The 130,596-nt window shown below is 38.9% G+C and overlaps 1 protein-coding gene across 6 annotated transcripts; it reads right to left on the reverse strand.

Annotated features, from left to right (window-relative positions):
- Nucleotides 1–48,378: 48,378 nt before the first annotated feature.
- HACE1 (HECT domain and ankyrin repeat containing E3 ubiquitin protein ligase 1) lies at nt 48,379–103,287 on the reverse strand. 6 transcript variants are annotated; one of them, XM_057404669.1, is made up of 24 exons: nt 103,122–103,287; nt 98,448–98,502; nt 97,145–97,234; nt 95,283–95,387; nt 93,727–93,802; nt 93,315–93,446; nt 92,070–92,152; nt 90,703–90,799; nt 89,101–89,202; nt 84,897–85,003; nt 80,510–80,660; nt 72,669–73,006; nt 70,073–70,141; nt 69,330–69,417; nt 67,494–67,605; nt 67,308–67,405; nt 66,743–66,830; nt 65,540–65,689; nt 61,196–61,392; nt 55,759–55,890; nt 54,939–55,037; nt 54,589–54,659; nt 48,992–49,105; nt 48,379–48,521 (listed from the first exon to the last, which is right to left on the reverse strand). In XM_057404669.1, exons 1-24 carry the CDS (start codon nt 103,195–103,197, stop codon nt 48,419–48,421), a joined length of 2,733 nt encoding a protein of 910 aa, XP_057260652.1. In that variant the 5' UTR covers nt 103,198–103,287; the 3' UTR covers nt 48,379–48,418. The 6 variants fall into 6 exon arrangements, with proteins under 6 accessions (XP_057260652.1, XP_057260650.1, XP_057260653.1 ...); XM_057404667.1 differs by having other exon boundaries at nt 80,414–80,660; XM_057404670.1 differs by lacking the exon at nt 103,122–103,287 and adding an exon at nt 102,772–102,789 and having other exon boundaries at nt 80,414–80,660.
- Between the last annotated feature and the right edge of the window lie 27,309 nt (nt 103,288–130,596).

Raw genomic sequence — 130,596 nt, forward strand, 5'->3', positions numbered from 1 at the left:
ACCCGGAAGGACAGGAGCTTCGGAGTGGGACTCATTTCTTGGCCGGTGGTATTGTATTCTCTTCCCTTGTTATTTTCTCTTATCATTGTTGTCGTTGGTAGTAGCGGTGGTGATTTGTGTTGTACATTGGTTGCTGGACTGTTCTTGTCTCAACCCGTGAGAGTTGCACTCTTTCGATCCTCCTCCCCATCCCTCCGGGAGTGGAGAAGGGGAGAGCCTGGGGGGGGGGGGGCAGGCCTCGGTTGCTCTCAGCCCAGCACCACTCACTGGGAGTGAGTGAACAAGCTATCTGGCTAGGGTTTAAACCACGACAATCAGTGTTATAACATCACATCCAGGCAATAAGGTGCAGCAACCGGAGGATAAGACTATTTCAGTTTATTCTGAAATATATATTGTACCTTTTCCTCAGGTTACATATTTCCCACTTGCAGCTGATGGATCTTCTCTTATCTGATAAGTTAAAGCCTGCTGATATCCCCAAGCAAATGTTGCACCGTCACATATAACTATGGGATTAATAGCAAATTAAATATAAAATAACATAGGCATGAATATTAAGGGCCTTAAGTACATTAAGATTCAAGTATTCAGTAGTTAGAGAATATCAAGATAATGTTAATCCATGCATGCCTCATTCTGTCCCAGCAGGTATAAATACCATGGAAAATTTAAGCATTCCTTTTATTCCACACAGAAGTGGCAAAACCAGGGCTGCAGAAAGGGATTGGACCCAGAGGTGCTGTACAGACCTCTCAGTTGCAAGGTATGTCCCACTACTGAAAGCTTAAATTTTAAAGTTACCAAACAAACAAGAACAGAAGGTAAAACAGAAGTAGAAGAAACTCTCTTGGGATTACACACCATGTCAGTATTGAAACTGAGAATGACACTAGTCTTCCTGAACCCCAGTTCAGGGTTTATTCTTTAGATGTTGATTCATAAGAAAAGTCAACCATTGGCCAATAACTTGAGCACACCGCAGGATGCCATGAAGCAATCAATGTGGTTCTGAGTTTGACTGCAAATACACCAGCGTATTCATCGATAATTCATCGATAATGAATCCTTCTTCCTAAGGTCCCAAGTCTTGCAGACTAGTAGTAAAGCAGACTAGGTCTGCTGAGGCCTTGGGCTCATAGCTATGTAACAGAAGTTCAAATATAATTCAGATCTTTAAAATAATGAGGACTTAGTTTTTTAATATCTAAATAATGCAAAAAAGCAGAACAGAGGACAATGTCTCTCCCCAGACAGTTATAAGCAATGACGTATTTCCAGTACTATGCTAATAGCAGCCTAAGTATGTAATAGATTAAAAATACACTGAAAGAGATGATTAACAGACAGTCCATTACGGGCTCTGTAAAGTAACATTTTCTGAAATATTAATATTAATGGAGGTGGCAGCAGGCTGCAGGGTTTCCCTTCTTTCTTTTCAAGAAAAGAAAGTGTTCTCCTTATCTGTCACTAAAATATTAGAGATAATGAGAAATCATGTACCTGTGTAAACTCTAATAGCAGTAATATGACAAAGCAGAACAGAAAAAGAAAAAAAAAAGGCCTCAAGCTCTTCATGGGGTCTCTGGTAATTGGAAGAGTCAATGGCTATAGGATTCAAGAAAATACCTTCCCTGGAGAAGGAGACTGATTGTCCCACATTTATACAGCAACTAACCAACACTAAGCAGGCTTTCCTTTGCATATTATTTGTGCCAGCCCAATGAGGCAGAAAATTGCATCGTGTCATTTAATTTCCCAAACTTTGTTTTCATTGTATTAATCTTTTGGCTTTGCTTCACTTTATAATTTGAAGGCTCAGCAAGAAGCAAACCAAATGGAAATTCAGCTTACTTTCATGTCTATCTGAATGTTCATTGCAGTTTTGGAAAGTTTAATTCTGTGTAATCTCACCCATGAATAATAATCATCTGGTTTTGTATGCAGACATATTAATGTTTATTAAAGACTGCCTTAAAAGTTCTTGGGATTGTGCCCAAAAGTTAGTCACCAAAACATGATTAACAAATAGGTTACAGGAAAAGAATAGATGGATTTTAATTTTTTTTTCCCCAGCAGAACCATGTGTCCTGTTGTTAGAGAAGAAAGTAAAGAAGTTGGCAAACTTCCTGAACTTGAGTAGTGGTTTTAAAGTTAGAGTTCCCAAACTGGAAATTCAGATATGGAGAATGTTGAGATAGAGTGCTTATCTTGGAAGAAAGCACAGGAAATACATGTGGAGGTTTCATTTAAATATATTTAAGGGGAAGAAAAAAGAAAAAAAAAAGTTATGTCCTTGTGCTTAGAGTTAGTTGGCTTACCAAGGGCTGTGTTGTGCTGAGTAACACTCAGACCAGCAGGTCCCTACGAAGATTATCTATTCAGAAGCAGGAACAGATTAGCAGGATCATCTCAGAGATCAATGCCTTGCCTCCACCTTGTCTGCCATGCTAGGCAAAGTAAGGAATAAATCCTATGTCCAGGCCTCCAGTTGATTCTCTTCCCTGCAGAAGCATGTTGACTCCTTGTAGAAAGTCTGGAAACTTACTCACTTGCTCATGGATGTCTTACCAAAAAGACACAAAACCTCTGACCTGCTGCCTACTAACTGTTGGTGAACAGAAGGACCCAAATGAAACCACTGTGCAACAAGACAATCATGAAAACCAAGTTTCATTACATATTTCATCCTTGCCAGGGTGAGTAGCCCTATCCAGCAATTTTTCCATTTTCCAAAAAAAAAAGCTGTCCTTGTGGAACACTTCCGGAAGCTGACTGTAATTAAAAGACTACAAGCTTGCTCTGCTGCTGTCACTTCCTCTACTTGTGTCCCCTGAATGCAAAAATCAGCAATTGCTTCTTGCTACTGGAGTTGTTCACAGCTTCCTACAATTAGACATGCGTCAAAGTACTTACCATCAAGAAGCAAATGAGATATTTTAATACCTCTTGTGAGATGGCTAGCATTCATAGAGATGTGTTTTGGAGTTTAAAAATTTGATTCTTAAGCTTCATATTTTGATATATACTTTTGAAAAGTTTGAGAAAACTTTGCTGGAATCACCCCTGGCCCAAATGGACCAGAAATTGTGTATTGGAGCATAAAATGAGTCAGGAAATTCTGTATCTATAGTATTCTATCTGCATAATCAGATAGTCATAAGGTTCCTCATAGCTGCTAAATTTCACAAGAGAAGATATGCAGCAACCCAGAGCTCCATTAGTCTTACTAAAACCTTAGAAATACCGTCCTCCTTCATCTGAGTTAATCTAGCCTCAAGCAAACTCAGAGCATACAGGACTGCTTCAGTCTTCACATTGAAATAGCCATTCTTCTTCCATTGTAGACTCTCTGTGGGCTCATTTACAACAGACCAGAGGTACCAAAAATAGTTTCATACACATTAAACTCCCTGACATAAATTCAAATACTCCATAGATTAAGTTCAATCAGGTTTTCAAAGTTCAATGCCACCAATAATTGGATTCAATTTCATATATTAGAACAAAAAATATTTCAGCAACAAAAGAAATGTAAATTTTTTGCATTCTGACTTAAATTGTCAATTTTGCTTCACCAAATTTTAATTGAGGCACCAGATGAACAATTGTCAAATACTTGTCTTCTTACATAAATGTAGATGTGTCTCTGAGAGTTAATTACTAGAGTTTTGTGAAACTCATGTAGTTTTCATAGCCAAGACCTGCCACAGATATATTACTGACATAACTGAGAGAAGAAGAAACATGTAAAGAGACAAACAAAATATGAATGATAGTTTCAAGTTGGGAAGTTGATAATTTACTTTTCTACACTTGGTATCACTTTTTTAGTAGATTTTATGCTTTCTGTAAGAATATTTTCTCTTTAACTTGTTTTTTCCAAACGTTTGTTTTTCCTTGCTGTTGTAGTTTGAAGCAGAACGGATGAACTTTTCCTTTTGGAAGCCTCGGCTGCTGAAGTAGCATAGGTCTTTTGAGCTGCATTACTAGAGGAGTAGAAATAATGCACAACTTCTCACCTTCTTCCCACTCTACTTAAGAAGACCCCAGGATGAATCCATCAATCTTCAAAGACCTCTCTCCCACCCTGTTCATAAAACATGAGGAAATAGCCTTTTTTCAACTTCTCCCTCTATTCTGACTCTTTGAAAAACCTTCCAGGAAGCAAGAATTTTAAATACCAGCCTTTTGGAGCACCAGAGAATGAGTGGTGAGTCTCCAACCTGGAGAGCAGAAGAGGACAAGGCAGATGGGCCCAAGGCTTGCCAGCAGCCAAGGAGAGCAGGAACAAGTCTAGCTCCGCAGCACAAGCATTTCTGGAGGATGAAAGAAGATAACGTTAGTATAAAAGCTTTTCTGCTATGGCTGAACCTAGACTTCAAGGAGAAAAGTACAAAAAATAAAGTGCTAGCCTTCCTCAGAAGTCTTTCCCAGAGATTTCAAGTCTTTCCCAGAGATTTCACTTGACAGTTAATTTATGTCTTCATGAAGATCTATATGTGTGTAGACACATTCATCAATAGCTTAAGGCAACCATGAATTCACAACTATAACTGGAATAATAATGAAGTAAACAGAATTAGAACATTAAGAAGGTTGTGGACATCTTCAGAAAAGAATAAAAAGACTGCACAAAATATTAAATAAACTAAATACACTCACAGACACTGACACGTTGTACAATAGATTAACCTCTACAAGAAATTACACATAGTGAAATAGCTTAATAAGCAGGTTTATTACAATGAAAAAAATAAAAAAAAAAAGAACTAAAAGGAAAGTTGCAAGCAAAAATCTTCATAAGAATTATCATTAATATTATAAATATGTCAGATTTTTTTGTCAATTATTATTATTATTATCCAGATTGCATTCAGTGAAAAAACGAAAGCAGACTTAGTTTAGACTAGTCTTCTAATCTAAATGAACTAGCATTATTTGATACCTGAATTAAAGGGTGACATCTTTTTTTTTTTCCCAAGCCCAATTCCCTAAAACATTAACAAATCATTTAACAGCCATTTAAGTCCTAAACAAACAAACGGGGCTGGGAGGGAGGGGGTGGAACTTTAGCCATAAATTTCAAGTTACCTATGCAAGAAAACAGTGCAGGTGTCACCAGTTTTTAGGTCACCATAATATCAGAATTTTCATTCAGAGGTAAAATTCTATTCGTCCTGGAAAAAGAGCAAGCAACAACAAAGTGTTCATGCTGGCAGAGAAAGTTCAGAAGAAGTGATGTTAGGAAGCTATTTACATATAAAATTATGGTAGCTTTTTTTTATTATTATTCTTTTAGTTGACAGAGTTTAAATTTGGTCTCTACAGCTCACTGAGAGTATGCTTTAGCATACATAAACATATAATTCCTCCTTACCCATCTAAAGATAAAAGTTCAAAGAGCTGATATTAAAGAAACAATTCACAGTTTCAGAAAGCAGCTTTCAAAATGTTTGCAATGGAAATTACAGCATTGTTTCCAGAATTTGTACCTAGCTGCTTGTCCGAAACCAAAACTCTCATCCTTCCCACATCTGTCTTCTGGATGGACTATAATATTCTTTTACAATTAAAAAGAAAGGGGGAAAGAATATGAGTTTGAATTTGTTGGGGTGGAGAGGAGGGTGGGGAGGAGGGATATGAGCCACAAGAAACATGTTATAGCTAACACAATGAAAATAATATTTTATGGTTTCCTGTGTTTTCAGAGGTTTGTATGGGGACATGGGGGACAGTAGGCTGCTTCATTTGTTCTTAAGTTTCCACAGACTGCAGAATATTTTTGTACTTTCCCATCACTAAAACACTCTGCCTTAAACAATTAGCATGGTAAAATACTTTGAAGCTTTAAAATATTGCAGAAAATTTCAGAACAGTTGTAAATTGCTCAATGCCATGCCCTTGAGACCACTGTAGCCTTGTACTAATAGAAATGATCTTTTCACTTTTATGGACTTTGGATCAGACCCTAAAAGTATAGTTTCAGTTCTGCCTAATTGGTGATAACCATTGCCCAAAGTGTTGGACCCATATGCACTTCCATGATGTCCAGACACTAGTGCAGAAACCGTGTACCCCCTATGGCACTGGCCTCTGATACCACTTTTCAGGAAGATGGTCACATTCAACAGTACTGGCAAGCTCTAAACAATAAGGGATTTCTGATGGGAATGAGGAGGAGAGATGCTGAAGTTATGGCTACAGGCAAGTGCTATTTTATTCCTCCCTAAATACCTGAATTTTACAGCCTCAGTCTGGAGCTAGTCCCCTCCCAGAGATTCTGTTCTTACTTGTCTGTCACTGCTTGTAGGTGGCTGCTGCTGTGTTTACACTGGTGTGCACTGAAGCTCTACCATGTCCCACAACCATCCTGAGACTTGCAGCTTCTTGGTTCTGTTCTATTTGGGATCAACGTGGCTCCTAAAAATGTGAGAAAAGGCCGACAACAAAAGAGAAGTTCTGCTAATAAACACTGTAGTCTCCACTTCACACAAGGGCAAACTAGGGAAGAGAGGTTTGTCTGCCTGAAATCACTAAAGAAGTCTATGCCAGAACCAAAACTGGAACAATACTCCATGCTTTGACTGTAGCCAGCCTATCTTCAGACAGGCATTACCCAAATCCTGCAGGGTGCCTTCAGTCACTAACCAAATCATCTCTGATACCAGAAAAAAAGTAAGGAGCAGTGATGGCATCATGCAAAAATCCTCAACCCAGCACCATCAGGGTGGTTTTTACATTCTACAGAAGATATACATGGCCCCATAACAGTGTTGGAATGTGGACACTAAGACAACATGGTCATCCCAACATGGTGGGACCTGTGCAGGGACAACAAGATGAGTGTTTTCAGGTAGATGAGCAAGCATGTCAGTAGGAACAAGAGGTTGCCCTGCACTGGTTTAAATCATGAACCTGCCAAGCACCCCACTGGAGAACCACATCCCCCAGAAAGGGAGAAAAGGGGGAGCAAAAGGAGGGAACTAGCTGGAGCTATAAGTTGATTCATGGAAGAAGTGCAATTGCAAAAGGTAACTTAGCTAGAAAGAATTTGGTAGTTGGGAAATGGGAACAGGTCAACACTCAACAGTTTATGTAAAGAATTTTGACAATCATTTGGAATAAACATTTCAAGTTTGTATTTAAAGTTGAATTGGGAGAGACAGCAAATAATAAGAAACAATGCAGAGAGATAAAGAAAGCCTTATAACAGATATTTTAAATACCAATGCAGCTAATAAATGCAAATGAAGTTCAGTGCAGATAAGCACAGAGTTATTAGACTGAAAGCAAAGAATAAAAAGAAGGAACTATCTGCTTAGTGGCAATCAGCTGTGCTGTAATGACCAAGAATGAAATCTGGGGAATTACTGTGAAAAAAATCCCTAAAGCTTTCAGCCCAATGAGGAAATGATTGAAATAAACAAGATGATAGGCTTTATTATACCACCAGAATATAATGTTCATCTTCCAAACCCTGCAAAGGCTTGGAGTGAAATGCACCAAAGAAAAGGATTAGAACCAAAAAAGCAGCTCTAACATCATAGAATAAGATGGATTTTTGCCCTTGGCTTTTATCTGGAGTCTGAATCTTCCCGATTGCTCTGCTCCTTTGTTACTATAATGTCCTTTTTTATTATTTCTCCTTCTTTTTATTATTTTTTAGTCTGTCATATCAAACTTTATGAGAACTTAGTCAAGAAAGGACATCTCCTTCACAATCACTATTGTTCAGGTCAAGCAGATTTTTAAAACGTAAATCCAAATTCTACATTGGATGCCTGCCTGAATTATCAGATGACCTCAGAATTACGTGCAGGACAGAATTAAAAGCAGTATTACAGCAGTATAACAACATTCAGAGGGGGTGTCAGCAGAGCCTGGGGTGTGGCAGGAGGAAGCCAGCTCGACAAAGGGAGAGAAGGACTTGAACCGACAAAGGTCTGGTGTGGAGATAATGCAAGAACTACACGCAGAGGAAACCTACCACTCCAGTGAGTCAACTTGCCCGGCCACCTCACACCACAGGCTCTTCAGTACTGACTGAGCAGCACCTGGCAGCCATTGGCACCTCGTTACAATCTGATGCCCCTTCAATCCCATCCTTCATCCTCACTGACGATTCTAAGAACATGGCAGAATAGAAGAATGGGCAAAGTCTGGCAGCCTCGTACTTCATTTCACTCAGACCTGCTAAGGAATTAAGCAGAGATTAAATTTTCCCAGGACTTTTCCAAGCCCCTAAATAAAATGCTGTTGTTCAAACAGGATATTTTGTTTCCATTTAATTTGTCAGGTTATCTTTTAAACTTCTGCAAACTTTCAGCACCCCCACAATCTTGTGGCAAAAAAAAAATCACTGGTCCATCCAAAATAAGACCATTAGTCTAGCTGAGGCCTTTCTACTGATGAGCAGAACAGGAAATAAAGTTTTTATAGCTTTTGGGTTTTTTTATGTTTTGCCTCAAGAACATTCAACTTGTGGTCCACAACAACCTCGGATTTTTATTTTTTTTTTTTCCACAGCACTGTTTCCCAGCCAGCTGTTCTTAATCCTGGTTTTGACAGCAGTAAACAATTGCACTGAGCATGGAGTCCTGCCTTTATATTATCTTTTTTTATGTTTAGACTGTTTCTGCATGTTGCCAGCACCATTTAACCTGTCCTTCACACGGCTGCTCTCCCTTCCTCATTTTGTTTCAATTTTAAATTTAATAGGATACTTCCTATCCCTCAAGTAGGATGTTAACAACAGCATTAACTTGTACCTGAACAATCCAGGGCAATACCAAGTACAAATACAGGCTGGGCAGAGAATGGATTGAGAGCAGCCCTGAGGAGAAAGACTTGAGGGTGTTTGTTGATGAGAAACTCAATTGGAGTCGGCAGTGTGTGCTTGCAGCCCAGAAAGCCGACCTTATGCTGGGAAGCATGATCAGCAGGCTGAGGGAGGTGATTCTTCTGTCGTACTCTGCTCTCTGTTGGAGCAAGTCCACAGAGATGGCCATAGAGGGCTGGAGCACCTCTCCTGTGAAGGCTGACTGAGACAGATGGACTTGTTCAGCCTGGTGAATAGTCCAGGAAGACCTTAGAGCAGCCTTTCAGTACTTAAAGGGGGCCTGCAAGAAAACTGGAGAGGGCATGTAGTGACAGGACAAGAAGCAATGGTTTTAAGCTGAAAGAGGGTAGATTTAGATGAGGTATTAGGAGGAAAGTCTTTACTATGATGCACTGGCACAGGCTGCCCAGAGAGCACTGCCCCATCCATGTAAGCGTTCAAGGCCAAATTGCATGAGGCTTTGAGCAACCTGGTCTAGTAGAAGATGTCCTTGCTCATAGCAGTTTGTACTAGATGATCTTTAAAGTCCCTTCCAAGCAAAACCATTCTATGATTCTATGAAGAATAGAACCCTGCAGATACACTTTTGTTCTGTCAATGAAATACTGTTTGAGTACTTTTCTAATGTGTTTTGCATCTGCCTTGCTATAACTTCATTCAGTCCAAAATTCCCAGTGTGCTCCCAAGAATGCTGTAAAGACAGACTGAAAAGCCTGTCCTGGGTTCAGCAGTAGCAGTCATGTTTTTCCTTTGTGTTAACTGGTGCAGTGCTGTGTTTTGACTTCTAGCTTGAGAACAGTGTTGGTGAAGCCGATGTTTTCGGTTGTTGCTAAGTGATGTTTACCCTGACCAAGGACTTTGTGAGGCTCATGCTCTGCCAGGGAGGAGGGGAAGCTGTGAGGAAGCAGAGACGGGGCTCCTGACCCGGGCTAGCCGGGGAGGTATTCCATACCGCAGCACGTCATGCCCGGAATGGGGGGTAACTGGGAGTTACCCGGAAGGACAGGGGCTTCCGGGTGGAACTCGCTTTCTTGACCGGTGGTATCGTATTCTCTTCCCTTGTTATTTTCCCTTATCATTGTTTTAGCTGATAGTAGCGGTGGTGATTTGTTGCTGGACTGTTCTTGTCTCAACCCGTAGGAGTTGCACTCTCTCGATCCTCCTCCCCGTTCCTCCGGGAGCGGGGAAGGGGAGAGCCCTGGTGCGGGGGTGGGGGGGGAGACGGACACGGACCTCGATTGTTGTCAGCTCGACACCACTCACTGGGAGTGAGTGAACAAGTTACCTGACTGGGTTTAAACCACGACAAAGCCTCATAAATTTCAAGGTGTTTTTTCTTTCCAGCAGGTATATGTATGTATTTCATCTACTCATGTGTTTTCCTATAGCTGAATTCAAGTTGACTGGCTTGCAGCAGCTTTTCCACTCATTTTATCTGTCATGAAAAAAGACACCACCTGACTTTCTTTCAGAACCTCACCCACACTCCCTTTCCGAGATAACTTCCTATGGCTTTAGGATCATTTCAGGCTCTAAACATCCTAGTGTTAAACTTCTTACTGCCCAGCAGAATCAGCAAATTCAAAAGCTTGCTCTTCAGATAACTATTCTCTACCTTCCCAAACTTAATTAGGGTGCACCTGAACCTGCAATGGAAATGAAAAAGCAAAAAGGCTTTAGGCAGTCTGTTTCAATGTCATTTTTGGTCTGATGAGCAACAAACCAACCTTTTCTTTGGGCATCATCTACTTCAGCAAGTATGGCTGAAGAATGATTTCTTGCTGCTTCTTATGTCTCCAGCTAGTCAAGGAAATTCTTTTCATGCAGAAGAGTAACGACCAACTAAAATGACAGTGACACAGTGCTGATGTGATCAGAGTTCAAACCGCTGAGCTACAGGTGCAGCTTTCCCATTACCTGGTGATGCATTAAAAATGCCTCCTCTGGTCCATTCCCGCAGACAGCTGTTTTCAGATGGGTTTCCACGTAATTGCACTTTTCAGGGCATATTGCTTCTTGTTCCATTATAATCCTTCTATTTTGGTCAGTCCAGGGTACTATAGCTGAAATCAAACATTTTCAGGCTGTCACAAAGGTTAAAAAAAAACCTATTTACCACGAAATTAGACTCTCACTTGTTAGAGATGCCAAGCTCCTCTGGACTCAGCAGGGTTCCAGTCTTTGTTAGGTTCTCTGAAAACAGCCATGCTCCTAATCATGAGCTCTCAAGGCTGGGTCTTTTTGTCTCAGCAAGGCTACTTTGCATTCCTCTGCTGGCATAATGGAGAACAAAAGCGGGGGGTAAGTGCTGCCTGGGCATTTCTAGAGGGCATAAAGTCTCCATAAACAATTCTAGCACTTTGCCTAGACTTCCCCAATACAGAAGTACAGAACTGCTTTCTTGAGTCCTGGTGTATTTAGAGGGAACTCCCAAAGGGCAGAGAAATACTACAGTAAGCCTTTCATCACCACCAAACCACCCAAACACGTGCAAAATGTGCCTGGCCCAGGGTCAGCTGTGGCTCAGCAGTCCCAAAGGAAGCTGGCACATGTCAGAGCAAACCCAGAGCAGGGAGGAGTAAGCATTGGTGGGGCTTAATATCCCGTCTGTAGCACCTTTTGATTGCAGCTCTGCCTTTGCTGCATTGCCTTTGTGACTTTTTTCACACTGAAAAGACTGCACCAAAACTGAAAGAAGGGCATTGGTGAAATATAAGCATTTGAAAAGTATGCCTTTAATAGCCTCTCTGGGGCAGAATCGGCCGAACTCAGATGCAAAACTGGTTTTTGCCAAACTGCATGAAAGCATCGTAAGATCTCATTTTATCTCTATTCTCTAGATTTATTGTAGTGGTGCCCTCTCATACTTCCACTCCAAAAAGCATTCCCATTACAAACTTCCTCCCATTTTCAAAGATTTTAGCTCATCTCTGTATGTGCATAATGCTGTAGCTTGGCATACAAAGTCCTTGGTCCAGATGTGATACTTTTTTTTAAGAGGCTAAAATGAGTTCTGCAGTTTTTGATTTACAGACACATAAAAACTATAAGATTTACACTTTAAAGAGCTAGAAGGGTATCTGAAAAACAGAAATGATTGAAACTAGGGGGAAAATGAACTATCCCAGATTTTAATCCTGGAATCATCTATTTGAAAGGCAAAATATTTTTTCCTTAGACCTCATCTTCTGGGCATCTGCTCTTTTTAAATAGAGCAAAGGCTAAATTGATTCCACCTGCAATAAAAGTGCTACAGGGTAATATACTAGGAACAGAGAATTTTGTCTGTGATACGAGGTATGAGAGAACAATTTTGATACTTGTAGTCATGACTCAAGGAGTTACAAAGCATGACCAAAGGAACCAATATCGTGTCACCAGACACAGACAGCAGTAAAATGGGATGTTAGCAAAGCTGGCACTGCATGCAAAAGGTAAAAACTTTTAATAAATAACGAACATGATGTCTGATCCCTTAGAAATACAGCTGCTAAAAAGCTGTCTGCACACCCACATAAGGTAGTTTTCTGTGTGTGGTCTGAGCCCAGTGTAGCATTCCAGGTAGCCCCAATAATGCCAACTCAACTTTGCTGACAAGGCACTCTAAATGGGGGCTGTAGGTGTCACAAAGCAAAGAAGGGTCCACTTCTGCTTTCCTTCATTATTGCTAGAGTCCACCCCTAACTGTTTAAACAGGTGTAAAAGTCTTAAAGAGTTAGTTTACAGCAAAAGGAACAAGACACAGCTAGTAAGGGACCCAAAAAGCAGTGTTCCTACTTTAGCTGTTGAAAACATCTTGCACAGTTTTATAACCCACGTAGTGCTCTCCATATTCAGCAAATGAAACCACCGTCTTATACCATTCTGCTGATAAGATAGAGTGGGTAACACACGAGACCTTGCTGATCAGCTGGCTCAAGACCAGAACAGATCACTGGTCTCATTTACTGTCTCCCTCTTAAACAGCTAAGTATACAAGACTGCAGTCTGTAGCTCATGCCTCAGCATAGCAGAAGCTAGCAGAACCTAAACTCTCCAGTCATCTGAGTACATATTTCATTTGATAGTCAGTGCCATTGCACCTCTGCTGCTGCAGCCCAGTCCTGCTGCAGCTCTTCCTGTGCAATGACTCATGTATAGCTTGGTCTAGGCAGACACACTGTTAGAAGACTGAGCTAACTGTTCAGGAAGTTGCAATACATCCTTGGTAGATGCATTGCTGGTCTTTCCAAGTAGAAAACCTATCTGACTAGGTTTTCTGCTGCCTCACAACAGAGGGAGCCCCTTTTCCATGTATTTAGCCTCTACATACTTTGAAAGACATCCCAAGTGTTGAGATGCAAGGGGAAACTGAGGCTGTGTCACATCCTCTTTGGCTTTCCTTTTTTTAATCTCTCCTTCACCATAACAGATGCACTGAAACAGTCTTGGCTATTTCAAGAGCCATGCCAAAATGTGGTATTTTACTAAGGCTGCATGATGTAAGAATGTTACCATAGACTGCTTCGTGCTTGGAAGTGATCCAAACAAGACAAGTAGGAACTTCACGCTTAAATTAGACAAGTTCAAAAGTCAGATCTCTGAAAGTATTTCAGTAGGAAACCAAAATGAGTCAAGTTTATGACCTTGTTAATTGTTTCTTGTAAATTGAGTAATAGAGGAAATAAAATAATTACTCTTTCATTGTGTTCCTTTTTGATACACTGCCTGAAAAAAAAAAAATGAAATATTTTAAAAGGAAACTCTAGAACATTTTAGATTTCCCCTGTCATTATTTTACTATATATTCTACGAAATATTTACATTATTGAGATGTAAAAGAAGGGGGTGGAAAAATGGAAGTGACATCACAATTTTCTTTTTAAAGTGATTCATAAACCAACATCTTAGTAACCGTGGATGGAAGTATTTCAGTATGAACTTCAGAGTATTCAGTATGAAACTTCCCCAATCTGTTCTGCAATGAGCAAGAAACATGGGAACAGGAACAAAGGTGCAGCTTTCTGATAAACCATGAAACCAACATCTTACACTGCACTTAAAAATTAACTGCATTTGGGCTTATGTTGTAGTTACATTTTCTCTTTAGATCTGCATGTAAATGCCTTTTAGATGCAGTATTCTCACTACCTATATCCTGCAGCTGTGAAGGTTTTGGTTTTCTGACTTGATGGTAAAATGATCCCCCAGTATATGCCTCAGTGGTAGGAATGAGATTTAAGTGGTTTATGTTTAAAAAATTCTAGAAAAGAAAGCAATGTTGTATTGCACTGCAAAACAAAAGCCTTTGCTTTCCAGTTTTGCTTTGCAAAAAAAATTAAAAATCAAACCACTTGAAAACAGAATCACTTAAAACTAAGTTAGGAATCTCAGTATTTTTTGCTGTGTTTGTTTCACTGAGCAAGCTCAGTTTTGAGCAGGGACTTTTACTCCAGAACAATGAATCCTGCAATAACATAGAAGAGTAGAGCATTTACTTTCCCTCGTAAGTTGTCACACTTGAAAACATCAAAGAAATGTTTCTGTATTATCTTTTATCAAAATCAGTTCTATAGAAGCAGAATACAGGTTTAAAGAAGGCCTCAAATAATACATTACCATGACACTGTAAAGCATGGTGTGTATGAGGTATGCTACACTGACATTGCTGCTGATTTGGAGAGATCTGCAATGCAGTAAATGCTTGATAGGAAATGAAAGGCTAGGAAGGTTTTCATCTCCTTTATATATGTACTCAAAGCATTTCATATTTCAACATACTTATATAAACATGGGCTTGTTTCAGGCTTTTAGGAAAATAAACAAGGACAGTTTACTACTAAATGACTACTATCTGCAAGTGGCAGTTCCAGCTAGCAACCTGTAATTTGTCAGGGACAGATAACAGAATGCTGTTATACTACGTCTGGTTAATCCTCGCCCAGTTTATCTTGTATGCGTGTCTGCACAACCCAGAGATGTAAATGGTAACAAATCTCATGGCATACACATACATGCTGCTACCTTCTTCATAGTAGAGTATTTTTTAAAGTCCCATATAAAATTTTCTTGAGGTTTGTTAGCTATATAGTTAACTTTGAATTCCAGGACAACTGAAACTGGATGGGAACCTCAGCTGTTTTGAGAGAAGTAATGAGAGAGGGAGAGAGATTTTTCTAAACAAATGAGTTTTCATATTGGAAATAATCTGTTTTAATGCATCATGGCAGAACATTAAAGTGTGCCGTGCAGGCTCTTAAAAGAAAGAATATTACCATTTGGGGTTAGTCACCATTCACAGCCCATTATTTGAAGGAAAATATTATCCACTAATGACAGCACACAGGAAATTGCTCCCTTGATAGAAATGGTTTACATCAAGTAGGAAACAACTTTGGAATGGAGATTTGCTAATAGCTTTACTTTGTCTTTGCAACTTTTTATATTCTTCTTTGCTTTTACTGCAAAGCTGACTCCTTAATAGTATAGAGCTTTTATCAGAGGATATTTGTTATTCACCTAGCTCTGTGAGCAGTGGAAATAAATCACTGCAAGTTGAAAATGCTTCTCAAATACCATGAAAAACATCCCTCTTAAATTGCTCTATTAGGTACAATTATTTTATTTATTTTTAGATTTATATTTTTCAGTTAGTTTCTTGTTCACTTGTTCTAGGGACAAGTTGTAGTATGTCTTATAAAAGCCACCTAACCCAGACTAAGGCTAAATTTAATTAGGAAAGCAACTGGTTCATCTTTAGCAAATATGAGATAAGTGCAGTGTGCCCAGACTTTTATATTAGCAGACAAATACTACACAGAAAAGCATGGATACAACATTAAATCTGGAAACTGCATCTTCTATTCCACCAGTAGATATTGCAAAATGTAGAAGTTCCAGTAAAACTATTTTTCTAAGATTCAACCATGTAACTCTCTTACACACTGCAGAACATGCATTAATAACTTTTTTCCATATTGTCTTTCATCTGACAATCTCAAAGGGCTTTCGAGGTATCAAAGTATTAACCAAAATGGTTAACATGCTACCAAATAAGATTTCTTTTTCTGCTCTTGATCCATTGAGTTTCTGCTCCCTGCATGGCCAGTGCCCAAATATGGGGGTATATTTCCCAGTCAGCCATAAAAGTCTCTTCAAAGAAGTGTTCCCCCGACTCGTTTTGAACTGCTAACACATAATGACCTTCATGATATGTTGATATTTGCAGAGTGAAGCCCTTTCTTATTTCCACCCCCAGTCCTTTCCTTGGGAGTTTAGAGGAACTGGAGAACAGCTCATAGGCAAAAGTACCTGTTAGTCAGTTATATTGCAAGCTCCGCCTTCAGTCTGTCAGAGACTGAGTAGTCAGCATATGAAGCAGAGGTCAAGGGAGATGCCTGCTTACCCATAAAACTCATGGAAGCTGATATGGGAATCTGAGCAAGTAGCAAGCTTTTTGTCTCTCTGGGTGCTCCAATGAAAAAAAGAAGTTTTATTATTCACCCCATAAGATTAACAATATGCTGAATTCACACCCAGTTCATGGTCATTTAGGTTGTAACAGCCAATAGTCTGAGCAGATGCCTATCATCCAAGGGAGCCTGAGTTGCCAGTTTACATTCCAGCTGAGTACCTCCTTGTGTATTCAGAAGAAAGGTTTGCAGGTTCAAGTCTTACAAATATCAGACTATGACAGTCTTCATGCTTACATAAATTGACACGTATTCTGCCAACACTGCATATGTTAGCCAACACTGCATATGTTAGCCCACAGCACAAACAATAGCAGAGCTTGTCTCTTTCAGGTTGTGATAATGAAAAAAAAGCTAAGTCAGTTGAGCATCCCTCCTGGTCAGGAGTACATGGAGGCACAACCCTCTTCTCACATCACAAGCCCATTTCTCCAGAAGGCAATATCTGTAGTCAGCTCAAGGCTGAACCCAAACAGATCAGCTCTGCAAGGGGAAGAACAAGCTAATAACCCACCAGAGACAGGAAGAGCAAGATCCTGAGCCTTTCCAATAAATTCTGTCCACCTAGTAGGAACAAGCTGTTAGCTGTCTGCATATGTTAACCCACAATCCATACAACAAGGAGATTTTACCTGTCCATTCTTCCCTCCCTGAATATATTGTAACAATGGCACATAACTCAGCTGCTGCAGATTAAAAGTGTAATTCAGATGCCCAGGTACTGTACAGGTAAATTAAACCTGTGTTTGAATTTTATCTGTTGAGCATTTCAGCTGAAAGGCTGTGAGAAAATTGCATAATTTATTATTTAATGTTTTCAATAGACCTCACTATCATACTCAAAAGCAAGCAGTTTACATGAGATGCATATATAGACAGGGCTATAAAAAGGCTTTGCCAAAAGGTTTTATGATGATGCAGATGCAATAAGAAGATTGCTTTATAAATATAATTTCTGTGAGGAAGTTCATTTAAAAACTGGAGAACCCTTTGTTCATTGTCACAAATATGTACAAGAAATTCAGGGGGTTTTAATGACTGTGGAGATCATGTCTCATTCAGGCTTCCATATTTTGGTCTTACTCTTTCCTTACCTCTCAACATAATATGATATTTATCAATTTCCTAAATAAAGGTTAATTTCTTTAACATCCCTCACAAAAAATTAACCAAACAACACATTCCAGGTTTTTTGTGGAAGATCCTTGCAAGTTACCTGTCCCATCACTTCTCATTTTCTATTAGCTACAATGCTTAGTAGTACCACATTGGGTTTCACCAGGAGACATGCAACATCTAATTCTTCTTTCAAAATGGTGTTTAAAAATACTGAAATCACAGAACCCAGCTACTGCTGCTACCCAAAACATGAACAGCCATTTTAACCGTTAAATGTCAGGTATTTAACACCAATATTGCAGCCCACTAGTATTTCCACCTGCTTTTTGCAGTGGCACAGGCATCATTCCGTGCTGAAGATGTGATTACTGTATCTCATACTGTTAAGTCCTTTTAGGAGACAAAACTATTCCAGGTGCCAGCTCAGTGCGCTGTGCTAATGGAAAATCAAGTGCGCATTTGGCTTCACAATGCCATACAACAATAAAAACATTTTTTGTCTGTTATTTGGGCCAGATATCTTAACTACAGGATACTCCGATCTGTAACCTAAAAACCCAAGAAGGTCTTGGGATGAAAGGCGAAGTTGATATCATCACAGCTGAATTATCAGGTTGCTGCAACATTTTCATTGTCATCAGGCACGTAACATTATACATCAGATGTTGCCAGCAGGCTTGTAGGAGGCCAACTTCTTGGTGTCTAGAGACAGCAGCAATGACATGCCAGCTGTTTGAGAGAGAAAGAAAACCGACAATCTTAACCTCGTGGGCGCAGTTCTGTATAGCTGCATTAGATGACTGGGAAGTGGCAGGGAAACAGATAGATACAAAATTTTGTACACTCAAGTTCAGTCGAGGGACCCTGCGGGATACCAGTGGTTTGCGATGGAAGCGATCATCAGATGGGATGGAGAAAACACACAGATAATTGATAGAAGCAACATTTATGCCCAGATAACCCTCCAATTCTCAACTAATACTTAAAGGAGATGTCAAAGGAGCAATAGAGCTACCAATAACGATTATATCACTTTCCATCCCATAAGATCTGTGGATGCTTTTCAGACTGCAAGATTGCTCATCCATTGACAAATTACAGCTGGTTACAACAGCCATTTTGCAGCACTATACAATACCTATTATGAAGGAAATGAAGAATAAACTTCTATTGATCTAGCAATGGGAATCTTCAATAGACGGAATATAATTGCTTGAGCTAGAGGAAGGTTGAAAGATGGCAGTAACTATGATTATTAAAGCACAAACGAAGTCATCAAAGTTACCTTTGAAGCAGCCAAGAAATCTCTGTGAAAACTTATAGAGGATGCAGAGACAATCAACAGCAAGCTTTAACATAACATCGGGGAGCAAGGAAGAAAGGAACCTCAGCACTACCCAACTATGCTACCCTCCTTTTACCACAAACATAGCATCCTTTCCAGCCAAAACCATGACTCCCAATAGTCTTGTCACAGGAGTAAACAGTGACTGTATATGCAAATATAATTAGCTCCGTCTGAGAAAACTGAGTGAGAAAGGAAGTTAAAGAAGAAATCTTTCCAAAACAGTCTCCTTCACAATTCCTGTGGGGAATTACACTACTTATAGCCTTTTTGGGTGGCATTCTCTGGCTCTGACAGAAGCCGCGGCTTTGCTTACAGAACATCAATGTATCCTGGGAACACACAGGACTAACATTTCACAGTATGTGCTTCAGGATCCAAAAGTAGTTCCTTGAGACTCTCACTTGAAGGTCTGGGCTTCAGGACCCACAAAATAAAAAAAAAAAAAAAGCATGATGTACTCAACAATTTCACACTCAGATTCTGCAGTACACCTTTGTTGCCTTTAGTTATCAGTTCCATAAAATGTGACTGCTTCAGAGCACTAAGGAAAGAGGTATCAGCAAATCTCAGCATCCACAATCTCATTTTCTGAATGTGCATGTTGCCCATGCAAAACTGCTCTTTTCTGTATCAAATCCTGCCTGGCACACACAACAAGAGAGAGGAGCCAGGGTGAATCAAAAATTTACTTATAAAACTCATTTACCTAAGACAGCTAAATACTCTTGTCTTCTTTAAGAGCAACTCTACTCTCCCTAGATCACCTCAAATCCTCCTGTCCTCATTGATGTATTCTTACCATGTCATCAAACTACCCTTAGGACTGTTTTTTCCAACACTGTGTTGAATGTTTGCATTAACTCAGAATTTAAATACAAAGGAAGGCAGACTTGAAGCAGTTGATTGGTGGATTTTTAACTTATTTTTAATATTATCCAAAACATCTTTGACTTCAAACAAATAAAGAATGTACCTTTTCAACCAACACTCATATATCCACAGGAGAAACAAAGACCACACAATACCAGCTCCTGATAGTTAAGACCAGACTTTGATTTGAGTACTAAGCATCTGAAGGCTGCTTATTCATTTGAATTGCAAAATCTTGAGAAATGTGAAAAGAAACAGAAAGTCATTACAAATCACAAAATTCAGAAAATACATAAAAATCACTCAAGAAGGTGCAACAGTTTACGGATCATTCAGAGATAGACCTCAGTGTGAATATGAAAGTGCATACCATCTTCCATTGGTATGGAGGAAAGCGTAATATTAGTCACTGGAGTTCTTTACAGCTTCTATCACTTATCTAACAAAATCCATCAACCTTCAAAGAAAAAAAAATTCATATAGAAAAGTCCATTTTGAAGAGACTTGTTGGACTGCCTGCTGTAATGAATATTACTGCTTGGAAGTTGGCATTTTCTACAGCTTGCAGCAAATTAGATCAGCAGAGTCAATCTAAAAGAAAAGCTTTCATCTCCTGTTTGTCAGGAAACTGGCTGTGTCTCAGGTACATTTAATCCATATTTTATAGACTTTGTAATATTCTGCAAACATTCCACTAAATGCTAGGTGTCGTGCTGTGGCATGATGCATTTCAATGACCCGATGACTTCATTGATTTAAATGGTCTTTGACTAAGACCCCAGCTTGCATCCTTGCCTAGTCTCATATTTGCCAAAACCCAATTTAAAAACCATTAAGTCCTGTGAGGAATGGATTATCACTAAGAAATTATTTTAACTTAATACCCTTTAAGCTTAAAGTAATAGCTAATAACAGCAGCCAATGATTAAAAGAATGTCTATAGTGCTTTTAAGATAGAAAGTGTTCTTTGGTATTTATAATAAAAGAGAGAGCTGGTTTTGAGTAAACAGTGTCTGTCTTCAGGGCACTGAGAAGGAATAAAACAAGCTACTGTCTCTCAGTCTGTAAATAAATAGCTTTTGGGCTACTTGAAAAGGCTCAGACAGCTAATAAGATTAGCATCTGAACCAGAAGATTTCAAGAGCTTTGGTGCTATTGGGTACTAATCTATTTCTTTGAACACTTTCATAAAACCGGCCATCTTCATCAGACAACTAAAGTGATAAAAATCAGGTCTCATCAAGACAACTTTGCAAGAGCTTGCCAAATTACAGAAAAGGACACAATCAATTATGGCCTTGATTTAATTAGCTTAGGTAAGCTGCAAAGTAGCTGCTTTAGTCTCATTTTTTCCCCGTAATTATACTCACAGTTACTGTGCTTCAGCGATCAGAGGCTGATGAATCTCACAGGTGAACAGTTCTCCCATGCGAAAGTAAAAGTCTTAAATGCATTGATCATTTCCACCCTAGAGAGTAGAGTTTGTTGGGAGTTAGAAGGGTAGAGGCAAACCAGCCTATCACCAGCATGAAGCTGCATCACCTAAACCAAAAGTTATTCCAGCACATATTAACAAGGGTTTAATTTGTAAGAGAGCAAATGTGTTTTTCAAGAAACTCTCAGACTGCTGCCTTAATGAAACAAACATCAGGACCCTTGCTTCAGGGCTCTATCTTCAGCATTGAGAGCAAGACTGAGCAGCAAGCCCAGTGTTCCCAGCAGTATCCCTTAAAGAGAGAGATGACTTTGGTAAGCAATGCTCATTTGGAATGTGGGTCTTGGCATGTGCAGCTTTAGTGATGTTGATGCTCAAATCTCGAAGGACGAAACGGGGATAACCCATTAACATCACCAAGAGAGCACTGAGCAGTTCTGCTGTGAACCCATTACTTTTGTGTGGTCTCTAATTGAGTGTCAAATCTGCGCTTATCCTCAGTTTGACTTACTGTTATCAAGTGACATTATAAAATCATCTTCTCTGAGGGCTTTATTTTGGCTTTGCTATGTGGCAAGGACACAAATGCAGAGCTGTCTGCCTGTCATGGTCAGAGATGAGTGGGTGTGAGGCTGAGACAGGGCAAGGATGACTCATGACTCAGGGTGCCCACACACCGTGGAGCAGTGGAAATATGTGGGAAGGAGGGAGATTCCCAGTTTTGCGCATTGCATGAATCTGCTACAGATTCTGCTCTTCGCCCAGGGATGCCTGTCTGCCTATGCTGAATGCTGTCTGAAAGCATCTTTCCTTTCTGGTGTTTGCTCAGGGTGACTTTCAGCAGGTAAGTGCTGTGAAAAATCCTCTTACCTGTGCTAATAACAAAGGCCTTTCTGGATCATGAAATGAAATAAGGATGAGCAAAATGACATTGAAATTGCACAGAAAATTATAGTAATGAATCAGCAGGAAGACAAACAGTACTTCTGCAATTACATGTGCTACACAGAAAGCTCTGTCAACAACTCACCTCTTCAAGTTGTCATGCATAATATCTGATTGCACAATACAGCACTGGAGACAGTTATCAAGCATCATTTCTTTATTATTATCTTTTTTCATAGATTCAAATGCTCTTTGAAGTAATCAGAGATTAATAAATAGAAATAATTGGTCTGTTCGGTTACTCTGCAAAGATTAACACAGTTGTGTCCTTTGCAAAACCTTGTCATGAAAAGCTAACATGAATGTGGCAGTAAGTAAAATGTTCAAAGGACTCTTCCAGATCTTGGAGCAATCTACAGTTGCATCCTCTGGATCTCAGCATAGAGTACAAGATAAGGCCTTGACTCGTAAAAGTTGAATCTGTTTTAATATAGGAAAATATATGAAATCAATTGAAATTTGCAGTATATTTAACAAAAATTAGAAGAAAAGACAATACAGCAGGCTCGGATTTTTGATATCTCCCTGCTGTTATCACCAATCACCTCATAGGCCATACCCACAACATTTCCATGAGCAGCAAAGTGAGGCTAAAGAACATTCCCAAGCTTCTTTAGGAAGTCTGCTGCAGAAGGAAAAAGGCAGAAGGAAAAAGACAGAAAGAAAGTCAACCTAATGATCCAAATCCCAGGCCAGTCTTCCAAGCACTGGAGCATCTTTCCTCTGCCAAGTACCTATCAGACCACTTTACGATTCATTGACTTTCCAAATAGCTTTTCACTGAGGAACAGTGAGTTGCAAAAGGGTTTGTAGATTGAGCTAGAAAGGTCTTCAGAAGGTGAGCCAGGAATGATTTCAGATACAGAAAGCAAAATGCTGTCTTGAAAGAGGTCAGAGAAACAGGCTCATATCACTTCAGTGATGCTGCAAAACTGGTATACTGAATATTTAGCCTCTAACATGAACGGAGGAGCCTCCATCCCCACTTCCACACCCCTGCAACCTATTACTTAGGTGCCATTTGAAATTTTTCAGCTCTTTCATCTCTTACAACAGCTTCTCAGAGCTCATCTATAGTTCCAGGGCAGACTTATGAAATAGAATTATGCCAATTACAGATGTGACTTTTGATCAGTTACTAGCATAACCCTTTATGTAGACACCAAGTGCATCATGATAACATCATATGTGAACATTATTTCTTTTCCTCCCTATCCAATTAGACAACCAGCCTAACTGACCCTGTAAGCAGCACACAGAATTTGCATAACCAAGACCCATAAAAACATTTCTTATGTCAGAAAGCCAAGGGGGAAGAAGGTGGCAGGTGACAAGAAAGGCTAGGGGATAACAGCTGCTCAGACCCCAGGGCTGCATTGCAGGATGGGACTCAACAAAATATCCAGCAGATCTAAGGGCTCCCCAGCAACATTCAGCCAAATAATCTAGCGGTTGGATTTTGCAATGACATGCTGCACGTGGCTCAGGAGACCCAGGCTGGCCACATGGAAGTCATTGGTACCACTATAAGATGCCTTCATAGTGGTATTTATAAGTCCGTCCTAGATGAGAGGAGGGAAGTTTGTGCCTCTGTTGTGCCTCAAGCTGACACAACAGCTTGAGCAGAACAACTTTCACATTCAACTTTCACAAACCTGAGCAGAACAACTTTCACATTCAGGCAAAAAGTCATTTCACAAAAAAAGAAAAAAAAAAGGTAAGAAAGAAAAAGAAAAGAGCTCCAGGACAAAACCTTCTCAAGTGGATTTTGACAAAAAAAAATACTGCCACTAAGGAGAGCCACGCTCTTTCTGTCAGAAACTGTTAGCAGTCCCCCGCTTGGCAGAACATTGACTCCAACACCACAGGGCTTGGGGGCTGCAGGAAGGAGGAAGGTAGATTTTAAACAAGTCCCATCAATAATGTCTTACTGGGTAAAGTGCAAGGGGTTATTAGACACAGGACTTTTCAAAAGACTTGTGTTTTTCTTCTGAAATCCTGCAAACTGAGTTTTCAGATTCACTGAATATTTTCCCCAGTCTGAACATATAATCAAGGGATAAACAGAGACCTGGACATTTCACCTGAATACTTGTTTTCAAACGGCATATCCAGCAGTGTTCAGAAGGCAATGCCACATGAAGCGCTCCTCCACATTTTGCTTCAAGCTTTCTATAGCCTACCAGCATTTTTCAAAAACAAGAGAGCGCATCTGTAAAAGGACAGAAACCAAAATCAGCTGCGAGTTTATGGTCTTCAAGTCTAGTTACTGCTGTGCTAGAGGAAGAAGACTGCAAGCAAGGGGTCTAGTATCAGCAGAAGAACAAGGAGGGATAACTACATAGGTGATTTTTCATCCAGTGTGCTCACCTCAACTTGCCTTAGGGAGGGAGGGAAGGTGCCTGGCTCAGGGGACCAACAATTGTTCAGTCGTTTTGAAATGAAACTGCACAGAAAAAAAAAGCTTAAAGTTCTCCTAGTCTTGGGAAACTGTTACTGACCTCTTTCACTGAGTTGATATGGGTTTGGGGTGCAGTGGTTATTTTCTTTTCAACTCTGAGATGTCACTTCCCCGACTAAAATCAAGTCTCTGCCAGAAATCAGCTGCTACTTCTTCCTTGATTTACTGTCACCATTAGAAGTAGTTTGATCTAAAAAAAAACAAACAAACAATAGAGAAAAAATTGGTTTTATTTACAACTTCGATATATTTTAATGCAGGTTTTTCTTTAAAGAGATCAGTTTTGAGCTCTTAAAAACACCAGGATGAAACAATATTATGAGGCATTTGTTTTCTAACTACCATCAGCACAACACTTTCTTGGATTGTGGTTTGGGTTTTTGAGATAACTACCTTTAAAGCACACCAGTGTTACAAAGGCATCAGACATACCCTGTGACGTGTGAAAGTGTCTGAGAGGTGAAACCAGTTGAACCTAGGCTGCCAGCAAAGTGGGGGAAGTAGCTGGACCCCCAGAGATGGGTCCTCTGCCACACCCCCTCCAGCACATGCATGTTGAGAGCAGAGTTTCAACTTTTGCCCTAGGGCATGCATTGATTTTATACAACTGACAGAAAAACATATAAGCATCTGTGAAAACAGCAAGTATAGAGAAGATGCTTACTGTGAGTACGCCTGGATATCAAATATTGAAATGTTATGTGCTGTTATACAGCACATTATACATAAAAAATACAGAGAAATAAAAGACATCAAAACACTTCTTAATCTTAATAACAGAACCTGGGGAGATATTAATAGCTCATTTCTGGATAAGAATACCTACTTGGAAACTCTTCGCCGCTATTAAGAGACATCATATTTTGATACTGTTTACTTATGATCGGTAGTTTTAGAGAGAGTTTTGGGGTTTGTGAATTTACTTGCACCACAATCCACATCCTTGTATTTCTTCGCTTCTGTATCTTATGATTAGTTTTAGCAATTTATTCTGACAAAAAACCACAAATATATTCATGCTAAGATGTTAAATACACATGCACTCTCCCAAGGATTTTCAATCTGGTTTATCACAAATGCATCTTTATTTCTAATTTTTCCATTCCACAGCAGTAGCTAGATGAGTTTTTGCTTGCTCATTTGCATCCAGTCCTGTCTCCCGTTCAAAAAGCTCAAACATACACTGCCAACCAGGTTCACTGTATTTAATTATTACCTGACAGTTTCTGCACATTTGGAGCTGTATGGACAATGGTTTTGCTTCACACCATTAGCAAGCAGTAAGGTTGGACAGCTCTTTCATCTGATCCCCCTATTCCATCTGGATCCCCAAAGCACTTTTGCAGTACAAGGTATCATTATTTGCAACAATCATCTGCACCTTATCTGCACATACAGTACATCTTGACGTGCAACATCAAAGCAGCATTACATTCTGTTGAGATCAGTAGTGCATTAAGTTCAGTGCCAAAGGTCAGTGGAAGATTCCGATATTAAATATTAAGATGGAGTGTGTTAAACCAAAATTAAGAGGGGAAAAAAAAAAACAAAAACCCACAAGTCTGCTGCAATTTTCCCATTCAGTTGCACAGTGTTTTGTCTTACATCTGCCTTTCAGTTTGTCAAAATTATGTCAAACTTGGAGAAAACTCTAGAAATTGTAGAGGAGCCCCACATGATGTCAAGCAGGCACTTGTCTGTGCCTAAAACTAGAGTCTAGGAAAAAGCTCCACAGAGAGAAAAGCATTTCAGTTAAAATACAAAAGCCAGGAGAGCTGCATTTCCAGATTAAACACTTTTTACTTCCTTGTGTTCAAAGAGGACATCTCTCATATCATTTTCCTAACTTGTAAGAAAAATAAGAATTGCTGAAACAATCATCCCAAGCTCTTCCTCATGGGACAGAGGGGTTAGACTTTTCCCACAGCACTTTCCTACATTTTAAGACACTGCTATTATTATACCTTTCATATGTTAGAACTACATAAGGAATTTATCAGCTTCTGCACGCCCATTCAATAACGGTGTGGTCTGCTGGCCTATTGACAGCAACCTTCCAATAGGATCTTGCCGTGGAAGAGCTGACAGCTAGGGTTGGCTTGTTTAAAGGATCTTAACATTAAAAAACATCTCTTTGAATCTTACAGGAACACTGAAACATCCTGCCATAAGATCAGTGAAATGTGACACCGAGTTTCCTTGAATAGCTCTAAGAAAAAAAATAATGTTTACTAGATATGAATTCAGAACAGAATTAAAACCAGAATTCAGCAGGCAGGAAGCTTCTCTATATTCTTTATCAGAAATCAATCATGATTAGCACTTCACCGGGCAAATCAGGCTGCCCAGCAAAAACTGAAGTGTGTCACCATAATTTTCAGTCCCTGAATTATATTTCAACCCTTTATTTTAACCCTGTATTTTCCCTTCTATTGTAGAGTTTGTTTAATCACTTGCAGTAGAGCAACATTTAAAACATGCTTTCTAACTTGCGAAGCTGTAGGGAGTCGTTCCTAGGGGTCCATTTCTGCATTCATAGTGCCGTAAACGATGGCCTTCATTGCTGGCATGATTATCTTTCCTGGTTTAATATCTCTCAAAGTGACATTTTGTTAGGTGCTTGTGTGTCTGAAATGGACAACACTCACAGGTGCTGAACCACATTTATTGGAGAAACGTCCTCTGGGTTACTGACTTATGCTCTACCATGGCTTTCCTTTACATTTTCCTTGCAAATTGTGGAATTATTTTACAGATGGTTTCAAAGCAGAGTAGTTTAGCTTCTCACATTGTTCTTTCCTCTTGGAGTCATGCACTTGCATTAGCCAAGTTACACTCATGTTTTATTGCTCATAGGTTGAGTTACATTTATCACTGCAAGCAGAAACACCATGACTGCCCTTTTACATGTGAAACATGCAATTCATCGATTTCTGGAGCTGTAACCACAGCTTTACATTTATCATGTGTCAGTTCTGGTTTACTTAGCAGTCCCCTATGTGGGACAATGCAGTTTAAAACATTGCTATTAAAGAGGCGGGGAAGAAACACTTCACATACAATGGTAACATTCATCAACTGTTCTTTGCAGTGTGATGTAGCACTATTTATCAACTACCAGTTTCCAATTTCTCTAGCAATAACTTCCTTACTGCTATAGACAGCTTGGAGATGTAAGTACAAAATGACAAAAAGAACAGTTCAAATATGACCCATATAAACCTGCTACTTGGGCTGAACTACAGCCACCGTTTTACAATAGGAAGAAGAAATTTTTGATCCCTGAACGTTCTGTCTGAAGGTTCATATCAGCTTCATGACCCTTCAGGAAATTACTTTGTCCTCAAAATTAAAAGCTTCACACACAGTTTTGAATACCACCATTTGAATGAACAACTCCGTATTGACGCATCCTATTTCAGAAGCCTCTGAATCCCTCAAGCACTCAGCTTTGTGTAGGCAGCCCCTGTTGAAGGGGACTGTCTGCTGAATGGATGTATTACAAACCCAAACCAACCTTGGCCGTTTAGTTTTCAGATTAATTAAAAGTGAATTAAAAAATCTTTATCACTATCTCAATTACTTCAGTTAATATCTGGAACTATGAAACACTTTTACTTACTTCTGAAGCTTTTCCACCCACTTGCCCCTTTTTTTATCTTATGGCTGTGATCAGCATGAAGGCTCTGACAACTGGTTGGGTGATCGGGTCCAGCATCTCCAATTCCTAGTCAAGCAAGCCTATTCTGTTGCCCAGGAAATCAGATTTTCTTCCCTTTTCTTCCCTTCTCTTCTGGAGGTGTTGCACGCCCCTTTGAAATCCCAGGCTGACAGTGGGAGAGAGGCTGCAGAAACACACCTAGGATCATCTGCTACACATTTGGTAAGCAAAATTTCAGCAACCTGGAGCTTGTCATATCTCTCTAACCTTTAAGGAACAAACCGTATTTCAGCAGGAGGAGCAACAAACTAGTGGTTTTGCCTGCTGCCAGACCTGGAGGCACAGCAGCTGCCTGCCTGACACCATGACAGACACAGCAATGCAGTCACCCACTCACTCCTGGCTCAAGAATCTTAGTCTTTTGCACTAGAAAAGACAGCTCTCGCCAGAAAGATGGCTTGTTTTGGGGCAGGAGGAACGTGGTGGGAAGAGGGTGGCAGCTGTTACCACACCTTGTTCCTCCAACTGAAATACATTGTCAGCTGGCTGAGAGGAAAAGCAGAATTTGTTGGCAAATGACCACAGGTAGGTGTCAGCACGACTGCAGGAACCAGCAGAATTAGACCTCTTATTGAAAATCTATTCTCCGAGGCAAATGAAAGCAGAATGGCTTACACAAAATGATGCCATCTTATGACATTTAACCTTGAAGATTGTTTCTTTTTATCAGATGTACTTTCATGCAGTTTACAACATGAATAGCAAAATCAGACTCCTTAATCTCAAAGCAAGTCCTATTTGTTTGTTGTTCTCTGTGTATGAAAATTGCCTTTCTGGTTAGTGTCAAAAATGTCTGAAATGAAAGGCTGCAAAAGAAAATTTCCCAAAAAAAAGTACTGGCTTCCACTAGTGAACAAAGATATGTTGTTAGCAAAGAATAAATTACGTAATGATTTAATTTTTTTTTTTTTTTAATCTGTTTTATCTGTTCAGGACAGATGAAACAGGGCATAGGAAAAGATAACTCCCAAGAAGTGTCATTTCCACCTCCTCCAAAACTTGCGAGTATGAAAACAAAGCAAGGTCTTTCCGGTGTTTCTTACTAAGAAAATGTCACTATTTCAACCCATCAATTAGAAGAGTCACTTGAAAAGTGGGAGACGGACATTGGAGGTGTTACTGTCAGTTAGGTAAGCCTGGGAGTTAAGACCATCTTTCTCAAATACCAGGTATCGAAAGGACCTCAAAAGGTCAAGTCATTTAACCTCCTTTTCTAAATTGGTCCACTAGATCAGGTGGCTCATGACCACGTCCAGTTTAGCTCTGAATGCCTCCAAGAGCAGAGGCACCAAAACCTCACTGGGCAGCCTGCTACAGTGTTTGACCACCCTCTTGGTGGAAAAACATTCCTAATAACTACTTGGAATTTCCTTCGTTGCAGTTAGTCTCTGCTGTTGTTCATTCTTTCCCTATGCAGCTCAGAGAATAGCATTGAAGTTTAACCATCACCCGTTGCACTCCCTTCATCTGCTCCCCACAGAAGGCAGTCAGACTGGTCAGGCACAATCTGATACATCCAAGCTGGCTGTTCCCAATCACCTTCCCATCCTTCATGTGATTGGACATGGCCTCCAGGAAGACAGGCTCCATGATCTTCTTGGGGACTGAAATTAAGCTGATAGGCCAATAGTTCCGTGGGTACTTCTCCTTGCTCTTCTTGAGAATGACTTGAGAACTGAAATTAATGAACATTGGCCACTTCTCCTTGCTCTTCTTGAGAACTGAAATTAAGCTGATTTTTTTGACTATAACATTGGCCATTTTTTTTCTCTCCACCAACTGCCATGACCTTTCCAAGATGATAGAGGTCTTGCACTCACACCAATCCACCCTCAGACGCAGCCCATATAGTTCCACGGTTTTGTATATGTCCTGTTGACTTAAGCGCTTCTTAATTCGATCCAGCTTTCCAGTCAGTCAAGCATCACTCTCCCAGTCTCCACCACTGGACTCAGAGACATGAGAGGCCCCAAAGCAAACCTGTAAAGTAAAAACTGGAGCAAAAAAAGTATTGAATATCTCAGTCTTTTCCATGTCCTTTGTCCCTAGGGCCCATGCTCTGCTGAGCCATAGTTTTACAGTTTCCAGACTTTCTTCTGTTGCCAGTGTATTTGTAGAAGCCCTTCTTGTTGCTCTTCACTAGATCCAGGTCCACTTCAGTCATGCAAACTACTCCAATGCATTTCTGTAATCCCACTGATATCATAAATCTGCAACTGCATGCAGACTTCAAATTCTTTCCATTTGTTTCCTGTGCAGCATGTATACCTACATAAACATTTGATCGATTGAGAGTCTGCCTTTATAGAAAATAAGCAAACAAACTCTCCTTCCGTAACATTTTTCATCAGAAGTTCTCTTTATCTATATACATATCGATGCTATCACAGTTCATGGCTATCTAAAAACTGGAATAACAAGTTAAATGCTGTCTTTTTGCATACATACGGATTTTATAAAGTCAATAGCCAAACACTTGCTATAACTCCTATGTCCGTTGTCTAAAAGTAAAGCAAAAAAAAAAAGAAAAAAACGGATAAACTAGACAGGGTGAAATAAGGTCTGAAGGGACTGTTGTAGGACAGATAGGAAGAGAGAATGGATGTAAAATTTGGTATTCTTGGGCACTGATATTCTTCTCCAGTAGTGACGAGTATTCCCCAATACCAAGCACAGAGTTCAAACGATTTAAGTGTTGAGAATTAATTAGAGGCAAGAAAAATTTTGGCCATGGTGTCCAAGTGCCATGGACATGGAATGAACACCTTGCAGGAGAAATATTTAATTGAATGGAATAGAAAAAGTCAAGCTGCAATAGCAGTGGAAGTTAAATAGATTCCATTTGTATGCAAGTTATAAGATTTTAAAATAGTGTGGCAGTTGACTACCAAATCTCATTTGTAAAGAAAAAGGTGGGGTCTCCAGCACTTCAATTCTCTTTACTGGCAGACTTTCTGGAAAATGTATTTTCATAGGTCAGAAATAATTAGTTCCTAAAAAAACATCTTGTGGTTTCTTACACAAAATATTGGATGAGAACGTAGCTATAGACCTGAATATTAAGACTGAAACCAGCATGAAGCATGCAGTTTCTTGGTTTTGCCTACACAGCAAACAAAATATTCAGAGTATCATAGAAAGGCAGAGATGTCCCCAGCAGCACCATAGTCAGTGTTGCTGCTAAGGTGCTTTCTGCCAGAAAAAAGATTAATTTTCCTTTTACTTGCATTAATAAATTCAGACAGTTTTAGGCATACTAATGTGAATATACTAGTAACGCAGTAGGGCAACAGTCTGCTAATATTCCTGTTGAATGACATTTATTACAGCAATGAACTTTACAAGCAGTTTGGACCAGATGGCTACTGGTCTCCTTGATGGCACACAGGGGAAGGAGAGTCCCTAAGAACCGAGCACAAAGGAAATCACAGCATTTCACAACATAACATCATCACTGACAGTAGCTTTCCCAAAGCAAGAGAGCTTTTTCTGTTTGCCCTTTATATTGGGTGAGCCTGGCTGGGTATGAACTCATCAAGAGGAATAGATGTGGCAACCCTGTCAAGATGGACATAGCTGTCACCTGCTCCTTAGAATGCTTCAGAAACTGGGACCTTCTTCAACTGGACTTATGAAGGTAGTCCAAGCCCATGCTGAAGTGTAGCAGAATGTTTGCAGAAATCCTAAAGTGAGAACAAACAAGGACAACATTTTCCCAGGTCATTGTCCTTTTTTGTTCAGGTCTTTGATCATTGCTTGCATGCAGCAATCCTTTTTTAGCTTTCTTCTTTTGCTACCCGAGTCAGACTTTTTTAAACAGCTTGCGGTCCTGACCCCACAAGCTGCAGACTTTAATATTGGTCTGGTACCCCACCACTGGGATAAGCAGAAATTCATGCCCACACTGCAGACATGGAGCAAAGCCCAACCACTCCAGCCAGAGAAACCTAGAAGCAGAAATGTCTTTTTCCTTCCCTCTTCCCTAGAATAACTCCCATGTCCTGTTTGACTCTCACAAATAGGCTTTAAATTGTTTGCAGGTAAATACCAATCTTCTGTCTGCAAATGCACGCTGCTGTCTGCACACTGCAGATGCAATCTTCTGGTTTTATGAAATGCAGATATTCACATCAGCAAAATTTACATGTCTTACCAGGCCCTTCACCATTAATTTTCATCTGTACTAATAACCAGGATGCTCATTGAGATACCCAGTGAAGGTACTCTTTAAGCACTTGTCATTGCATACATAGTGCATACAAAATGTCGCTATTTGTGTTTACCTCTGCAGTGCAGCATTTGAGAATGTACCTTTTCATATTACCATACTGCAGGCAACAAATACAAGCATAGAATAACAACGTCTCATTTTCAAAATCATCCAATATATGTGCTAAAAGGTCGACTCCGCAGACTCATCTGCATATACAGCATAGCAAAAATGTTTAAAAGAGAGATAGAAATAAAACTCTGGATGCTGTAATTCTATAAGTAAAAACCTAGAAGCTATGAAATCATGCAGACTTCAATTTAGACTAGCTGAACTTACAACTACAGTTGCTTCAGACATTTTCCCAAGACAATTGAAAGTCACTGGAGGAAAAAGCATTTGTGTGTACACAAATGTATTGTGTATGCAGACACATACATATATTTATGCATGCATATGGTGCGATTTCTTCTTTACACTGAATAAAGCATACAGGATCCTAGGAACTACCAGTTAATTTGGTGGCTGTATCTTCAGATGCAGAGCACATCTGACAAACGACATAAGTGGATGGATCTCCACAGAGACTTCTTTTTTCTTATTTGATGCTGATGTAATTCATATCAGAAGCAGAGCTGGAATGCCAACATGGCCCAGGGATCTGCTGTGGCCCCAGTGCACTAGCTCCCAGTTTCCTGTTAGTTGTGTACATCTGTAGATCTATCAACCTGTCAGGTCCAACTTCTGAACAGCTCTAATGTGCTCCAAAGATAAACACTTCTATACTGAGGAAAGAAAACAAGAGACTTCTTTAGCTGATAAAAATATGATTTACAGTAGGCATTGGGATAGAACTTTTCCAATTGAAAGCACTGCTTGAGCATTTTTTTGTCCTCAATATCAATAAAATCAGAATGTCAGTGTAAATCTGTTTGTAAATTTTAGCTTGATTTATTAGAAATAATCCCCCTGAGCCATAGCTGACCTCCAAAGCATTCCATCTTCCTGCAGGTAACAAGGAATAAGAAAAAACATGCTAGTGTAAAGTAAGCAAGGCTGGCATGAGGTTTGTTCCTGTGTTGTCAGACAGACAAGCCTATAGCTAGTACTCAGCAATGATCAAATAAATGTTCAGAGACCTTTTTCTAACAGACAACTCAAACTTCAAACAGATTTCTTGAGCTAATTCACTCGAGGTATGGGCTGATAAAGCAGTATTGGTCTCCTGCTTTAAATCAAGTTTCTGTCATAAGGCTCCATTAATCTCTCTCATGTTATCAAGTGTCTTAGAAGGAAATTATATTTTTAAATTGAATTTTGCTCTCTTTCAGTGTAGCAAGAAATATTTTCCAAATGTCTAATAGGAAGTGTGAAGCCTATGTTGTTGACAAGGCATTTGAATAAATAAAAGCTATAAAGTTACTTTGTTCCACACTCAGTCATTAGAACAAAATAATAAAACTTGGTTACCTAGAAAGAAGAAATTAAATGCAAGATTTTAAATGAAAGTGAGAGACAACTGATAGTTAAATTTTTTATTTACTTTTTTATAGCAATTGTTTTTTTTAAAAAAGCCTTTATAGTCAGATAATCTCCAGGCACTAACAAAACACTTACTGAGTCTTTGTGTATATACTTACTCTTAAGATGTCCTAACCTGCAGCCTCTACCATTTTTAATGGAAACAAATACTCTTCACACACAAGTGCGCGAAGTTAGTGCCCCTTTGTTTCATGTGAGACAAATTTACACTAAGTGAATGTCTCTGCATCAAATTTACTATGCTAAAGTTAAAATTAATAACCACAGGTGACAAAAAAAATTTATGGCCAACAACAGAGCTGCAGGGTAGAGAGGGGTAGGAGGCAGCGGAATCTACTGCAGCATTGACACATTTTATGGCCATTGCTTTTCAAGAACAATACTGCAGTCTCATTAAAGTTTAGATAAACTTGTCCCACAGACTTCTCTGAATCTTACTTACTGCTGACCATCATCATCTCACTGAGTGCAACTGGTCAGGAGCTTAGATCAGAGGTACCACCTGCACGGTTACACAGCAGTAAACGCAGAAAACTCTTATCTATCAATATATTTGGATTTGCATTAGGCAGAGCACCCAAAGCCGCATGCGTGGGCACCAGCACTCAATCCACATCAGCTTTGTAGCCAAACCCAAATTCAGGGGATGCAAAAATAAGGAATCAATTTATCAGGCTTTGAATGACTAAGATTCACTTTCACTCAGATGCAATTTACATTTAAAAAACTTAAACCCTGTGTTTCCTATAGATTTCCCCCCCACACACAGAGTAATTGGACTTCCCTCACAAGGTGAAAGTCGGAACCCTTACCACAAAGCTTTTATTCTGGGAGAGGCTCTGAGGTGGGAGGGGTGCTGTTACCTTTTAAGTTCAGCTGGGAAACATGGTGTAATGATTGAATACAACCAAGAGTAGAGCAAGAATGGAGAAAGAGGCATAAGCAGCTGCTGCCTCAAGGTTAATTTTTAGCTGACCTTCGTTAACTGTTCAGAACTGACTTGCTTTGAACATTCCTATTCTCACTTCCATGACAATGGTCTCAGAGTGCCCTCTGGCACTTTCACTGCACTTTTTTAATATGTCCCAAATTTTAAAATATCTATCCTCATAATTAGTGTTGATAAAGAAAACATGAAATAGTTCTGAAAGTTTCATATGTAAGGAAAATTTATTATAAACCTTTCCCAAGGCTTATATGGACACGTGCATGACATATTTCCAGGTATAGCAGCCTCATACACACACAAAACAACCAACAACAGCAAGCTGAGGCAGCTATGGTGAAGAACATCTCTCAGATTCCTGGCTACTTTTCTTGGCAGGAACTAAATAAGATTTGATGTAGAACAAAAATACAACTTAAGTGTTTCCACAAAACAGAGCTCTTGATTTTTGGCTTGCTTTCTTCATGACAAAGGATCTTTCTCCCATTCAATAGAAAAATGGGCTGGAGAAAGAAAAGAAAGAGCAACAAAGAAAGAGAGAAGGGAGGCTGCAGCCACCAAGGCTGGGGAGGAAAGGGGAATGCATCCAACTGCTGGCAAGCCTCATGGTAGCATTGCAGCAGCTGTCCTGCAGTTTCTGCAAACCATTAGTAATGAAAGGAGCCTGCTCCTGGCAATGCATCCAAAGGGGTCTCAGCAGTTTTCATGTGCCTTTCATTGGGCTACTCCCTCAGAACATTAATTTTATCCTCTTTCAAGGAAAGCTGTTTTATTGACCACATTTGAGAGGCATTTGCAGCCCTGGCTCCAAAGCAAATAGCTGGTGCGTTACTGGCTCATTGGGCAGCCTTTGCACACCACATCTCCACAGAATCTTCTTCCCCAGTTTGCCCTAGGTACCAGAAGAAATGTTTTCCCAAGATACTGCTGTTTTCTCAGAGACTGCTAATCAGGGTCCTTTCCTACCATAACCAAGACCCAGCAAAAAGGAGGAAATACGGTCTTAGAACAACATCAGCAGAAGCACATGCTCCTCCAAAATTCAGGACTTTAACAGCTCCTCAAGAGTACGTGTAAAAACATGTAGTGTAGGGCAGATATTAACTCTCATAGAATCATAGCTAGGTTTGGAAAGAACTTTAAGATCACCTAGTTCCAAACCCCTACCATGTTTCAAGGTGCTCTTCTACATGGAGAAAGAGAATCTAAAGGGAGTAAAAGGCTCCTTCAAGATAAGGGTCCTCATTTGTATTGCCTGAATTCACTAAAGATTTAGGTAAGTCTGCCCAGAATGTAAATGTAGCAGTCTGGGACTAAAAAGAAATTCATGAAAAACAGAAAGAAATGACAAAGCAAGTTATTCAAAGGTCAAGCCCACACCTTCCATAGACAGCAGTGTATTAAAAAAAGGCTAACATACAAATGCTAATTTTATTAGAGGAAAGAGGAATTAGATTAATTATCACACTGCTCATTAGAGGAATAGTGTATGATCCTCCCATTCCAGTGACTTCTTATACCAATTTAAAAGCAAGAGACCATTTTGTTAAACAAGCTGTTGATACAAATTGTGCCTTTTCCCAGAAGTTAAAAGCCACGCACCTTTGGAAGGTCAGCAAAAGCTTCTGAATAGAGACGTCTCTTTACCTATGAAGTTACACAAGCCTGATGAACAGGATGGCCAACATTTAGTTTGGCCTTTGACAGATTTAAAGCTTGGTATCCTGCAAAGATAGAAATCAAAGCATTCTACCACTGGGAAGGGAAATGCAACAACAAATATTTCAACGTAATTGTACTTAATGCATTCCCATTGCTTGATACTGATTCAACTCTTTGCATGAAGCTTGCAGCAGAACAAAACCAGATGTTTACCTTCTGATGTAACTTTATATGCCAAAACCCCAGCTTAAGGCCCTGAAGTAATAATGTTTTATAATAATTAACTGTATGGCTCGCAAGATGATCTCACTTGCAAAGCAGGCTGCCACCAAAGTGTTAACTCTCCTGCAGTCAAAAAGAAAACACAAGTGTCAGCAAAAGTGGGTGCCACACAAATAGCCCTGCACACTTTGAGATCCGGTACTCCAAGATCATAATCTGAATTTCCTGTGCTGTCATCAGAGATAGAGAGGTTATACCACCTACATGCATGGCTCCTGTATTTCCTGACTTTAATCTTTCTTCTGATGATGCCAATCCATGTGTTACACCCAGGGAAATACAAATGTCAAAAATCTCAAATAAAGTTCCTTTGCTTAAGCAGCTTCAGACATACTGAACTAGCACAGCTTTATTGTCCAGGATCAGAGTAGATATTATCCTAAGGCAGCAAAAGTAATGGAAATATGTTAGATAGATTTATACTTCACATTCCTTTTTTAGGACTGGTTGGAGTTGATGGTTGCCATATATCACTACTTGTATGTCACCATCAAAACTAGAAGCCTTCAGACCTTGCAGATTCTTTGCTGGTTTACTGCTTTCTATCCTTGCCTTCATCAAGACATGCTTTGAAGCCTTCCTGATGCTGTGAAGTTTGATTTGTCTGAAGACAAGGATGGAATGAAATGTAAAGATCTAACACAGTCATAGGAAAATAAGGTATGTTAAAATAAAACCAAAACAAACAGCATCTCTATAGAGCTGCAGAACAGCACCCTGGATGAAGAGACTGACACATTTCTGGAAAACCAAGAAACTCTCCATCCTTGCTCCCCGACTTTTTCTTTTTTCCTCTCATTTAAGTGCTGCCTGCTTCAAATACAGGCTTGGAGTTTTACCTTGTATGCAACTGTTTGTATCTTAAAAAAATATAAAGCACAGAGCAAAACAGAACAACATTGACTTATCTTTACACTGTCCAGAAACTGCTTTCCACTTTGTAGTAAGCGCCAACACCCAACTCACTTTCCCCCTGCAGGAAAACTTTTGCAGAAGAAGGAGGCAGGTACCTACACCAATCGCACTTACAGTAGGCTTTAATGCAAGATGCCAATGCAGTACTGGAGAAAAACTGCTCAGGGGTTTGAGTTAGACAAAACCTGTTAAAATACAGGTATTAGGCTTTACATATATTGAAGGTACATAATAGATTGAGTGTCTGAGTATCTACGTAATAAAGACAAAAATGCAGACATTCTTAAGTACAGATTACACTAGTGAGAGCGTGTACATATAGAAAAAGTGTAGTATAGATACAAGTTCAACTGTGGGTTCAACTTCAGCTGGCTAGTCCTGGTATGGAAGTTGTCAGGTGGTGTTGAATGGATACAGAAAGAGACCCAAACAAGAGGAGCATGACACTGACATCAAGGCCTCTGAAAATGGATTTCATTTCTGCTGCTAGGAGAAAGTAAGATTTCCCATAAGATACACTCTACTGCTTAAAAGAAACTTTCCAGCTTTTTCAGAAGTTGGAAAGCAACAGCTAGAAACTTACCTGAAAGTTAAGGAAGTAGTATTAAAAAATGTGGATTTCCCACCTTTATAAAACCTCTCCATTCAGGCCACCAGTTTCTGGACATAAAAGCCTCCAGCAACAAAACAATGAAGGCTCTTGAGGAGATGATGTTATGAGTGCAAGTTAAAGCACCTGAGTAACACTCCTACGAAGCATCCCCACCAGTTCACTACTTCCTGAATATGACTGCTTTCCAGACAGATCACAGGAATGAACCTGTTGCCCCACACGTTACCAAGCATGTAGTCAAGATCACAGGGGAGGACAAGACACTTGAAGCAGAAGCAAACCTTGGACACTGGCTGTTTAATTGTGTGCTTGGCTCCTGTATAACTTTATCACCATTTTCAAAATCTGTGACGAGTGAGCACTGAACAGCATTTTCAAGATACAAAGGTTCCCTAACTGCATGTTTACGGCAGCCATCCACTCTGGTTTGCTTTAGCTTGCAGAAGAGCTCAGCAGGATGGCAAGACAGAAGAGCAAGTAGACTCCTGGTCTGTCTTGAAGTAATGGACACCAGAATTAAACCCTGGATAAAAATACAGACATTAAATCTGGATACTTTCAGATGTCCCTACCAAACTCATTTGTTCTGTGAGGCATCACAACAGTACACAAAGCATGTCTCCTTCCCTCAGAAGTTTACAGTCTAACTATAATAGCATGGGCCTACGTAGAGAGACACTGAGTGTTTTACTAAGGTTACAAAGGAGGTCAGCAGCAGAGGTAGGCATCAAACGTGAGCCTCAGAAGCCTCTGTGTAATCTGTGTGTCCACTGAACTTTGCTGGCTGTTAAACACAAAGACACCAGACAGACCAAAAGCCCCTGGTGAACTCACATCAAACCAGTCAAGACTGAGTAACAGAAAAGCTTGGTACTAGAGCTAGACAGATGCAGAAGCAAAGCCTATATAGCCCAGCAGTGCAAGATGCGGCCAGGGGAGAAGGAGGGGCTTTCTGTGAATACAGAAAAGACTTTCTTCGGGCTTTTACACACACACTCAAATAAAGTACACAGAGCTATGAGCTGTAATTAACATGTAGCTGGTCTAGAGAACAGTTTTAATCAAAATATTAATACAACTTGTAGAAAGCATGGCTTTACATTAATGGTTATCACACTCACTCATACATTTCCATTATTTTAGTCCATTCTCTGGTAACGCTATTAGCGAAGACACAGGAAATCACCAAATACACAGAAACAAACTGTAATGAATAGCAAAGACTGTGATTATGTTTGCCTGGTCTTTCTAAGACAGTTATTAAATTGCCACAATCCAGTCAAGACTGGAGATGGAGATTCTAAATACACTAAAATGAAAACACTTCCACAAGAACCCCAAACCTAAAGAAAGCGGCATCTACTTGAATTTCATCCAACTGGATTTACAAGCTTTGTGTGTGAAGTACATCCAAGTCAAGTCAGAACAGCTCTTTATTAGCAAGAAAGGCAGTATCCGAGGTAAATTCAGAACTTTTTTAGGTACACACACAGACTATTTCCAGGACAAACACGCAACATAATTAAGATGCACTTCAAAATTATGCCAATGCACTAAGGACCAAAAGCACAGATACGATGATTAACCCCCATGTGTCCTGCCCACAAAGTTTACATTTGGAGTTTTCTTACATTAGAGATAACTTTCAGCAATTATGCATGCCATTGTGCTTAATGGAGAGCATCTTGCCTGCACAGAATGGAGCTCCTTCTCATACACGATCTGAAATGGTGGGTGCCCTTTCAGCAGAAGCTTAACTTGCTTTAGCAAATACTAACAAGAAAATCTACAATAAGGCATAGGGAGGTGAAAAAAGCATCAAAATGATGAATTAGCAAAAGACTCATTCTGAACTAGCATCAAATGTGAAAAAGAAAATTCACCATCTCCACCAGCCCTCCTCTAGGCCTGCCAAGGCCAGCCAGTCTTCCCAGTCTCTGAGACAGCAGACAGCAGCCTTCAGACAAGGTGGGGATGAAAAATGGATGACATCTTGAGGAGGCCTGGGCACTTTTCCCACCTGCCAGATGAATGACATATCTGTTGTTGAAAACACACCTGTTATTCCACATTTACATTCAGGACACTACTCACCTCTTCTCTGAAGATACTCCTCAATTTCATAAGTATGCTTCTACCATTTACTTTCTCTTTACTCTCGCTTATGTCTTACACCAAAAGCATCACTAATATGTGCCATAAATCAGGGGTAAAGTGTGGTAGTTGTTTCTGGGGCACCTGCCCCCACTTAATTTATTATGGAATTTAGATTCCCAATTCCATCTTCCAGGTGACATATACCTAAAAGCCATACTGCCGTAGCATCCACAAACATCCAAATACAAATCAACAGGTGCATCACTATTTCCACAAAGATAGCAATTAGAAAAATGAATCTAAAATAATGCTGATAGACTCACCTAAATTGTTCAGAATAAAATTTATTAGCATAGACAAACTATGTATTAAATACCTGTGAAATCTTTGTCCAGGTGCATATAAACTAGTATTCTCTTTAAGTATTCACGTAACTTGTAGACCAAGGTGGTTTTATATACTGGACAGCACTAGGGTGCAGTTTCCTTTTATCAGAGATTATAAATTTGACTAGACAGCAACAATTGCTTTTTAATCTAAGCAAACTGATCTGTCAGAGGCAATCAGTATGGTGAAGCTATCCCAGGAGAATCCTAATAATCCCGATGAATCACTCAGAACTGTATGAAACTCAATAGTTGAACTCTTGGCACAGAATGTCACAAGCACTTAATGCAGCAAGTATATTCAGCTACAACCAGCAGGCTCAGAGACCCATGCCTTAGCAGTGGTTGCACTCCTGCTGAATTTCCACACTTTTTGGTATTAACCAATTTCTAATCATATTAAGATAACTTTAAAAAAAAAAAAAATCACCTCAACAATTTCTCATGGAAAAGCAATTAATATACATTTAAGGATGTTATTTCCTATTCCTATCCTATTCCTTACATTCAGAGAAAATGGTCCAAAAAAATCTGGGTAAAAAATTGGAAGGGTTCTGTTGCAAAAGAAAATTTATTGATGTAGAGTAGCCAATGACATGAAGAGAACAAATTGGATGGAAGAAACTGATTTCAGAAGAAATATCTCAGTGGACCATTGCAGTCTCTCTCATTGGTGTTTTGAGCCTAACATTTAAACATACTGAGTATTTTAAAACTAACACGTTCCAACTAAATTATATGCCATATATAGAAAGACATGTAATAATGCCATTTTTTAAACCCATACTAAAGGTGCACAGGAAACTCATTCTATTTTAGTTCAAATTTTATGAATTTATTCTACTTGTTTGAATTACACAAAAATTTGTATGACTGCAACAGAAATACTGGTTTATACACACAACTAGAAATGTTTCAACCTACCTAACTTTATAAAGTTATTTTGAAATGAAGCTAAGTATAAGAGAAAGCAAGGAAACCTAGTATAAGATTACTGATGTGGTTTGATTTCACTGCCTCTAAGCTACAGAGGTCCTGCAGCAGTATATTAACTCTGCTACTGTCCTTAGAGAGTAAAAAGACTTGTTGAATTGACAAGTGTGTCTATAAAACATACACCACAGTTTCTAGTCTACCAGCTGTACAATTATCTATAGTCAGTCTGGGTATAAACAGATGTTCTGACTTGAAAAGCACTTATCTTTACAACTCAAGAGTCCCCAAGGAAGTTTAATCTAGTAGATTTAAAGCTTTGGTTCTTAGAATCAGTTTAGTAGTTGGCCAATTTTACTTCTTATTTGGAAAAACAGTCTTCTGTGGACATGCTAAAAAATTCTTAGTAACTGCTGCACCTGCAAACTACTGGCCTATAATTTCAACAGTTTAATTGAAAACCCACCCACTATTTCAAAATGAAGGTAAGGAAAACAAACATATGCAAAATCCCCAACTATAAGGCTCAACTTGAAAATCTACTTTATCTATACAAAAATAATTCAGTTAATAGCATTGAGGAAAATGAAATCTCCACAGCCTAAAACACTCTAGTATGTAGCATTTTACTATAGTAGTACTAATAATATTTATATATATTTTTAAAATAAATACAAGTACTCTGAATTTATGCAATGCATATATTTAACACATATTGGTTCATATTTAAACATTTTTGTTTTATATTATACATAATATAGCATATAAACTATAAACAAAAAAAAAAACACTAGCCCTCAAAATCTGAAAAGCTATCGTGGGGAATGAGGAAACAGCTTCTTGTTCTCCACTCTTCAACATCTGCATCACATTCCAAAAGCTTGTGGCAGAGATAAAAGGTGCTAAGCACAGATCACTATGCCTACCTGATAACAATTAAGACAGGGTCATCTACTTCCTCTTACGACAGTTTATATTTATCATTGTTAATTAATCAGCTGTTTTTCTTCAAGAATTCCTTCTAACACACAGGAAAAATTCCCATAAAGATAGTGCCATCTTTGTTTTCTGATTTCTGCAAAGGGAACTGATTACTTACTACCTAGAAGAGAGGATACCAGAACAGGAGCCAATAAAGCGCTATGTTCAATTCAATACTGCAGCTATTTGGCTTCCTAAAGTACCCACTACAGAAAGACTTTCTGTAAAAAAAAAAGCAGCTCCTAGAAAATAATCTTGCAGGAGAAGAGTTTGTAGGGGTTGAACGGTGTAAGGGTTTCCTGCCAAAGAGCACCTGTTCCTGTGGATGATGTACAAATACCATCTCAGGTTTCTTCTAGAAGCTATCCTGTCCTCTTGTTCTCGCACCTCTGCTATTAATCAAGAAACTTGAGGTTGACACCTGTCATGGACCAACAACTTCTGTTATAGAGACATAAAAAGAGAAGTATGAAACATGGGGGAAAAAAGAGAAAACAAACCTCAAAGAAGTCCTGCTTTGCACTCTGGCCTGCCAGCAGTAGGCAAACACCAGGCATCTGACTCCTTCCTTAAACTACCAGCCCTACTGTGCTTGATCTTACTTTTCTCATCTGCTTCCCCCATCGCTAGCCCAGGAAGCACTCCTCTTCTGCCTTTCTTCCCCCAGATGAAAACCATTCCCCAAAAGCTAAGATATAGAAGCAAAATGGGAACTTGGGAAGGGGAAAAAAAGCATCACAGGAAAACATCCTTATTTTTACAGATTATAAACCATTTGAGGTAATGATTGCCTGCTCTGGAGACTGATGATGTTACAACAGGAACAAGCTATTAAGGTAAGGCATTCCTTAATTCATTAGCTACCTGCCTTCTTCATAAAAGCCCCCCCAAAAAAAAAAATTATGTTTGCAAATTCACTAGACTTTTTGATATTATCAACACAAAAATGGTATTAGAAAGTGGGGTATACTGTAGTACTTTTTCACTATTTTGTAGTATTTTAGTAAGTGCCTGAAACATGTTTTTAATAGAATATTTTATAATAAGCACTTATATACAAGTTCTTTAAAATGGTGACTGAGTGCTCATACCGAGACTTCTGATTATGATGTTGAGGGGGTTTCTAATTCTAGAGGAAATGCGGAAAAATTGAGTAATTTGCCTTTTGTCAAGATTTGCTGACAAGCAATTATGAATGTTACACTGCAAGGAATTCCAAGGTTACTCCAGACAACAACCAAGCATAACCAAACCCAGGGTCTCTACTGAACCAAGAATACAGAACTCAGCAACAGTATTTAAATACTACCAAAAGCAGCAAAGAGTAACAAAGAACTAAAACAGTGTTGCTACAAAACCAGTTCATCCCATTCATCGGCTCTGTTCTTTAGATTCAATCAAGTAGAAAAAAAAAATAAAATAAAATGTAAGTCTTGGTCATTGAGAGAACTTTGGATTCTGCCTTTCAGTCACAGACACCCAGCTGGCAGAGGGCACTGGGAGGAATGAAGCAGACTAGTGCCAGCAGAAAATTCCCACTGCCTGAACGTCAAAGGACCTCTTCTGTCCAGGGAGCAGAATTGCAAGATTAAGTTTCCTTCAGAAAGATCAACCCACCACATGTACAAAAGGAACGAACTGCTTGGCTCAATTTCTACACCCAATTCCTGTGCAATGCCATATATGCATTACTGGAAAACCACCTACACATTGAGACTCAGAGGATCACCTACAAATATTGTTTGTTTGCATTTCATGAGAGAAAAATAAGGGTGTTTGTTTATTCAAAAGGTTTTAAAAAAGCTCTTATCTTCTGCCCCTTCTTTGATCGACTCCCCATACACACAATTCAGATGGCATGAAAGGAGCTTCCACCCCTTTCCAAGCCTGGAAAAGGAAAAGCAAGGCTTTTCTGAGGCACCACTGAGTTGTACCTGCAGAGCTGAATCAGCTCATCAGACTTCAAGAATAGTCCAAATATACTAAAACACTAATTTTCAGTTTATACTCCTAAATAAAAAGTTCACATGCTTCCAAAGCAGAGGCGGCCCTAGTGTTTTTCTACTGTACGTATGGAAGCTTCCAAGTCTCTGGAAAATTCAGACCAACCACCTTTTATCTTACTGACTACGGAATATACAGTAGAAGTCATTAAGTTACATTTCACAGTTTATGGTTTTAATGGCTTTGCAACATTAGATGCACAACACATTTTCAAGCATCAAAAACTAGGCTTTGCTATCTAACATTTCATAAAGATAATAAAAGTTAATGAGCGCTCATGATCTATGATCTGACAAGACATCTGTTCTTTCAGAGATAAAACACTCACCCTGCCTTGTTCTGGCACAGTGGGAGAGAACAAATATAAACCAATTAATCATTCTAAACTATAAACTATATTAAGTTATAGTTCCTCAACAGGCTTTTCATACCCTGTTGCTAATAGAGCACAGGTGTCCTAAAAACAGTCATTCAATGCAGTAATTAAATCCTACTAACTTCACATGGTCAGCCGCATCAGACAGTACTGTCTTGTGTTTCAGCAGGGAAAAAAAAAAACAACTGTTCACAACAAGCAATAACAAGGTTGCTGTTATACCAAGAGCACAGTGTCAAGAGCTCTATTCCCACTTCCTACATACTGGGGTTTTATTACAGGAGTATTCTAAAAGAATTTCACTATGACCTACTGTGTGGGTATTTAGGACAAATGTTACAGGAAATACTATGACATACCTTCAAATGGGACATGAGTAACATCAGCACAGGGGAGGAAGGAGTAACCTGCTTCATCACTTGTGAGGCTGCAACATGGTGTCATGGTTCACACCCAGCCAGTAACTCAGCACCATATAGTCATTTGCTCACACCCCCCTGCTCTGGCTGTGATGGGGAGGAGAATCAAAAGAATGTAAACCCCACAGACTGAAATAAGAACAGTCCAGTAACTAAGGTATAACACAAAATCACTACTGCTACCACCAATAATAATGATCAGGGAAATAACAAGCAAAGAAAATACAAAACTAAAAAGGGAAAATGAAAACAATAAACACAAGTGATGCACAATATAACTGCTCACCACCCACCAACCAATACCCAGCCTGACCCAAGCAGTGATCTGGGCCTTCTGGGTGACTCCCCCCAGTTTATATACCGGGCATGATGTGCTGTGGTATGGAATACCCCTTTGGCTAGTTTGGGTCAGGTGTCCTGTCTCTGCTTCCTCCCGGCTCCTTGTGCCCCTCCTCACTGGCAGAGCATGAGAGACTGAGAAGTCCTTGATCAGGGTAAGCACTACATAGCAGCAACTAAAACATGGGCGTGTTATCAGGCTGTTCTCAGTCTAAAGCCAAAACACAGCACTGCACCAGTTAATAGGAAGGAGGAAAAAATCACTTAGAGCTGAAACCAGGACACAGGAAGACCTGTCACAGGAAACTGCTGACAACATTGAAAGGCTGTTTTGTTATATTTCAAAACCAGTTGACCAGCATTTTAGGAACACTGAGACCAAATTCAGCTTGTTCATACTTAAGTCACCTACAATTTAATACAGAAATGAAAAACATAAAAATCTGATTTTTTTTGCCTTCAATTCAACTTTACAGTGTGATTGTAAGGCTGATGTTTTGGATGATGTTTTGGATAATGTTTTGGGCACAAGGCAGTATGCAAGGTTTTAGCTTCCTGCAGACTGCTCTGTATTACCATGAAACAGAACAAGTGAAAAGAAAAATGAAAAAGATCACAAATCCATAGTATTTAATGAACAATAGTATTTACAGTAAACCCTGAGATAAAGACAAAAACCCCAGTTTACATAAAGCAAAATAGATAATTCCAGCTTCCACTGGATAACCCCGCTGGAAGAGTCTGCTCTTTCTCCTAAACCCAGTATTATCCTTAAATTGCAGTCACAGGCACCACATAAGAATTTAAACCAGCATTTATGCATACATGTGCATAAACAACCAGAAAGGAAATGACAGCTAACAAGTCTATGTTTAAAGCTTAGCCCAAAGGGAAATTATTGTGACACCACTGAATCTGATGGTCCAGAGATTTCCCTCTCACACTCCCAGAGAGATTATGTATGCTTTAGATTAAAACCAGTAAAATCTGAAAAAACAGCACCAAGTCAGCAGCATACGCACATCAGCTGGTGAACTCAGGCTATACATGCATTAGCACTTAGCGTAGGAAAACATGAATGGATCACAGCAAACAGTTTCTGCTGAGGACCTGAACCTTAAAAGTTACATGTTTGGAGGATTTCCTGTTCTTCACTCATTTAGATCACTTAGGTCTTGCAGACATAATTAATGTTCATCCATTAGGATTTGGTACATTTTTGGATCATGTTTTTCTGTTTAGCTTCATCTGGAAAGAATCCAGTTTGCATTCTCTGAAGCAAAAGCAAGACAAGCAGGATGACCAAATTAGAAAGTATACATAATTAAACAAAAGTTCAACAAAAAAACATCCACAGCCAAAACCCCACTTGCAGCCTGAATCAAAACAATAATGTAGACCTACCCTAGGGTCCCTAAAAAAGCAGTTATGCAAATGCACCATCTACCCCAACAAGTGCAGCTACTTATCAAAAACAAACAATGAGCCATTGCTGTATATTTTTACGTAGAGTAATATATTCTAATTTTATATGAATTCTGACATGAGATTCTAATTATTATAGTCTTGTCAATTAATTTCAGTATGCTCAAGTTCCTTCCCTGTAAATTTGCTTATGTCCACCCATACACTTTGACAATACCTTCTCAAATGGTGCCTCCATAACAATTTAAATTATAGTATGAGAATATGGGGAAAAAAGAATAAACCGTCCACAAAGACACAGACTTGTTGCATTCAGATTTAAGCTAAAATATTAAAATTTAATAATACCTTTTGAACATACAATTATGTAAAGGAAAGAGTAAAGACATTCAAACAATGAATACAGGTTTATATAATATTTACAAATTCTAAACTGCAAGTTGATTATAAAGTCACAAATACTTTAAATATTTTGTCGAATATAGTGTAAATTCTAATACAAATTAGATATTAACTTCTTCTGTTATTTTTTCCAGTGGTAAGTCTAGTCTTTACATACTATATACATTAAAATACTAAAAAGTTATAAAATTTTGTTACTATGCAAAGAAATGGAAAATACATCAGCTCTGTCTTACTGTACAATATCCCAATTGAACTTTCTATAGTGTTCTCTGCAAAAATAAACAGCACTTTGACATGCAACAAGGCATAAAGTACAAGTCTGCCCATTAGCAGTACACCATCTGAGTGCAAAGGAACTGAAACGCTAATGCCATTCAACCATATAGTTGAAAAATCAAAAGCAAACTGTGGAAAGAGATTGCGACAAACTTTCTGATTCAGACTGAAGGAATAATGAAAAGCATGTAAACTGATTTTCATACATATCTGTAATTTTCTTTAAATGAAAGTACAGCATGCTGAGCAGTCTGTTGTGAAGGTATCAAAGTTACTTTTGACAACACATAGCGGAGGAAAAGCTGATGATCCTATAGGAATTCTGAGGCCCAGCCCTGCCAATGCACTGGAGCATTTAAGCTGCTTTTCCACCTGAAATTGCACATCAGTAGCCAAATGAGTTTTCCAGACTTCATTATGCCATTGTGTAACCATAGCTTCCACAGTGCAATGCCACAAGAAGCCTATCCTTAAGGATTTCTTTACTTGGGTATTCAGGTAATTTGAGCATGTTGATACTGAAAAGAGAAAAAAAAAATAAAAGGTCATGTCACAGTTCAGCAAGAAACCCAGCAGTAAAGATTTCTGACTGAAAACCCTAATGTCACACTTAAGGAAGGAAACAAAGCTGGGCTGCACTACAGTACCACTGAGTGTTACAGTACCACTGAGCGTTTGAACACATTGCAGGAAATAATTTTTTTTTTATTTTAGTCAATTTTAATACAATGATTTAACTTGAATATTCCCTTATTAATCCCACTGCCTTTAGTTAAGCAAAATGAAGTAGTAAACAACGAGCAAACATAACATCCATCATCTGGGTTTAAACCCACCACTTTCACATTGGATAGTGAATACTGCACAAACCACCTAAATTTGTTGGGGGGGATTCTAACTAAAATATTCAAAAGAATGGTATTTTTGACTGTGACCGGCACGAAAAAGGCCCATTTTTAAGATATTTCAACATGACTAATTAACATACCATGTGCTTGATGTTGGTAAAAGATTTGCAGTATATGGCACAGCAGCAATTGTAAAATTTTGCAAACCGCTGCCACCCATTATATGGGCAAAACCACCATGAGGCACCCTGGAACTGAGAAAATTCACAGAAATTAGACCATTACAAGAATTTTACAAGCCAAAAACCCTGTAGTCTTTACACTTCAAATATCTCTTCCTGCTAGGAATTAGACAGCTACAAATGCTTTTATCAAGGTTTCCCCTTTCTTACCCATATCAAAATTCTCACAGTCTAAATGCTTTTAATTACAATGCATTTGTCTGCTTACATCAGGCATCAAATTGTTTGAATGACATTTAAGAGAATTCTATTTGCAGGAGTACTCATTTCTACAACCTGTTTTTGTAACAGAACATTATCTCAGTTTAGGCCAACATCTATGATTATTTATATTTACAGTTTAAGAAATATTACATCATAAAGAAGTTTATTCTCCAATTGCTATCCATGGGACAACTGACCGAAGTATCCACAACATGTCTTTTCATTTACTACTCAGACCAATTGTTTCAAGTAACTAATAAAACCATTATATCAATCACACTATCCCACAGTGACAACCTACGGCAAAACCAGAGCACACTAAAAAAGAAAAAAAAAAAAAAAAACCAACATTGGCATTTTCAGGAATGAATTCTCAGTTGATCAGATTACTCACAATTCTTTTCCTTCAACCAATATATTATTCAAAGATTATTCAAGGTGTAAGTAGACAATAGCCCTGGAGTGCCTCCCTATAATTTTAAACTAAGAGACAGATATAACAAAATAAAGAAATTTTTATATCAACTTAAGCTAGTACGCATTACATGGTAACATGTTGTTAGCACACACACAAAACCAATCCCAACACCTAAAAAATAAATGAAAAGATAAGGGCACAAGAACTAAAGAAGTTGAATGTAAGGCAGCAATGCATCCTTGCATACAAGGTCAGTAGGCTCTTGGCCCACATCAGAAAGTCACAAGCAGGTAGAGGGAAGCGATCCTTGTCCTGTACTCAGTGAGAAACATCTGGAGTCTGGCAACAAGCTCCCCACTACATGAGGGACAGAGACATACTACAGCAAGCTGAGCAAGTGGCCACAAAGATGGTAAAGGATTGGAGCACCTGATATAGGAGGAGAATAAGCTGTTGAGTCTGGAGAAGAGAAGGCTCAGGGGAATCTGATCAATGTATATAAATACCTGAAGGGAGGAATAAGTAAGATGGAGCACAAGTCTAAAGATAGAGCACCCAGTGGCACCCAGTGACAGGAGGCAACAGGCACAAGTTGAAATCCATGAAATTTCCTTTTAAACATGAGAAAAAACATTTTCACTGTGAGGTGGCCAAACACTGAGACAAGTTGCCCAGAGCAGCTGAGGAGTCAGCCAAAACCTGTCTGGACAAGACCGTGGGCATCTGGCTCTAGCTAACCCTGCTCTAAACATGGAGTTGGACAAGTCAATCTCCAAAGGTCCCTTCTAACCTCAACTATTTCACGATTTCATAGCTAGAAAAAAAAAAGAAAAAAAAAAGGAAAAGAAAAGAAACGAAACGAAATAAAACTTCCATTAATGTAACAGCTGTAGGATTTTGCATTACAAGTGCTTACATTAAAAACAATGTTCCCATGTTCCCATAATCACAGAATCAAAGTGACTGTAGAAACCAGGAGCAAGAATGGGAAAGAATGAAGTAATGTTTCCACTCACAATAAAACTACTTGGCAAAAATGCAGAAGAGTTGGGGTTGCTACTGCCAAATGTTAAGGAGCTACGACACAGCTCACAGTAATCCTTTTTAAACATACCTTTAAGAGCTATACATATATGTACTTTAAGATATATATATATATGAGCTATGTACTATAGCATAGTACAATAGTTAACACATAACATACCTTTAGGAGCTAGCTATAGCACAGCACAATAGTTAACACATAAGTCTGAATCACCTAGCTTAATGGCAGCAATGTCCGGCATACAGTTCTTAGCGCTGGTATATAAGGCAACCTCTATGGAGGGAAGCGCTGATTATTTGCAGCATAGTATTTCTGACATACAAATGAAATTGTGCTCACAGCCACAGTTCAGAACAGCTGTAAAAATCTGACAGCAGTACTCTTTGATACCATGGTTTTGGTTCGCATTTCTAACACAGTGCTGCCTCCCCTGCAGTGTTTTGTTTGGTTTTGTTCCTCCAATGAACCAAGAGAATTTCACATTCAAATCAGCAATAGAACACAGACCTAACTTGAAAATTTCCTACAGCAGGTCAGAATCAAACAGTACAATGAGGGCTTTGAACATTTAAAAGTAACAGTTGGTTACCAATTTATGCCTCCAATAATGACTTTTCTTCACACACAAAAACTGCTGATATAGTAAAGTCAGACTTCCAAATATGTGCAAATAAGATCACAAAATCCTACCTTTCCTACTGTGCGTGTAAATAGCCTTCAGCAAGAACAACAATACAATTTTATAACTTTGAAAACTTCAACACTAAGATGTTTAAGTTTACATATGAATCTTGTGTTTTCTACCTATTTTTTCACTTAGAGACTTCACATAAATTGTAACAGTGCAGAGGAGATACTTTAAGTCAATTTCCTTATGTTTTGTTTTACTTTTAAAAGTGGTCATATACATCTATCACATTTATCAAATATACTGAATTTCCCTTAACAGAGCATATAGCTTATTACTTAACATAACCACAGCCCCTTCAGAAGTTGAACAGCAATCCTGATACCTACAGAATACAAAGTAGAATTTATCATGATAAGCTGTCAACACTTCGCTCCAACTAGTAACTAAAAACCTGATTAAAAGTTGCCAATTGATAATTAAACATAATTTAACCAAATATTATTAAAAATACCAAATAGAACAAGAGCGGAGAAAAATATAAAAGCATGTGGAATTGGAAATACCACTGCAAGAGCTGCCAGCAAAGAAAAAGTAGGTGGTACATAAGTAAACTTTCAGATCCCCAGCATGAGGCACAAGAATATTTAGGCTTTTTCTTGAGTGTGCCAAGACCTCTTTAAAACACAGAATTTGCTATTCAAACATTGCTCATGGAAATTACTGTTAAAAGATGTCTCAAAACTGGTACTAATGATGAATGCAGTAGTATCTCCGCTGAAACTATCAAAGCAAGACTTCATTGCACTGAAGAGAAAAAAAGGTGTAAGAATGGGGGAAGAAGACGAAGTTTACGAGATACATGTCAGAGAAACACTAAAGACAATCACAAACAGAACTGCTTTATTTAATCCACTAAATAAATGCCATAGGCTTTGATTGGAAAGAAAATGAAAATTTTGAATGCAGCCTGCCAACTGGTACACAGAAACAAATTCTTCACTAAGGAAATGTGACACCAGAAAAAGATCACATTTTGGAATCGGGTATAATTTTAGTGTAAATTTTCACTGAAGATACTGGCCTGTATAGTGTCCCGGTTTCATCTGGGAGGTGGGGAGTGAGGGAGCAGCTGCGTGGTACTTACTTAGTTGCCAGCTGTGCTTAAACCATGTTGACTAGACTAACTGGTATCTTAGCTCACAGATGACTCGGCATCTAAATCTTTCATGCCCAGAAACTAGGATTGTTTCGGGATTTATGTGAAAAAATGCCAGCTGCATACCCCTAGAGGTAACTTTTAAAAGTTAATTTTTTATGGAAAAACATGCCTTCTGTAATTTCAATTACTGAAGAAAAAACACACAGGGCTCCTAGCTGATACAAAACAAAATAAATAAACAATTTTGTTTTAAATTGCAGACCATAGTTCTAACAAGACATACCAAAAATTTCTTTCTTACTAACAAGAAATGGGTAAGAACAAGTCAGTATGTAATTTATAACCAAAATGAATGGTGCACATGCACATATTAATCAGACAATGTAATTGTTTACTTGACAGAAAGTGTGCCTTAGAATCAGTAGATTATCCCAAATGCCATAAAAATAGTGAATGCCACTTCATTATCATTTGGAATGGTTTAAGAAGCATTTGAAACATGACCTTACATCCTAAAAATCCTTACTTGCCGTCTGGATTTAGAAATGGCCTAGTCCACTAAAAACGAAAGACCAGCCACTGATATGCAACAGATGTGCACTTACAACTGCAGAAATCATTTCTGAAGATGACAAAAAGAAAAGATCGATGTACAAAGAGCTAGTTTCTTAAATTATCTGTGATCCCTAAAACCAATGAAATTCATAATAAATCAAGTGAAACTAATAGAATTTGAAGACCATGTCATTTGATGATACATCCGTGACTGTGAAATTCCTTGGTATAAAACACGGAGTTTGATGATCTTTATTTGTATTTTACCACTGCTTTACCACAAAATGTACAAACTAAAGGTCAACTACCCTACGAATATGAATGGAAGGGTATATTGAATTAAGAAGATTGTGCAATCTCTAACTGCCACTAGAACAAGATTCCAGTAGACTCCATAGCTCAGGTGCCACATGCATCAACGGATCCACTTTGCAACATGTCTGTATACACAAACTCAGCAGCTCACCCAGCCCACAGGGGCGTTTATTACTCAAGATCTTCCCCTACTCCCCCAAACCATAAAGGAAATAAAAGTGGGTTTCACTGAAAAACAACCAGAGTTTAGGACAGAAATCTGACATAAAGCAAACACAGTCTAGCATAAAATTACATCTTCACTTGATCTTGACACTCTACATTAATGTTGAATTCAACTCAGCTTTGTTCTGTTTACACTGACTGAAGTGATCCCTAGTTATCTCATATATTAAAGCCTATATATAGAATCATAGAATCGTTAGGGTTGGAAAGGACCTTAAGATCATCTAGTTCCAACCCCCCTGCCATGGGCAGGGACACCTTACACTAAATCGTTATCACCCAAGGCCTCGTCCAACCTGGTCTTGAACACTGCCAGGGATGAAGCATTCACAACCTCCCTGGGCAACCCACTCCAGTGCCTCACCACCCTAACAGGAAAGCATTTCCTTCTTATATCCAACCTAAACTTCCCCAGTTTTAAGTTTTAACCTGTTACCCTTTGTCCTGTCACTACAATATATATTACATATACATTATATTGTCTTATTATATTATTACATTGTCTTATAATATTATATTATATATATTACATATATATTAATATCGTATTATATTATATATATTACATATATATTATATTGTCCTGTCACTACAATATATATTACAATATATATTACTGGAGAAGCCAAGAACCACATAAATATGCAACAGGGAGAAGAATATAAAGTGCAGTTAAATTCATACTGCCTTCTAAAAAAATTACCTGGGACAGCAACAAAGGCCTCTTGCAAATTAGTCAGGTCTAATAAATACATTATCAATCATTTCGCTGGCAGTTCAGGCAGCTGAAGTTTAACACACACTTTGTCTACTTGGATCAAGATATAAAACACGAAGTATGCAAAACAGTTTCTAATTAAGTGATCTTGCATAGTAATCTGAAGTCTCTTGACTTATTACTGTGTATCCAGACAATGTATCTGTTGTTACTTGAGTTTCTCACCTGCCAGTAACGAACTGTAACAGTAATACTCTCTCTTCCTGAGTAAGCTCTTCCACAACATCCCAGAACCACTAAATGAAAAATAAGTTAGTTTTTATTTTCCATTCAATCCTTGTAGTACTTGAAAAGATAAATATTCCATTCATTGTTTTACCATTATGCATTTGTTACTTAAATGGTGGAAAATTTCATATGAAAGTCACTTAATGTAGGAATATGAAAAAAAAAACAACAGACAAATTTCAGCCATAATAAGCTTCCACAAAGATATACAGAAAATGACAACAGCAGCAGCACCATTTTTCAGGTTAAAATGCAAAAGTCTCCACTATTCAAGAAAATAATTTTACCTGAATAACTTGGTCTCCTCTCTCATAGCCACTGGTGTATTCTGTATTTTTTAACCAATCATTCACATCAATTTCTGGCATACCAGACAGCAAAAGCTCCTTCAGAAGAAGCAAACAGACTGCCATTAGTCTTCCTGACTAGCCATTAATTTCAAGTGTTTATGCTATTTTAAGAAGTAACGCTTTAAGTCGTATAAAAATTACAGTGCTTTCTTCGTTTAGTTACAATCTTATGGAACCTGATTTTTTGACTGAATTTTAATACAGGAAGATCCTTCAAATTCAGGCAACTTCACACAATCTGTTTCACTTAACTACACAGTATCAAGAGTGAAAAGCTATTGCCAAGAACCTAAAAGATAAAAGTGCTGAGTTTTGGTACTACTTGAGGCAAAACTTGAGATCTATTGATTACAGATCAAACCACCACAAAAAAACTTCCTGGAACTTGATTCTGTGACTCAGAAAAAGCAAAAACAATAGACACATCTCCTTACTTTTAAAGGATTTCTCTCATCCTCAAAGAAAATATTAAAAGGCTTAAAGGCCACAACACCCTCATTCCATCATGAACCTATAATTTAAGGCATTTATCACTGGCACATGAAGTTATCACATTCCAAGAAGATGGTCATTCTAAGTAATTAGGATAAGAAGGAATACATATATTGAGATCCTCACTGACAAGATGTCCAGGAAGCAAAATGAAGTGAAAGAAAATGTTTATTTTCTGGGTACTCAGCTCTATTTCTAGATCACTGCATTACGATGAAGCATGCTGAACAAAGTGTTTCTAAAAAGTATAGGCATTTCTGCTTACCAGTTCATATTCATCAAAAAGCTGGATCAAAGATGGTGGAATGAACATGTGGAAGCCTTGTAAAAAGGCATTTATCTGAGGCTGAATGGCTCTTGTCATTCTAAGCTCTGTGACAAGCTGGACATACTCAGCCTGCAATGTCGTAAAAGCCATTAAGATATACAATAGCAAGAACAGATAGTGCTCATGCAAACACACACAAATGCAGTCCTCAATACATACAAATGTCATCTACTCTGAGATACTGAGTCCCTATGTACTTTCTACATACAGAAGCAATCCAAAATAATCCAGAAGACCCCTAAGACTTCAGAGCCCTTCCCCTTTCTGCTCTTCCCCTTTCTGTCCTTCCCAAACAGAACTGCTTGAATCTTAACACAAACCAGGACAAAAAAAAATTTCAAAAAAATAAATAAATAAATGAAACCACCCACAAAAAAAAAAACAAAACCACACACAACAGGTAGTTGGACTAAGTGAACTGGAGTAAAATAAAGGAACTGAAAAAACACTTAGTTTATCATACCTGCATCTAATTCAACCAGCATTGTGATCATCTAAGAACATAAATAAGGCAACGTTTGCAAATAAAAATATTCTATTAAGCAAGCTGGAATAACTCAGGAAAAAGGGTAAACTACTTGTCTTGGGTTCAGCAGTAGCAGTCATTTTTTCTCCTTCTTAGTAGCTGGTGCAATGCTGTGTTTCTGACTTTTGGCCTGGGAACAACGCTGATAACACCAATGTTTTCAGTTGCTGCTCAGTAATGTTTACTCTGACCAAGGACTTTCTGAGTCTCATGCTCTGCCAGGGAGGAGGGGAAGCCAGGAGGAAGCAGAGACAGGACACCTGAACCAGACTAGCCAAAGAGGTATTCCATACCACAGCACACCATGTCCAGTATATAAACTGGGGGCAGTTACCTGGAAGGGCTAGATCACTGCTCAGATCGGGCTGAGTATTCGTTGGTGGGTGGTGAGCGGTTGTATCCTCTTCCCTTGTTATTTCCCTTATCATTATTATTAATGGTGGTAGCAGCAGTGGTTTGTGTTATACCTTAGTTACTGGACTGTTCTTATCTCAACCCGTGGGAGTTAATTCTTTTGATTCTCCTCCTCATCCCTCCAGGAGCAGGGGGAGGAAGGGAGGGGAGTGAGCGAGCAGCTGTGTGGTTCTGGGTTGCCGGCTGGGCTTAAACCTCGACACTACTGCAGGAATATTTGTAAGCCAAAAAGCTTTCTTGCTTTCCCCCTATCTCTCAAAGTCTAACAGAATATATTACTTATCACTGAAGCTTTGTTGTCTTAGTAAGAATTTCAATGCTTTCAAAGAAGTCTTGAAAAATCTCTCCAGTTTTTGAAAAGGCAAAAAGCCAAAAATGCATTTACATGTGTGAAATTACAGCATCAGTTTGCATGCTTTAGAGATGTGGGAGCTCCATCCCCTTTAGAAGATGCCAGCTAGAAAAGGAATCCACTAGAACTTTGCCTTTGTTGAAAACTCAAAAGCCTAGAAGGTTGTTAATAGAAGGTTTTTAGAATGAGACAGCCAGAAGTGCCAATAATAAAGCTGTATAAACATTTCTCATTTACCCTGACAAAACTAATAGTATATATAAAAGTCTAATAAAGTTTCTTTACTCAAGAAAAGAGTTTTTGACTTGAGAACAAAATTCATTCCTGAATTAAGGCACTCAGTTTCAAAGTAATGAATCATGATTTTTTTAATAATGAAATCATGAAATATATCTCTCAATTAAACCATCTCAACTATCTCCTTCCTTCAAGACAATAATCTTACAAAAATATCACCTTGATCTTTAATTTTAAAAACCATTAAACTAAACTACACCTGCACAAAAGCAACCAACCATTCTTTCTTTCCTCCCTTTCAGAATAACAGAATGAAGCATGAAACATTTCAAAACAGAATAATATTTTTCAAAGGCAGATCCTTACATTCACAGTATCGAGGGGTTGTCATTTGCTTTGCAGTTGGAAGATACTTTTAAATGCATTACCACCATTTTATTAGAGTGAGAAAACAATCTGTGAAATGCTCTGAAGAAAAGGAACATTACCTAATCATATCTTCAACTGCAGAGCCGTTCCCAAAAATCTAGTTTCAATTCAGTCAGCTCCCTAGGTTGCTTCTACTGCCAGTGAAACTGAATGCAGTCCCTCTTCTTTAAAGAATTAAAGGGGCAGCCAAAGGAGATTAACTGTACTAGACAAAAATCAGCCTCTGTGAACACATCTTACAAGCTCCAGGAAGAAATCAGAAGCTATTAGTATTATCAGGACTGGACATGAATCAGTGTCTTAATGTCCTGAAATACTTGTTTTACGTCTCTGAAGTTGCTGTTACATAAATTAGACTATTCAGAAAACAGGGCTGCAGGCAGAAAAATTCACAATCTTATTTTTAAAAAATCTATTAGAAAAAATGACAAACACTTATTTTCTGCATTACAAAAATATTTACTTTGAACTATTTCATTATGACAGAAAACAGTCCCTGTGTGTAAGAAGAAATGTTTTAAACAGCCTGGTACAGCCAAGCATCCTGACTATCAGCACCGGTGCATGCTTGCAGCCCATAGCTGCCATAGTATAGAATTTACAGTTAGAATTTACTATACAATTTAATTTTTCAGTTAAAAAAAAAAAAAACAAACCAAAAGACCCCAAATTTTTCTCTGTTCACTTAAGATTTTATTCCCTCTCAGAAACCTCAGGAGCACATCACAGAACAAACACCTACATAACTTCAGATCTATATATCCATTCCTAGATAGCACACAAGAGGTACAATCCAGCCTTCTTTTAAGAGGGGAAATTTGACTGAACACACAATAGACGGGCATCACAAACATGATGACAAAATTTAGCTTGGGTGAGGAGTTGTTCTGTATTTTCCTTTGAGGTAGATCAAGCAGAGATTATGCTTCCCTGATTTCCCTGAACTGAGATAGGGATCAGTGTTAATTATTATATTCAGATTCGGAAAGCAGCTCCATTTCAAAGCTGTTTGGAAAAAAAAATACGTAATTTTTTACTGCCAAACGGCACAGGCAGCTCAGACAGACAAGTCCTGGGAGGCCAGAGAAAGCCATAGCACTGTGGAGATATGCACCGTTTTTTGGAATAGCATATGGACAAACTTTGCCTAGCTCTAATTTTACCTTTTTCCTAAAACGAAATTAGAAAACTGCAAAAATATGTACAGCAAAGAACAAAGAGAAATGCCTAGCATGGACATTGGACAACACCTGATGTTTCCCTTTGAAGTCTCCCCATTACCACAACAAAAGGCAGTTGAGCCACTCCTATAACTGATACTTTAGTATGTGGATGCTCCAAATTCCAACACTAGGACATTTGTGTTGTCCAGTTGCACAACCATTAAGCTATTACACAGTTGATACAAAAAAGAAAATTCCTTCACTCAAACAAAACAACATTTTACAAACAGCTATTACTACTGCTCCTCAATGGGGCATTTATTCTCTTTTATTTTGGTTTTCAGTAAGAGGGAGATGGATTATTTGCAGGAGTTCTGTGAGGTTTTGGTATGGTGGGGGTTTTTTTGTTGGTTTGCCTTTTTTTTTTTAAGGAATAAAGATTCACTTGAAAATTCATTTTTACAAGTTGCCATCCTTTAAACGGGTAACCTGCAAGTGTGCATATACAGCAAATTCCTTCAGAAGCTGAATTTTGTTCTCTCAGAGGTAGAGCAAGTACAATGAGTTTTAAATAGCAATCTTTTATTCCTGAGGCAAAAGCAGAAAAAAAAGAAAGATATCTCATGTAGGGAAAAAAGAAAGATGTTTTATAAAGTAGGCACTCTCCTGCTTAACCTGTTAAGCCGAAACATACTGCAAAATCATTTTGCATTCAAGAAATTAGGAAAACATCCCCAAACACCACTAAAACACAGATCTACAATTTTTAACAACCTGGTTTACCACTGTCAAAAAATCAGTGAACAAGAAAGAGACAGTGCCATCTTACATATTTGTTGACTTCACATCTTGCAGCTTCAAATTAAAAAGTCAATTAATATTAAGTTTCAAAGCCACTACAACATTCATCTGTTTCTTACCACCTTTCAAATACAAGCTACACAAAGCCTCACACTTTAATGCCACAGCTGAGGAAGGCTGACGGGCTAGATCAGATGCATCAGATTCAACCACCCTTTTCAGTCTGTGCCCCTAGTCAGAAGTTAACAGAGCAATTTAAACTACTAATAGGTAGTATCCTTATGTGGGCAAACTTCTAGTCTCATGCTAACTGATAATAGCTTTTAAGTAGTTGTTATGAAACCACAATTTATGACAACTACGTCTATTCTATATACTGAAAGCTGAGACTGCCCAGAAACAAGAATCAACATCCTTGCCTTCACAATTAGACTTATTTTACCACCTATATTCTTTCATGAATGAATATATTGCAGGAAACAGTGTAAAAATCAGGCTAATAATACATACTTCTGGTTTTGGAATGACACTCTGCCTTAATGAGAATAAGGATTACCCATAAAAGAATGCAGTCTCAATCGCTCAAACACAAACCAAAATTTTGTCAGAACACATGCTGACACCAAGTGGCCATTTACCAATACAGCAGCTAGATACATGAGTAAAACTGAACGAATTCTGTGTACACAAGAGAGTCAGGCGAGCTAAACACAAATGAAAAGCAGACATAAGGATCAAAAGAGTAAATGATACAAAAAATTGCAGATCAAGCAATGAAACTCCTGCAGTTACTCAAAACTATCTCATGGGTAGCTTCAGAATTCAATTAGATTGATATCTATCTTAATTTCTACATGATATCCAGCATCTGTCTGTGTTTTACCAGATTTGTTTTTGAACTAATGCTGCGGAGAATTCAGGGACTTTCCAAGCTGTTACTATTACAGTAAATTGAAAAGGTAGATTATTTCCATACACACCAAGTGATCTGCAAATGGCTGAAAAAGCTTCCTGTAGCCTTCTACTCTGTTAACTACCTCTATGTTACTGCAGAGCAATCCAGTGCCATAGACTGTCCTAGCAGGCAGCATACTTTGTAACATTACCTACAGTTTTAATTTTAACAGCTCCTATTGTTTTATTTTCCTGGTATATATACCAATTACTTAAATTTAGGAATATCTGTAACTTAAACTCTTCATTTAAAGCTGATTCTATTTTCCTTCCAAAAATTCTGTCAGAAAGGTCTTTCCCCAAACCTGATCACTTTCAAAAATTTTAACCAGCCTGTTTCTATAACATCCTAAACTAGGAAAAGAGGGAACAGCATTGGCTGGCACTCTTGTGTATTTCCTTCAAAAGAGGTATACCATTTATGCTTCCAGTTATTCAGAAATTCAGTCCAATTGCTTTTCTTATACTCTCAACTTCTGAAGAGACACGTATACTCACCTTATTTTCCTGTGTAACAAGTATACTTGCACCCCCTGGCTTTAGTGGCACTTCTTCCATTGCTCCAAACACATCAGTCTCAACAGAGAAGGTCAGCTCTAAACCCAGATCACTGATATCATTATCTAAAATCCACTGCAAGTTCTTTGCATACTCTGGATCAATAGATGCTACATCCTGATAATTTACAGGTATACCTAGAAAAAAAACAGAAAAAAAACCTCAAATAAGAAGGATAAAGCAAAAAAGGTTCTAACAATATATGATAGAAGATTGCCCTCTAGAGAGAAAACAGAATAATGCAGTAATAGGAATAAGAGATTCACCATTACTAACTACAGCAGAGCTGTACTTAACTACATTCTAGAAATATTAAAGAATCAAATTCCCTCTGTATGCTTTTCTTTCCAGTGAAGCAAATGTATACCACTTGAACCACAATTTCCACAATTTAAGCTCACTAATGGATTGCAATAAAAGCTAACTATACAGAACACACAAGGTTAAATGAGTTTCCTGAAAAAAAAAAAACAAACCCTCCAGGTTTTCCACGTGTCATATTTCTCTATAGAGTAACACCTTTTCGCCCAGAAAATACCTGGGGGAACAAGAAGGGAGCAGGAGAAAATCCTTCTGTACTTAGAAAGTCTGTTTCAGTTTTCCATGTTTGCTATGAGACCTACTATACAGATAAAAAAAATTATAGGAATTTTAAATTTTCAAACTGAACTTTCAAGACATTTAGAAGCATTAAGAGGAGAGTTGCTAGAAGTCTGACTTCTATCCAAGTATAAAAACTGCCCATTTGCAGCCCCTTCACACACATGGCACTCAATTTGAGCAAATGTGTCCAGAACAAGGTGACCCTGAGTCTGGGCATGAAAGCAAACCCCAATTACTTTTAACTGTCATGACAGATACTTTAATTTTACCAAGACAGAGAAATACCTGAGAAAAGCGGCAGGGGGTGAGCATGGTAGTAGATTTAAAAAAAAAAAAAGGCTCGTTATTGGGAAGTACTCTGCTTCACCATCTTACGTGCATTGTGAAGTGTCACAGGGTGCCCATTAGAAGTCTTACTATGCTATGGACTACAGAAGCAGTACCCCAGGGTGTAACACAAAATTGAGAAGTTAGCAGGCAATGCAAATATCTAAGTGCAAAAACCGTTACAGTATTTCCCTGGAAGAGCTGACTAATGCTGAAGAGGTGTGCACGCAAGCTACAAGTCTACAGATAATTTACCAACAAATTTTCACTGGCAACTCTCAAAAAATCTAACAGCTGCCTAGTAGTTTCCAGAGGACTGTAAGTTTTGCCAACTAGTAAGCATATGTGCATTTGGCATATGTGCATTTCAAATATGAAATGTGGAAATAATGATGTCTCTGAGGGATATAAGCAAAACGTGGGAAAAGGAGACTGAAAAGCAGGAACTGGAGACTGCTTTAGAGAAGAAACTGAACCGGAGCATTATGATGAGACTACACACATAAGCATGTTGTGAGACCAAAGTAGTAAGCTCACACATTTGCTTGACAGATAATCAACAGACCCAAGCCAGGCAGTTATAAAGAAACTGTCAGGTTTATCAGGACAGAATTTGAATCCCTTGAAATAATATGTATCTTTCTGTTGCTGTACCCTTAGGGCGCCTGTAGTTTGAAAAGGAAGAGAAATCTACCTTGTCAGAATTGTGATAAACAGGTATTCCTATGCAACACAACTTCAAAAAGATACAGGTAAACTCTTGAGCCAAGTTCAGCAAGTATTCAAGGGTTTAAGGCCTCCAGCTCAAAATACACTGACCCAGAAATTAATTTTCATTTTTGTCTGGCGCCCCGTCTCTGCTTCCTCACAGCTTCCCCTCCTCCCTGGCAGAGCATGAGCCTCACAGAGTCCTTGGTCAGGGTAAACATCACTTAGCAACAACCGAAAACATCGGCTTCACCAACGCTGTTCTCAAAACTAGAAGTCAAAACACAGCACTGCACCAGCTAACACAAAGGAAAAAACATGACTGCTACTGCTGAACCCAGGACAGCTATGTATCTTTGTGGGTTCGAGGTAGAAGTTTCCTCTTGCAAACAGAAAAGTAATTGGCTCCTTAGAAAAAATACAAAATAACTGGGCAACAACACTACTGAAACTCTCTTCCCCTGTTTAAGCAGAAAGCAGACAAATAGCAGCTTGAGAAAAACAAACTTAGGAGCCCTTATTAATTTCTGACTGCATTTCTGCCTCAATTCTACATTTATAATAAAGTGCAGCCCTAATAAACATGAAGGCCAATGGAATAATGTTTGATTATGACACACACAAAAAAAAATTATGCAAACTATGTATCTAGTGTCTTATAAAGCACACTAGTTCTCCATTAGTTGGGTCATCACTTAGGTTTGTGATCTGTCCTTGTCCTTTGCCTACCAGATACTGTTGCAGAAAGATCTCAGTTCACCACAGTGAAAAAAAACATGATGCATCCACCTGAATCTCAGAAAAGTAGTCACATTTGTTCGTACAGGTTTTGGCTCCTAATTAAGGCACTTCCACGTGATGTCTGCTGACTAAAGAGAAGAGTTCCTCTGAAAGAGTTTCACACTGTTCCTCAGATACAGGGGGTGTGACCACACAACTGACCACATCAACAGGAAAGGCTACAGAAAATGATCTCAGTGCAAGGTGAGAAACCAAACGGAATAGAAAGTCTCAGACTTTGAAAGATTCCATATTCCATCACTTAAGGCCTGACAAGTAGCTGAAAGGAATCTCTATGTCTACAACCTTGTAACTTGTATTTGGCATGAACAGCAGGTAGCGTAACCCACAGCTGAACCCAAAACAAAAATAAAGCAAAAACTCTTTAGAAGCATCTGCTGCTGTGCAACTCAGGTTTCTTAAACAAGAACAGAGAAGATGCAGAAAGCTGAGGGAAAAGGCCTCAGAAAGGTTTAAAAAAAACACTGTACCTGAGGCAGAAAAAGCAACTCCTTTGGAAAGTGGAGGTGTAATTTTTACAGTTCTCTCTGATTAGTAACAAGAAGTGATAAAAACCTGTTAACCTTTTGAACTGAAAAAAGTTGAATGTGCACAAACCTACAGAGTTCCAGGACTACTGCTCAACAGAATGGTAAGACCTTACTAAGAGGGAGTGGTGAGATCTCATTAACAGAGACTACTCGCTGCTGTTTGGTTTGCAGTAGTTACTCCAGAAAAATGGGAAAAGTAAACAAAAGGCTGTTGGTGCAGAAATCAACAAATCCAGTATCAGAAGTCAAATTAGAAAAGAACCCAAATTCATTAGTAGTCATTTCCAAAAGAAGTGACAAGAGCAACACTTGACTACTCTCAAGGTGTCACTAACAACAGAAAAATACATTTTTCTCATTTGTGAATACATCATATGAAGACTAGTCTGCTTCATTCTTCTGCTCACACAGACATCTCTTGATGACAGAGGCCAACCCTTAAGTCTGTGCCAAACTGCGCCATACAAAGATATGTCTGCTTTGGAACTGCTTCCACATGTGAAGATCAATGAATAGGAAAGCCTGATGAGGCACTGCCAACACTGCTCCTTCAGACTGGATGCCCTCCATTGCCTCTTACCCAGTACACAGCCACTCTCCTGAAGCAGAAAGCGCTACTGAGGGAGAGAAATAAAATACACTTTGTCAAGAAGATCTTGACAAGAAGTAACAGAAATGCAAAAGGAACTTACCCTTCCATCACACCTCCATAAAGAGGAAAAGTCTTTCATGAGAACACAGAACAGAGGGCATCATGTTCAACAATCAAGAAACACAAAGGTTCTCAAAGAAGAGCAGAGAAGAGACCTATACCACAGATACTATCAGCTAAGAGCCGTAATTCTCTATTAAAAAGAAAAGTCTATATTTACATGGCAGGACAGATGATTTTCACAACTGTGATGCAAGAATTGCACACACCATAAAAACAACTGATTAACACCAGTCTGCCTTTCAGGCATTCCTAGTCAGCAACATTAAAGACAACTAAATTATATTGTTATGCTTCAGACAGATTAATGATGCCTTCCTTGGTTTTAATTTAAGATCCATATAAACAGTAAGATTAGCTATTAAAAGTTTCTAACTGTATAGAATTTCCTACACAGAATTTCCTACATGCTAATGTATTTCTGTATTTTGCAACTGTAACAGTTGCCAACAAAAGCTCAAAGTGGAATAGCAATTACTGCCATACTATGTCGTGACTTATGCATGTAAAAGTTTAGCAAGACATTTATTTCTAAAGACTTTTTCACTTTTAAAACACACACTGCTTACATGACTAATAAACAGGATTTTAATAAAACCATACCAAGAATATGCTTGTAGAATGATCTCGTGAAGTAGATGTTCACCAACTGCCTGTGATTCAGAGCTAGCCCCAGGATCTGTCCTGCAAAACGGAAGTAGTTCAAATGGTCTGGATTTACAGAAGAATTGCTGTTGGGCTGGAAAGTTGTTCCTGTAAAATAAAATATTATCATAGAATGTTTCATTACTTTTTAAGTGAAGTTCAAAATTATCAAATACACTAAGCATCTGAAACCACTGAAAGTGTTGTATTTCAAGGTTTTAGAAGATTATCTGGGATTTTTTGCTTATGCCAAAAAGATGCCAGAAAGAAATGTACCATAATGTAATGGCATCCTACTATTAGTGATACTGCTTAGCTACTTTCCAAGGCACCACTCTGAAATAATTAACATAAGGGTAATCATGACCTGCTGAATTCGATCCTCCATTTTACTATACTGCTATACACATTTCTTGCTTACTTTAATGGGCCACAATTCACAGTATCAACTTGCGAACATGCCCAAAGGAAGGATCAGAATGCATGTACTTCCTTTTATCTGGCTCCAGGCAGATGCAGCCAGAAAATAGTTCAGTTGTGGTGTCCTTAGGAAAGGCCACTTCAGACATGCTTGAACTTTTCTTTTGAACTTTCAGGAACTACCTATGCCTGTTCTGTTGACCAAGTTCCTTGCCACTTCTCAAGACTTTGTAAGGTAGAACACAAAACATTTATCGTTTGATGATGACGTGAAACCTCTTATTGATGAAGATTTACTTTATATGAAGCACCAAAAAGACAAATACAAGGTAGACCTTTCAGATCAACATCTGGATTTACCACAAAAACTGACTGAATTAATGGATTTCTAAAAGAAAATAAAGAAATACCTCTACGTTCCCTATGGAAAACACTTTCTATACTGCCCTCAAAGTGTTATGTCTTTCTTCTACCAGGCAGAAATACCATGGACTAATTAAAATCAACAACTTGTTCTCCTCTTACAAAAGAGAGGACAAAATCAAGGAAAGGTCAAATTAGGAAAAATATTTCTTCTGTAGTTATAAAAATGTACAATGATAGATCACTTCTCCGTATATATGAAAACAATTCTGCCAGTGTTGTTTATAAATCCTACATTCTGAAAGCAAGTAACTTTTCTCTTGTATTATAAAAGGCAGCACCATAGAATTAGGAAAGAATAAAAAGGCAAAGACATACCATCAGCTGACTGAGTAAATAAGGCATAATCTGGGTTAACTATTTCACTGGATAAGATATCAAACCACTCACGCACAACACCCTGTCCCTGCATGTCAAAAGAATAAAACATGTTAGTACACAGAAAATCATAGAATCATAAAATAGTTAGGGTTGGAAAGGACCTTAAGATCATCTAGTTCCAACTTTCTCAGCCTATCTTCATACGGGAGGTGCTCCAGTCCCCTGATCATCCTCGTGGCCTTTCTCTGGACTTGTTTCAACAGTTCCATGTCCTTTTTATGTTGAGGACACCAGAACAGCACACAATACTCCAGGTGAGGTCTCACAAGAACAGAGTACAGGGGCAGGATCAGCTCCTTTGACCTGCTGGTCACGCTCCTTTTGATGCAGCCCAGGATATTATCATATTAGTACAACCATCACTGCACAAACAGTTACACAGGGCAACCAGACATTTCTTAATAAAGCATAAAATTTATCTTAAATTAGGATTTTTAACAATACTTGTGAAACAGAATATTTCTATATATATCATAAAGGAAAACCATGCAATTTTACCCACCATGCCTTCTTCTCCATGAAATCTCACAGCAATCCCCTGCTTTAGTTTTGCACAATTTGCTTTAGAAACAACTTCACAGCTACTCCTAAAAATAGAATCTGAATAAAAAGCAACAATTATTTTTTCTTAATTTGTTGTATTTCAGTGTATTTCAAAGCTATACTAATTCTATTTATAATACAATACCTCTGTGAACCAAAAGGATGTCATTTTCATTGACAGGCCTATGCACCATGTCTGAATCTGGCTGCCCAGCATGCAGATGTTCATAGAACCATTCACAACGATCCTTAAATGGCTACAAAACAAGGGGTATACCACATTATATAGATGCATTCAACCAAATAATTCCCCTCTCATAAGCATGACTGGAAAATGGTTATACATACTTCTCATTTTTGAGATGTGCAGAGTCACTTGGTGCTACGTCAATATGCTATACAGTATTTTGGGAAGAGGAAAGGACTAAACGTACCCTTGTGTGCTTGCTGAAGCGTGATATGCAGAAAGACTGGACCATTAGTTATCACCACACAGAAAAAAAATAGCACGAAACTTCTTCCAGGGCAGGGGTAAAAGGAATCTATATAAGAAGTCAGTCACTGGCTTCTGTAACACTACTTATTATCAACCACAGCTGAGCACATTAGCACAAATGATATAAACAAAGGGTACTTGCAGTAAAGTTCACTGGCAATAAAGAACAGCCCAAAGGGACCAGAAAGGTTCCAAAGCAATTCCTAGCTGAGAAGGTTCTAGCTCGTTTTCAGTATTTAGATAAATATTTTGCAGTTCTGCCAAGATAGATATGACCCAAGTATGGCCTCTCTCATCTATCACAATTCACGGCACACACTTTTAGTTGATCTAACAGTTCTCAGGGTCTCTTCATTATTCAGAGATACTGAATTTAAAAAATGTATATTTCAACCAAAAGTAAACAATACACCTAGACCATGTTCTAAAAATAAAATACAATTACCAAAAAAACAATGTACATCTAAAAATAGAGGCACAACTAAAGAAATAAAACTTTTGGAACAGACCCTCCACAATTATTGTGGGGTGGGTGGAAGGTGTCTGGTCAGAGGAATTTTACCTTTATTTTCAGCAAATTATGTCTTTGACCAAAACAGTTTAATGTAAGGAACCTTTCTAATAGAGAACAAAGCAAAATTAAACCAGTGTGTGCTAAATGAAGGAGTTTCAAATAGCTTATTATTGGCCAAGACCATCTTCATTCATAATAGAAAAAAACATGCAGCCTTGTCCCTCAGCTACAAGTAGACAATCATAATCTTTTAAAGCTAAGTGATGAAAACATGGCAGATGCTTAACACTAAAGTGCTATGTAAAGCAGCAGACTTCCATATGGGGAGATGGGGGTGTGGCGTTCACTCGCTAATTTTTCCACTTAACTATATTAGTCTTACTCCTAGAGTAATGCTTTAGTTTTGAATTCATGTCACATGTTAAACTGAGAAGTAAGTTTAGATTATATAAGGCATCAGGATTTTACAAATAAAAATAAAAAAATAAAAATAAAAACCCAAACAAAAGCAAATGGTAGGAAACAGAGTAAAGAGTAACAACATTATGTCTCACTGAAGGAACTATTGCTAATTAACTATGGCCAAATCAACTAATAGTGGTGTATTTATCCTCTGGTTTATCTCAAAATCAAGTCAATTAAGGAAAAATCACAGCATGTTAAAGCTGAATCTATTAGATGTGCACAAATAAGTTTAATAATAGGAGGAAATTTTAACTGAAAGTTGGACTTGTAAGACTTATTTAACATTGGTCATCTCAAATAAGACTTAAACATGCATTTCAAAGAATTACAAGTACAGAAATCTGGCTGCCATGTCTATTTAATCTGATCTTTCAACATCCCAGATTCAGAAGCACTGGAGCCCACACTTAGTTCTTCCATCCTCCACAAATGGATTTTTTTAAATTGTTATCATTATTATTAAACAAACTCATAGACATTGTAACCAAGCATCTCCTGACATTTACCTGGGCTTTTATGATGTGCATAAATCTGGACATTAGTTCAGGACACTCGAGAAGAAAATGGAAGTGATCAAAAATTATTTTGGGATTTCTGAAATAAAAATAGGTTAGAAGCCTGTTAGTCAGAGATCTAATAATAACACTTCATGTTATACGAAGTCTACATAAAGAGACAATGCAATTAATCACACAGAAAAGTTCCAACAAACTCTTCATTTTCGTAATGTTTTCTTAATTCATGTTTCCAAATTACTTGTATTACCTTATCCTTTTAGCATGGAAGATTACAAGCAGCTCTCCATTTAGAAGCAATATTATAAAGTGGGCAGTCCAGAGAAACACTGGAAATAGCCAAGTGTGCAAAGATGGTTTAGGCTCCTTCAATAAGTTATATGTATAACACATTTGAGGAAGAATGAAAGCTTTCACCTGCCTCAATATGGAAGGCTTTTTTGGAACGAAAATGAAGGAAGAATGCATTAAGGAAATTAATCTGTTGCTCTATGACAAAAAATTTGTTCACTAAATCTCACCATCAAACGCAGAGCAGTTCATTTAACTGAGCTCTCTGAATCATTAGTATGCACTCCCTTGAATTTGGCAGGACCACTGAAGTACATGTGGTTCACATGTATTTTGAGGTTATTGTTGTGACAACTCATTAAGAAGAAAAATATATGAGTTTGAATTATTTGGGGAAGAAAAAAAGCAAAGAAATTAGAAATTCTGTACTTCTCAAAGCTTACCGGTTAACAAAACACTTAAGGACATCATCATGTTTACAGACAAACTCTATAAAACGAGGCGACGTCATCCTGTGCAAAAAACGCTTCAGTTAATGATACTGAAAATAATTTGAATTACATAAACTGTTGTGTTCTTTTAATAAAATATTAAACAACATCCATTTTTCTTTATATAACTAGTCAATCATAAAACTAAATACTCAGCAGCATTAAGATTTCATAATAAGCTCACAGAAAAGGCAAATCCCACAATAATCAAGAAGGCCAAGCAACCTCACCACTAACTCTTATCATCTAAATGAACAAGAAAAGGCCAAACTAACAGAAATACAATGAAACCCTTTCAGCTTTTGGCACAACAGAAATATTTATATGGAAAGAATGATGTTATATGCACAATATACATGATATGCATTGTTCTGTATTTTTGTTCATTGTATATAACTCCTACCACACACCATATAGATTGTGGCAAGTGAGGAAACAGCCATGAAGAAATAACCTTACAAACTCAGACTTAATAATGGGGGACAAAGTTGTATTTAATGGCTTCATGAAACAACAAAATTGCTTGCCAGGCAAGCATCTCATGCACTAATATGGAACTGTATTTTTTTTCCTATTTATATCTGGAAAACAAGGTAAGGATTAACATAGGTGCAAATCTTACTCTTTTTATTTACAACTATCTCCTGTATTTTTTGAAACAGAGAAATTCTTACGTGGATCCTTTAGCTTCCGCAAAAGCTAATACTTGCAAGCAAGAATAAACCCTTCTCATCAACTGCCTTGAAAAGTTGTGAGAAATACTGTAAAAAGTCCAGGATAACAAAACAAAACAAAAAAAACCCACAACTTTGCACACACTCATCAGTTTTGATGCTGAAGATTCAGAACACTGTAGTTCAGTGCATTAACAAAAGAATGCCCAGATTCAATAACAGCATTTGCAGAAGAAAAGCAATCACGGCAAGTAAAAGAAAATAACCTCAATATTTCAAATGTCAACCAGCATGAAATGCCATCTTTATTGTATGAGTACTAGGAACAATGGAAAACAGCGCACTGTTTACTCTCCTCCATTAAACAAAGACACACAAATCTAAAATCAAAGCCATTTTAAATTATTTTCCCTGAAAATGTCATTTGTTATAATTTCAAATATTATTTGAAGATGGCAGCAGTATTGAATTACACCACTGTGCCATTTACTTCTACTAATATGAAAACGTCAGTAAAACAGAGTAAGTCTCAGATCTTTGTTCTTCTGTACACAGTTCTGAAAAGCCCTAAACCAACACAGAACTCAGGTGTGCTTTGCCTTACTTTCCTGTATCCAAGGGAGTTCTCCCAGTTGTCACTGAAACAGTTCTTACTCTCCTGGCTCCTAATTCTTAAGTTAAACTTATGTAGTACGCAGAGGAGTTCTCCTTAACTTGGAGCACAAAGCATGCATAGGTGCACATGCATTTGGCAGGACACATCAGCAAACCACCTGGGTGCAGGGGGAAGTCACCTCCTCAACTGAATTTTGGCATAAAGACATAAACTGGGGAAAATGTACTTAATCACTACTATAAACATTTCTACTTTAGCTGCTATAAGTAACATACTGGCATTTTTTCTTAGTAAAGTTTGATGGAGATTTAAAGGGAAATTGCTAAGCAGCAGTTCCTTTTTCAAGATGGTAAAACCCTAAAAGTGAAAATACTGAGGTACTTGTGGAACATGCTGATCCCCAGATTGTCTTCCAGAGTGTCCACAGAGGAGTGTGCCTCAAACAGTGCTGGCTGACTTGAAAACTTTTATTCCACTCAGTTTGTCAAAGAAAATCACTTACAGTGGCTGGGGGTAACCAAGAGTTGTCATGTAGTGGGGACCTTGCTTCTGAATTCCTCAGGGAGCTTGTAAAACCACCATACTTGCCTAATCTTCCACTCAACAGGGTTGAAGGATCCTTTCCCTGCATGTTCGTAAGTACAATCCACACCAATCTCAGACAAAGACGTCAGTTATAGTGGACACACTTTTTTCCTTTTTAAACCAGGCACTGAGAGTACTAAATTTACCCAAGTTGTAGTGCCTGTTCCACACAAAACTGTCTGCCAACTAACCATTACTTTGAGACTGTACTCTCCTTATTATAAGCTTCTGCAATATAGCCAAACAACTTTTGCCCCAGCTGTCATTTTCATAAACAAAGATAACTCACATTTTTCTCTGAGCTTAAAGTTATTCTTGTTAGATAGTCACATTAAATTAATGAATAATTTCACATTATGAACCAAAAGCAAGAATAGCTAAATTTCAAGAGATCAAAATTACATAACTTGCAAGTAGCCCACATGATTACAAAGAACCGTTAGACATTCAATACAAAATCTGCCCCAGTGCAGCTATGTTCAGAGGCAGAAGCACTATGGAAATTCTGCTGTGCTGTTTGGTGCCGCTAAAGATGGGAAAAAAAAAATAAAAATAAAAATAATGCATTCAACAGTGATTACCCTTGACTGTCACTAATATTACCTCATCAGCACCAAAATTCTTCCAAGAAAGCATATAACAATTTCAGTAACTAACAGGATCTTCTCCTTACCCCTGAGGCATCTGACAGGAGCAGCACATATAAAAGGCTTGAATGACAGCGCTTAGCCTGTTTGCTGTCATGGAGATAACATCCTGGCGATCAGCACAAGCTTCCTGCTTCCCAGCAACATCATATGTTTTCAACTCGACAGCATCAGTGGATAGCTCTTTTGTGCCCTCAGTTTCTGCAGTGGGAAAGGAAGGCGTAGGAGTAGCACCCTGGTGATCTGGTCCTTTTTGCTTCAGTAAAATAGACGTAATGTTGGCAGAGTCCCTTTTGTTTTTCATCAGCTCCGTGGCTATAAGAACAAGCCATTCATCTAGAGAATGCCAGAGCAGTTCCAGTGGCTGCAATAAACATGCAAAAACAGACAAAAAAAGAACATGTTGACATTAGATAACATTAATGATGTGATAATCCTCTTAAGGCAAACAAATATCACACATATTTAAAAGCTTTACATGATCCTTCAGAAGTCACGTTAGAGATAGGAATCAAATACTAAAAAAAAAAAATAATAATCCATACTTGTAGCCATAGAGCACAAAGAACAAATGTCATATAGAAGTAAAATATCAAGCAGCAATGGAGTAAAGATAAAATAATTTAGAAAGAGTGAAATCCTGAACTGTTTCAGAGTTTGACCTCCTGATGGTTACACAGCACACCACTACCTGACTGCTGCAGCCAAGAAAACTTTAACATATATATTGAGTTTCCAGAGTAAGAACATGTCAGTTCTTTTTTAAGGCCCTGATCAAACAACCTCCCTCTACCACGTAGATGGAGGAAACCCCAAACAATACCACTGAGGTTCAGGTTCATGCACATCTAATAAAATGCGCTTTATGCATAGCGTGAGCTCATACAGGCCATTTTGATACTATCCCAGATGTCTCCAAGTAAGGGCCACTAAGACCTAGGCTTTACAAAATAGAAACAAGTATCAGCAGAATTACATATTAATTTTTAAAGCTATATATTTTATCTTAACAAAGTCATTCTTTATTCACTACCACAAACTTAAAATTGATACAACTGAAATCTGGTGCAATTCCACCATCACACATTTGCTCTGAGGTTCAAGACTACCACAGAGGAGAGACAGGGCTGAGAATTGCGGCACACTTGTGAGCATTTAAAAAAAAAAAAACACAAGGGCTGACTGTGCTGTCCCTTAATGGTGTTTAAGGAGACCTTAATGGTGTTAAGGCTGTTTCCCAAGCATAGCATAGTGATCACAGGGATATACATCCTACAGGGAAGCAATTCTGACTCAAATCTTTCACAGCATTCCAGAAGTAAGAGTAAACTTCTAAATGCACTCCTTTTTCTATGTATTACTGTGGTATCAACATTTTTTACCAATTAAAACATTCAAAGACTTAGCAGATATTGAAAATTATCTTCTCATATTCTAAAGTTACTTTTAAAAGTTAAGATTCACAGCACACTATACCAGAAGTCTACGTCATCTGGAGCACTGTGAGTACACCTCTTAGTGACACACTCTCAATACACCGTAAATTACTTCTCATGAAAGCTGTGTATTAAAACAATCTGTTCAAATTTACCATTCAAAAAAAAAAAATTACCGTTATGCTTCCATTTTTTCCTCAATAAGAACTTTGGGTAAAGTCAGCCTGATCTCCAAGACTGACAGGCTTTGCTCAACATGCTGTATGACACTCACATAATCCTTATACTCTTAGTGACCATACATTACTCTAGATGGTGACCTGAATACCTCGAGTGTAGGTATCATTTTCTACATAAACATCTCCCACACAGGATCAAGTTAGCTTCTTTCAAGTCTGCCAAGACCTATTCATCAGACCTTCACCACAAAACATAATGCAGAAAAATTTTCTAATGGAAAATAGAATTCATTGAATATATGGGAAAAAATGTAGCTGTGTTCTTAACACATGAGAAACTAGGTAGTTGTTTACTAGAACACTAAAATCTAGTTTACTTCTCCCAAACTTTTCAATGCTTAGCCTGCCAGACACCATTTTTCTGCTGATATCTTATGTCTTATCTTTTATTTCCCACAGACCCAGAACACCTTCCAGAACTCTTGCTACTGACTTGTTTTTCCAAAGCTAGCTTTTTACAGATTCTGATCACAAACTCAGTCAAAAGCGTAGTGGTGACTTTAAATTTTTACTTTCCTTTTTTTTCCCTAGTCTAACCTCAGTATATAAAGCTACCTATAAGTATTGTCCACCACCTCCATATCCATGGTGGTCAACATTTTTTGTTAGCATCCATGATCAGACCTTTTCAAGCATAACGTGGACATTGTCAATCAAACCATTAGCAACATGTTTTCAATACCGCAAGTCAGCATTCTTCAGTCAATTCCTACCATGAATCACATATTAACCATAAACCTCCACTCAACCTTCAGTTTTCGTATCTCATATTTCAGAAAAGTTCTTTGTAATTATACACCCAAGTCTGGGTACCAAGCTTTTACAAGAGCACACCTAATCTCTCAAATGCAAGGATTTAATTATGCAACAACTTCTTCTTTACCCATCTAGAAAGCAGGACACTAGAAATCAAACCCATATTCAAACTACAACACTGAAGCAAAACCTTTTGCCAGGTGACATAGTTTGTTAAGACACAGGGAACAGGAGATCACCAATCCTTGAGGTTAGTCTGTTACAGGAGAGAACTGAATTCTGTTTCAGAAAAGATCAGAAATGAGGGAAATGTTAGAGGCTTCCCAACTTTGTTCAATTAGACAGGGAAATTTTGCAACAAGTTTCCCTAATATGTGACCATACTGCACAGCAACTGGAAGAGCAACACATGAAAAAGTAATGAATGTGAAGTTGGTCAAAATTACTATTCATGAACTTGCTCACTGGTACTATTTGGTCCAAGCTAACAGTGGCTTGTTTGAAGACTGAGTGTTCAAATTCAATGAGGATTTTGCTTCCTGGAAGACCAATACAAGAGTGTGTCTTAAGTGTTTCCACTTCAAAACATTTGGACAGACCTGAATTGACCATGCCTGTAATGAATTACATATAGAGAACTTCAACAAAATGAAGACGGCCCTGCGATTTTTTTTGTCTTTGTCAAGCAATAGCATCCCTCAGTAGTCTCAGATCAAGATATACTCACATTTGTAATGCCTTTCAAGCTAGACTACAGTGGCAACTCTTCAAAATACATTAAATCAGTACAATACAGAAAGCCTTAATACACATAAAGAAAAAAGTCTGAAGAAAGTTTTTCTTCAGTTCTTATACTGGATAAAATATGGTTTTGTACCAGCATTTTAAAAGAGTTATGAAGTAGATCTTACAAGTTATCAGGTACAGATCTATTTGGAACTAACATGAGTACAATCAGAAGGAAAGGAAACAATCCCTTATACCATGCAATAAGGCCTGATAATGTTTGTCCACATATCCCACAAGGCTACCTACCACAAGACAGAACTCCTGCCACAGCTGCCCCCAATCCTCCCCAGATAAAAGTTTCTAAGTCAGCTCCTGAAAGAAGAGAGTACTGAACAACAGATTAGCTTCCCATATATTAAAGAAAGAAAATACCTAGAGGTCTTCGCTCGCTCAAATGAACAGCATTCAGAGAAGTGGGTGGTGACCTGTATCACTTTCTCGTGCTCTACACAGTACTCAAATCCCTACAAGGGACATGACCCAGCAGTCTAAGAGACCTTTTCCCCATAAAATCTGTATCAAAATTCAAATCATCTACAACATTTACCCCACAACTGAATTTAAAGATCAGCAGCAAATGCCAATTTAAAGCTAATTTCCTCTAAAATTTTCAATTTGGATCTCAAATTTAAATCTTTAAGATCCATGCTGACTTTTTAAATACAGATTTAACTCCTATTTTTCAGCAGCAACTTTTGTGGTTTCCTTAATAGTCTGTACTAAACAGTTACACAGCCTATATTTAAGAAAATTCAAACAAAACAAAACCAAAACAAACAAGCAAAAAACCCACACCAAAACCCAAAAAACACAAACCAACCAACCAACCCCCATCAAACAAACAGAAAAGGAGTTCTTTATCTCTGACCTGCATGTCCCACATGCAAGTACTGGTAGAAGACATACAACTGACAAGTGTTAAGGAGCCTCCATACCATTGCAATTACCTAGAGATACAGTGGGCTATTTTCCCTCCTCTCAGAAGGTAAAAGGGACCATCACAACTATGTTTTCAAGGAAAAGTTAAAAAAGGAAAAGTAAAGGGCAGGTAAGAATAAGAGAGAACTCACTCAATTGACTCAGCATTATGTATAATCTCTCACTAGCTAGTTAATATAAATTCAGGGAAGAACAGGCTAATTATCATAGAATCGTTAGGGTTGGAAAGGACCTTTAAGATCATCTAGTTCCAACCCCCTGCCGTGGGCAGGGACACCTTACGCTAAATCATATCACCCAAGGCCTCGTCCAACCTGGCCTTGAACACTGCCAGGGATGGAGCATTCACAACCTCCCTGGGCAACCTATTCCGGTGCCTCACCACCCTAACAGGAAAGAATTTCCTTCTTATTTCCAATCTAAACTTCCCCTGTTGAAGTTTTAAACTGTTACCCCTTGTCCTATCACTACAGTCTCTAATGAAGAGTCCCTCCCCAGCATCCCTACAGGCCCCCTTCAGATACTGGAAGGCTGCTATGAGGTCTCCACGCAGCCTTCTCTTCTCCAGGCTGAACAGCCCCAACTTTCTCAGCCTGTCTGCATACAGGAGGTGCTCCAGTCTCCTGATCATCCTCGTGGCCCTTCTCTGGACTTGTCCCAACAGTTCCATGTCCTTTTTATGTTGAGGACACCAGAACTGCACACAATACTCCAGGTGAGGTCTCACAAGAGCAGAGTAGAGGTGCAGGATCACCTCCTTCGACCTGCTGGTCACACTCCTCTTGATGCAGCCCAGGATACGGTTGGCTTTCTGGGCTGTGAGCACACACTGCCGGCTCATGTTCATTTTCTCATCGACCAGCACCTCCAAGTCCTTCTCCGCAGGGCTGCTCTGAATCTCTTCTCTGCCCAACCTGTAGCTGTCCCTGGGATTGCTCCAACCCAGGTGTAGGACCTTGCACTTGGCATGGTTAAACCTCATGAGGTTGGCATCAGCCCACCTCACAAGTGTGTCAAGGTCTCTCTGGATGGCATTCCTTCCCTCCAGCGTATCAACCGAACCACACAGCTTGGTGTCATCGGCAAACTTGCTGAGGGCGCGCTCAATCCCACTGTCCATGTCCGCGACGAAGATGTTAAACAAGACCGGTCCCAACACCGATCCCTGAGGGATACCACTCGTTCATCTATAACTGAAGATCAACTTCACCTTGCCAGACCTGTGTGCCCCACTGCCCAAAAAGAGTAAGCTCTCTTCGGCAGTTCTGTATTTTTGAGTTTGAAATTTCCATCAACTTCAAAATACCACGGAGACAACAGGGCCCTAATGAAGGGCTGCCTCAGTTTTAATACTTTTTAATTAAACAAAGTAATAGCAATAATAATTGTAAAATTATCCTGAAATTTTTGGTTTGCTAGCTAATGCATGAGTAGCACATATCTTGTCATTTATTAGAAAACGTTAAGTGTTGGTTTACATAAGATATTTTCTGGGACAAGTGTACCAGTTGTGTCATGTAAGTCTACTGCACAAGGCTTAACTCTACACTAATGACTTTCAGCATGCAAAGTAGTCTGAGCACACAGTTAAGCGATTCCACTGCGTCGTGGTTTAAGCAGAACAACGGTGGTTTAAGCAGCTGCAATTTGCAAAGGAAACTGTATTTCCTTTGCAAATTGCAGCTGAATTTTTCTGTTTGCTTTATTGTGGGTTCTAAAATGATCTGGAGTTGAAAGGCTTTCTTTTTTTTTTTTTAATGAGATGAAGTCAGCTACTCCTAAAACCTGAAGAAGAAAAGGTAACACAATATTTCACTGCAGACGGTTCCTGTATTAAACATATTTAACGTCTGCTTCTTGTATTTAAATGAATTTTCACTAAAAACATTAGAAATTGCTGTCTTTCATAAAATCAGTCTTGTGATTTGCATAGGGTTTTGGTTTTTGAAAACAAAAATCTGGTTAAATGTGCCAATCTAGCTCCATATATTTTACTGAACAACTGTAAAGGACAATTATTACATTGTACACTGTACAATGGATTATATTTTGCACACAGTATTTTTCATATTTGAGCAGTAGTTTTATATTTATTGTATAAATCAACTGATTATTAAAATCATTTTGCTATCAGAAAAACATTTATGCTTGCTTTTTTTTAAATAGACTAATGCTTTCCCTCTTTCCAAGAGAAGAAATTTAAAAAACTGAGCTACTTAACTAAATGTAGCTGGAATTAAGAGTATCATCTTTCATAACCTTACTGATATAGCTCTGTCTTAAAAGTCTTTAGTTAACCTAATGAACACATATCAAACAAATGCAGTAATGCCAAAATATCATCTTCATGACACTCTGAAAGAAATATAAAGTTTATGGAAAATACCCACATAATCACTGGTGTCTAAATTTAGTAATATGAACTGTCCCATGTAAGAGTTAGGAGGAAGATAGGAGAAAGTAAGAGACGAAGATGATTAGGGGAGTGGAACATCTCCCTTATGAGGAAAGATTGAGGGAGCTGGGTCTCTATAGTTTGGAGAAGAGGAGACTGAGGGGTGACCTTATAAGTGTCTATAAATATATAAAGGGGGAGTGTCACGAGGACGGAGCCAGGCTCTACTCAGTGGCAAACAGTGATAGGACAAGGGGTAATGGGTACAAACTGGAACACAAGAGGTTCCACTTAAACTTGAGAAGAAACTTCTTCTCAGTGAGGGTGACGGAACACTGGAACAGGCTGCCCAGGGAGGTTGTGGAGTCTCCTTCCCTGGAGACATTCAAAACCCGCCTGGACACATTCCTGTGTAACATTATCTAGGTGTTCCTGCTCCGGCAGGGGGATTGGACTAGATGATCTTTCGAGGTCCCTTCCAATCTCTAACATACTGTGATACTGTGATACCCTTCAGTTCTTATTATTTAGGTGCCCTGAATAATATGTCAGTTGCATACCCAATGCATGCTGAGTGGCACGCAGGAAACCAGGACTTCTTTACAGAAAAGGTAAGCTGTAATTTTATGCAGAGGGATTCCTCAACCAAGAAGTATTTAACAACACCCAAAAAACCCAAAAAGATAAAAAACAAAAATCAGAAATTAAACTTCTAAATGTCAAGCACCTAAAGCATATAAATCAATAACCTCACAAAAGCAGTAGTAAGCTGGTATGTTTTAAAGGATACAATAATAATAATACTCAAGACCAACTTAGGAAAAAAACTTCATGGTCACAGAGAAAACAATGAACAGATTAAGAGTTCAATTGTTTCCATTTATGTTGTGAAGCTGGATAAAACTAAGTGATCAGAATTCCCAGCGAATCTCCAAACAGGACTTTGAAATTACATTAATACAATCTATTAAATTAATATTACTCCATTTTGAGATTACTATACTCTTACACAACATAAAGGAAATAAAAACAAAGTTTACCAAAATCAGCTGAGTAACTAAGCCTTCAACATCTACTAAACAACATATTAAATAAGAAATAAAAAGAAGTCATGAGATGTGCATCAGTGGTTAAATGAATCCAGGAGGGATAAAAAAAATTAGAAGGAAAGAGGTAGGCTTAACGTAAGAAGGGATAGGGACATCAACCAAACTTACTTCCTGTTCATGAGATGTCTGATTAATGAATGCATGCTTTGTGAAATTCATCTCTTTAACGTCTATCTTCCTAACAACATCATATACTTTTCTGACCTTGAACACCTGACTTCTTGGAGTTTTATTTCCATTGTAGCCCATGTCATTTCCATTACTGGGAGAGGATGGGCCAATGCGAAAGACATGGCAAAATATCCTCACGATCCTTAAGAGACTCTTCATTTGAGCTTCATAATTACTTGACAAGCTGGGGGAAAAAACGGAATATTTAAGTTTTTTTCCTTGATGACACAATTTAGTATGTTAAGGAGTAAGTAATCTAATGGTAGGGTCTGACACGTACGCTGAAAAAAAAACCCTAATGAATTTTAATTTTAATTTCCTGCACCAGCCCCAAAAATCAAATATAAGCACTATAAGTGTCCTAACATACACTCAAAATTTCAACTAGAAGTGAAATAAGAACAGCAAATTCCAGATCTTGCAAAACACTTATTTTGGTTTTATGTACACGTACACTTCTTATGAACCATTGGTAAGAAATTCAACTTAGTACAGTAAGGATTTCAACATGTGAAACAAATTGGGATATCCAGATTAAAATGTTTCTCAGTTCAGAAAAGACAGCATCCAGTAGGCACACTGACTAATCAGATATGCTGCCACAGCCCATCCTTAACATTCTTCTAAATACTCATTAAAGACCTCAATCAGACAAGGAATCAGGATGATAATGATGACGCTATTTCTACCTAGGAGAAACGTCATCTAAAACATACTACACAATAGCACCACTGTGCTATTTTATTTATCAAAAAAATATAGGAAAAGTTTTATATTAACTGAACTGGCCAACACTGAACTGCGCACCAATACAGTGTAGAATACAAGATACTCATGACTTCATGCACAAGCAGAACATTCTCCACCAAATTCAACTTTGTTTTCTTTCCTTAAATCCCAAGTAATAAGAATTCTTTTCTCTTGAACACAATACAAAAAATGCAAGAAATTTAAACTTTTTCCACTGAACTTTACACATTTTATGCAAGTACATATTCAATTATATCCTTAAACTACTTGCAACTTAGAAGCATGTTTTCTAACTGTAAGATCAGTACAGACCAGAAAACTGACATCTTAGAGCATGCTGTAAACCTCTGATGCAAATAAAGATGTTAATTCACAAATCTGAAACAGCTAGTTGTAACAGTACCTTCACCATGATGTCACTCTCCCTATGGCATGGGTAAAAGCAAAAGACCTATCTGTTTTCAGCACTACATCTGAATGACTGACAGAGAGGTATTAATTTCATAACGCCACATACGAAGAATTTTACCAAACTGATAAACAAAGTACAACTTTCTTGTCACAACCTAGACTTTAACCAGAGAAGTTTTCAGTAAATAGAGATAAGAAACACAGAGATGCACTGTTAAGTTTCTAACCAGTAAAGAAAATCCCCTGACTAGCAGGCTGTAATTACATTGCCAGAATCTCTAGTCAGAGCCACAAATTAGCACTTCTATATAAGCAAAAATTTTAAGAAGAAAAAAAAAAACAAAACCCAAAACCAAAAAACAACCAACCAACCAAAACCCATTGATTGAAGTTTAGCATCCCTCAACAGCAGTGTTTTCTTGGAGAAGTTTCAGGTTTAAATCTGCAGGAAGAGGACCTAACTATTTTAAGAATACCTTAAAGCACTTTATAGTTTACTGAAGCTTTTATTAGCATGTTTGTAAACATTCCCCTAGGCCCAATTGGCACCAGCAAGACCAAATTAGGTCACACTATAATTATTCCTTGGAAAGAGGAAATGTGCGATGGAGGTAACGCCAACTGGACAGGCTCCTTGCTGGTACTCAAAGCAGAAGTCCCCAAGCAGAAGCAAAGTGGCACTCCTGGCTACCTGATACAGAGGCGTTACAAAAAACAACTTCAGACACTTTTGAACTAAACAACAAACAAACCAAACAACAATGGGCTGTGGGTTAATACCCAGGAAAATAGCAGTGATGATACTAAGTTCAGCCATGCAAGAGCATCATTATTGGAGGTTTTCATGTACAAAGTGCATTTTACATACTATATGTTGGAAGGAGGACAGAGAGGAAAGAGGCCCAAGCTTAGAGGGTCTATAATTCACCAAGTACTACCATCATCCTCATTATGTTAATAACAAAGCAGCTGAGAAATGCTTAGCTGAAGTAGAAACTGAAGCCTCTGACACAGAACAGAACTGGAGAGAACAGTTTTTGTGAAACTATGTTTTGTAATAGAAAAAGAAAATAATTCCATTTCCCTTGTGACATATTACAAAGTACCCAACAGAACTGGGAACTGGGCCAATAAGAATCCACAGGACACCCTAAATACAGGCACTTCTGGAAATGCCTGCTCATCAATGCAGAGCAAAGCTTCCAATTTGTCCTCAGCCTCTGCTACAACCAATATGCCGCAGTACAGGAGTACATACTGGCTCAAATTCAGAGACAGTACAGGCACATAGATACTGTTTCTACAGCCATACTGAGGGAGCACTGCTCAGTACAGAAGAGTAATAACAGTAATAAATCAAATTTAAACACAGTCAGTTTATCTCTGAAGATAATGAAATAGAAACTAATACTGCCTCATAAGATCTAATCCAGCTACCATGATTTCTGATAATGTCACCATATAAAGCAAGTTTCAAACCCTTTTCTGCAGAATGGTTTTACATTTTATCACAGCTTATTAGTGAGAGATCTATGGGCTCTAATGAAGTCTGGAGACAAAAGGAATGTGTTACAAGTTAAGCTGATTACACATTATAGCCCAGGAACAGCTAAAGCTCTTCAAAAAGTTACCTTTGCAGCAACAAAATGCCATTTATATGTCTATGCACTTTAACACCAACTATTTGAGGGGTTTAAGCTTTTTATACTCATTCGCTGAGGCAAACACTCATCAGAACAAGACTGTGATTAATGGTGTCATGAATTCCCTAGCATTGCCTAGGAGTTCTGACCCGCTACCTACAAACTCCATCCAAATTTAACATGACTGATGTCAAAGGAAAAAAAGGCACCTAGAACTAAGAATATATTATTTAATCTCCATCTAGACGACGGGCTCCTCACACTCCAGCCCCAGTTGAAAAGAAGCATTCAAAATCTTATTCTTCTACAAGCTATGCTGACAGACCTCACTGGTTACAGAACAGTCTTCAATTCTTAAATCTCTCTTCCAAAAAGCCATCCAGAACATGTCAGTAAGGAAATTCCACTCATGCTTTTAGGCTCTTTACCTCTCTCAACAAAAATTTTCTTGGCTTTTAGTAAAGCATAAAGGTTAGAGCAGATTCTGCTAGGTTTTGAAAACAGTAAAATGTTACTGGTGTTCCAACAGATTACCTAACTCCCTCAAACAGATACCATAAAAACTAGGAAAGCATATTAGGAAAACATGCTTGCTTATGTGTTTCCCCAGGTAACTGCTGCTTGCATTGCTGAGAGCACAGAGGCATGTAAATTTTTGTCTCAGATATATTAGTAGCTATGTGTCCTGGGTTCAGCAGTAGCAGTCATTTTTCTCCTTCTTGGTAGCTGGTGCAGTGCAGTGTTTTGACTTTTGGCTCAGGAACAGAGCTGGTAACAATGACGTTTTGGTTTGGCCAAGGACTTTGTGAGCCTCATGCTCTGCCAGGGAGGAGGGGAAGCCAGAAGGAAGCAGAGACAGGACACCTGACCCAAGCTAGCCAAAGAGGTATTCCATACCACAGCACCTCATGCCCAGGATGTAACTGGGAGTTGGCCGGAAGGGCTGGTAGACTGCGGGGTTGGAGGAGGTATCGGTCGGTGCTTGGTCAGGGTTGGGGCGGGTGAGTTATCGGTCGGCTGGTGATGAGGTGTTGTTTTCTCTTCCCTTGTTATTTCCTTTATCATTATTATCATTGGTGGTAGCAGTAGTGATTTGTGTTATACCTTAGTTACTAAACTGTTCTTATCTCAACCCGCAGGAGTTGCATTCTTTTCAATTCTCCTCTCCGTTCCTCCGGGAGTAGGGGGAGGGCAAGAAGGGGGGGAAGTGAGTGAACAAGCTGTCTGACTGAGTTTAAACCACAACACCATGGAAGGCAACCAGAACCAGCAAGACTCTTCTCACACATGGTAAGAAATCATGCAGAAAAGTTAAGATATGGAAGAGAAGAAACTGGCAGTTGGCTAAAAAGCTTCCCTTCCCAGAGCTGCTATAGCCAAACTAAAAAAAAATGCACTTCTCTGCAACTCAGGCTTCTTGGCCAGCAGCCATACAAGGACACCAACTTCCTTTCCTCAAGACAATGATCTGAACAGGCACTGTCATTAAGAATCAGATTTCAGTTCTGGCTACTCCAGCATGTGCCAGGCATGAGATAGTTCAGATTATTAAAACTACTAAGTGGCATTAACTGCCAGGTAACTTATCAGTTTACTTATGATTCTCTCACACTTACCTAAGCAGTTTGTGACCATTTGTTGTAGCAACTTCAGCAAGACTTGTTAGGATTTTAAGATACTGGCTTTCACTCTGCTGAGACAAGTGTTCCAGAACTTGCCGCAACTGATGCATTAAAACAAAAGAAAATGCATATTGTCATGGAGTGTCAGATCAACATTTAATACAGAACATTATCACCCAAGCATTAACAGCTAGCAATATTATTGTATATCTATATTGTCCAACATCTAATCTAACCTCAGTTAACACTTTATTATAATTCACATAGATTACTGAAGAAGTGTACCTTCTAGTACGAAGGTATGGTACTACAAGATATACCATATTATAACTGAATGCTTAGCCACGTATTAATAAATTGCAAGAACAATTTCTTTTCATCTGAAAAAAATTAGTAGGCTACACTTTCAACTTCTTATAGTCAAAAGCATATATTTTAGGTTTATAATTCGTCATTTACCTGTCTCCCCAGTTCACTCCTTGGTTAGTTTATGACAATGTAAATGAACCTTGGATCCTAGAGTCTGTTCTCACTACCTTCATTGCTCAAGTTACTGAACGTCCTTCCTTAGATAAGAAATCGTACCCTGATAACCAATAATTGTTATGATGACTCTCTTCTCAAATTCGTCCCTTTTCTTGATAATATCATCACTTGGCTCCCAAAGACTAAATGCTGCAATTGCCCAGACACTACCCTGTCTTCAAATCCCCTTTGTTCTATACTTAGATCCGGCCTAGACTTTTTTGCAGATAAACCAAACCTTCAGCAGCACCACTCTTCATGCATTCCTACTGTATCCTCATTTACTCCCTTCTCGCTCACTTTCAGAAAGTTCAGTAATCCTTCTCAACTTCTCCTGTAGTAAGGTGGTATGAAAAGGCATCTCGTAAAGGTCATTTACACCAACACTCTGCCTCAAGGCATAAGCACTTGTATCTTCAATCCAAACTGGTCTGCCCAATCTGCCTGCCTGGTTTTCAGATACCTTCTACTCTGGAATCTCTGCAGCTTCACTAACTGATTTTTTCTAATACTTTACTTCCTTGACTGTGTGAGAGTTCTCCCCAAGGTTCAAGTGAATCTCTAGCTACAAACAGCTGAGGCAGTATCTTTCTCCCTGCAGTCTGTCAGTAATTTTCCAGTTTGTCACGAACATTTAAGTTCATGTGAGTTCTGACTTCCAACATGCAACCAGTCTCTCCATGTCATCACTTTCAAGAATATGAACTGGTCATTATCCAAGGCTTTGGGCAGAACAGCTCAGACTTGGCCATAGAAAACCACACTTAAAATGTTTTCATTTTGGAAATGAAGCATAACAGTGCCACATATTATCTAATACCCTATGCATATCCTCTCATTCAGATCTTTTTGCACACTGAGACAAGGGGGCACAAAAATCACAAAATGGAATATAGAAACCTTTAGAATTAGTTTTAAGTAATGTTAAGTTTGATGGCTTTGTAACAGTAGCAATGGAAAATTACTGAAGTGCATGATACATAGAGGAAAAAAAATAGAGTACAGCTAGAGAACATACCGAGAATTCTCACAAGATAAATTGTTATAGTTGTGACATAGTTTAAGAAAAACAGTCTAGAAGAACAGGACACAGGGATAAGGAGTATCTGAGAACAGCACGTGTCCAGGATGGGCTGCAGTTAAACTAGCTGATAAGTAGGAGGATAGGAGGATTATTATGTCTCTGGTGCTAACGAACCAATTAAACTGGCATGAGCACCTACTGCGCGTGCTTCAAAGGCTGCCAGACGTGATGAAGATTGTTGGAAGAAGTAAACGACCCTCAGAGACCACTACCACAATTCTGTACGCATGCGGGGCACTTTCTGGAAAATTATGTAATCCATACGTAGCCTCATGAATACGTATGTATGCCCAGTGGCTATAAAAGGACAGCTTGTGTGGCAATGGGGAGACACACGTTAGGAGGAGCTATCCCCCGTGTCTCCCGGCGCCACAATAAAGAATAGCTGCTTGTCAGCTTGAAAACTTTTTGGCAAGTTTGTTCCTGGAGTTTCCTCCGAATCAACACACCTCCTCCATTACTCAGACATTCATTTTCCTCATCTACTGTCTCTTCACTTATATTATATATGACAATACGCTTTGCCATTTCCCTTCATGTAGAAAGTATTTTTTGTTCCATGGCTTTAGTTCTTTAACTTCCTTTTACTTGAAATCACCTACACTATTCCACATGCTTCTAACATACACTTTGAGAATTCTCACCTCTGACATTTTACTTTGTAAAACTCAGACCTGTCTCAGAAATTTCAAGACTGTTTCTATATGGATTTATAAATGCTCAGGTTTGCAGTGGAAGTAATAGGATTAAAGAAAAAAATAAAAACATCAAAAATCTAGCAAACCAAGCTCAGTGAAGTGGCAGCCAATACCTTACTAAATCTATACTTGCTTTTTCAATTTACAGTCTGCAAAATTGTTTGCAGTTATTTTCAAGCAAACAATATATTAAAACCCCACAGCTATCTAGATTTGGAAGGGGGAAAATAAGCATCCCATACTTCTTACCCTCTATGTGAATCAAGAAACAAAAAAACCTTTTCCTTGCTTTTCCTTTGCTTTAGATTGCACTACCCCACAATAATAAAAGAAACAATGTCTAGAAGAACCAATGAAAAAGGAACAGAATAGATTCATCTACAGCAATAATAACCAAACGAAATTGCGGCTGCAATCTTTCACATTGTTATTGCACAAAGCAACTTCATACAGATGAGTGCTCATATTCCAAATGTTTCCGTTAATTCTAAACGATTCAAGCCTTGAGACATATCCTAGAATGGATATCTGCAGATACACACTAAATAAAAGAAAACAGACCCTATTACATAAAGTAATTGTATATATAGAATGGTCTACCAGCACCTTAGTACAAACAAGGTACAGGCTATTTGCAACAAATCTGCTTTTTCATTTCTTACGCTGTCTAGATCACTTTGCCAAATATACAAAGTCAGAACACTAAGTTAAAATAGATCCCACATTTAACCCCAAATTCTTGGGGTTATACTATATACTATAGGGAGACTGTATATTTTCCATGGAAGAAAAGAAAACCACATTATGATCAACTATTGTGGCCCTTACTGGTCAATTTACAATAGAATCATAGAATAGTTAGGGTTGGAAAGGACCTTAAGATCATCTAGTTCCAACCCCCCTGCCATGGGCAGGGACACCTCACACTAAACCATGTCACCCAAGGCTCTATCCAACCTGGGCTTGAACACTGCCAGGGATGGAGCATTCACAACTTCCTTGGGCAACCCATTCCAGTGCCTCACCACCCTCACAGTAAAGAACTTCCTCCTTATATCCAATCTAAACTTCCCCTGTTGAAGTTTTAAACTGTTACCCCTTGTAGGACAAGTCCCTACAGTCCCTAGTGAAGAGTCCCTCCCCAGCATCCCTAGAGGCTCCTCTGTAGATACTGGAAGGCTGCCAAGAGGTCTCCACGCAGCCTTCTCTTCCCCAGGCTAAACAGACCCAACTTTCTCAGCCTGTCTTCTTACGGGAGGTGCTCCAGTCCCCTGATCATCCTCGTGGCCTTTCTCTGGACTTGTTCCAACAGTTCCATGTCCTTTTTATGTTGAGGACACCAGAACTGCACACAATACTCCAGGTGATGTCTCACAAGAGCAGAGTAGAGGGGCAGGATCACCTCCTTCGACCTGCTGGTCATGCTCCTCTTGATGCAGCCCAGGATACGGTTGGCTTTCTGGGCTGCAAGTGCACACTGAAGCTGGCTCATGTTAAGTTTCTCATTGACCAACACCCCCAAGTCCTTCTATTCTGCAGGGCTGCTCTGAATCTCTTCTCTGCCCAACCTGTAGCTGTGCCTGGGATTGCTCTGACCCAGGTGTAGGACCTTGCACTTGGCATGGTTAAACTTCATAAGGTTGTCATCAGCCCACCTCACAAGCGTGTCAAGGTCCCTCTGGATGGCATTCCTTCCCTCCAGCGTAACAACCAAACCACACAGCTTGGTGTCATCAGCAAATTTGCTGAGGGCACACTCAATCCCACTGTCCATGTCAGCGACGGAGATGTTGAACTTCTGGTAGTGTATTCTAACCAGGACACTAATATTAAGCCATCAGATCTCCACCACACAGATATACAAAACTATATACACATAATCCTGTGTTACCATGTTTTCCCGTAGATCTTCATTCTGCGTCATTTGAATTATTGTCTGGAAAAGTCGAGGATGGTATTGTATTAAGACTTCACAAGTCTCTCCATAACCACCCTAAAAAAGCAACAAAAACCATTTTAATTAAAAGAAACATCAGAATTGGGGCTTATACTATTATAGGCATTAACACTTACTAAGAATTACCTTTTTTTTTTAATATTGAATTGAGTAATCCAATCCTAACATAAATAAAGTGAAATTTAATAATGTATCAAAATTAGATACAACAAAACTTTTGAGAGATGGCAGAATCAAATTCTTTCAGTATATCAGGTCATATGTATCTGCTCCCCTTCTGTTTGCTTTCGGGGGTTTGTTTGTTTTTTTAATGCTTTCCCACACAGAAAGCCAAAGTTGAACACTTGAACAACGCTTCACCTAACAATTTACCAGCGCTTAAAAACAGTGCAATATTTAGCTTCTCTTCTCACTGCTGATGGACGACACACATCTACCTGATTACACCCAGAATCTAATCCTTCAAAACAAATACTTTCCTAAAGGTCCATAAGGCACAAATCTGACTTGTTAAAGGAAGAAATAGGATAAACTCATGAAAGGATTATTTAACTTTAAAATCAATACACAAGTATGATTCCACTTGTGCCTCAGATCAACAGCTCAGACTTAACTTCATAAGCTTTTGAGAAAAATGTCTTTTAGAAATAACAGGACTTGAATTTGTGTTTTATTTGTATCAACTCTTATTTAGCACAACTGCATTTTTAGGCAGGCACCTACAACCTGAATACACAACAAATTCCACACTGAAAAGACAATCTTGTAGTGGATTAAATGCTGCAAATACAGAAGCTCCTTCTTTTTGCATGACAGATTATATCTCACTACAGTGATAACAGAGTCATTAAAAAGATTCATTTAATTGCTAATGGTGCCAAGAAATCAGGTATTAAAATTAAAACCACTCAGAATCCACAAGAATTCATGAAAGTCAGTTTTTCAAAATCAAAGTAATACCAAAGTAATACCACCAAAGTTATCAAGAATTTCAGTCTTTCATCTAGAAAGATGTATCTACACTGAAAAGCAAACTGGTAAGTAAAGGAGAGGGAAAAAAAATAAAAAAGAGGTAAAAAGAAAGAAAATATTTTGCTTGCTCACACAGGAAGATCATCATTACAAAACAGCAAACAGCAGGGGTCACTACTTACACCTAGAAATGTTAACAGAATTTTTATGCATAAAGCCATGTCCTAGGGACTGTAAAACCGCAGACTGAAGCACACATTCAAGGCATTAATGATAAAAAACAAGGATTCCCAAACTTTCTAGTCAACTGGAGTTCTGCAAACTCTTCACTTCTCATAAACTTCTATCTTGCAAAGTCTTTAAAGATGTTAAAAACTTTTGCAAAGGCTGCAAATTGGGAACCTGCCTGTAGGATCACTTTAACTGCAAAAAGTTATTTTTGCATTTCTCTTTCACCAGTGGAGAACCATCTTTCATAGGCCTTAAAAATAAAAAAGGTAACTGATTGAGTGACACTGTAGTAAGTGACAAAAGTTCACAGAAAGAGTGCTGCTAACTCAATACCTGTACACAGAGATCCAGTGGAGTAACACCATTTTTGTCTGGTAAATATTTGGCTCCTCTCATCAAAAGAATTTGTGCAGTGTCTCTCTGACCATGGCTGTTCAAAAGAAGAGAAGAGTTAACACAGCACTTATGCTCTACTATACATGATAATCTGAGTATTGCATCTAAAACAAAACCCATATAAGCCAGGAGAAAACATACTTATGGTATGAAACTAAACAGAAACATAGGATGCCACTTACATTTTTCTACTACCTTTCAAAGCCACTGCAGAAGCAACAGTGCAACATCAGGGGCTTTACAATCAGACTTTGAGCATCAATACCCTTTCTCCAGACATCAGCCACTGCTAACACATCCTGCTCTCCCTGTCATCAGGGACCTATAACCTTTCTTCCAAGCTGGCAGCACCACCAGCTGGCACTTCTGACAAGGAGACCTTGACCTCTGCTACGCATTTTGTTCATTCCACACTGCCAACTGTTGATTTGTAAAAGAACATCACTGCTGTACTTGCAACACATACTCTTCTAATGAAAAGCCTTCAAGACAAGGCAAGTTGCTTAATTCTTTTAAAACAGATTCCAGTGCCAGTCCCTAAAGCAAGCACCCAGGCATTCAATTAGCTAGCAGCTATTTATTTGCCAATTCCCTTCTTCTCAACTGCCAAGAGTCAGCATACACTAGCTCCAGATACGAAGGCTCCCACAATATAACTCTTGGCAGGCCACCAGGTCAATCCATTTCTCCTTTATAGTAACATTTAATCATAGGTGAACTATTTAAACTGTAACCAAAGCACAGGGATTACAAAACTGTAGATGTTCTACCAAATAGCAAAAATGCTCCAATTAAAACAAAAGTTAATTTATCATATGTTATTAGTTTTGACATAAAATTAAACTGTGAAGAAAACTGATAAACACAACAATATAATTTGAATTCAATACTGTAACTTTAAATCATATATGCACATTTCCTGTGCACTGTAATACCATACTCTACATTAAAGAATAGTGAAACTTGCCCCACAAAAGGCTGCATTTTCAGTGTACCCAGTAAAATCTAAGTTAGTGTATCTCTTTTTCCCAAAATAAGTTTAGCAGTTATTAATTATGACTCATGCAAGAACACACACAGCTGCGTTTAACATGTCTGTTAGGAAAAGGTATATAAGCCTGCAGTACTAAGTATTTAGATGAGACACCAAACTACATTCAAACATGAGGCAAGATTAAGTACTAGTCAGCTTTTATGTCTCCTAAATGTCATGCTTTCTAATCATTCTCATTGCAGAAAGGAAGGGGGAGAAAGGGGATCCATTTCACTTTTAGCACAATATTCAAAAGTAAAGAATATATAACCTGCAAGCAAAATAGAGTGGAGTTGCCCCCGACACATTCGGCCTGTTTATATCTGCACCACTGTCTAGCAAACACTGCACCGTCTAGAACAGAAAAAAATATCAGTATTAGAAAAAAGCAACAGAAAAGTCTATTGATTTGCAACTGTTTCTTGACATGTATGTCTAATTACACTGAAGGATTTAATTTTCCATAATGAATCTCAAAACCAAAATTCCTAAATACTGTACTGAAAATCATGGCTGTCAGAGCTCTTAAAGCTTTTTTTGAGCTTCCCATTTTTTGTAACTATGCCTTTTACTGATTTTTCACTAATCCCAAAGACCCCTGGAACTACATGCTATTTAAAAAAGAAAACTGACATTTTTTAGAGAAGTTCACATTAGTGACAGCTATAAATAGCCTTATCACAAGATGAAGTTTTAAACACACATTAGAACAGATGAAATAAGTAAGCAAATTCCAAAATATCGAGCAGACTCTCAAACAAATTTTGCTGTATTCCAGTCACACAAAGTAGAAAAGTCTGTAGTTAGCAATTTCTCAGAATTTGGTGTTCCAAAGTTGAGCTCTGACAATGACAACAGAAAGGATCCGAGTATAAAGATTTATTTTTTTTTTAATTATTATTTGAACTGTAAATAGTCCTGGAGACAATCTGTGTAACTCTACATGCTGTAATGCAGTTCAAGTAAAGTATCCAGACTTGTACTCTGAGAGTAGTCAGCTCCAATGCAAGGCCAGGCCTAAAAATTATTCACACAGATCAATAAAGAGGAGTCCATGAGAACTTGTTTACTTCAAATATTAGATATTTAACTAACCTAACTCTGCAGTCAGTTTTTATTCACAGTAAATTAGGATCACTTCAGATTTCAAAAGCACATGATTGCTGGTATAATTATAAATCAAATACATTCTAAAAAGTAAGGAAGAACATTTTTAAATGTTTAGCACTACATCAAAACCTGCTATCAACAAAGCAATAACAGTACTACAGAATGGCTGAATAGTCACTTAAGCTCTCATGAACACTGAGATCAATCATCTCCACAAGAATAAATTAGTTGTTCCTATTCAAGTGTATGCAGTCAATACTAAGACAAACAATAGAGTTTTTCACACTTCCAACCATTATAATGTGCATGACTAGCCTGAAGTTTATAAAGAAGATACACACAGCAACATCGAAGCATTACCCAATTCTTCACAAAGCCATTGTGTTAATAAAATTAAAAAACTTACTGTCTTGTGTCCATTTTGACAAGCTACATGAAGGGCTGTCTGTCCCATTGCATCTTCAACATCTACATTACTGACATGCTGAACAAGATCATGAAGCAGTTCTGTTCGTCCATTGACAGCCAACCAATGAATCTAAGTACAAAATGATTATACATATGCTTTCTTTAGCAATGATAGAAATATTTCATATATATTATTTTAAACCTGACTATTACTGTTGATGTTTTAAAAGAGAAGCTTCGAACAACACTATCATATGCTGAGGTACACTGATCACAGCTTTTGATTCTTAAGGGCACTTGCCACACAGCAGTTTTGTATATTTACATGTAAGGTGGCAGAAGCTTAAGAAATGAGAATCTTCAAATTCTTCATTCATTTTAAGAGCACCATTAAAATGAGCAGCACTTACTGCAGTCAAGCCTTCATTATTACAAATGTTGACATCTGCACTGTATTCCAGCAGCTTGCTCATACATTTCTTCTGGCTATAAGCAAAAGAATACATTAAAACACATGCAGGAAAAATCATTTACAAAGACCAAGTATCACAGAGCTCCACTCACTCTAATTCATCATTGTACAAACTATAGCAGGTTGTTCTACTTTATAAGTATGGTACTGAGCATGTGAAAAAGTGATCATGAGTAGCACCACAGACTCATGCAGTACAAGTGTAGTATATGACAGCACAGGGTTAAAAACATAGCTGAATGTTTTTGTGGAAAGCATAGAAGCACTTCACCACCACTCTAACAGCTTCAGCTCAGCATGAACTACACTTTCAGGGTAAGAAGCTGGAGCTCAGCTAATAGAAATACATGAAGTTCATCATCATCTGTACACTTTAGTGAATACACTTACAGAACACCACTAAATCATTAAATAATTAGACGCTCACTGTATCTATATAAATCTTTGGCAAGAATGATAGCTGCCTTAGTGAAAGTAGAGGTGTTTTTCCTACTTCATGTTTAATTTGGTCTTTTAGTGCTCCCCAATGCTCCCAGTCCTTTACCCTTAAGAGTTTATTCTTACTTTTCCTTTTTATTTGGTACCTCTCACACTTTCTCATACCTCCTTTCCACCTGTCTCCTGTGTGTATTGCGGCATTTCATCGTGTACCACTTGGCTGCTTCTCTCTCCCGTCTCCCACATACCTAAAAACCACTAAACACTACCACCTCATTTGAAGTACCAGTCATGATACAATTCAGTTACTGTAACACATACCTGCTCTAAAAACAAAAAGACAAAATTACTATTATCAGGTGTGTGTTTACACATACTGCAATTCAAGAAGTAAGGCCTTAAGAGATCTCAAAAAGGTGCTTGCTCACCATTTTTGGGTGAGGTTTTTTTTCCCCTATCTCCTAATATTGTGCATGCAAGCTTAGTATTCTTTTGCTTGTAGTAAAAATTTCCTTGAAAACACTACCTGAGAAAACTCTGAAATCCCTGCATCTTCCAAATCCTCCAAATCCTCTTTGAAATCTTTTCTTACTTAGCTAACTGGAAGGTGAATACGTCCCTTGTTCAATCACTGTTGTAATAAACATTAAGCTCCTACTTAACAGAAAACACTAAACGACTGGCACTAAAATTGGCATTTCAAATATAACTTCCTATTCAGAATAAAAATATTTTCTGAATATGCAAGGTAACTTCCATGTACCCCGTAAGTGCACCATCCAATTTTTTTATTTTTTTTATTTGCTCCATCCCTGGCAGTATTCAAGGCCAGGTTGGACAGAGCCTTGGGTGGCATGGTTTAGTGGGAGGTGTCCCTGCCCATGACAGGTGGGTTGGATCTAGATGATCTTAAGGTCCTTTCCAACCCGAACTATTCTATGATTTTCAAAGGTGAAAACCAAAGTATTTTATTTCAACTATGCAAAAATTTTACAGAACATGTCAGTTCAAGTGCATTGTGCACAAAACCTTTGAGAGTTTTAAAAACTTCCTTACCCATTCCTTGCTGCTAAATGGAGAGGTGTGCATCCTGAAATGTCTTGATAGTTTGGATTTGCTCCTTTTTTTAATAATAGAACAAGGCACTCGACTGATCCACAGCTAAGAACAAAATAAGGAAGGGAAAAAAACTGTAACAAGGATATTTACAAACCAAATTTATATTGAAGACAACACCAATACTACATACAGATTACATTCAAGAGAAAAATCTTACACAAAATGGTTTTACACCCTCATCATTCAAGTTACACAAAGCTAAAGACACTTAAATGCAGTGAGAACTGAGTGGTCATAACATGCACTACTGAACAGATACTAGCCTTTTATGTGATTTTGGTGACTTTAAAACTCAACAGCGAATCTTTAAGACTGCCAGTTGTTTAAAATATAAGCTGTTAAAAATGTTTTGATTACTATGTCCTCTCACCTCCCTATTTTTAATCTATTCACAGGACTGAACTTTCCATTTAATAACAATCCCAGCATAATTCTTTATGTTACACTTGACTGTCCAGAAGTTATATTTAAACCTTAAGAATCAGAAATCCTCAAACTCATACAAATATCTTTGCTATTTGTTTTGAACCTGTAACTCCATTTTTCTTTTCAAAATATAGAATAATCAATACCACCAAGAACACCGAAACTGCATTGTATGTTTATCTTGCTCCTGAATTTTTCAAGAGGAAGAGCAGAATCAGAGGATAAATATACATTATTTTCATATCTATCATGACCATCTTATCCATTGTTACTAATCTCCCCAATGACGAAACTGCTAACCAACCATCCAAAGAAACCGAAGACTGGCTGTACAGTAAGTTGCAAAAACAGCATTTCTGTGATCTCTTAGTGACCCAACAACTAGCCAAGATAAGAGAGAATCCAGAAACTAGTAACACAATTTCTTGCGGTTTATGATCAATGAAAACAGCTTTTCAAAGATAATTCTAAGATGTATGCTAAAAATTTGCTTGCATTTTTTTTTTCGTTGAGTACTTTCTCAAGTAAATTTTACATAAGTAGCATGTAATTCTGTGATGGAATACCTGGGAAATATATTTCTAGAACAGTCTGCTTAGAAAGCTGGAACTCCTACCTACATTATGCCCAAGCACCTGCTATTTATATGCAATGCCACTACTATTATTTTTACTATTTTTCAAGATATTCAAAAGGGGACATATATATAGAACATTCACTCATTAGTTTAAAGTTTAGTTTCCTAAAAGGCTATTTCAAAAACTATATGGTTCATTTCTATTAAGGTAATATTAATCTGGCTGTTTCTTGGCAATAAAGATTTATCCTCACTGAATAGATATATAAATAATGAATAATCTAGGTCATGGAGTTGAAATTAGCACTTAAACCTTTCACCCAGGATATAAAAAATTATTAGAAATTAGTTATATTCCCTTCAGGTATGGTCATATGAAGTACTTTGTAACAGATGCTTCCCAGCGAACATCCAAGTACTTCTCAGTGGTTTAGAATACTTCAAAAACAAGCATCACCTGCAGACAACATTTCTCTAAATCTACAAAATCAAGAATAATCCAGCTACACAGGGTATACATAACAGCTACATTTTTTCACAAACTGAGAATTTCACAGAAAGGAAAAAAGTATCCACCTAGACTTCCTTCACTAGAATTTAGAAAGCCATTTGCTATTATGCGTAAAAACTATCCCCTCAATGAGGCAGGCATATTGCTAAAAGAACAAACAAAATAAAAAAAAGTGTAAAAACAAAGTGTCAACTGATACTAGAGTTTCCCAGCTTACATTGGTGCCTTAGATTTGTGGTATTACTTTCATTGTTAACTTCTGGACTGGACTCAAGTAAGTCTTACTTTGCTGCAATATGAAGCAAACTTCTCTTCACACGTCCAAATGCGTAATTCACATCAAATTTTGAATTTGACAGTAGCTCTGAGACAGACCTTTAAACAAAAAAATAATTTTAAATAAAGTATCTCACATTATACAAGCAAAGTATATACTGTACACAAGTACTCTATTTCTTTCTTGATCACTATTTCTTTTCTATCCAACTAACAACATCCAACAGCTTGCAAGTGTTTACATATTAACAGTACTTTTACTCTTTCACTTCTTACTTGTACATAAAACATGAACTGTAACACTGGGCAACTGTCAAATGTAAACCAGTTAGAATTAGACCAGATGGCCAAATCACTTCATTACAAGCACGGAGAACAAGCATATCAATAGCTTTGGTTTGAAAAAAAATATAAATTCCCATTTTCCTCCTTAATCTCTACCCATATACCCTAACCAGATACCCAGCAGCTTTCCCAAACATAGGCAGAGTTCAGAGGGAAGACTGGTACATGAAATCATCATAACAAAGTAGAAGGACACATAATATGCCAACAGGATAATAAATTTAAATAGGACCCTTCAAGCCTTAAGTAATTAATAAAGATAAAATATTAGCTAAGATAAAATACTTCAAAACAAGCAAAACTGCAAGTGAACTGGTGATTTCAACCTCTAGTAACAAGCTGATCACATAACTTAAAACCCTTGCACACAATCTCAACAAAATATTATTTAGCAGAACAAACATTTATCCTGATCAGATAAACACTTTACAGTTTCAGTATGATCTGCTTGCCTACAAAACCCATCAGAAGGTAGCACCGCCTAGCTGGCACTGTACAACCCCCAGTTCCCAATCACTCTAAGGATCACTGGGTAAAGGAAAACAGCTGGTCATCTGAGGAATTTCTGAAGAACCAATCTCACTGTACAACTCTTTCCATGTCTTTCCAAGATGCCTAATGAGACTAAAAGTTTCTAAGTCATCAGTAAATGCACACACAGATCTACACCCCAGTTCCACAAAAAAAAAAAAAACAAGTATTTGTTCTTATCCTAGGACAAATTACTCTACGTGCATCAACAGAACAAGTCTATGGCATAAAACTAAACAGGTTTCAAGTAAGAACATGCTGGAATGCATACAGTCAGTGTCTAACTTCAGCTACAGAAGATCTCAGCAGAACTATTCAGCAGAACTCCTGAGAGCGCTCCAGGAGCTACAACTCTTGCAAACATGCTGGTTTTTCAGACCTTAAAAAGGGAAAAAAAAAACAAAAAGGATAAAAAGAAACATAAGGAAGTTCTCACCTGTGCTGGTCAGCCATAACCATCGGCATTAGTGTATAGACAGCAGTTTCATTGTCTGTGAAGAAATTAAATTATTCCATTATATATATATATATATATACGTGTGTGAAATAATCTAGCAACAGTTAGTTACCTTTTAAAGTGTCCATTGTTCAACAGATTATTATTTCTGCACAGGTTATACATAACTAAAGCTTCATTATAGAGAAAAAGCCACCATACTTAGAGGACGTAATTAATAGGACTAATACATGAAGTTTCAATGTGGTGGGTTTTTCCTTTACAAAGTAGTAATTACAGAATTTGCAATGGAGCATCAATTTTTCTAAACTGACAGTTCTGTTAAGTCAACACATTTAAGAAATGTGCATTAACAAAAAAAAAAAGTAAATAGCTTATTTTAAGAAGGAAACTTCCAAGGTGACTTCCATAGTCCGGGATACAGACAAGTCTGTAAAAATTATTTCTTTAAACTAAGTTGTTCCATAACCATTTGGTTTTGTCTCTAAGCAGGAATAGCTGAATGCAATAAATTTCAATTTAATTTCTGCTCAGTTTCATTTTCCACATTTGAAGGCAACACAAAAAAGGCCACAACACAAAGATGCAAGTCAATGGTGGGAACAGAATGACATTCAGCTATACAGTCCATGCCAGGACTTCTGCTGCACACACCAGCACACTGTATGGGTATGACATGCCTGTTTAGCCACTTACAGACTTTCTGGAGTAAAACATTATTTTTAAAGGACAAATTTAGAGCAGAGATTTAGATTATATATCAGGAAAAAATTCTTCCCTGTGAGGGTGGTGAGGCACTGGCACAGGTTGTCCAGAGAACCTGTGGCTGCCCCATCCCCAGCAGTGTTCAAGGCCAGGCTGGACAGGGCTTTGAGCAACCTGGTCTAGTAAAAAGTTGTCTGTGCCTGTGGCAGGGTGCTGGAACTAGATCTTTAAGGTCCCCTCCAACGCAAACCATTCTAGGATTCTATGAATTCAACAAAACTTTGAAGTCTTTAATGTAGAATAATCATTAATAATACTGAGGTACATTAATTATTATTGATGTGTAATGATTATAATTTCCAGCTTGAAGCAAACTACCCATTGTTGGGAGCACAATCTCCACAGACTTTTCATGTAGATGCCAGCTTATGACAGGAGGGACTATACTTTCCGAGAACCCAGGTATAGAGCTCCAGGATATGGAAATATAGGACTGTTCTTATAAAACTTTTACTTTGAACTTCTTTTTCATTATCTTAATTGATCAAAATGTTCCAAATTATCCAAAAAGTTACAAAGCCATCAGAACAGGAAGAATTAAACCAGATCCAAACAAGTGTAACTTCTCATATATTTTATGTACATGCTTCTACACATTCAGTACTTCCACTAGATAGGCAAACTGACATTTACCAAATTAATTCTTCAGCCTTATCAACTGGAGTCAGAGAAAAGCTTCTCATGCTGCAGTTATGCTATTTGTTATTATACTTCAACAGTATTCCAAGATTAGTGCTGCTACCCACTACGTGAAGCAGTCTACAGACAGATTAAAATTGATTCTTTCTTTTGTAAGCTATTATCTTTGAACAATGGAAAGAAATGTCATATTCAAAATCAAATAATAATTATGTTATTTATTAAAAAATTGAATAGCTTTAATACTGCTTACAGTAAACACATGATGGAAGAGACACAAATCTCTCAAAACACCAAATCACATTTCCAAGCTGTAGAAAGTCATTCTAACCACCCCCAAGTTCAAGAGTTTGAACTGTCTGTAGATTGTTCCTTATGGCAGAGCTCTGTGAGCATTAGATAACTCCAGCCCTAGCATGTACCACTAGAATTTTTGCTGGGGTCTGAGAAGGGGGGAGGCAGGGTGGAAGAGAATACACACACAAAGAGGGAGAGTCCTGGAAATAAAATTAAATAGATGCTACATAAAGATATCTACTCTGAAAATGACTGGATCACTTTTTAAAATGTATTCATGATTAGCTCCCAGTGTATCTAAACGAAAAAAAAAACAACACGTCTTGTTTGGGCTCTGTTCCACTCTTGACAGGAAGATAAAGCTCTCAACTGAAACAAAAACCAGAACTTGAGAATACTAGCTAAAGCTTAGACATCCTTTGAATTTCCACAATCATGCCCTATTAAAGAGGCAGAAGAAAAAGAAAGAAAAAAAAAGAAAAGCTTTAAATACACCAGCACACTTAACCGAAAGGCTTCATACTAATCCCAATTAAATTTAACTGTATTGCAGGTGTAACAATTTAGAAAAAGACAATAGTAAAATACGACTGTAACTGGGCCATTAAAGGTGTTTATGGTACAGTTACAAAACTAAGCTTTCTGCTGTTCTATTAACAGAATCTACACTGTGGAGCATGTGCTGATTTTCCCAGAATTTTTCAGTACAGAAATAAAAGGAAGTGGAACTAAGGAGCTTTTGTGCCTATTTTGGTAACTGTTATCGCTATTCATAATAAACACCTATTAACTTAAAGTACATGACATCAGTGAAAGCAAAGATATTATATGCCTCATGCACTTATAGAACATATTTATTATCTAACTTGCTTGCATGTCAAGTTATGAATATCTAAAGACAAAAAAACAAAGCATGCAAAATGCAGAGTCAGAACCAAACAGCCTAAAACCTACTGCTTTGGGCTGCAAGACCTAGCTTTTCAGGCACTTAACAGTAGAATCCAGAAACACTTATTTCCTAAGAGATTCTGGTTTGAATTTGGCAGAGATTACAAGCTTAGAGAAGTGTCAGCACCATCCATATAGTATCTTAATGGCTACAGCACATGCATAGGAAATTAAATACCTGGATTTAGTGCCTTCTTCAGCATAAGAAGTTCAAACATACATCTCCATTTCCTAAGAGAGTACTATGACTCTCAGTTTAAGGACAGAGAGGTAAACTATGTATCTTTCAAATTAAAGCTGTTTATGTACCAGGGGAGAGGGGGCAGAAATCATATTTCAAGAGGCCCGACACAGCACACAAGAAGTCACCAAACCACATGCCATATGAGACTAGTGGTGGTATTTTCTAAGCTGATCCTGTCAGTACATGTTTGGAGCAAAACACTACAACCAAACCTGCTTCTCAAGTACAATCTAGGCAGGCCTGAATAAACCTAGAGAACACCAAGGTCAAGAAAGAAGACATGTAATGAGCTATGATGGACCATTATACACCTAACCAAAGTTAGATGGCCATTGAATGGGTTTTCTTGGAATGTGATTTGAGACTTCATTGCCTGAAAGTCCATTTATCTCCTTATTTCAGTACAGCTCTGACTTGTTTCATGTAATTCTTAGAGAATATATAGGATTGACGTGCCTTCTGCACCACAGTGCAAGAGAGGTACTTGTTTGAAAGTCATGGGGCTTGCACTAGCATTGACATGACTACCTCTGAAATGTAAGATGCCCAAGGTAAGAAGAAAATAGCTGAACTCAATTTCAGAATGAATTTGCCTATTCTAGTACTGGCATAAATTTAAAGCAGCTCCAACTGGCATAAATTGTGCTACGCATTATTCATACCACCATCATTATTTAGTTAAACTGGTGCTACTACATTATTTCTCTAAGCCTGAGCTCACACTGGCAGTATTACATCAGTTTTCACTGTTGTCATTCCAAGGCTTGCTTGCAAGCAGCAGCAAAATCCAACTTAAACTTGTCTGTCAATTTTGTGAAATTTATAAGCAACTGCACTGGCAGATACTGAAACTGCTGGTGGGTGACAATAAGGAAAAGGTGTAGCAGCTCAGCGCAGGGGGAAGAATATATGCAGCAACCAGGAAGTCTAAACAGGGAAGACACAGAGAAAACAGAATGTTACTTGCTTTCTTCCACCACCGGAGATGAAACCTGGCAGAGAGACAGCCAAACACCAGTCTGTAAAAATAAACCCTGAAGAAAGTACAATGACAGCACATGACTCACAGGAACAGAAACTTTTGCATATCCAAAAGCTTTTAGAGGTAGTCCTCCCAAAAGCTGGATCTGGCTGGAACACTAAACTACTTGCTGTAAAAGCCTGAAACTATATTTTAACATCTATCCGGGTACGGGATGGCTAGCACCCATGTGAAGTAGTTTAGAGGCAGAAAAATTAGCCTGTGACCAGTGACTTACAACACTATTTCATACAAAATTCAGTGCTATTAGCAAAAACAAACTAACAACCAAGGATTTGTCATCACTAGGGATGACACAGACGAAGCACCTAAGGGAGAATTCAAAGCCGGACAAAAAGAGGGTCCAGCACCCCGGACCACCCTCGCACCCAGGCCCAGGGGCAGCAGCCGCGGGCAGGGGCACGCAGCGCCCTGTGTGCCGGGTACCTCCGTCCTTCGGCGGCGAGACACCGGGGGATAAAAAGAAGATGTGGAAACCGCTGCTGTTGTTGTTATCACCGTTATAAACTAAAGCAAGCCCCTCGGAGGCAGAGGGAGGGAGGGAGGAGGGAGCCGGTTTCCATCGTCCCAGGCCGCCTCGCCGGACGAGGACATGCAACGGCCCCCGACTCAGCTCACCCCCGCCCCGCCACACGCAGCCGGGCCAGACCGGGGAGCAGAGGCCGCAACGGTGCCGGGACAGACAGCGAGGGCAGACAGCCCGCAGCCCCTCTCCTACCATCCGGCAGCTCCACGGTGCGGGCGCGGCGCAGGGACCTCGTCAGCCGGTTTAGCTGCTCCATGGCTCTCTCCATCCTCGGAGCGCCCAGCCCGGAGCCGCTGCCTCTCCCTCAGCCCATCGCACTGGTGGCGGAGGCAGCGCGGAGGCCGCCCAAGCCACCGCCAGCCCCCTGACCGTCTGCGCATGCTCAGGTGCTGCGCGCATGCGCGGATACGGGAGCGTGAAAATCTATTTCCTGCGGGACGAAAAGCCAGAAAATTGTGGAATATGGGAGCTTAAACGTTTGGTTGTTACAGGAGGGAAAGGCTTTTCATCTCTTAAACTGGGGGGTTACTCAAAGTAATAAAGGGGAGGCTCTTAGCGAGGACGAAAAATGTGAATGACTTTACTAGCACTTTCAAAGTAACCACAGGAAAAGGAAGGTATAGGAATTGTAACCAAAAACATAGAAATGAAAGCAGCACTTAATAATAGTAATCATAAATAGAGTAAGACATGAGAAGCAAAGAACGAATCTTCATAAATTATTTGTCAAGTCTGTGTTTCAATCGACACTCCAAACTGCAAGAAGGCACATGAAGTACTTGAATACAAGGATAAATTTTTACACTGAGAATAGACTAAGGTACTCTCAAGTCAGCTGCAAATACTCAGTGGAGTAGAAGGCTTTTCTTTTTTTCAACCAGAAAGCCCAGATTGAGTTTATCACGTTTCTTCTAGCAGATAATGGAAAAAGCAATAGTATATAAATGACGTATCACCATGTTATGGATTTGAAATCCCTCCTGTGTCACAGTCCACAGGTCCAAAACATTGTTTTCTTATTCTTCTAGTCCTGCTGGCCACACTATTTCTGCTACAAGCCAAGATAGCACAATAGTTCATGTTGCACCAAGGAATGAACTAAAAATCTGAGTGTATGATATTTTTGTGGGGTACTGCAGATAGACAGGAATCTGACATGTTTCCGTTTGCCTTGATTCCCCTCCCTAGCAGTGAACTCCCAATTGCAATTTGAGTTCCTGGAAGCTGCTCTGCCAGCACAGATTTTCTTCTCCACTGCATTGCAGTGTCAGGAGTCAGCATGTCTTCAGAGTGTGGCTTGGAGCCATTTTTCCCAACAGCCATGTGCTCCCTGTGGGCTGAGCTGGCTTCTGGACACGCCAGTAGGCTGGGGTTGGAAGCTACCTGCATCTTCTGTTCAGAAAATTGTCTGTGCTGAAAGCAAGACTATGTAACAGAGGACCTTTGCAGAATTATAGTAAAGATTGACTTAATTCACAGAGAACTACTCAGCTACCTTCCTCTTTCCTGTGTTGCTATCAAAGAACATAAGAACAAGTCCATGCTATGTTCCCTCTGCTCTTGAGAGGACTGCTCTTACTGCTGAGTATATCCCCTTAGGGACTGAGGGAATTCAGATAGAGACCCCTGCATAATCCCAGTGAAAACAATGCTGAAGGATCTATACGTATCTCTATGATTCCCTCTCCTAATGCAGCTGCATGCCTGTCCTATACAGTAATTCATACAACTGTATTTTAGTACATCTAACCATGTAAAATGTTACTGCACTGAGATTTACGGTAACCTTTTCAGGGTGTGTTAGATGTGTACCATTAGATAGATAGGCTTTATACATATATACATGAATCCTTGTTATTCCAGTGCTTTTCAGATTCCAAAATTTATCTTTACCATTGGTATCAATAGTATTGAGGGCAAGAAAATGTAGCATTAAGCTGTTTCACTGTTAACTGTTACCCAAACCAGAGATTGTTTCAATTGTTTCTTTTGCATATGCATGTTAAAAACAGTCAGTGCAACTTCACTATTTTCAAGCATTTAATAGTGCATAATAAGGATTATGTCCCCATTTATTTCTACTGCCAAATGAAATGTGAAATTGGCTGTGTTCAGATTTGAGTTCTGAGCATCATTATTTGTTCTATAGCTGCAAAGTTATACTAAAAGATGCTGTAATGATAATAATTTTTATTATTATTCGCACAAAATAAGTTCTGTTATTTCTATGTCTTGTCTAATTTTTGAGGAATATTTTCCTATGTAAAAAGATGATGCTTTTATAATCACTTAATGGTGTTTCTTAAAACCATTTAGTATCTTCTTTTAATGGGCAAACTTAGTTCCCTAGATAATACTGAAAAACATGTTCTAGAAAAGTAAAAATTATGTATACTTTGCCAGGGTTTCTTTTAATTTTTCTATTAAGAGATTTCCTCAAGGGGGGAAATTCAGTCAGAGGATGCTCTGAAACGGAATATTCTGTGGGCAAAGTGCAGTTGGTTTGATTCTGACAACTGACAGGTAAGTAGCAGTGGATCAGGACATCAGAGAAACTCCCCATTAATTTTATTGGGTTTATTTTATCTGCATTGTTCAGCTATTAAATTCTTACCTTCCATTTCTTTCCTGCTTTGCTATATGAACTATAATAAATTCTGGTTTCTTTTTCCGAGACTTGTAACAGTCCTGCAAAAGAGGTTTTAATTTGTTTTAATTCTACTTAGAACCTAACATAAGGTTAAAAATGTTATTGTCTATTTTTATGTGCAGCATCCATTTCTGTTCTTTGTGGAGCAGTTAGTGCTACTTGACGCCCACCTGCATTTCCTTGAAGCTGAGTTGCTGAAATTTCTCAGCAATAAAGCATCCACACTTAAAGATGTATTTTTTAACTCTTTTGTCTAATATGTCCATGTCCCTTGTCTGAAGGAACTCAATTCTGTTACATTTCTGCTCTATTTCTGCTACATTTCTGTTGTATTAATTTCTCAAAAAGAAGTTTCACTGTGCCTCAAAACAAATCCAGTGCTCAAGGATTAAAGATACTTTGAACTATTTTCATAATGTCATAGCCCTTAACTTTGCAATGTCTTTACTGAAGCTTGAAAAGCTTTCATCTATGTCTCATATTTAAAAAACAGCATCAGTCTTCTTTTAATAAAACCCACCTTCTGCACAAAGCATTTTTGAGCAAAAAATACCGGAAGATGAATGAGACATAGACAGACACAAGCCTTTGTTCTGCTAATCATTATGCTCCACTTGGTGTTGGAATCAGTGGTGGAATCAGTGAAAAGCCACCTATTTAAATATCTGCTTGGACAGTAAAGACTTAATAAGTATTCTGTCCTTGTCTGCCTAGCTTTGGTGATGCTGTTCTTGTAATGTTCTTGCTGGCTGTCATGTTTTCCCAGCCCCCTTTCTCTGGGTAGTTGTGTTTGCAACTTTATTCTGTGCAGCTGCAGCTCTCTACAGATGTGGGGTTTTTTTCCTCCAGATAACTACAGCAATTTCTTTACATTCTCTTATATTGCTAGAACATGCATATTTATAGTTCTGCAATAGTAATCATGACTTAAGGTCCTGTAATTCGTTATCTCTGAACTCAGTTAGACATCACAATAAGGAAACCTAAAAGGTGAACAATGCTGAAATACTATATTACATTCTAAACAACCTAAATGTATCACAGGAACAATGGAACTAATTATTTTGTTGTATTTGCTGCAAATGTATAGTTTATGATATACTGAGATTTTTGTTATCTATCCCTGTTTCAGGTCCTCATTAACTCTGCAAATATGTCATTCAGGCTTACACTATTAGCTGTCGTTCTAGAATTGATTCTGTTTTGAAGGACAAGCAAAGCAAAGTTGATTCATTTGTTCCTGATCAACTAATTTCCTTCTTGGAAGTGTATTAAAACTGGGGTATGCTGTTGGGACACAAGGGAGCATTCTGCCACTCAGGTTCAAAGGAAGGAAATCTCATTTCTTTTCTAAATAAATGAATTATTTATATACAAATAAGTAAATACTGGGTTGAACTAACCTAGCTTAACACAATAATAACTGGAGATAATTGATCTGTTGTTTCTCTGATGTTTGCTGCTGATGTTATACAGGTGGACTCCCCTCAGTATCCCAAATCTCCTGCAAAGTATTGCCACAGAAGTTGTTGATTTCTGTGAACAGTGGACAAACTAATAAAGTACCAATAGAAGAGAGTTCCAGATAAATGTCCAAATTACTTTCCATCTTTGTATCAATATATTGCAAGTTCCAAATTGCTGCATAAGAAAGAAACTTCTATCTTTAAATACAGAAGAATATGAAGATGTAGCCTCATATTATAACACCATCATGAGATTAAAAAAATAATGTAGCAATTGCTATACTCCTTGTACTGGCAATATTTCATGCTCTGAAATGGATCCTATTGCACAGACACTGGAGGTGTGCCTTTTACACTTGCACCACAATAAAACGCATGATGAAACCTTGGAGAGCACAGTGGTGCTCCCAGAAACTGTCTCGACTAAATATACGCAAGAGGCAGGCCTCGCTATACCCGTTCTGCTGGACGCTGGTGGCTATTAATTCACAGAAAACAGAACATAATTAGAGAGGTTTTCAAACTATGCTCCCCTGTTACTCTAGCCAATGCCCTTAAGTCTGTTTAGTGATCCAGGGTAGGATTACTAAGAGTTTTAAAAATACTTAAGCTGATAAATATCAGCATGTAAATAGAGACATGTTAAAGAGGGCTGTGATTGCAGTAGTAAGAATGCTTTTGTACATTAGCAATTCAAAACCATAAAGCTCTGGAAAAAGAAGGAAGTTACTTCTTTTCTCAGCTCCCTGTTGGGGTTACTGAATAATTTCTAGAATCTTGTAGATAATTCACTATCAGTAACATAGAGATGATGTACAATTGCTATTTACAAGGGAAAAATCAGTCTTTCCTCAGAAACTCGAGCAGAAGGCGGCATACAAAAAGCAACCACAAGATGTCAGCCGTAATGGTTTAGAGTGGATTATTCTTGCTGGCTCCTTTCTGATCAGTAACTAGATAAGGGAAAACTATTTATCGTGCTGAAAATTTTGTGGAGAAAATGATCTAAGAATAATTTTGCTAGTCATAAACATATTCACAAAACGAATTATCAGCTCCAAATATAGCTTCTGTGCGCATTTGTTCCTACTAGGAAAAAAAAGAAATAGCTAAAGATTTAACCCTCCTGCTTGAGACTCAGAGGAAGCACATAGCAGGGATTTGTCACTCCCCATTTGCTCTTTATTTTTTTTACACTCTTTCCCTAGCATCTGCTCTCAGGGCTAGGGTATCAGACTAGATGGACTTCAGGCTTTTTCCTGTAAAGCTATTTTTATTTCCCTAATATTGTTGACCATGTTTTCATCCTACAGTTCTGAATGCTTGTAAGATAATAGGAAAGCCCAATTTCCATTTCCAGTCCAGGTTTGGAGACATCCAAGTGACAGATATTGATTGGTGTTCCTGGAATACTTTGCAATCTATTGTCCCATAGTTCACCATTTGAAAGCTTTTTCCTTTTTTTTTTTTTTCTTTGAGGGATGCTCTGTTTGCCTCTAGCTTCTCACACTAGCAATGCTCTTGTGTTTAGTACCATTTGCTCACAGCAGACAGGTTTACCATTAGCTACTGCCCTACTGCCACGTGTCACAAACCTCTGTTGTTGATTCTTCTGGTTGCTCATCCTGTGCTGCTTTGCTCTGCTCTGCTCTGTTCTGCTCTGCAATAAAACTGCTGACTGCTTCTGTCTCTGTTCAACCCATTCTTTCTGCAGTCCATACAGTCTTTCAGTTGTGCTTAGAATGTTGAAGTGATACCCAGGATTTGCACAGAGCCTTTGCCACAACAGGCAAATTTCCCATCATGATCTTACCCATGCTCTGAAAAACACAAACAAAGCACCAAAAGATGCTTTGATCTGGATTTGCTTTTGGTTTGATCATTGTGAGATGTAATGACAAGCTCCAGCATTTGCTCCCTCAGCAGTGACAGATAGGTTGGCCAGAATTAAAATTAAATTAAACACAATTAAAACCTTTATACATTAACTTGCAGCTGAAATACCCTGAGGCACCACAACCCTGTAGTTCCTTCCACGGCTCTCGGCCTGCCGCAGGCAGGCAGGCTCTAGACTCCCAACTAACAGGATTCTCACACAGGCCCTCCACTGCACCTCACACTTCCAACCTTACTGAAGTTGACTGACTCTTGTAATTCAGCTATCAAGTAAAAGCACTTTTACCGAAGTTACTTTGGCCTTAAAATTTAATTTACCTGCTGTGTCTTCAGGTTTCATAATGCCCCTTTTTGATGGTTTCCAGTCTCCCTTGGGACATTTGCTTCTGGTTTCTGAAGAGATTAGGCATCCTAATATGCAGATTAAAGGTCCTATGGGGCTCAGCTCCAGGTTTCCCAGTGGTAAGAAATTAACAGAGAGCATAGACAACACCCCGCAACTGCCTAAAAGTACCCTCAAAGCAGGGACAGCCAAAATGTGCTCATACAAGGCAAGAAGGGAGATGCAGCGGCGTGGAGCTCCAGACATCTGAATCTGCATCTCAGGGCTGAAAGTCACCTGCCATCCGGATAAGTGTGTCTGCAAACATAGGTTGTTTGTGTGCCTGGCTGAAAGTTGGTTCATGTTCTCCTGAGAGATGTCCTGTGCTTTGTAAAATGTATGTGTTATGGATGTTTCAAACTTTTAAGATGGAAAATTTTTTGTGATGTTTAAGTTTCTTCCTGATATATCACTTGTTATAACAGTATCCTTTACTTACAGTAATCCTTCACAAATATTGACAGTAGAAGGTTAAAGGATGAATAGCTGTTGTTTCTTGTTTCTGTCAACTTCTACAATGTAATTTGTCTGGAATCTGTTTGGGGTTTGGTACAAAATCAGTTCCTTCCTGTGTACTTTTTTCTCTGGAAAGCAACTAGACATATTGGCCACTACTGCAGTCACAAGGGATACAGAATCATAGACTCAGGATTTAACATACATTGATTTAGTATTCATCAATTATTTTGTATTGAGTACCACTGGAGAAATGTAAAATGTCAGTAAGACAATGAAATATACCATGACACAATGAAATACCAGAACTTATCTAAAAGTGTATCTGACATAAATACTTTCTGCAGAAAGTCTAATGCTTCCAACATACAAAAATCAAATTTTCAGGCCAGTCAGTTACTTGCATTTTTCAACATTTCTAAACAGAGTCTATTAGAATTTGCCATTTAAAGAGCTTGTTTGTGTCACAGAATGTAGTGTAGCTCCCCAGCTCATACACCAGCAGCTCCTAGAGCACTTGGTTTCATGGGTAACTTTACATCAGTCAGTACAAGTCAAGCTCAAGTTTCCTTGAAGACAGCTAATAGTTACTGTATTCCATTAAAAGAGGTTTTCTTTCCTTGCCTGATGGTTAATCAGCTGCTTAAATGTTATTCACTCATTCACCTGTTCTCAGTATGTGATTTTCTATTTTTAACATTTTAAGACAAAGTTACAGATGGGTGTTTCTTTCAACATGTGTTTTAAGCACTCATGTGGTGATAGACAATGTACACCTTACCCCCATGGCAAGATGCTAATTCACAATCTGTTTTCTGCCCTGCATTCTTAAGTTTACCCATCACATTCCTTATCTTCTTATCCTGCCATTTTATTTTGATTTTTAAAACTTGCCCACCCTCATCTTTCCCTTCTGCATCAGCTTCCAGTATCACCTCAGGCCTTCAGAACACACAGTTATGGGCAGAAAACAAACCAACTCAAACCCAATGAGATATGCACAGTTACCAGTTTTCTGCTGCAGTCTCGTTTTCCTCTTTGCACCAGAGGTTTCCCAGAGGGCAGGATGTGGCTTAGTAGTGTGCCTGAAGAGCTAGCCAGCCAAATGGGATGTTACGCACTTAAAATAAGGTGTCTTTTCGACAGCTCGTGGGGAGACCATGGAGGGATAGGATTCTGGGTGTTATCCTGGTTTCAGCTTCCAAAAAAAAACCCCAAGACCGTAAGAATTTATTTTCCAGATTTATTTTGTGTGGTTTTCTGTACTGCATGAAACCCATATTTGGATTTTGAATTTTTCAAACCTCTCAACATCTTTGTCACTCATTTTTTTCTCCCTCAGTTTTGACACATGACAAGTCTCCTGTGGCTCGCTTCCTCCTTTAAGCACTGGATCATGCAACAAGGGGCCTTCCAAGGGGCAAAACTGTAGCTGGGGAGTCTGTTTTCCAGCACATACTGCTGGAAACATACTGGTTTCTCCTCAGCCTAATGGCCTCCCATGTATGTCTTGCCGTATGCAGCTGGCAGTGAGCCTTTCAGCCACACCTGGCCTATGGGACTCTAGAGCCAGAAAACAGATGTTAGTTTAGGGATACATCCTGGAGGTAGCTAGTTGTTTGGTCCCATGTTTTGGGTATATGTGGCATGGGGGAGGTTCAGTAAGCATCAATTTTAAAGGACAATTTGACATATCTAGATTTAAGAGGAAAGGTCATTCCTTCTATGTTACTCTCTAAACACCTGACAAACCCTAAGCACTAGAATAGAAATGTAATGATAATAAATGGTAATATTATTGTTTGTTCTTATTATAGGTTTTTTTCTTACAGTATCTGTAATTATTCAGAGAGGTTTGTCACTGGGATGTGTCTGTTGCCAAAGAATTCAACTTTATGAGTGAAAACAACTTTGTAAATTAAGAGTTAATCATCTAAAACATATATATGGTTGGGAAAAATAACTGTATATAATACCCAGTCTTGTCATCCTTGCTTATGTCATCATATCAGTAACTTCCTCAGAGCAAGGAGGGGTGCAGATCCCGGGAAGAGAGGATGGGGTGTGCAGGACAAGAAGCAGAATATTTTACATCTCTCCAAGTTATTATTTAGGCAGTTACTCATTTCCCTCTTTGGGGCCACGTAAGAGAAATCAGTGAGATGAATGGTCTACTTTGTACACTTTGGGAAAAAAAAACTCTATAGCTCAGCTTTTCTGAAGACAATATATGTATAAAAAGATTAACTCATGGAAACTGAAGCTGTGATAAAAACAGCTATGGTAAAGTGCTAGAAGATGTAGTTATAGCCAAAATCAGCACACAGCCACAGATCATTTGGCAAAGTTTTCTCATATGTTGGTTATTTGTAACTTGAGTTACAGAAGCAAGGAAAAGTGACACTCTCTGGTGAGCTGCTGCCTGTAACATGCATGGGATGATAGAGAGGGCTCCTGACAGCAAAGAGCAAGGGCACGCTACGCCCATGATGTCAGTGGCCGTGTGGGACAAGAAGACGGGAGTTCACAGGAAACAGCAGCAGCAGCAGAAGGCTACAGGGAGATAAGTACTACAGAGGAGTTTAATTTATTGCCTACCGCTGTCTTCCAGGGACTGGAGTGAGTTTCCCATGAACAAAATACTTCCAGCCAAGCCCATGCTCAGGCCACGTATCCCAGTTACATTGCAGGGCTACATGGAGCATCAGGACTGCACTTCGGGGAGCTCACCCAGAGGAACACAGCAAAAACCTTGAGTTTTAAAACTTTCATGTGCATATGAAAGGAAGTTTAGGACATGAGGTCAAGAGCCTTCTGAACTGTCACATAAGAGTTGCTAAGGCAGCCTAGCACCCACAGACTGTGCTTGCCTTCTACTTCACTTGGCAAGTTTCACAGATGATACAACTTAAATTAGGCTGTGCTAGAATAAGACATGCCAGATCTCACGTTAACAATATATTGTATTAGCTACACATAAAAAGAATATGACAGACCTATGACAGACCACTGAGATGTTTTCAGTCCTTGCAGTGACCTAGTTCCTGACTGTTCATAAAAGCAGACAGTAGCTATCTTAATCTGAAACTTTGATTTTCATACCATACCTAAAAAATTAATCAAGCAACGAAAGTTATACTCTAACCATATTCATCTATAAAGGTACATGCAGCCATATTTTAAATTTAAAATTTGAATTTAAGAGAAACACCACAAATACCACAAGAGAAATACCTGCTTTTTTTTTTTTTTGTCTTTGTCTTTAAAAAATCCCCTCAATAAAACTGAAACAGAGGTTGAATGATATTTTTTGACAGTTGCCTATTTATAACAAGGGAATTGGATAAAGATTGGAATAGTCTTCCTTGTGAGTAAGGGAATCAGAATCCAGCCATAAAGGAATTAATATTTAGCTATTTGCATACAGATCATGCCCTCATTTAAATTTAAATGAAGCACTGGGGAGATATCTATCCCCATGCAAGGACAGAGTTGTATTTGGGCATGTATGTTACAAAATCTTTAATGTGTTATTAAGCAAAATCTGATTTCTGGATATGCTAACTCTGCAGAACTTGTGTGCTCCACAAGGTTTATTGTCGATATCTAATCCTTATTATTCCTAATCCTAAATCAGAGAAAATCCTATCCTCCCCTCTGCAATCACCTGATCTTGGTTCCTGAACTACCTTATAAATACTTAATTGCTTATTAACATGAATCATCTCTCTTTAAATATATATTATATATATATGGCTTGTCTTTCATTTTCTCAATCCTAAATGTTGCTCTTTTATGCTATTATATCTCCTAGGTATTCTAGGTATACCTAGAATATACTGTAGAAGATCATAGCTGGACTCATCTAATTTCTGAACATTCTGGACTGTTGCCAGCACTGGAACTGGAGTGCCTCTATTGCTGAATTGTTGAAAGAGTCCTTGGAAGAGTTTTATACTTCTCCCAGGCAATTCCCAGTCATAGCTTAGGAAATGGCCAAAGCCAGGAACCATTTCCTACAGGGTGTGCATATGGCCATCCTCATTTAGAAAAAAGGGCAAATACTCTCTGTTTTATCAGCCCCAGAAAACTACTAGGTTGTTAATTACTTGACTAGGGAGCCCATTCCTTTATGGATGAAATGTGAGTTCATTTAACTTTGAAGAGCTGATGATAGCTCCTAAAAAAAGTCCTGAACTATGTCTGGTAGAAGGAATTCCAGGCCTCCCACAAGGCACAATCTCCACGCGGGCACCATCCCTTCCAGGGCAGGCAGCAACTATGCCCTGTGGTACTTGCATGGGAGAACGATACTGGGTAAATCAATGCAGAAAAAGGAACAAACAGAAAATGCCATTGAACCACTGAATACTGTGAGCAGTTCTGCCCCCTCACCCAGCTCAGAAAGGATGTAAAAGGATGTCAGGGATGGTCAAAGTTAGCAAAGCTGTTCCCATCTTAGGAGTTTCTGAATACTCAAAAATACAGCTGGAGGTGAGGAGAAAGGTATAATAGAGCTCTGTAAAGTCAGGAATAGCACAGAAAAGGTGCACACCAAGTGATTATGGAGCATCAAGTGAAATTTCCAGGCAGCATTTTGAATACAAACAGAAGGAAGATTTCAGACAGCAAATAGGAAACTGAAACTCAGTGCTGCAGGACATTGTGGTAGCCCAAAGTATAGTTGGATTCAAAAAGCAGCCAGAGAATTTCCAAGAAAAAAGCTCATCAAAGGCTGTTATATACTAAGTCCTGGATACAGCTCTGGCTCTAAAGTACCAGTGGACAAAACCAGGAGAATATACCAAGTATCACTATATGATTTACATGCTTTAGTGAATCATAGTGCTGATCATTGTTTGAGATTAGAATATTGGACTTTATATTTAAATTAGTAAAACCATTTTTATTTTCTATTCTCTGACAGAGTTAATTACTTAGTTAATTACAGGGGTAACTGTTAATTACTGCCATTGCATTGTCCATTATAAAATGACTTTTCGCTGGCTGTTCCATAAGCTTTCGGTCTGTTTAATGTATGTTAATTAATGCAATTACAAATTATAGTGCAGACACTATTTACATATTTGTTCCATGACTCAAACATTTGCTCCTTAAACATGATTAATCAAAAATGCATGTGTCCAGTCTATAATATAATCATCTAAGTTAATTAACGTTCATTAACTGGAGCTTAAGCGCTAATAAAAATTCAGGTTTGCCTTATAAAAAATATATATATTTATATATTTGGATTGGATCTTTGCTTTATTTAAAGGCAAATAACTTTGAGGAGGAATTATATGTATTCCTGAGGTGAGTAGCTCGAGAGAAGACGCCTTCAACACCGGAGCGGGGGGGGGGGGGGGGGGGGGGGCGGAGATCAGCGTCCAGGAGCCTCAACTCAGAGCGACAAGAGCCACCGAGGGAGCATCAAGCCCTCGACAGGACCTGCCCAGGAGCCGGCAGCTCAGCTGACGGCAGCAGGGACTCACACGGGGCGGAGCCTGAAGCAGTGGCACCAACCCTGACTGGGTAAAAACCTGCCCCAGGGAGGGCGGCGAGGCAGTTTGTGCGGGCAGGAGGGCGGGATGGTGAGCGCTCGTGGTATGAGCAGGGCCCGGTCCGGGAGCTCTGCTCTGGCTGTCCCGGCGGTAGCCAGCGTAGGCACCCAGACAGAGCCGATGAGAGGGGACGCTGCAGTGCAGAGCTCGGGGTGTAGAGAGTGCCTGCACTGGTCTGGTGAAGGAAAGGTGCACAATGGGCAGGGCTGCACCCGGTGCTCCCTGGTGGAGGTCCTCCTGCAGCAGGGGCTGAGCTGCGGGATGCTGTTAATAGGCTGCGAGATGTCAGGGAAGCTGGGAGGAAGCAGGAATGCTTGCTCCTGGCCCAAACTCTGCAGAGGCCTCAAGCTTCCCCTCTAGCTCATGAAGGAAAGAAGGAGGCCGTTAACCTGGGAAGCTGCGAATTAGTGACAAAAAAAAAAAAAAAAAAACCACAACAAAAAAAGGGGGAAAAGGACAATTAAAAGTAAGGGGCTTCACCCTAAATCCCCTGTCCCCACGCAGAACCGCTTTGCTGTCCTGGAGGGGGCTAATGAGGAAAAGCACTCGAGCCAGAAACAGCCGGCTGATGCACTGCTAAAGAAGATCTCTACTGATGCTGCCAGGAAAAAGCAGCAGGTCATAGTAGCAGGGGACTCTACACTGAAAGGGACAGAAGCACTCGTCTGTCGGCCTGACCCCATCTCAAGGGGGGTGTGTTGCCTACCTGGTGCACAGATCAGGGATGTGGCAGAGAGGCTGCCTGCTCTAGTAAGTCCCATGGACTATTACCCACTCCTGGTGATACATGTGGGTGCTAGGGACATAGATAGGAGTAGCCTGGGGAACATAAAGAGGGACTACAGAGCCCTGGGAGAGGCAGTTAGGGGCTCTGGAGCTCAGACAGTCTTTTCATCAATTCTCCAGGATACAGGGGAGGACCTAAAAAAAAGCTAGGAGGATTAGCCAGGTTAATAACTGGTTAAAAGGGTGGTGTCATAGTCAGGGGTTTGGGTGTCTTGAACACGGGACCCAAGCTTGTAGGCCAGGTCTAGTGGGGGCTGGTGGAGCTGGTCTGATAGAGAAGGGAAAGAGCAGTTTTGGTAGGAGGCTTGCCAGACTGGTCAAGGAGGCTTTAAACTAGATGTGTTGGGGGAGGGGAGCATCATTCCATCCCAACACACCCAGTCAGTTGCCAGAACCTATAATAAATGCTTGGAGCACTGTAGAGATATCCCAGCTGCTCCAGCCAATGAGCCGGCTTCAGTTGGAGCTTGGCTCCGATGCCTCTGTACAAATGCCCGTAGCATGGGGAACAAACAAGAGGAATTAGAGATGTGCGCACATCTATGGGGGTATGATATAATAGGCATCACAGAAACATGGTTGGATGGCTCCTATGACTGGAGTGTTGGAATGGAAGGTTACAGGCTCTTTAGAAAAGACAGGCCCGGCAGGCGGGGAGGGGGAGTTGCCCTTTATGTTAGGGATAGGATGGACAGTATGGAACTGTGTCTGGGGACAGGTGAGCAGTCCACAGAGAGTTTGTGGGTCAGGGTTAAAGGGAAATAGCTATGGGAGACATTACTGTGGGGATCTGTTACAGACCGCCTGATCAAGGAGAACCTGTGGATGAAGCACTCCATAGACAGATAGGAAAAGCCTCACACTCACAGGCCCTTGTTCTCATGGGGGACTTCAACCACCCTGACATCTGTTGGAAGGATGGTATGGCCCAGCACAAGCAATCCAGGAAGTTCCTCGATTGTGTGGAACTCTGTCTGGGGACAGGTGAGCAGTCAACAGAGAATTTGTGGGTCAGGGTTAAAGGGAGAACAGCTATGGAGGACATTACTGTGGGGATCTGTTACAGACCGCCTGATCAAGAGGAATCTGTGGATGAAGTGCTCTACAGACAGATAGGAAAAGCTTCATGCTCACAGGCCCTTGTTTTCGTGGGTGACTTCAACCACCCTGACATCTGTTGGAGTGGTGGTGCAGCCCGGCACAAGCAATCCAGGAGGTTCTTCGATTGTGTAGAAGACAACTTCCTTCTGCAAGTAATAGAGGAGCCGACAAGGAGAGGTGCCATGCTTGACCTCGTGCTCAACAACAGGGAAGGGCTTGTTGGAAATGTGACTCTCCAGGGCAGCCTTGGATGCAGTGATCACGAGATGCTCGAATTTGAGATCCTCAGGACAGTGAGAAGAGCGTGCAGCAAGCTCACTGCCCTGGACTTCAAAAGAGCAGACTTTGGCCTCTTCAGGAACCTGCTTCGGAAGGTTCCATGGGATATAGCCCTAGAAGGCAGGAGGGCCCAAGACTGTTGGTTGATATTCAAGGATCACCTGCTACAAGCTCAGCAGTGTTGTATCCCAACTAGAAGGAAGTGCAGCAGGAGGGCCAGGAGACCCGCTTGGATGGATAAGGAGCTCCTGAGGAAAATTTAAGGGAAAAAGAGGCTTATAAAAGGTCAAGGACAGGCGGCCTGGGAAGAATACAGGGATGTTTTCTGGGAAGCTATGGACCAGGTTAGGAAAGCTAAGGCCCCGTTAGAATTAAACTTGGCTAGGGATGTTAAGGATAACAGGAAGGGATTCTACAAGTACATAGCAAATAAAAAACAGACTAGGGACAACGTAGGTCCCCTCAGGAAGCTCTTGGGAGAACTGGCTACACAGGATTTGGAGAAGGCTGAGGTTCTCAATGACTTCTTTGCTTTGGTCTTCACTGGCAAAGGCTCTGACCACACCACCCAAGTCTTGGAAGGCAGATGCAGGGACTGTGACAATGAAGACCTTGGGACCACTATAGGAGAGGATCTGGTTCGAGACCATCTTAAAAACCTGAACGTGCACAAGTCCATGGGTCCTGATGAAATCCATCCACGGGTCCTGAAGGAGCTGGCGAATGAAGTTGCTAAGCCACTGTCCATCATACTTGAAAAATCTGGCAGTTAGGTGAAGTTCCCAATGATTGGAAAAAGGGAAATATAACCCCCATTTTCAAGACTGGGAAAATGGATGACCCAGGGAATTACAGACCAGTCAGTCTCACCTCTGTGCCTGGCAAATTCTTGGAGCAGATTCTCCTGGAAGGCATGCTAAGGCACATGAAAAACAGCAAGGTGCTTGGTGACAGCCAGCATGGCTTCACTAAGGGGAAATCCTGCCTGACCAATTTGGTGGCCTTCTATGATGAGGCTATGAAACTGGTGGACAGGGGTAGAGCAGTTGATGTCATCTATCTGGACTTGTGCAAAGCATTTGACACTGTCCCACATGACATCCTTGTCTCTAAATTGGAGAGACATCAATTTGATGGATGGACCACTCGGTGGATGAAGAACTGGCTGGATGGACGCATCTTTGTTGCTGACATGGACAGTGGGATTGAGTGCACCCTCAGCAAGTTTGCCGATGACACCAAGCTGTGTGGTTCAGTTGATACACTGGAGGGAAGGGAAAGCCATCCAGAGGGACCTTGACACACTTGTGAGGTGGGCTGATGCCAACCTCATGAAGTTTAACCATGACAAGCGCAAGGTCCTACCCCTGGGTCGGAGCAATCCCAGGCACAGGTACAGGTTGGGCAGAGAAGAGATTCAGACCAGCTCTGCGGAGAAGGACTTGGAGGTGTTGGTCAATGAGAAACTTAACATGAGCCAGCTTCAGTGTGCACTCACAGCCCAGAAAGCCAACCGTATCCTGGGCTGCATCAAAAGGAGTGTGACCAGTAGGTCGAAGGAGGTGATCCTCCCCCTCTACTCTGCTTTCCTGAGACCTCACCTGGAGTATTGTGTGCAGTTCTGGTGTCCTCAGCATAAAAAGGACATGGAACTGTTGGAACAAGTCCAGAGAAGGGCCACGAGGATGATCAGGGGACTGGAGCACCTCCTGTATGAAGACAGGCTGAGGAAGTTGGGGCTGTTCAGCCTGGAGAAGAGAAGGCTGCGTGGAGACCTCATAGCAGCCTTCCAGTATCTGAACAGGGCTTATAAGGATACTGGGGAGAGACTCTTCATTAGGGACTGTAGTGGCAGGACAAGGGGTAATGGTTTAAAACTTAAACAGGGGAAGTTTAGATTGGATATAAGGAGGAAATTCTTTCCTGTTAGGGTAGTGAGGCACTGGAATGGGTTGCTCAGTGAGGTTGTGAATGCTCCATCCCTGGCAGTGTTCAAGGCCAGGTTGGATGAAGCCTTGGGTGATATGGTTTAATGTGAGGTGTCCCTGCCCACGGCAGGGGGGTTGGAACTAGATGATCTTAAGGTCCTTTCCAACCCTAATGATTCTATGATTCTATGATAGCATCTCATCAGATACTTGCCTGTCACATATCCAAGGTATGCAATTGAATACATGCTAGGAATAGTTTTAAAGGAACAAAGTAAAGCCGCCATGCCTGTTTTTAAAAGGATGTATCATCATTACTGTAGCTCAGAGCTGGATTAACTTTGGGTATACAAAACCAGCTTCAGCTGCTGTGTAAAGTGAGTTTTGACTTCAGAGGTTAGTGGTTTCCAGGAAGAAAGATACCCTAACAAAGTCTCTACTTACAACCCGTCTCAGGAACTGATGAAGTCAGGTCAACTAAGCTCATGATTCACTTCAACAAGACTGAGACAGTTTGACTTTATGCAGCTATGGACCCTAAATTAGGCTTTTGGTAAGTGAGTTAGAGAAGAATGGGCATCAGTGTAGCAAGTTCTGGGCATATGAAGTCAGACCAAGTTTATTTATTATGCTGACAAGTCTTTAAGATGAGCAGGGAGAACAAGTTTGCCCAGTTTCTTTCTATCCGTTCATCATACGTATATTTTTCTCCCCCCCCCCCCCCTTTTAATTTTTTTTCTAATGATTTTATTTTTCATTCTTTCCTTCAAACTCTGGCAGAACATACATGTTTCTGAGTCTGACAACTCTATCTAAAACTATACAGGGTGAAGGAGGTCGGTTTTTTACCTTTTTAACTACCTGAGAGCTTAGCCAATCAGCCTGTACAGGTGCAGACCTGTACTTTTTAAGTATTTTCCCTTCAGTATGGCATAAGCTTAACTTATTATTGCTGTCAGCACAACTTTAACCTTAAAGATCTTAGTCAGCTAGGCTTTATTGCCTCAACTTTCTTTTGAACAAATCTGTGGAATTATTGAATGCTCAGCCCAGAACAGAATAGCCTGGAATGTATGCATAGAGTTGTTACAGTGTGTATTAGTGGAAGATACCTTGATGGAAAAAGTAATCTCCTGGTTACAGGGGAAAAGAGCATCTTAAATGTAGTCCTATGAAACTTTGGTTTCAAAATATAGCACGAGAACAGTCCCTAGAAATGCTGGAAATATGTCCTGCAGTCTATCCCATTCTTGAGCTCATTTGTAAGGTAGGATCTTAAATAATCATATTAGAAAACATGTATGTGCCAAATTATGTGCCCACAAGTGCTGATGGCAGTGCAATGCCATCTGGTGTAATTCAGAAATGTAAGCAGGAATCTTGGGAGTTTTGCTGATGTGAATTTGAAAGTGACCTCCCAGACCAAATGAAAAAAAAAACCCAACAAAACAACCCAGTAAATTTCACCAAACCTCCAACCTTCTTTTGTAAGTTAAAAGGGTCAGGGGGTTCTGTTTGTTTTTTATGAAGGAGAGCTGATGACCAGCTTGAAGACTGACACTATAGGAAGGGCAAGAAAATAATTTCACAGTTATGAAACGTATTTCTGCTCACCAGATCCTTTCTTATTGAAATTAACTATTTGGTAGTTAGAAAATCTAATTCCTGTAGTAGTTTATTGGTAGATGAAACAGTTAGCAGGCAACAGCAGAAGAACAAATAAACACTCCCTTTGAGGAAAAAAGTACTTGAAGTTGTCATTGATCAGTGTCACAAATGTTGGAAAAATGCCTTTAAAAGAGAAGGGTTAGGGGCATGTCCTACTCCAGATCATCCTCTTCTCTGGAAGTTTGCTCTATCTCTGTATCTCTTTGACAGAGAAAGTATTGTATCCAGCCCTTCCATAGTTCAACCAAATCTTTGAATTTTCCAAGAGGATCACAGCTGTGGTGAAACTTCAAAGCTCAGGACATAATCTGTAATGTAGGTCACAATTGATAGATGGATTGGTTCAGAAGTCAGCAGAACAGTGGTACTTTACCCCATGAAAATTTGCCTCCAACTACTTTGGTGTCTTTCATACACATAGCATATGATTGCTCCAAGTTTCATTTAGTTCTCGCTCTCATGTGGTTTTGTTCAAGGTTCCAAGAGGACAAGACCAACAAAAAATCTGGTCTGCAGCTAGACCCCTCCTGGTTAGGTAGAATAAGAAGTTGGACAATTAACTTTGGACAAAATTGATTGGCAACCGTTGCGTAGTTTGTGCATCACTTGTACGGTGGTCTGATGGTTTTTCAAAGAACAGACTTATTTGGTGAGTACCAGTGAAAGTTAATAGTCCAAATTCATTTAATACATAATGTAAATAGGAAAAGGGTAAAAGATTATTTTGTTTCTTCAAAGTGTATTGAAGAAAGGCTCTTCACTTGCCTTGCTGAATCCTGGGGTAGACATATCAGAAGGCTGAGACAATAGCAGCATTGTTTGATGGAGTCTCTGGAGACAAGGAACAATTAGCTTTACACAAATTTGGAGGATGTCAGGAGTGCCTTGGGGTGGGGGAGGAAGGGAGAATGAGAGAGGAGTTTCATTTCAAAGACTTTGATTTGCTCCCAATCCACTTCTGTATCAACAGGGATTCAGCAGGAATATTAATACAGGAGAGAGCAGGTGACAGCACTATTGGCTCTGAAAGGGGGCAGTACTGTCGCATCTCCAACTGCCGTTCAACATACCCCTCCTCACTGAACTCAATTTGTGTTGATGAAGTTCTCCGTTAGTAACATGTCAGTTCCTGTCTCAGATCAGGCTCTACGTCACCTACTTATTAAAATAATAACAAACAAAAAAAAAAGAAACAGAAAAAAAAACACAACAACAACAAAACATAAATAAACTTTGTAATTCTTCCCATGCTGTTCACTGCACTTAGTAGGAGCTGTCAACTGCAAGGCCACTTCATTATTCTTTTACAGATAGGTCCCTTACACATCTTCCATAATGCCTGCAGGAAATATGAGAACAGTTAGATCACTGGTGTGCTGTCATCTCATTGTCCTGATACCTTCCTATCAATCTTCATTCTTATTTTGAATTAATAAACTCTTTACTGAGGATACTGTCTTTTTTCCCTTCTATTTGCATGAACCCTTACACCAATAGATTTGACATTTTAGATGTCACATAGGAAAAAACCCAAAGGAATTCACCTCACATAATTTAATTCACATATTCTCTGCCTGCTCCACTCACTTTTTAAGCTCTAGGTCCACTTGAATAAATAAAAGTTGCAGAAGGCTCACATGGCTACAGCTTACCTTTCATGAACAGAGCCTAAAGGATGCATCAGTGCAGGAGGTTGCAGGCTCAGATGAAAATCTCTTCTGTTTTTAACAGACTCTTTTTTCTGACCTTAGAGATAATGATGGGATAAAGCCTTTATCTCTTTCTTTCCTTATTTTTGCTATTGCCCCCCTCACAGTTGCTGATTGGTTAGCTAAACAAAAGAAAAGGAAAAAAGGAATCCTGTTTTCTTTGGACTTCCAGCTGTGTTAGCATATTTGTTATTTAGATGTTCCCAGGTCTTGCGCAGCACAATAGGATGGCTCCGAAGAGCAGTATGAGACTTGTCTTCCCCTGTTAAGTGTCAGTTTATGGTTGAATGGCAGAGGAATTTATAAGCAGAGTTAGATATCCAGACCTGGGAAGGACCATAATGAAGGGTAGGAAGTGTTTTGTATCTTTATCTATTAAGGAGTTACAGAAAACTCCTCATTGTGTTTTGGCTTCCATTTAATTTTCCTCTGAGGGTTCCACTATTAGTTGTTAAGGAACATACCCAGCATGCCATCAAGCTGAAGTAAGTGAATCACAGTATTTGTTACCTATGCTAAGAAAAGAGCAAGCTTGAGGGAGACAGTTCTCTAGGCTTTCTTGACTTTTCCTCAGGTTGGCAATTATATTTTTAGAAAGGCAGTGAGACTTGTGGTTAACAAACTTTGAGAAAAATTCTTTTCTCTGAAGCCTTTCATTAAGGGATGTATTTATTCTCATGCTATAAAAAAAGGAAAGTGAGAGAATCCGGTTCCCATGGGGGAGAGAGATTTTAACAGGCAGAATGGATTCCCCAAATGCCATTTGGTTCTACATTTAATATTGTCACTAATTCACTGAGTGATGCTGTGCAATTTATTCTTTTATGTCTTAATTTCTGTATCCCTAGAGTGAGGCTGTATTTCTGTGAGTACCAAAAGTAACTCACTGGAAGGATACTAAGTGACAAGTACTACTGCTACTTGTACTGTAGCATGTATGATTAGGAGAACACTGATCTTATCTGATTATCATCTTAAAGCAGTAACCAATAAATAAAAAAAAACTTCCTAAGCTATCAAAAAATTATTCTGTCATTCAAGGACTTTTGAACTACTCTCATGAGGCACTCCAAATGAACACTTAATTATGATGAACTTAGGGTACTGAATTTACTTAATTTTAACAAGTAAGTGTAACTAATTATGCTGTGCCTAATCTGTAACTTTGTAACCTTTATCTTTTAAAATTGACACTTTTTTTTTTCAAAACCAGTCAAATATTCACCCTAGTTTTCTTGACACAGGATATTTATTTCATATACTTACAGTGGTGTTCACTCCCCTCCACTTAAGATATCTTGTGTTTGACAAATTTGTGTTTGGTGCACTGTAAATTTTAGATTTTTTTTTTTTTTTATTTATAGCATACTGAGGCTTTACCTCAATAGCAGATTGAGGCTTTACCTCAATTCAGATCATCCCTACAAAGAACTCAAAGAACTAGAATATGATGACTTAGTATATCAGTGGTGTAGAAGTTATAACAAAATGTGTAAACATTTTTGGTTTTTTAACTGAAAGGTGATGAAAGCTGCAGCAACTTTTTCTTATTTTATCAGGTCAGATCTGTTGATTCCCTTTGGCTTAATGCAAAGCTGAACACAGTCTTAAATGTAAAATTTTATACGTGATATGCTCAGATGTACATTCAGATCATCATTCAAAGTTGATATTTATTCCAATCTCTGTAATCTACAGTAAATCTTTAAATGTTCAGTTGTTTCAGCTCTGCTAATGATCTAATTAATCTCTAAATTTGTATAGTCAAATTTAACTTACTTGACTTTTTATGGTTTTACTTTATAAGAAAACAGTTTAATGAATAGGCTACTAGGCTAAAAATAAAATGGTGGTAGTTCATTTTCCAACTCAGGCATATAGCCATTAGCAACAACAAGAAAATGGTTTGGTTTTTCAGTCTATATCCATTATCTGTAAAATTAGAAGAATACTTCTTTTTCTTTCATGGCTGTCATAAGAAATCAAATTCATTAATGGCTACGAGGCATTCACATACTGTGATGAAAACATGTGGATGCACATACAGTAGTAAACTAACCAGTGCCAGAAGATAGGTCTGAATACAGGAGCTTACTCATCTACACCAACACTGAACCAACTGGCTCTTTTCTCAGCAATTTTAGGGCACAGCTCAGAAGTTGGCAAAGAGGGGGGTGCGGGAAGCATACCATTTCCAATTACAAGGTTGTGTCTTGCCACTGTTTGAAATCTAGAGAGTTTAAGAACACAGAGCTTGGCTTGACTACCCTAAGTCAACTGGCCACAAGGAAGAGAACAACATGGAGCCTGTTGATCCTGACGTGCACCGTTTATTCTGTTCCAGTAGGACTTATTTGATTAACACATTTCCTAGTGATTTATATATCACAATATATGGTATATCACTGTTTGATATGAGCAGATTGGAGAAAGGGAATAGTTTCCCACTCCATGACAATGAGCTCTTTAAAGCTCTGTGCTCTGCACTATGCAGAAAACAAAGGACTTTCCAGTTTTGCTTTTTTTTTTATTTTCAACTGAAAGACAGAGAGCAAGATAGCCACACTGGTTACCTCTGCTCCCAAAAATATGTTTGAGGGACCATTTTAAAACCATTGTCTGAATTCAGCAGACAATTTCCTGCTTACTTGATTAGCTCAAATTTGCACAATGCACTTTAATTGCACTAACTTTATCATATTCCAACATTATAAACTCTACTGAGACAGCATGGAGTTACTCAAGTGACTTGGAGAGGGGAGTTCTTAACCTATGATAAGAAGAACTTAAGTTTTTATTGTTTTCCTTAATTTTGATGCAGACTTTCCTGAGCACTGATCTTGCAAGCTTTGGGCACCCAGACGCAGCTACATACAGCTCCAGCTGAGCTGCAGATATCTGCCCTCAGGTCAGAGTTTGTGTTTATATTTAATTTTTAATGTTGAATGATTTCTGCTATTTATGCTGGCTCTGATTGTGTTTGTGCTTAGCTTCATTTTGAAGGCTGCAATTCACTTTTTGCTTATGTCTTATTTCCAGCACTAAAAACATCTGTAATAGAGCTTCCTTTAGCAAAATGTTCTGTTTCTGCACCAAACCTCTTCTCTCCCAGGTGTGTGTTTATGCTTCGTTTTGTTTTTGTGGAAGTCCCTGAAGACCTCTGGAAGACAGGCATCATCTGAGTTAAGTATTTTTGTTGCTATTTCGTTATTATTAAACTCTTACCTCATGTTAATAGTTATATATTTCTGGGTTTGTAATGTACATTTTCTGCTGTCCATCTTCTGCAGGATCCCTTTATTTAGTGCTTATTACACCCCATGTTTATTATGGAACAGTCTCATTTCTACTAGTTTGCCTTGTTAGGTGTTTCCACCTTGATACATTTTCCTCTTTCCCTTCATTTGCTAACTTCTTCCTTCTCTTTCTCTTTAATGCTAAATTAATCTGTGAATCTTTTCAGGATCAAGCAAATGTCTTTCAATATCCTGTCTTTTGTTTAGATTTGTTTTTTTTTACCAGAACTACTGAGGTTAGAACACAAGTGGCCTCATTTCCATAGATCACAGAATCACAAGAGTTGCTGAGGTGGGAAGGGACCCTGTTCCTGCCTTTTGAACACAGTAAGTCAGGGACTATATCAGACATAACAGGTGGGGTTGTTTTCCTCCTCTTCCCACCCAGCTCATTCTCTTTCACTTGCACAATGAATCACAACTATGGGACAGAGCTACCTGGAAAGAAAACGTACTTCAGCTATGCCCATTCCCTAGGCCAGTTCCCAGTGAAGGAAGACACTGCCTGTGCCAGAATCAGCTTGAGGCAGAATACTTCTTTTCAGTGACCCTTCCAGCTTAGTGAAGGGCGCAAATTTTGTTGCATGAGAAGGTATGCCTATGAAAAAAGACCAGACCTGGAAAGAGAACAAGGAGCTAGTTCTGAGACAGTTATTGTGTAATCTAGACTATACCCACTTCCAAAATGTACTCTTATTTTTGAAAACAGATCCTCTAAATAAAGACCAAAAGATGTTGGTATCTCGAAAGAACACAGCGATTTCCCTACTGTGCAAGTATTGTGTATCTGATTCTCTTTCAGAGGACTGTCAGTTTGTAGTCTTTTGTTGGTGTTACACTGGATTATGCAAGTTAAAAAATGGATCAAGTACAAACCCTACATATATCAGCAAATATCTTCTGCTCTTTCTCAGAATGCCTTACCCTCTACTTGCTTTGTAACTCTTCACTGTTTCCAGCTCAAGAAAGTTCAGTTTTCATCTCTCTAATGAATGCTTTATCCCTTTACTTATTTCCAGGCTTTTTTGTTAGCTTTTCCCTTTTCTTCGGAAGAAAGCAAGGTTGATAGGCTTTTAATAATGATCAAATCATCTCCTCTAACTATAATGCACGTATAATTAACAATAGAAGCAAAAGGTTGAGTAAACCAAAGGTCACGGCAGTTGAGGCTGATTTCATTAGACAGTGTCGGCATGTTATTGTTCCCAATGCAGGAGTCTAGGTTTAAAGGCAGATAATGCATTCATGAAACTGGGCCACAGGAAATGATCGTTCTTCCATTACTTTTGGGTCACCTGCAACTATTACTTTAATTAGGGTCACAAGCAGCCACTGCTAATAAATAACCTGAAAATTATATATGAATGTGCTTTCATCATAATAATTCAAAAACAATTAGATTCTTCCACACTAGCTTACAGGGTAAAATTTTCCAGTATGACTAATCTATCATATGTGTAGGGGTGGAAAAGTCTCTCCACTGATTTGTGTCACTTCCATTTTAATCTCTTGGTAATAAAAGAGGAATAGGACACTCTCTTTTAATTTTGATAAATTAAAATAGAGCTAGGATTAGCAAGGGATACTCTATCACATGAAAACAGGCTCTTAAAGAAACACAGAAAAAGAGCAGCTTTCAGCTCCTTAGATGAAGGATGTGTGGCTGACGTGATATGCTGGAGGGAAAGGATGCCATACAAAGGGACCTTGACACGCTTGTGAGGTGGGCTGATGCCAACCTCATGAAGTTTAATCATGCCAAGTGCAAGGTCCTACCCCTGGGTTGGAGCAATCCCAGGGACAGGTACAGGTTGGGCAGAGAAGAGATTCGGAGCAGCCCTGCAAAGAAGGACTTGGGGGTGTTGATCGATGAGAAAATGAACATGAGCCAGCTTCAGTGTGCACTTGCAGCCCAGAAAGCCAACCGTATCCTGGGCTGCATCAAAAGGAGTGTGACCAGCAGGTCGAAGGAGCTGATCCTGCCCCTCTACTCTGTTCTTGTGAGACCTCACCTGGAGTATTGTGTGCAGTTCTGGTGTCCTCAACATAAAAAGGACATGGAACCGCTGGAACAAATCCAGAGAAAGGCCACGAGGATGATCAGGGGACTGGAGCACCTCCCGTATGAAGACAGGCTGAGAAAGTTGGGGCTGTTCAGCCTGGAGAAGGCTGCGTGGAGACCTCATAGCAGCCTTCCAGTATCTGAAGGGGGCCTATAGAGATGCTGGGGAGGGACTCTTCATTAGGGACTGTAGTGACAGGACAAGGGGTAATGGTTTAAAACTTAAACAGGGGAAGTTTAGATTGGATATAAGGAGGAAATTCTTTCCTGTTAGGGTAGTGAGGCACTGGAATGGGTTGCCCAGGGAGGTTGTGAATGCTCCATCCCTGGCAGTGTTCAAGCCCAGGTTGGATGGAGCCTTGGGTGACATGGTCTAGGGTGAGCTATCCCTGCCCATGGCAGGGGGCTTGGAACTACATGATCTTAAGGTCCTTTCCAACCCTAACTACTCTATGATTCTAAGTACAGATGAACTGCTTGGGGAGAAGGACAGGGTTTAAAGGTAGAAGTTACGCACTTGGTACTTAAACACACATCCATCTATATAAATTGCAGTACTGGTGGACCAGAATAATTTCTTTGATACTTCCATTTCCTGTAGTAGAGTTCTTCTAGCAATGGATTTAGCTCTGCACCTTAGTAGCCTGTATTATTAAGCCTAGTAACTTCAGAGTACTTCAGAGTATCAATCAGATTATGCCAGTGCTCTGTTCCCAAGAGACAAAAATGCCAGACACCTGGATGTTTTTTATAAATTCAAAGTTAATCGCCCAGCTTTCCAGCCACTCAGTGTCAGCCCTGCTTCCCTTCTTGCCCCACATCCACCTGGCTCTGGCATGGAGTCTTCTTTTCAATGGCTTCATTAACCAGCCAGATACTGCCAGTACTCACACTATTTCGTCATTCAGTGATTGTCAGATTTTTGATGCTCCAGTTTCTCTCCCCAGCTTTTCATCAACAGTAGTTCTTCCCTGATTGCACAAAGAATCTTTGCCTCCATCGCCATTCTGTAGCTGATTTGCTCGCTTTATTTTGAGCCTCAGACATGTCTTTGTTATTTATACTTTAGAATTTGTTGGAAAAAGTCCTGAGATCTTTCTGTTCCCACAGCAGGCTGATCCTCCACTTCCTAGATCAGGTTTTACGTTGGCCAAGGAACTCCTCTTTTTCTCTCTTCGTTCTGTGTTTTTTATCTCTGGATGTTAGCCATCCTTTTTTTTTTTTTTTTTTTTTGCGCATAGAAAAGATTAAATAAGTAGGATTTGCTAAGATCTCCATTCCATGCATCCTTCCCCTCTTATATTTCAGCTTGCGCTCTGTGTGCCTAATTGTTTTCCAAATTAGTTGTGATAGCAAGTACAATGGGATTTAAACTATACTGACTTTTAAAGTCAGAAAATAACTCAAAATCTATTAAAACTCCATGTTTCTATTTCCTCTGTCTTATTTATTTATTTAAAGGAGTATGAGGAATATGAAGGAAGACATATGAAAGCAGTCTCCATTTGAACCAGCATCACTTTCAATCAGTTCACCCTTTAGCAATGTGGTTTATGTCTGCAATTATTCTACACATAAATTCTGATTGACTTGAACTGGAGTGGCAGAGGTAAACCAGGAGTAAAACAAAACCTTTTGAGACAGTATTTTTGAGCACTTTAAGCCTTGCTTATTAATTCAGGTATCACTCTTTAAATTCATGATAACAACAAAAGTGATGCTGAAAATGAATGCTTGGAAATTATTATTCTAGGTGTGCATTATTCTAGTCCAGTGGAGATGCAGAGAAGCGCCTTCTAAATCATGTTAACTTCTCTACCTGATTTTTTCAATATTCAATAGAATAGAGAGATGCTGACCTAAATGACTGTAATTAGTTCTTGTGATTGGAGTAACGGTAGATGAAGAAACAAGGTAAATGTATACACCAACTGTGGCTTACCACCCACAGACGCATGAGGCAGACACTTTCTCACTCTACGCCCCCAACTCCAAGTAATCATTTCCTTTCTTCACCAGTATATACTTTGAAAAATGTTCTGTAATTTTTTCCTACCAGCTAACAATTCAATTTTTTGAGACTGCAGTTCCCTGAGGAAACTAGTTCAAACTCCTTAAATCAAGCTGCTATAAAGAGCCAGACAGTTCGAGCTGATGAAAACTGCATATAGTGTAATGCAATAAAACCCACAGAGCAGTCTCAGTCATATCAAAATAAAATTTATTCTTAATGTTAATCTAACATTTTCTTATGGTTGTTATTCTGAAAGGCTACACATATTGATTTATAAAAAACATTAAAATGTCAATGGTTAACCAAGTATATGTCACTGAATTCCTAAAAAAGTATTTTTACATAAATGTGGTCCTTTTGAAATAATTGTCTAAGCCTCTAGATCTTGTGCACTAATTCAGCTTCACCAT

This window comes from Pezoporus wallicus, unplaced genomic scaffold (genome assembly GCF_028554395.1).
Source record: "Pezoporus wallicus isolate ANWC-B61680 ecotype Strahan unplaced genomic scaffold, APGP_CSIRO_Pwel_v1 contig_6923, whole genome shotgun sequence".
In the NCBI taxonomy this organism is placed as follows: domain Eukaryota; kingdom Metazoa; phylum Chordata; class Aves; order Psittaciformes; family Psittacidae; genus Pezoporus; species Pezoporus wallicus.

Bases quoted from the DNA above. Each gene is read 5' to 3' on its own strand.
- HACE1 (XM_057404667.1), bottom strand. From the start codon at position 103,197: ATGGAGAGAGCCATGGAGCAGCTAAACCGGCTGACGAGGTCCCTGCGC. The intron at 89,203-90,702 runs GTATTGAGTTAG...TTGCTTTTTTAG, and splicing joins CACTGGATCTCTGTGTACAG to GGTGGTTATGGAGAGACTTG. The intron at 65,690-66,742 runs GTATGTCTTTGC...TTTATTTTACAG, and splicing joins ATTTACTCAGTCAGCTGATG to GAACAACTTTCCAGCCCAAC.